The sequence below is a fragment of the Schistocerca piceifrons genome, chromosome 4, assembly GCF_021461385.2.
Source record: "Schistocerca piceifrons isolate TAMUIC-IGC-003096 chromosome 4, iqSchPice1.1, whole genome shotgun sequence".
Lineage (NCBI taxonomy): Eukaryota > Metazoa > Arthropoda > Insecta > Orthoptera > Acrididae > Schistocerca > Schistocerca piceifrons.
Window position 1 is genome coordinate 320,796,555 of NC_060141.1, and position 144,179 is coordinate 320,940,733.

General features: G+C 40.7%; 1 protein-coding gene across 3 annotated transcripts; it reads right to left on the reverse strand.

Annotated features, from left to right (window-relative positions):
* Positions 1 to 832: 832 nt before the first annotated feature.
* Positions 833 to 88,917, reverse strand: LOC124795421 (coiled-coil domain-containing protein 93). Of its 3 annotated transcripts, XR_007016688.1 has the most exons (16): positions 88,666 to 88,917; positions 66,860 to 66,973; positions 66,673 to 66,767; positions 61,339 to 61,450; positions 61,099 to 61,254; positions 60,847 to 60,981; positions 57,295 to 57,363; positions 57,125 to 57,175; positions 39,438 to 39,539; positions 38,485 to 38,711; positions 26,653 to 26,766; positions 14,050 to 14,258; positions 6,551 to 6,671; positions 6,282 to 6,366; positions 1,734 to 1,962; positions 833 to 1,061 (listed from the first exon to the last, which is right to left on the reverse strand). XR_007016688.1 is itself a non-coding variant. In XM_047259449.1 (15 exons), exons 1-15 carry the CDS (start codon positions 88,759 to 88,761, stop codon positions 1,801 to 1,803), a joined length of 1,848 nt encoding a protein of 615 aa, XP_047115405.1. In that variant the 5' UTR covers positions 88,762 to 88,917; the 3' UTR covers positions 1,340 to 1,800. The 3 variants fall into 3 exon arrangements, 2 of the variants coding, with proteins under 2 accessions (XP_047115405.1, XP_047115406.1); XM_047259449.1 differs by lacking the exon at positions 833 to 1,061 and having other exon boundaries at positions 1,340 to 1,962; XM_047259450.1 differs by lacking the exons at positions 833 to 1,061; positions 57,125 to 57,175 and having other exon boundaries at positions 1,340 to 1,962.
* Positions 88,918 to 144,179: the final 55,262 nt, after the last annotated feature.

The window sequence follows — 144,179 nt, forward strand, 5'->3', positions numbered from 1 at the left end:
TGAAGACGGTTTTGGCGACGAGTCGGACAACAGTGACGACGGCGAGCTGGATGGAATTGCGCCATTATCGCTGTAAATTGGTGAGTGAAAAATTACTAATATTGGTTATTTGCAATCTCGGTTATTATTTATTTTGTAAACTACGTACATCATTGATTTGAAAGTACCAGTCGTCAATGCTTGTTTTTTGTATTTCTTTGCTCCGTTATCGAAAGGGTGCGCATTGTTATGCTTTTACATGTATTGTTATACGGCTGTTTACTTCCTGTCATTGTAGTAAACTAAAAACGAGTTTTTATATACACTATAATTGCTCAATCGCTTGCATTTACGAGACGGGACGGAAAATTGTATCGTATGCTGTGTGTATAGAGGCTGCTGTTGCAACATCACTATTACAGTGTAGCCAACCTAAATAGCCAAAAAGCGAACTGTCAAGTGCAATGTTTCGCCGGCGGGGGTATATGTGTAAATGTGGAGAACTCTTAGTCCAGCTTAATTTCGTCAGTTTTAATCAACACATCAATATTCTGGATCCATCTAATTTAGTAAATCTGTCAGTATGTGTTCACTCTACGTTTCAGCTACTGTTTGATGTATTGTTTATGATTTTAGCAGTTTTGATTTACCAGTAGGATAATTTAAAGTGTTTTTTTGTAATCGTTGCATATAGAAATCTTAACAATTAGAAACTACAGTTTGCTTATTGTTCGAAAAGTGCTGCGTAGGACTTGGGATTGAGATTCACAATTTAGTATTATCATTTATTGTAAAAGTACATCAGAATTAAGTTCAGCATTTTTCTATGCAATATTTGGTCAATTGCCCTTTGCAGGCATTGTTATCATCCTTTCTCGATATTCCACATCATTACCTACTGAATGCATGCTAGTGTGTGTCTGTCTTGTTTTCGGTGCCCTGTACCAGCCACACTCGGAAAATTTCATTCTGACACCACAACAATGTCAGTGATCCAAGCCAGGGTCCATCCAGGCTTGTAAATTCAGTGTCTTCCTTATTGATATCCCTTTCATTCCACCTTGTACCAGATAACACTGTCCCTAGGAGTGAAACACAATTTTACCAAAATTCATCGACATCACAAAATATTTCATGTGTCTGAGGCTTGTGGAAGAAAAACAGCCATAATGACAAACTTTCCCAAATTCTAAATACATAAAATGTTGGTAATCTTTATCTCACTATTATAGGACTGCTTATATTTTAAGGACCACTTGTACCCAACTATCATTAATATATTCATATGCTGCCATATGTCCATATACGTAGCAAAAAAAAAAAAAAAAAAAAAATTGCTTGAGCAATAAAGTCATAAGGGTAATTGGTAAACATACTTTTATTTGAGGCATTTTAGCAACATTTTTGGAACAAACTGCTTCTGAGAATTAACTGAACATTTATAAATGATTAAAAACATGTATGTGTTTACAGTTTTCATGCTGCACAGTAACAAGGAAATATTTCAGGTTCACAAAAAACAAACTAATATGGGTCAATGGAGAGAATTATATCACATAAATAAAATAACTTCACTGAGTGCATGCCCAGTGATAATGTTCCCAGAATTACAATGGTATTCACAATTGAAACTCCCCTTTACTTGCCTTCTATTATTCAGGTACTAATTGCATGGTTCAAAATGTTTAAACTTTTAGTGCCTAGGTTTTTATCTTATGCATTATTTTTTTTTTAATTTGCTTTTGCCTACCAACCTTTTTTCCTGTGTTTAAGAAATAAAATGGGTGAGCCCCCCCCTCCCCCCCTCTGCATGCGTGTCATTCAGACACCACGAAGTTGTGCCAGCAGGACCTCATTGCGCCGGCACTCTATGGTAAGTTGCCGCACTGCTGCTACATAACGTCTTTGCTGATCTACAAGCCCTAGTAGTGTCTGGCTGAGTCGATCCCTTCGCTGCCGTTCTTCTGCACGCCGTCGCTCGACCTGCGAAGCAAATACTGAACAAACACCATTTCCATTTCTCTTGTCTTAACATTGTTACGTGTCACAAAAGGCAATTATGTGGGACACTTTTATTTTAGATGAGAGTGTGATATATGTTCATACGAGAAACATTGACTTGTCTAAAGTTAATACCAATTTGGAATCCAGTTGTAGACTTTGAAACAATAGGCACTATTTTAATGGCAGCTTAAAATACAGTTCAGGATAACTAGAAAAAATCTGCAGTTGCAGTTCACAATTCCTTTTTGATGAATTTGCTACTTAAATTTGTGAATAGTCTGATCAACATACCTAATTACATCATCTTACTTTGCATGACACAAATAATTTTATGTGCATGCTGAAATGTATCTAGAGTTTGAGAGCTATTGTAACTTCTTTCTTCCTTGGCCAGATACGCACAATGATTGTGTGTGACTGCAAGACACAGTCTATTTTTACATCATCAGATTTGCCCATATATGCTTGCGGTTTTGCTGTGCTGTGCTCAGTAGCTGAGTCAGTGGGGTAAGGAATAGGGAGCAGTTCTTGGACACAGTTTTACTTGGGGAGCTGACAGCTGACCAGAACCTGGGCATTTCAGTTGCTTTCGAATGACCTACATTCATTACGCAAACAAACAGAAAACGTGTTAACACGTTCTGAAAGAGCTAAAGAATTAAGAAGCATTTTGCTTACAAGTACTGTACTCCCTATGTGCACAAAATGGAAACGAGGCATTTAGGAAGATGAGAATGTATCTGTTTCAGCCCAGATGATGAAATCTATAGACAAGGGAATTACGGTGATTTTTACAGCTGCCACAGGATTTCGAAACATCAACAGGGCAGAGACGTGTGGAATATTGCCCACAGCAGAGTATCTTAGAATTTCATTCTGTACGTCGTCGTTGGTTTACAAAACTAATTGCAGGAGTGAAGAGGTTTTGAGGACGTGGGTCAAAGTGACAAAAGAGAGCTACTGGTCACACAAGGGAAAATGCTTCAGTGCTAACATACATGTTTACATGTTTGGATGACAATGGTCACATGCCAGCATGCAAGAACACAAATATTGGCATGGAGCTCCTGACAGGAAGCACTGGGAGAGCTGACAGAAGAGCACAGTACAAGTGACAGCCTTTGTGCATTTGCTGAAGCTCTTGGGTCATCATCTGACAGGTGATGTAGCTGTCTTTCCTGCTACTCATCATGAAATCGTCATTATTGACCACCAAATTTGGTGCCTTCATGCCTATGCATTTTCTACTTAGACTAGCATAACTTATAGGCCTCAGTCACAGCGCAATTGTCACATCCAAAGATGTCTGTCAGTTGCACTGGTGAAATATTGCAGGAATTTCACAATGACATCCAATGTCTCACCTGAGAACTATTTCTAAAACTAGTCCACTGGGAAAGCCTCAGACAACACATCAGTTAATCTGTTGAAGAATGCCTTACTAAGTACCACAAGAGAATGCAGATGCAGTGTATGGTGGACTCGTATGAGATCTTGCTGTAGTACAACATACTTGTTCACAGAACCTTCACAGTACAGACATTTCTTGAGGAGTTCCAGATTGAATTATTTTGTTTCCCACTTATGCTTAAAAGTGAATCATATTTTGCACCTCCAAGCCTATGTAATCTTCCTGAAAACACTTCCATGGAGGCAATTCATGGAACCTAAACTAAGCACTTTGGAAAGATGCATTAACTGGAAGCCCATACTTCCAGAAGATTTGAAGGCAAGTTGTGAGAAAAGAATGAGTCTGCATTGCTTTCTTAAAAAAACTGAGCAATCTCATAAATTTTACAGCATTTTTCTTTGTGGCAGGCAGCTTTGGTTGATTTTGTGACTACTATAACTCACGAACATTTTTATATAGAGGCCCAGATTGTTCATCAATTTAGAACTGAACATGTTATATTGTCAGCAGTCAGTACAGCAGAATCTTTTGAAGCTTCTTTAATAAAAAATTGAAATCATTACCATTGACATCACTCTTGCTCTGCTTCCCATTGTGAATTTAAGGCTACAGAGGAGGAAAGTTACAATGAAATGTGTTGTCTACATTAAGGTAATTATAAATGGAAAATGCACTTGGGCAATGAAAAGAGAGAGAGTTTAGACATGACTTTGTTGAAAAAAAGCATCTCATGTTACACCTGTTATAACAGGAGGTGGTAATTTATCTAACAAATACTTGTTACAAATGTAAACCCTACTTTGTCTAAATTTCAATGTTCTGTCGTATGTGATTCATCTTCTGGATTATTACAGTTGCAGTCCTAATCCAGCTTTTGGAAACTAAATACTGCATCTCTCCAAAACCAAGACACGGGTTTTTCTCAAAATTTCACGCGCCCAGTAGGGGGTCGTCTTGTATTTGCAGAATACAATGTGGAGACTTTCATTTCTTTACTGAACATAACCTCGAGGTTCCAGTAATCTGTAACTCTACTCTCTGTCATGCCTACCACTTTAACCCTCAGTGTAAGCAAGCACTTTAAGCACTGTTGTACGATAACGGGAAGTGTTCTTTGTGGCAATTTTTTTATCAGTTGTTGTTTCACTTTGGAGATCCCACTTCTAAATTGTGTGACGTGGAACAGTGTGGTTCAACATCCAATTTTTGAACAGGATGCAGACATACTATGACACAAATTTCAAAATCATGTTTATTTGGCATGCAGAAGCAACAAATAATTGTGCAACTTTGCTGAAGTGTGGAGTCACAGGGAGTCAATGTCTGGTGGTGAAAGGACAAAGAATGCCTGAAAAATGTGAATTAGAAAAGCTTTAAGTCACCCACAGAGTGAATTTTTCAAAAATGTTGCAATGGAAATGGTGGCATTTATGCACAAGAAACATAAAGAAGGAATGGCAGTTTCCTATGATATCAAACAAAATAAAAGTACATAAACTGTCACAGCAACACGGTGTCCAATTTAAAGCCAGCTCTGGGAGGTGTACAAGGATAGCGTGACGCAATGGACTTTTGCTGCAATGTCAAACATCCCTTACTCAGCGTCTTCCAGAATCGTATGCAGAGAAGCTGGTATCAGCGACACATTATAAGACTGAGACAGGAATGTGCTTATCTCTTAGGGCAAATTGGAAATACTGACGAGACTCCTGTTTACTTGAACTGTACAACAATTGAAGAGAAAGGTGCCAAAGTGTATTGCTTTGCACTATTGGCAATTGCGAATCACTGTGATGTTCTTTGTGGTTGCTGATGGAACAAAGATGCAACCCTATATCATCCTCAATTGTAAAACTATGCTGAAGGAAAAGCTGCCAAATGAGTTATAGATTGGCTCTCCACAGCCTGGAGTAGGAGGCCAGGTGCTCTTTTAAAGAATCATGGAATGCTAATCGTGATGTTTTCAAGGGGCATCTGACACCAGCAGTGAAGGCATGAATCGAGGTCTTAAATACAGATCGTTTTGTCATTCCAGGAGACAGGACTTTGCAACTATAAGTGTGTCATGTGGTGATGAATAACCCATTTATTTAAAGACCACCTGACAAAGCTGGATAACAATTGAATTGTAGAGAGGATTCAGACTGCTTGGACATACATATCCGGTGCATCATTGTGGATGGCTTTAAAAAGTGCTGTGTAACAAATGAATTAGATGGGAGTGAAGACAATCTACTATAGGATGCACATTAACCATGACAATGGCAGTGACACTGCAGATTCTGTTGACCATTCCAGTGAAGAGGAGAAGTGGCATCTGTATCTGACTAAAGCATGTCTATACCTGACTATTGCCCGTGTACCGGTACTTTTACTGTCTCCTCCAGTTATCTGCAATAAGGTAACCATTTATAAGTTTTCAAAATAAACATAATATGTTTATAGATAATTTTCTATAATCCCTTGTTGAACAGTGGGGAGTTATCTCGCATTTGGAGCTGTCTTGGATGCAGAGGTATATGATATATTGTAAATAAAGGACAATCCTACATGTTCAGAAGAAACTAAAACTGGGATGTGAACCCTGTGGATAAATATTAATCATTCAGTAGCGAACATTTAATGTTCTACAACCACTTGATGATATACCCACAGTGCATGAGGAAATTCTGTAACAGTTACATTACACACAGTAAAAGGTACACAATGCTGTGATCTAAAATAATTTTATGGAAACAGTTTCATGAAAAAGAAGAAATTAGCCAGATTCCACACAACTGATTCCATGGCTAAAAGAAGCCCATTTTCTTAAGCTAGTCATCTATCATATTTTAACTTATGTCATCTGATAAAAATGACAATTTAATAACAGAATCATGTGACCCACCTTTGCTTTATTCTGCTTAATTCCTTCAACAATAGCATCAAATTGCTTCATGAACTGTTCTTTACCAGCAGGGGATGACATGGCCCTACAAATAAGTTTGTTCAATCAATACACTTTGTTTCTTATGCCTTTGCTATAATGTTGATTGCAACATATTTTAAAATCCCAAGAAATACACAAAGAACAAGTTATTTTTTCTTACAGATAAATTAGCAAAGTCTGTAAAAAGCTTTAGATATTTACTTTTGTGTGTACAATCTGTTACTTACTCTGTGTAATTGTCAAGTATTGAATTTAGCAGTGTTAGTTCCTTGCTTGTATATAGTTTAGTGTCATCAAACGTGTTGTAGAGAGTGTAGAACTGCTTTGTCTCTTTATGTTTTGCTGCAACTGGAACATATAATAAACAAATGGCACTTAAATAACACATTTTGTAATGGAGAAATTAAAATTACACAGCAAAACATTTCAGGTCTTATAAGGAAGTATTTCCATTTTCTGCAGTGTATTACAGATCAAATACTTAATGATAAAGCACATAAAAACACTCCTTGCAGATATACCAAAAATTCTAACACCTTCACAATCTGATATGCATTATAATGTCAACTGAACTCTCATCAAAGTGATCAATATAATAAATGAAGCATGTGGTCATAGAAAAACTTATGTGAACCAGGCATCCACTACACAAAAAATACCACAAGTGAAGTTAACGTTGGAAGTAAACATTGCATTCGAATCTAAGTCACCACATAAAATGACTCAAAATTTACCTTAAATTTTTCTCTTCCATCTAATACTTAGAAAATGTCTCAATTAAACCACCTGCACAAACAACTCAGTTTTTGTTTTGTGTGGCAATGGGAAGTTCTTGGTGTAATATATATAATGGAAGGTGTAAAGGTGCTCAGTGAAGACTGAAGTCTTATTTATGTGGCACAAGCATGCACAGCATTCACTAATCAAAAGATACTATTGTTGTTACCATTCCACATTAATTTGACTTAATGTGCAACTTGTGATTTAACAAAGAAATTAGAAACCTACTTTCAGGTTATGAACAATTTTTGGTTTAAGACAGAGATTTAGAAACCAGGTTTTAAATTATAAGACATTTCCAAGGGCAGATGTGGACTCTGACCACAATCTATTGGTTACAAACTGTAGATTAAAACTGAAGAAACTGCAAAAAGGTGGGAATTTAAGGAGATGGGACCTGGATAAACTGACTAAACCAGAGGTTGTACAGAGTTTCAGGGAGAGCATAAGGGAACGATTGACAGGAATGGGGGAAAGAAATACAGTAGAAGAAGAATGGGTAGCTCTGAGGGATGAAGTAGTGAAGGCAGCAGAGGATCAAGTAGGTAAAAAGATTAGGGCTAGTAGAAATCCTAGAGTAACAGAAGAAATATTGAATTTAATAGATGATAGGAGAAAATATAAAAATGCAGTAAATGAAGCAGGCAAAAAGGAATACAAACGTCTCAAAAATGAGATAACAGGAAGTGCAAAATGGCTAAGCAGGGATGTCTATAGGACAAATGTAAGGATGTAGGGGCTTATCTCACTAGGGGTAAGATAGATACTGCCTACAGGAAAATTAAGGAGACGTTTGGAGAAAAGAGAGCCACTTGTATGAATATCAAGAGCTCATATGGAAACCCAGTTCTAAGCAAAGAAAGGAAAGCAGATAGGTGAAAGGAGTATATAGAGGGTCTATACAAGGGCAATGTACTTGAGGACAATATTACGGAAATGAAAGAGGATGTAGATGAAGATGAAATGGGAGATACGATACTGCGTGAAGAGTTTGACAGAGCACTGAAAGATCTAAGTCGAAACAAGGCCCCGGGAGTAGACAACATTCCATTAGAACTACTGACGGCCTTGGGAAAGCCAGTCCTGACAAAACTCTACCATCTGGTGAGGAAGATGTATGAGACAGGCGAAATACCCTCAGACTTCAAGAAGAATATAATTCCAATCCCAAAGAAAGTAGGTGTTGACAGACGTGAAAATTACTGAACTATCAGTTTAATAAGTCACAGCTGCAAAATACTAATGCGAATTCTTTACTGATGAATGGAAAAACTGGTAGAAGCCGACCTCGGTGAAGATCAGTTTGGATTCCGCAGAAATGTTGGAACATGTGAGGCAATACTGACCCTACGACTTATCTTAGAAGAAAGATTAAGGAAAGGCAAACCTACATTTCTAGCATTTGTAGACTTAGAGAAAGCTTTTGACAATGTTGACTGGAATACTCTCTTTCAAATTCTAAAGGTGGCAGGGGTAAAATACAGGGAGCGAAAGGCTATTTACAATTTGTACAGAAACCAGATGGCAGTTATAAGAATCGAGGGGTATGAAAGGGAAGCAGTGGTTGGGAAGGGAGTGAGACAGGGTTGTAGCCTGTCCCCGATGTTATTCAATCTGTATATTGAGCAAGCAGTAAAGGAAACGAAACAAAATTTCGGAGTAGGTATTAAAGTCCATGGAGAAGAAATAAAAACATCGAGGTTCGCCGATGACATAGTAATTCTGTCAGAGACAGCAAAGGACTTGGAAGAGTTGTTGAACGGAATGGACAGTGTCTTGAAAGGAGGGTATAAGATGAACATCAACAAAAGCAAAATGAGGATAATGGAATGTAGTCGAATTAAGTCGGGTGATGCTGAGGGAATTAGATTAGGAAATGAGACAGTTTAAGTAGTAAAGGAGTTTGGCTATTTGGGGAGCAAAATAACTGATGATGGTCGAAGTAGAGAGGATATAAAATGTAGACTGGCAATGGCAAGGAAAGCGTTTCTGAAGAACAGAAATTTGTTAACATTGAGTATAGATTTAAGTGTCAGGAAGTCGTTTCTGAAAGTATTTGTATGGAGTGTAGCCATGTATGGAACTGAAACATGGACGATAAATAGTTTGGACAAGAAGAGAATAGAAGCTTTTGAAATGTGGTGCTACAGAAGAATGCTGAAGATTAGATGGGTAGATCACGTAACTAATGAGGAGGTATTGAATAGAATTGGGGAGAAGAGGAGTTTGTGGCACAACTTGACAAGAAGAAGGGACCGGTTGGTAGGACATGTTCTGAGGCATCAATGGATCACCAATTTAGTATTGGAGGGCAGCGTGGAGGGTAAAAATCATAGGGGGAGACCAAGAGATGAATACACTAAGCAGATTCAGAAGGATGTAGGTTGCAGTAAGTACTGGGAGATGAAGAAGCTTGCACAGGATCGAGTAGCATGGAGAGCTGCATCAAACCAGTCTCAGGACTGAAGACAACAACAACAACAACAAACTAGTTTAGGGCATGAGCCAATCTTCAGATGGTAGTGTTGCCTTCAAATGTAAAACTTGCAAAGAAGTAAATGCTACTGTGTGACGATGGGCTCAAGCTCGAAACTAGTATGGCACAATAAAATAATTTTAAACAAAAACTTGTGGTGGTTACAATATTTCCTACAGTGTGATTCATGCCAATTACATAAAAGTATGTACATAAAAAACAAATTACATTTAAACTTTGAGGATAAGTATAAAAACTGTTCATTTGTCAATGAACTTGCAGTCCTATATATGAAGGTAGTATCTGTTCCTGAAAGATACCATTGATGACCATGCAGCTTCTCTAGAATGAAATGATAATCAAATCGACACCCTAGCTGCAAACAAGCCCTCAATGGCTCAGATGGATAGAGCGTCTGCCATGTAAGCAGGAAGTCCCAGGTTCGAGTCCCAGTTGGGGCACACATTTTCAACTGTCCCCAATGATGTATAGCAACACCTATTTGCACCCAGGGTGTTGATTTAATTATCATTTCAACTTGCAGTCCATTTTGACTGAGTAAAGCAGCCTGCACAACATGTGCAAATAAGGGCAGAACACTTGCAGATAGCAATACTGATGATAAAAAATTTAAAAGTGTTCCAGCACATTTAGTACATCACTAACAAAACAGAAGAAACTGGTAAATTTCTAGGGAAGAGTACCACATGCTCAAATGGAAGACTGAAGAGACTCTTAGTTTTAAGTTACAGAATTGTATCACTGTAAGTATATAGAGCACACAGATGTACTAATGTTGTGCTGTAGGGAAAATTCAAAATAATGTTCACAATGAAAAAATAGAATAAGTAGATGAACTCGCAGTGGAATGGACAGCATAAAGAATAATGCCACGCAAGACTGGCCTACAGCACTGCACCACCTACAGCATGAAGTATTCGTCGTGGCATCAGCTGTTATAAGACAATGGTTGTTTATGCAAGAGGAAATTCACATGTCCCCATGTGTGCTCGTTCAACAAAGTTTTACACATAGTCCACAAAAATCTTCTTTATGTGTCAACTGAGAGTTAGCCATTCCTCTTATGCCTATCTAGCGTGTTTGTTTGTTTGTTTTTTTTTTTTTTTTTTTTTTTTTTTTGGCAATGTTTACTTTACCCCAAATACACAGGTTTCAGTCGCTGCAAGCCCTTCACGATGGTAATTAGTCACAATGTGTACAACCTTGTGAATTTATTCTGGGTGTGGAGATGGAAGATAATTTCCTTTCATGTTTAGGTCCAGAGATGAGGCTATGATCCACTTAAGTGCAAATGTGAACCATCAAAGTGAAGAATATTGGGGACAAAGTAGCCACATAATGTAAGTGAACATGAGAGAGACCCCCCCCACCAACAGCTTCATGTGTTTTGCACCATTTCCTGGAAAGAGATTTATGGCCCACTCCTTTCTCTGGAAAAACAACAACACATACTTACAGATGTTGGATACCTTGCTTAACCCACATGCTGAAAATTTCATGTTTCAATAGGACCAAGTACTGCGACACAGCCACCTGCAGGTAAGAGCATTTCTTAACAATGAACTGCCACAACGATGGGTTGCTCATAAGGAGCATAAAGATGTCACACTGCACCAATGGCCTCCAAGGTTGCCTGATCTCACTGTATGTGATGTTTCTGTGGAGGTTTGCAAAGCACTCCTACATGCCTCCCTTCTGTTTCTAGATGAACTGTAACACTGCATAGCAACAGCAGTAACTGCAATACTTTATCAGACATACTCCCAAATGTATGGGATGAGTGGGAATATCATCTGGATGTTTGCTGTGCATCTAGATGAGGGCATATTGAACGTTTGTGAAAGGTAAATGAAAAGTATGATTGAAAATTTAATTGTGAGAAGCATCCCATGAGTGTATACACACACAACCCTACTAAAATCAGATGCCTCTTCTGAAAGAAAATGCTTTGTAGCCTGATTCAAAAGTCAAAATTTACCCAAAGTTTCTGTCATTCATGCAGAAGATACAAGTCTTATGAAATCGAATGAATCTTTTTGAAATGCCCTGTATTTGCTGTATGACAATTTAAAAACATCTAAGAGTTTATCTTTAACAATTATGGGCACAAAGAGACACTATTATTATTATTATTATTATTATTATTATTATTCCAGTGGGATGACCTAATGATTACTTATAGTACAATAACAACAATATTTTCAAACCTCTGAAATGTCTTCAGAATTTGGACTTAAAAATCAAAACAATAGGAAGTGTCAATACGCTAAATCAAAACAACTCGAAGAAGAATGTAACGTTTAAAAAGAAACTGTTGTTGGAAAAACAGATTCAGCACAGTAAGAGATGTCAATATGATTTAGAATTTAAAAGCAAAGATATGAACACTAAGTTTGCAAATGAAAGTAAACAGTCAAACACAATAGGAGAGAGCAAACAGTTGGAAAGAGTATTTGAGGTCCGCTACAAATAGGATAAACCACATGTTAACATGACAGATTAAGAAATGAGTGTTGCTTTGTTGGGGATAGGGAATCCAGAATTAGCATTTGGCAGAACTGTGAAATACAAGGCAGTAAGAACAGATAAAATTTCTTTCAAATGTCCATAATCTTTAGGTGGCGTGTGGCATCAATAGATTATTCAGATTAAAGTGTAGAATCAACAAGACATAAGATATACTACTGGACTTTCCAAGGAACATAGCTACAGCAGATAAATGTGACAACTATCGTACTATCAGCTTCCCATGGCACTTACACACTTACAATCGAGGGAGCATCATCGACTAACAGGTTTTCCAAGTACAAGTAACAGTACACCAAATTAATGAAAGCCAACTGTTACATGTATTCAGCAGATGTAGTTATACTCACTACTGAAAGTGCTTTGTGATTTAAGAAGAACAACTTGTGTACCTGTGAATATGTTTTTTCTTGTTTATTTAAGTACAACTGAGGCAAGATTAAGGGTGCCACTGCACTGGGATGCCATGGCAGGTGTTCTGGCAGAGATGCCAGACAGAAGCAAGGGACGTAAGGGGGCCTCCCGCACTTGGGATTTACCTGAACTTGGCAGCTCTGTTGGCAGGGCAGCTGCTGTGAGGTTCTGCCGGCAGGTATGCCAGACTGGCGTTGCTGCCAGTGAAGTATATGGTGACCCATGGCCGCACTTACACCAGGTCACCATCAGAGCTGCCAAGCGCTGCCTGCCACTCACACGTACCTAGTTTTACCTGCTCACGTGAGTGCTGTGGATAGTTTTGACACCAAATCTTTTATCTGTGAGATTCAGATGAGATCAGCAACTTGAGACACCCAATCTCAGAACTTTCAAAATTTGAGCTGGAAAACAAAGTGTTGGAACTACGAGGGTCATAAATGAAGTTCAGTTCGAAGAATAAGCCTCTCCACATTACAATAAGGTTCAAACAACTTACAATAATGCACTTTCTGTACTCTGGATGGATGGAGATAATGGAAATTATCAATCCTCCTTTTCCTCACAGCCTATTCCTGATGCTGCACTATAACCACAAGAGCTTTACACCACAGACAAAAAACATTTACTATCCGGGCTATGCGAGTTTTCCTCAAAACCTACTCCCAGACTGAAATAGCATAGCTACATCTGCAGAAGCAAGTAATGCTAACAGACCAAATACAGACATACAAGAATTATTTTAAGAAAAAAGATATTTAAACAAAGAAGACAAGTTCCTGACACCTTGTCTAAAACATTTGTAAATTTACTTTCAGTTTACAATAACATACTTTTCAAATAAAAATTGAAAATCTCTTCTGTGTATATTTTATAGTTGCAACTAACACTGCGACTATCACTGCAGACAACAAACAATTAGCTACCGAGTACACGGGTCACAAAAATCTTTTCCTCTAGTGAGATTGCTTTCCTTTTAAACAGTGATCTTTTTGTCAATCTCGGGAGCTCTCCACTGCCTCATCAAATGAACAGAATGACGTTCTCAGAATAGTGGAAAATTTAGTGCTGTAGTTTCTTAAATCATTATAAGGTGTATCAAATAACTTGTTAATATCAGATCAGCAATGAAGGGATTTGCTCAGAACTACTTTTTCTACATTCCCTATTTCAAACTTGCACATAAAGCTTGCAGCTCTTCTACTGAGCGAAGACTGAAGGCATTCCTCTGGCGCCTCTGCTAGTGTCTTGTGCTGCCAGCAGAGTGGCCAGCAGACCTGCTGTGGTGTCCCAGTACAGCAGGGCCCTAATTCATGAATTTAGTAGTACAAATGTTTGTTGACAGTGAGGGTACATATGTGAAGCAAACACTAGAAACTGTGATAGTAAAAATAAGAAATAACAGATTTTTAAACATGATTCCTCCAAAGTATTTGAAATTGCATTACAGATATTGGAATAGTTTAAATGTTACCATAGGCAAGGAGATAACGAAATCTGATTGCAGACCTTGGTTATATAGTTCCAGGAAACGTCGTTGGTATTGTGCCAACTCAGCACGGCCTGGCACTTCATCCAACTGTCTCTGCAATGCTGCTATGGATCGGTTTCTCTTTGCCAATAAAAGTCGCAGTTTCTGCACACGCTCACGTTCCTCTTCAAGTTTCTGTGCCACTTTTTCACTATCCTCATCAGGAGAGGTGCTTTCCTGAGCTTCTCTTAAAAAACAAGAAATTGAAACTGTCACGAAGAAAATATTCTATTCTACAGACTAAGAACTGCAATTAATTTTACTTTCTGTATAATCTAACTGCCAATGAATACCATAACGGATAATAGAGGCAAATCAACATATTCTCTGGATATTTGTGCTGTCATTACAAACTTTCTATATTTGTGATAAAAATAAATATTTGGCTTTTTCCACTGGAATTAAACTAAATCTGTTACTGAATGAAGTTCTGTGCTCAATAGATTACAGTATCTTAATGATTCTGTATAATTTTGGCAAGCAATATGATGAATCTTCATGAATTCACAATAAAATGAGTCACTATAAGAAACTGTGAATAAGTTACGCAATTGTCATAGGACAGAGTAAACAATAAAAACTTAGCTGCTGAATTTGTACATTTAAATCAGAACAGTGACTACGCACAATCAAAATGTACATTATGACACATAAATTCACACTCAAGATGCTACAAGCCCAGATAATTCAGTTTAGGAAGGTAAGCGCACGTGCAAACACACACACACACACACACACACACACACACACACACACACACACACCAGTGGGATCACAAATAGAAATATGAAACTGCTTCCATGTACAAACAAAAAGCAAACGAATATGAATATCAATTAGTTTGGCCAAGTTTCAAATTTGTATATTCCTTTTTTGAACAGTCTCCTCTGAATTTTAAGCATTTTGTCCAAAGTATGTACCATTCCTGGAAGGGATACTGGAACCTATCTTCTCATACTGCCTTCAACATCACCAAGGCCTTTTTCAAAACAGCTTCTGATGATTCAGAATGCTTGCTTTCACCAAAAGGAAAAGAAAATGGCCACATATTAAGTGCATTTTCTGTCTAATCACTTTGTTGCATCAAAATCAATGCACAGCTGTCTTTAAACTGTTTATGAATCTTTACATCCAGTAACTGTAATATCTTTACGATTCACAGTCCGTTTGTGAGAATTACAGATATCATATACCTAGACCTTAATGATATTGTTGTCAAGTTCTGCAGACTACACTACTACAAATGTAAAACTAGAGCAATTGTTCTGTAGAATCTCACAATCGCTTCACCAGTTTCAAGTCCTCGTTCTGCCTTAAAAAACTTTTGCATGAAAAATGACAACTGCTTTTCACAAATTTCCTCCTCATTTCTTATAGCTCTGGTTTACAAGACATGTTTGGTTACTCACATCAACTCTATTTGAAGAATCTGGCTTCTTGATCTTTTTGGTAATGGAGGTGTTTACAGACTCTCATTTTTTTCTGCAGGAGCCAAAATAAAATATTTTTGTATTACACTTATAAAATAATTACGGTCACGAAATGTTGTAAGCTGGAGCTGTCCACATGCTCATTGTACACATTAATAAGTAAATTATTATATTTTCTTTTCTCTCGTGTAACTTTCATAAATGAAATTTTGAACACTTTCAAAACGAATTTTTACAAACTGGTCTGAAGCAGTTTTGAATCCTACTTCTTCCTAACAGCAAAGGTATAGTTGGTTTTCCTGAATGCGAACACATATGAAAATTATTTATCTTATATTTGTACTATATTTTAAATTAATTTTAATGACATGACAACCAAAAGTGTTGTACTTTGGCTTCTATAAAATAAAATATAACACATCACCTGGCCATGCTGAATGATAACTAACATCAAATTAGCCAGTATTTAAGCCTCAAGACTCAAAATTGCAGAACTGCTGACACACAATTTTTTAAAAATGAAAAAAAAAAAAAAACTTCACCTCTGTTTGCCCTTGTCCTCAAAACAGTTGGGTCCCTCTCCATCCTGGATTCTAAGGGAACTGCCCTTCCCTTCTAACCTTGTCCAATCCACCCCTCTTTTCTCCCTGATGAAGCAACTAATATCTTCAAATGCCAGAAACAGTTTTTTCACTTCTAAGTATGTATTTTGGCAGTACTGAAATTTCGCCTCCTGAACACTACAAATTCATATTTTCAGCATAATCTCCATTCAATGTGATGACCTTACGCCACCTTACTGGAGGATCTGTATGACTGTGCGGTATCACTCTAATGGTTGATGTCAGAGCCAACATCTTGATGCATCAATAACCGCCCATTATCCACGTATTGCTTCCCACAGAGTGCATCCTTCATTAGGCTTAACAGATGGAAGGTGCAATATCTGAGCTGTAGGGTGGATGAGAAAGAACAGTCTAATGACGCTTTGTGATCTGCTCTTGGGTGTGCAGACTTGTATGAGGTTCTGTGTTGTCATGGAGAAGTAGTTTGTTTGCATCACCTGACATAAGAGTGTCTGTATGTTTGTGGGCAGCTGGCACATGGGAGATCGGACACTTCTGCGCGACTTTATTGCAATGAGGACAGACACCTTGCTCAACAACTCACCATGCTTTTTTTCATTGTCAGGTCTTGTAGTTATATAGCACTGCCACCTATCAGATCATCATGAAACTATAGGGGTTGAAGGGGGAATAATCCATGATGTCCCACAATTATTCCACATTTTTTCCAACCGTAACTGTCTGGGAAAATATGCGTGTCATTACTTATTGGACAGTCCTCATAATAAATGCCTACTTCAGTTTGCCAGTAATTGATTGAAAGCTGAGCAATGTATTTATTATTATCAGGGAAGAAAGAGATTCGTATGAAATGTTATTAAACATGGTTCAAAAGTTTTTGAGTTTGCAGCAGAGTTGTCATTTTATATACACAAAATATTTTAACAGCTTATCTAGTTGTCTACATCAGATGTCAAGCACAGATATAACTGTTCATCATTTTGACACCAACCAAACTATGAATGGTGCATGCTGTGCACCACCCAAGTGAATGTTTTCCACAGCCGTTAAACAATACAATAGCCAACAGAAATTGAAAAGCAACAAAAATGCAATGCCAAAACATAAAAAATAGGTAATCTGAAGGCTACAAGACAATATTCTTTGTCCAGAGCAATAGGAATTATCTATGAGCAGAGAGCGAGCGCAGAAGTTTTCTGACACAGTTTAAGCAAACTAAGTGCCAGATCCCACATTTAACTTAAGCTGAAGCTGCTGTTGCCTTTGATTACATTGTCTGCAACTAATTTTGGTTGTCTCCTTTACTGCTCTGACCCAGACATTCATCATCTGTACCACAATGATGGTATCTTCATGTTTAATTTTATATTTACAGGAGAAACAATCTTAGTTGACAGCTGATTCAGTAGGCTGCTTGAATTGAGTGTAAAACTTGTGTTCTTTATATCTTTGTTCAACAGTTTTTATAGTTTATCCAGAATCTGACATTCCACATATGCACACAATATTGAACACACCTGGTTTTCAGAGTCCAACACAGTGAAACCCCTATTTTACATTTCCATGTGATCCACACCTAAAAAAGGCAAAAATTAAGGGGTTGGGGTTGGGTTGTTTGGGGAAGGAGACCAGACAGCGAGGTCATCGCTCTCATCGGATTAGGGAAGGGCGGGGAAGGAAGTCGGCCGTGCCCTTTGAAAGGAACCATCCTGGCATTTGCCTAGAGCGATTTCGGGAAATCACGGAAAACCCAAACAGGATGGCTGGATGCGGGATTGAACCGTCCTCCCGAATGTGAGTCCAGTGTCTAACCACTGTGCCACCTCGCTCGGTACAAAATTGAAGAAATACAGGATCAAGGAACACATTAAAACCCCCAAAACACAAGTAAAAACATACATAATTGGCAGATATGTTTAAAAATTGTAATCCTCACCAATACATTATACAAAATCTGTAGAAGTGAAGGAAATGAAATGTACAATGCAATGTTTATACAATAATGAGTGGCGAAAAATTGCAGATATTTAACAGCAAGTGAAAACTCGCCATAAAATTGAAATTGATATCTGTGTACAAGGTAATCAAGCTACTTTCCAACATGCTATGACTGCAAATTATACATCAAAACATATGTTTTTGGGACATCTTTCCTTTGTGTTAACCCAGAAAAAGCAAAAACTGTTGAACATGGTGAATTAAACCGAAAACTGTGAAGTATGGTGAAAGGCATTGGAATCTAAAATCTAATGTGTGTGTGTGTGTGTGTGTGTGTTTTTTTCCTTCTGTAGCCAATGGCAGTTTAAATGGGTAGAGTAGACTTCAAGCTGTGTACACACTAAGCTTGAAAGGTGTTTTTGTAACATGTTTCTGGTTACTTGATGTGGACACCATTTGGAAACATCTTTTGAAGCACGAAAACATGTATCCCTATCAGTGTCAGTACAGATCAAAAGAAGCAATGTTTCAGGCGCCTCACTGCTGCATGGCATTAGTGTATGTTTATATGTCACATTGTGTCGTCTGTTGTATGCAGTTGTTATGTGTTTATGTTTCCTCTTGTTACAGTAAGTTTTTGCAGAAAAAAAAGAAACTCTGTGAATAAAGCAGCAGACTGTTGAGTCGTTTTTGTTGTACCAGGCTGATGGCTGCTTGTGGAATATATGAAGCAAGCAGTAGAAGAACAGCAATAAAGCAAGACGCTCTGCAGAAAACTGCTGCTACATTTGGTAGAATACTAACAAAGACTGTGTAGAAAAGAAAATAAGGTCATATGTCACAGTTCATTTCAAAATGTGAAATAAATATTGAAGGCTCTGGAATGAATCTCCTGTTGACAAAAAACTAAGACTAACTGCAGGTCTGGTTGTAAATGCTTTCCTGAATTTTTTTTTAAGAAACAGTGATATCATGTTTGCCAGAAATTCAAAATTGTTAGATGATATCCAAGTGAAATTATGCAAACTATAGCTGTCTTCCATATTCAGTTCCCATATGTAGCAAGTTTTTCCCATCTGTTGTTCTATAGTATGTTTTCACCCGCCAAAGACGATGACTGTAAGCACCAATCAAATTGATTTCATACGACAACTAATCCGATTTTATTGACCATTACCAACTACTACATGAACTCTACATCAAACTAATATCATAGTATTAAAATCAATTACGAAATTCTTTAATAAATACATCATTATTCTCTACAACTACAAAACATTGAGAGATACTATGGCCTTCAGGTCACACGTCACAATAAGTTAATAAAAAAAAGAATGAACATCAACAATGTCTTTCATTTTGTTTGTGTGACCCTTCGAGTACTAATAATGCAGCAGCACATATTACAGTTTCCTTGTCTCTAGACATGACACAACACAGCAGGCAGTACGAAAACAATACAACAAATCGTGTTGCTGACAATGTGAATACACTGAGAAATGTTTGCTGACGTTGTGGACAGAAACAGACACAAGAAACAAAGTTCAAAACAGATTTAGGAAACATTTCCAACAGATCCAGGTTTCCAATGGCAGTGTGCAGCTTCACACTACTTTCCACAGTGATGACATTACTAGTGGGCTTTCAACTGTCAACTTTTGCGAGCGCTTGTGAACAACCACTGTGTGAATTTCAATTTTTTATTTCCTTCATAGAGTGTGACATATGCATGTAGTATGCTGTTTATAAGCAACAGCGCATTGGAAGTATGTCACAAATACATCACACTTATCATTAAATGTCAATTAATAAAGCATCAATGATGTAAGGCTTGAAGAGATTTTAAGATAACTAATGCACAAAACAAAATTCAGAAGAATAAGCTCTAGCAAAATGGATAACATTATGGTTAGCTGAGTTCAAGGTTACAGATTCGCAACTCGTAGTTTTTGAAAATTTTTCTTCAACTTAGCATTATCATCATGTTCTTGAACTTTGTTATGATTGTAATACAATATGTTATGCACTATTTGATGTTATTAAACATTTCTGTCTTGTTAGAGGATGAAATAAACATATATTTGCCTGTTTATTTCCTAATGTGTGGTGATATCAGAGTGCGTGGTTAGGCAGAAACCTAAGAGGACAGCTTACATTCCTCTGAGTAATATGAGCAGCAATAAAATTAATAGTGTCTCTTGTCACAAATACTTCACTGTTTACTTCCAAATATGTGGTCATTTCTGAGTGTGTGGTTAGGCAGGAACCTACGAGGACAGATTCAGTTGCTGCAAGTGAAATGATGAGCAATAACATTCACATTCTTCCTTGTCACAAATATTTCCCATGCTGTAAAACCACATATATATTTCTCTAAATAGTTCTTGCTGCAACCGAGATTCTCCCGTCACTAAGATAGCCACAAATATCAACTTGGTGCTATAGCAAAAAATCGATAGCCGCTTCCTGCAAAAAGTAGTGTGAAACGTATTCGACCCATCACTGTGCGGTGTAGCTAAACATTGCAAGCTGTCTTGGCAACACCGATTACGCATTACGTCAGCATTTCCTATCTCACATCTCCATTCTCTGCAAAGGCCTAAAACATTCCCTTAACTCTTATGCCACCACCCATGGTGTGAACCGTCTGCCCTTTGCACCACTTATAACTTGTTCAGTCGCATCAAATGTCAACAGGAAGAAAATGAAACGAAGTCACGCAAGATGTCAAATAGGAGTGTAGAATCGAGTAAACCCTTCTAGAAAGAAACATAAAATGGGGGAATTTTTAGCACTGATCTTCTGGGTTTTTCACGGGGCTACAAATTTATGGTGTAGAATCACGAAAAACATAAAATCAGAGAACTTAAAATCAAAGTTCCACTGTATTACCTTTTACACAACACAGTAAGTAGACCTATTAGTTTCAGCGGGTGGATCAATATACATAAACTTTCATCAAGAAAGTCTGAACAATCATGGTATTAAACATATTTCTGTACTAGTCTATGCATCAAATCAGCAACAGAAGTTACCCCTCCCCTAGCAGCTGTTTATTTTACATTGCAGGAGCAAGGTAGCATTGCATACAACTATAAAAATTGGGCGTTTAAGAAATTTCAAGCACATTGCTGGCTTTGGCACCTGAACAACGTAAGGATAGCAGTGGTCACATTGATAACATTACCTGATGGCCAGGTACCCTTAGAAGATACTGCCATTTTGTTCAGAGCTCTGTTGTAATCATTTTTTTTGTAATTTTAAAAAGAGAAATCGGATTTCCGGGCGGGGACTACTGAAGAGGACGTTGTTATCAGGAGAAAGAAAACTGGCGTTCTATGGATCGGAGCGTAGAATGTCAGATCCCTTAATCGGGCAGGTAGGTTAGAAAATTTAAAAAGGGAAATGTAAAGGTTAAAGTTAGATATAGTAGGAATTAGTGAAGTTCGGTGGCAGGAGGAACAAGACTTCTGGTCAGGTGAATACAGGGTTATAAATACAAAATCAAATAGGGGTAATACAGGATTAGGTTTAATAATGAATAAAAAAATAGGTGTACGGGTAAGCTACTACAAACAGCATAGTGAACGCATTATTGTGGCCAAGACAAACACGAAGCCCACGCCTACTACAGTAGCACAAGTTTATATGCCAACTAGCTCTGCAGATGACAAAGAAATTGATGAAATGTATGATGAGATAAAAGAAATTATTCAGGTAGTGAATGGAGACGAAAATTTAATAGTCATGGGTGACTGGAAGTCGTCAGTAGGAAAAGGGAGAGAAGGAAACATAGTATGTGAATATGGATTGGGGCTAAGAAATGAAAGAGGAAGCCGCCTGGTAGAATTTTGCACAGAGCATAACTTAATCATAGCTAACACTTGGTTTAAGAATCATGAAGGAAGGTTGTATACATGGAAGAACCCTGGAGATACTAAAAGGTATCAGATAGATTATATAATGGTAAGACAGAGATTTAGGAAACAAGTTTTAAATTGTAAGACATTACCAGGGGCAGATGTGGACTCTGACCACAATCTATTGGTTATGAACAGTAGATTAAAACTGAAGAAACTGCAAAAAGGTGGGAATTTAAGGAGATGGGACCTGAATAAACTGAAAGAAACAGAGGTTGTACAGAGTTTCAGGGAGAGCATAAGGGAACAGTTGACAGGAATGGGGGAAAGAAATACAGTAAAAGAAGAATGGGTAGCTTTGAGGGATGAAATAGAGAAGGCAGCGGAGGATCAAATAGGTAAAAAGACAAGGGCTAGTAGAAACCCTTGCGTAACAGAAGAAATATTGAATTTAATTGATGAAAGGAGAAAATATAAAAATGCCGTAAATGAAGCAGGCAAAAAGGAATACAAACGTCTCAAAAATGAGATTGACAGGAAGTGCAAAATGGCTTAGCAGGGATGTCTAGAGGACAAATGTAAGGATGTAGAGGCTTATCTCACTAGGTGTAAGATAGATACCGCCTACAGGAAAATTAAAGAGACCTTTGGAGAAAGGAGAACCACTTACATGAATATCAAGAGCTTTGATGGAAACCCAGTTCTAAGCAAAGAAGGGAAAGCAGAAAGGTGGAAGGAGTATACAGAGGGCCTATACAAGGGCGATGTACTTGAGGACAATATTATGGAAATGGAAAAGGATGTAGATGAAGATGAAATGGGAGATATGATATTGCATGAAGAGTTTGACAGAGCACTGAAAGACCTGAGTCAAAAAAAGGCCCCCGGAGTAGACAACATTCCATTAGAACTACTGACAACCTTGGGAGAGCCAGTCCTGACAAAACTCTACCATCTGGTGAGCAAGATGTATGAGACAGGCGAAATACCATCAGACTTCAAGAAGAATATAATAATCCCAATCCCAAAGAAAGTAGGTGTTGACAGATGTGAAAATTACTGAACTATCAGTTTAATAAGTCACAGCTGCAAAATACTAACGCGAATTCTTTACAGACGAATGGAAAAACTGATAGAAGCCGACCTCGGGGAAGATCAGTTTGGATTCCGTAGAAATGTTGGAACACATGAGGCAATACTGACCCTACGACTTATCTTAGAAGAAAGATTAAGGAAAGGCAAACCTAGGTTTCTAGCATTTGTAGACTTAGAGAAAGCTTTTGACAATGTTGATTGGAATACTCTCCTTCAAATTCTGAAGGTGGCAGGGGTAAAATACAGAGAGCGAAAGGCTATTTACAATTTGTACAGAAACCAGATGGCAGTTATAAGAGTCGAGGGGTATGAAAGGGAAGCAGCGGTTGGGAAGGGAGTGAGACAGGGTTGTAGCCTGTCCCCAATGTTATTCAATCTCTATATTGAGCAAGCAGTGAAGGAAACAAAAGAAAAATTCGGAGTAGGTATTAAAATCCACGGAGAAGAAATAAAAACTTTGAGGTTCGCCGATGACATTGTAATTCTGTCAGAGACAGCAAAGGACCTGGAAGAGCAGTTGAACAGAATGGACAGTGTCTTGAAAGGAGGGTATAAGATGAACATCAACAAAAGCAAAACGAGGATAATGGAATGTAGTCGAATTAAGTCGGGTGACGCTGAGGGAATTAGATTAGGAAATGAAACGCTTAAAGTAGTAAAGGAGTTTGGCTATTTGGGGAGTAAAATAACTGATGAAGGTCGAAGTAGAGAGGATATAAAATGTAGACTGGCAATGGCAACGAAAGCGTTTCTGAAGAAGAGAAATTTGTTAACATCGAGCATAAATTTAAATGTCAGGAAGTCGTTTCTGAACGTATTCGTATGGAGTGTAGCCATGTATGGAAGTGAAACGTGGATGATAAATAGCTTAGACAAGAAGAGAATAGAAGCTTTCAAAATGTGGTGCTACAGAAGAATGCTGAAGATTAGATGGGTAGATCACATAACTAATGAGGAGGTACTGAATAGAATTGGTGAGAAGAGGAGTTTGTGGCACAACTTGACTAGAAGAAGGGATCGGTTAGTAGGACATGTTCTGAGACATCAAGGGATCACCAATTTAGTATTGGAGGGCAGCGTGGAGGGTAAAAATCATAGGGGGAGCCCAAGAGATGAATACACTAAGCAGATTCAGAAGAATGTAGTCTGCAGTAGGTACTGGGAGATGAAGAAGCTTGCACAGGATAGAGTAGCGTGGAGAGCTGCATCAAACCAGTCTAAGGACTGAAGACCACAACAACAACAACAACAACAACAACAACAAAAAGAGAAATAATATAAACACTTTAAAAATGTCCAGTCTGTATGTTGCACCTCATAGTGAATGGTTGTCTGTGAAAAAGACTAAATACTGTAACTGTGTTATGACAAACTTCAGTCAGTTGTGATGTTTGGTTATTTTAATTCCTTCGAAGTTTGGAAATAAATATTTTGTTGGTGGAGTATTGCAATTTAATTATGCTGACAAATTTTATTTTATAAACCGTGACCCTGTCTTACTGGAAGCTTTAAAAAATGTTTAATGAAGAGAAATATTTCATATAATTATCAAAAGTGAAGGAAGCAGAGATAATACTGTTTATTAATTTGTCATTATATGAACATGATGGATTTATGCAAGAATTAATGTTTTCAAAATATTAAAACTTTTGTTAACTGAAATACATGAAAGTCCTAAAAATTACACAAACAGTTTAAGAGCTATGTAGTACAAGAGTATTTCACTTCAAGTTGGCATTATCACAAATGAATAACATAACCTCTGGCCAATACTATTCTGAAGAGGTTATTTTACGTTATCAAAAATGCAAAAAATGATCTGGATACAAACTATAAATACAGTCCCAAAAAAAGCTTGCATCCCAAGTGAAAATGACATCCAACATCTCAATAAACATACATACAGACGAATCACTTCATTTGTGGGGTGCCAGCCAACTGTCACTTAAATTAAGGATACCAGTTCAAAGGTTGTGTGACAGATTTACAAGACTAAAGACTACAACTAAAATAGATTTGTTGCAGACTTGTGCAAAATGTCTGATACTCATTTATGACAATACTTTTGGAGACCAACGAACTCTTACATAGGAGTCATTATGCACTTCAGAAGCTGATGCTGTTTGAAGCTAGTTTCACCCTTAGCAAAGACCAGAAGGCTGTAGATAGTGCCATCAGATTTATGTGGTTTGTCTTGACTTCTGGGTAATAGCTGATGCACACAAATTTTGTTTACTGAATAGCTATGTGATTTCTTACAGAATACTAGACCAGTACTCCAAACTGAATAACTATGTGCTTACAGACAATGCCTAATAGGTCATTCTAAATGGGGACAAGATGTTAAAAGTGAAAGTGAGTTCTAGTATCTTGAATGTGTTTAGTTAAGACTGTTAATACTCATGATCTATGTTTATAGATTGCTAGATTATGTATCTGGGACTGCTGGTAGATGGGTCAGCTATTCACAGATATGTGCCTTTCTCTTCCCCTCCCTCTGAAAGACACCATAGTCTTTTCAAAACTACTCAGTTACAATATTAGGTTGATTACGTGATGAATTACTATGATGTGACAAAAATGATTTAGCTCATACATCACATCAAAGTTCCTCAGATATCACCTGTGAATTATTTTGAAAGTAAGTAATTATGCTTTCTGTATTACAGTCTACTGTAAGACGTGTAAACTTTGCTTGAAAAGTCAAATGAGCAGATTTGAACATAATTTAAGTAGTCCTCTTTCTTTCTCTTGACGTGAGGAAGGAACGGATGAAGAAAATTATATTTCACAATTTTTCTCTAATGTTTACTATTTTAAATGTGAGACTAAAATGTCACACCAAAATGAATTAATTTAATTACCAAATAGTATGTTTCAATATTGTTGTACTCATCAACAACAGTTTTTGGTTTTACCATTGTTATTTTACATAAATTGTTTATATGATATGTGAAACTGCTGAAGGTAAGCTAAAATTGCAATTTATTTTGTCTTGTATCACATTTATAGAACATATGTCTATCTCCTTCCATTGATTAGCAAAATAAATTAATATTTACAGTGTCCATAATTTTGTGCTTTTCATTTATAATCTACCTGACTTTCCACTGCAATATTGTGAAAAGGAGAGATAGCTACTCACTGTAAAGATGACACGCTGAGATGCAGACAGCCACATCGAAAACACTGTTATATGTAAATTTTTTCAGAAAAGAAAAATGTTTACGGCGAATAGCAATCTATCCTTTTCATAATATTGTTGCTACTCCAACCTGGAATTCCGTTTGTTTGACTTTCCACTGCTTCAAGAATGATATTCATTGCAGCTTAATTAGCTCTGATGTGCATTATTTTTGCGCAATACTTTCAAGTCACAGCAGTTATGTCCTGTAACTTTTATACCTCGTTTCGCAAGGAAAAAAAGGTCAACAGCTTTCTAAAAATAAGCATCTTCTCTACATGACCAATAACAACAGTAACAAACAACAAATAATTAATGTTTAAATTATGATCCCGAAACTGTGTCCTATACATTACGTTGTATCAGCATTTCCATTTCCAAAATTAGGAATGAACCAAGTATACACAAAAAAAGCCCAGGTAACTATAAATAATGTATTACATTTGTCTACTTAGCAGAAAATAGCAGCACTGGTGCAATAGCTTACCTAACCATTTGTTGTAAGCGAGTGAGCTCAGATTTACACTGTTCACGGAACTGCTGTTCTTGCTGTTTTAAAGTTTCATTTATAACCACAAGGGCTTGCAGCTTTTTCAATATACTGTAAAAGCAAAATCAACTTCTTATCCATGATATAGTTTGAAATAAGAGACTAATCTAATTGCAGAAAATTTACTTTCAGTGCCATGAGCCTGTCAGCAAAATGGTAATCATAGACACGTCTGCATCTGATGAGTACTGTGTTTTGTACATTTTGTAGTGTCTGACAAAGGATTTGCTAAATGACATACCACATTGCTACAATAAGGGCTGTCCACGTAACAAATATAACTGTGAGAAACAGAATTACAGGGTGATTTTTTCCATCGTGTACAAACTCTAAGGATTAATCGATGAGAGTATATGGAACAAAAAAGGTCTAATGAACTTATGTCTGGAAATGCATTGTTTCCATGCTAGAGACCATTTATTCAATCACACTTTGTTACAGAGAGTGCGGTCTAATACGTGCTGTACCATGCAGCCACAATTACAGTATGCATGGTTTTCTTCTAGAGGATGGTACTGTTTCTCATATGTCATGACCTAGCATCCTCTCCTGCCATAGTAATTGGTAATGTTGTGCCTGATTCACTTCTCTTGCTGACTCACCTTGTAGTGGATGTGATTCAAAAATATTTCTGTTTGCTGATGACACCACCTTGGTAGAGAAGGATCTTGTGTGTAATATTGAAACATTATCAAATAATGTAGTTCATGATATAAGTTCGTGGCTTGTGGAAAATAATTTGATGCTAAATCACAGTAAGACTCAGTTTTTACAGTTTCTAACCCACAATTCAACAAGAACTGACATTTTAATCAGACAGAATGGGCATGTTACAAGCGAGACGGAACAGTTCAAGTTCCTAGGCGTACGGATAGATAGTAAACTGTTGTGGAAAGCCCATGTTCAGGATCTTGTTCAGAAACTAAATGCCGCTTTATTTACCATTAGAACAGTATCTGAAATAAGTGACATTTCAACACGAAAAGTAGTATACTTTGCATATTTTCATACGCTTATGTCATATGGTATTATTTTTTGGGGTAATTCTTCTGATTCAAAAAGGGTATTTTTGGCTCAAAAACGGGCTGTTCGAGCTATGTATGGTGTAAGTTCGAAAACCTCTTGTCGACCCCTATTCAATAGTCTGGGAATTTTAACATTGTCCTCACAGTATGTATTTTCTTTAATGTCGTTTGTTGTTAGCAATATTAGCTTATTCCCAAGAGTTAGCAGCTTTCACTCAGTTAATACTAGGCAGAAATCAAATCTGCATGTGGAATGCACTTCCTTGACTCTTGTGCAGAAAGGAGTGCAGTATTCTGCTGCATCCATTTTCAATAAGCTACCACAAGAACTCAAAAATCTTAGCAGTAGCCCAAACACTTTTAAGTCTAAACTGAAGAGTTTCCTCATGGCTCACTCCTTCTATTCTGTCGAGGAGCTCCTGGAAAAGCTAAAAAACTAAGCAAATTCCAGTGTTACATTCTTGATTTTCTTTATTTAAACTAACGACTTGTCGCCTGATAATGTTTCTTATATTTCATTTTATCTGTTTCTACAATCGTGTTATAATTTCATGTATTGACTCGTTCCATGACCATGGAGACTTCTCCTAAATGTGGTCCCACGGAACAATAAATAAATAAATAAAAACAGCATTGTACACAATGGTTCCATATTCGAACTGAGAGCTTGCCGATATGGTGTTTACTTGTAGAAAGGCAAATAGCAATGGGCATTAAATATTTGCAACAGTGTTTCGCCATTTGTCTGAGACAGGGTCATTTCAGGAAGCAGAAAATCATGAAGGACATACCCCAAATGTTTGGATACCAGACTCAGAGGAAAAAGTGATTAACACTGTAGAACGCGACTGCCATGTCAGTACCAAGCAATTGCCCCCCAATACAGGGTAAGCCAGATGACCACATTGCACATTCTCGATGAGAATTGTTACTAAAATTATCACTTACAGTATGAGCAGAGATTACTAGTGACAAGACTTTCCACGTCAATGGCAGTTTTGTCACTGGTTTCTTCATTAGATAACCATGATTCTAGGATTTGTGTAATCCATCCTATTCACAGATGAGACCAATTTTACATGGAGCCGTATCTTCAACTTCCATAACAGTCATCTGTAGGATAGTATGCAGAACCCCCATGGTATGGTGACAGCGAATCATCGGCATCGGTGCCATCCGAATGTGAGAGTCGGGATAATTGGTGACCATATTTCGGGACCAGTCCTCCTTCCATGCCACCCGACAGGCCAAAACTATCAGTGTTTCTTGCAGGTGACTTTGCCTCCCCTACTGGAAGAAGTGCCATTGTTGAATCCGAGGGTTATGTGGCTGCTAGATGATGGTGCTACAGCCCTCTTTGCTGTTAATGTCCAGACACATCTCAATTGTGTTTTCCACTTACATGGCCTGCTTGTTTACTGGGTCTCAGCCCATGCGATTTCTGGTTATGGGGCCATCTCAAAAGTATTGTGTATGTAAAGCTCATTCCAGATGTGGAGACACTGAAGCAGTGTATTCATGCTGCCTTTGACACTGTTCCGATGCAGCCTGGCCTATGTGAACATGAGAGACAGAACATGCTATGGCATGCACACGCATACATTGAGCCACACAGAAATAGTTTTCAACACATACAGAAACTGTGGCTGCATCGTACAGGCTGCAGTCTCTCTAACAATGTATGACTGAATAAATGTTCTCTAACATGGAAACCATGCATTTCCGGACATAAGTTCATTAGATATTTTTTGTTCCGTATCCTCTCATCGACCAATCCCTAGAGTTTGTACACAGTTGGAAAAAATCACCCTATATAACACAAACAATAAATTACAAAATGTTAGTACTCAACCAAAAAACATGACTGACAGATAAGCTCGTGCTTTCTGAAATGTCTGTTCTTCTATATGAAATGATTGGGGAGTAAATGCTGGGCTGAGGAAAGAGGATTTGTGGGTAGTGTAGAAATCATCTCAACAGAAATCTAGCATAAGTAGAAAGAGAATGAAATGATTAATGGTAGTGGTGCTGGTGAGGTGGGAAAAAAAAAATTAGATACTAATTGCCTGTATATATATAAAAGGTGCACAACTTTGTTTCTGCCATTTTTTCCCCAACATTTGAGGCTTTAATGAAACAAATTGGTTACACAAGTATCATCCAAAGTATCACTGGCCTCTACTTTCTCCCATCTTTCGGGCAGTGTATGAATACCGGGTCGAAAAAATTGTTCTTTTGAAGCTATCCACGAATTGATCCAATTTGTGACTTCTTCATGAGATCGGAAGTGTTGGTCAGCCAGGCCATGCGCCACTGATCTAAACAGGTGATAGTCAGAGGGAGCAATGTCTGGAGAATAAGGTGGGTGGGGTGCATTTTGACCTCTTTTGCAACGTGGGGTCGAGCCTTGTCATGCTGCGAAATCACTTAATCGTGCCTCTCACTATATTGTGGCTGTTTGTCTTTTAATGCTCTGCTCAAATGCATTAATTGCATTTGACAATGAGTACCTGTGATTGTTTCACTTGGTTTTAACACCTCATAGTACACGACGCTGAGCTGGTCCCACCAAATGCAGAGCATGATCTTGGAGCTGTGAATATTTGGTTTGGCTGTCGATGTGGAAGCATGGCTGGGATATCCCCATGATTTTTTGCATTTAGGATTATCGTAATGAACCCATTTTTCGTCCCCAGTCACAATGCGATGCAGAAATCCCTTCCATTTTTGCCTCTGAAGCAACTGTTCAGAAACACACAAATGCCACTCAATGTCTCTTGGTTCCAGCTCACACAGGACCCAAGTTCCTTCTTTCTGAATCATGCCCATAGGCTTGAGACATTTCGAAATGGCTTGCTGTGTCACTCCCACTAATTGTGCCAATTCTTCTTGAGTTTGATGCAAGTCTTCACTCAGCAATGTCTCCAATTCTGCATCTTTGAAAACATTCTCTCTTCCACCACTATGCCAGTCTATGATGTTAAAATCACCGTTCTTGAAGCGTTGGAACCACTCACGACATGTTATTTCACTAATAGCGTCTTTAACATACATACTTGAGAGCGTTCAATGAGACTCAGCCGCTGTTTTCTTCATATTGAAACAAAACAGTAACACCTCCTGCAAATGACAAGAATTAGGCTCGTAAACTGACATTTTCAATCAAGAACATCTTTATGATGCAGACACAAATCAACTAATGTTTGAATGAAGTTATGCTGACTGAGGTCCAAGCTAACTGCCCGACATCTGCGATCCGTTTCTTTTGACCAATACTTACCGCTGTCGCCACCTATCGACAAATGGTGGACGCAAAGTTGTACACGTTGTATATGATTATAACTAGTAAGGTTAGAATCTTTATATATTTAACATTAATTATGATGGAAATTGTAAGAGCAGTGGTAGCAGCAAGAAGAAAGTAAAAAACAATAATATTGGTAAAATAATTATTATCTTGTCACCAGCTGGAGCTGTTCTATGCTCGATATACACTTTAATTAATAAGTAAGTTGTTAATATAATTTTTCTTTTCTCTTTTGTAACAATCATAAGTGAAATTTTGAACGCTTTTGAAACAAAGTTTTATGAACTTGCTTGCTTCTTTCTAATAGCGGAGTTGTAATTGGTTTTCCTGAATTTGGCCACATACAAAAATTATTTATTTTAATTCTGTGGGCCTACTATAATTTACATTCAGTACTACAAAAGATGGCAAATAAATAAAATTAATCTGGTAACCAAACTGGTGCAATACAGTGTCCCGAGAAATATATTGTGGACCATGCCATATAATAATTCTTTGATAATAATATGTTACTTATGTAGTAGTCTAAAAAACTGCAAATTTTGCCACTAAAATTTCAGTTCATTCAATTGCCATAGGATATTAGAAATTCATACTGGAGCAGTTGACATAAAGGATTATAATTGGATTCTCCTATCAACCACTGTACTCACCTCTGAACACAAGAAAAATGTTAGAGAAAGCCTCACTTCACTAGTACATAAGTCCCAATCAAACTTTAATCATGTAATGAGACTTTCAACATCCAACAAACAAAAGAGATAATGACAGTTTTGTCAATGATGGGTGTATCAAGACATCCTGTGAAACATTCCTACACACCTTCTCTGTAAACTACATAGAATACATGGTTCAGAACCACACTAATGATAGAAAACCATTAGATTTAATGGCAACAAACACAACTGATCTCTTTGAGGGTGTCAACATTGGGCAACTGAAACAAGTAGAAATATTTATATGTTCAGTAAGCTAGATAAAGAAGCATCAATGTCATGTCTCAGTGAGGAATTTGAAATCTTTAGCTCAGGACAGTAGCATGTAGAGGAACTATGGCTCAAGTTTTGAAGAATACTTCACCTTGCAATGGGTAGACATATATGCAGAAGAACAGTTTGTGACATGATGGGCCTTCCATGGTATATAGTTACTGCAAAGAAACTTCTAAGGAAACAGGGATTATTGCATAACAGATGTAAGACAAAATAGAGGACTACAAAGAGGGAGCTGTTGAATGAAATGTGTTCGGCTGTCAACAGAGCAATGTGTGAAGCCTTCAATGACTACTGCAGCAGAATATTGCAGAAAGATCTTTCACAAAACCCAAAGAAATTCTGGTCATACATAAAGACTGTTAGTAGCACCAAAGTTAGTGTCCAGTGACTCAAGATGACACAGGAACTGAAATTGACGGTATCAAAGAAAATGCAGAAATATGGTTAACTCTGTTTCCAAATCTTCAAAATCAGGAGTACTGCCCCAATTTAATTCATGTATTATTGAAAAGAATGAGTGATACAGCATTAATAGGGTGTAGCTTGACACAGTACCTAGTGTGACACGTTCTTAAGTACTATTTAAGTACACTCCTGGAAATTGAAATAAGAACACCGTGAATTCATTGTCCCAGGAAGGGGAAACTTTATTGACACATTCCTGGGGTCAGATACATCACATGATCACACTGACAGAACCACGGGCACATAGACACAGGCAACAGAGCATGCACAATGTCGGCACTAGTACAGTGTATATCCACCTTTCGCAGCAATGCAGGCTGCTATTCTCCCATGGAGACGATCGTAGAGATGCTGGATGTAGTCCTGTGGAACGGCTTGCCATGCCATTTCCACCTGGCGCCTCAGTTGGACCAGCGTTCGTGCTGGACGTGCAGACCGCGTGAGACGACGCTTCATCCAGTCCCAAACATGCTCAATGGGGGACAGATCCGGAGATCTTGCTGGCCAGGGTAGTTGACTTACACCTTCTAGAGCACGTTGGGTGGCACGGGATACATGCGGACGTGCATTGTCCTGTTGGAACAGCAAGTTCCCTTGCCAGTCTAGGAATGGTAGAACGATGGGTTCGATGACGGTTTGGATGTACCATGCACTATTCAGTGTCCCCTCGACGATCACCAGTGGTGTATGGCCAGTGTAGGAGATCGCTCCCCACACCATGATGCCGGGTGTTGGCCCTGTGTGCCTCGATCGTATGCAGTCCTGATTGTGGCGCTCACCTGCACGGCGCCAAACACGCATACGACCATCATTGGCACCAAGGCAGAAGCGACTCTCATCGCTGAAGACGACACGTCTCCATTCGTCCCTCCAATCACGCCTGTCGCGACACCACTGGAGGCGGGCTGCACGATGTTGGGGCGTGAGCGGAAGACGGCCTAACGGTGTGCGGGACCGTAGCCCAGCTTCATGGAGACGGTTGCGAATGGTCCTCGCCGATATCCCAGGAGCAACAGTGTCCCTAATTTGCTGGGAAGTGGCGGTGCGGTCCCCTACGGCACTGCATAGGATCCTACGGTCTTGGCGTGCATCCGTGCGTCGCTGCGGTCCGGTCCCAGGTCGATGGGCACGTGCACCTTCCGCCGACCACTGGCGACAACATCGATGTACTGTGGAGACCTCACGCCCCACGTGTTGAGCAAATCGGCGGTACGTCCACCCGGCCTCCCGCATGCCCACTATACGCCCTCGCTCAAAGTCCGTCAACTGCACATACGGTTCACGTCCACGCTGTCGCGGCATGCTACCAGTGTTAAAGACTGCGATGGAGCTCCGTATGCCACGGCAAACTGGCTGACACTGACGACGGCGGTGCACAAATGCTGCGCAGCTAGCGCCATTCGACAGCCAACACCGCGGTTCCTGGTGTGTCCGCTGTGCCGTGCGTGTGATCATTGCTTGTACAGCCCTCTCGCAGTGTCCGGAGCAAGTATGGTGGGTCTGACACACCGGTGTCAATGTGTTCTTTTTTCCATTTCCAGGAGTGTATTTGGGATCCCCATCAGGTCAGACTGAAGGAAGACCTCCAAGTATAAAACTTCCTGGCAGATTAAAACTGTGTGCCGGACCGAGACTCGAACTCAGGGCCTTTGCCTTTCGCAGGCAAGTGCTCTACCAACTTCTGTAAAGTTTGGAAGGTAGGAGACAAGGTACTGGCAGAAGTAAAGCTGTGAGGAAGGGGCGTGAGTCGTGCTTGGGTGGCTCAGTTGGTAGAGCACTTGCCTGCGAAAGGCAAAGGTCCTGAGTTCGAGTCTCGGTCCGTGTTTGGGTAGCTCAGTTGGTAGAGCACTTGCCTGCGAAAGGCAAAGGTCCTGAGTTCGAGTCTCGGTCCGTGCTTGGGTAGCTCAGTTGGTAGAGCACTTGCCCGCGAAAGGCAAAGGCCCCAAGTTTGAGTCTTGGTCCGGCACACAGTTTTAATCTGCCAGGAAGTTTCATATCAGCACCACACTCCGCTGCAGAGTGAAAATCTCATTCTGGAAACCTCCAAGTAATTCAGAGGTATGTTGGTAGATTTGTTACCCATAGATTTGATCAGTGTATAAGTATTATGGTGGTCCTTTCTGAACTCAAATGGGGATCCCTGGAGGGAAGGCAATGCTCTTTCTGCAAGGCACTATTGTGCAGACTTAGAGAATCAGCACTTGAGGCAAAATGCAGAACCATTCTACTGCCACCAACACGCATTTCATGTAACAGATAAGAAGATAAGATGCGAGAAATTAGGGCTCATACGAAGGTTTTCAAACATTTGTTTCTCCTCGCTCTATCTGTGAGTGGAACAACAAAGGACATGACCAGTGATGGAACAAAGTACACTCTGTAATGCACCGTACAGTGGTTTGTGGAATATGTAGGTAGATGTAGATATTAGTGTCAGTGGTGTTGAAGAGCAGCTGAAATTATTAAAATTTAACAAAGATCCAGGGCACTACAGAATTCCTATCAGATTCTACACTGAATTTGCAACTGAGTTAGCTCCTCTTAACTATAATCTACCATACATTCCTTGAAAAAAATTGTACCCAATATTTGGAAGAAAGCACAGGGTACATCCGTCTATGAGGAGGGTAGCAGAATCGATCCACAAACCTACTGCCCAGTATCGCTGACATCCATTTGTTGCAGAATCTTCGAATATATTCTGAGCTCAAACAGAATGAAGTATCTCCAACAGAATGACCTCCTTGCCAACCAGCACAGATTTTGAAAACATAGATCACATGAAACCCAACTTACAGTTTTCTCATGAGACATACTGAAAGCCACTAAGCAAGGCAATCACATAGATGCAGTACTCCTTGATTTCTGAAAAGCATCGTTGCTTATTATCGAAAGTACAATTTTATGGAGTATCAAATGAAATTTGTGACTGGATTGAGAATTTTTGAGTAGGGGCAGCACTGCAAGTTATCCTGGAGAGAGAGTAACCAACAGCTATAGAATTAGCTTCACATGTGCTCCGGGGAAGAGTATTGGGACCCTTGCTGTCCATGTTTATGTTAATGAACTAGCGGACAATATCAAAAGTAACCTAAGATTTTCTGCAGATGATACAGTTATATGTAACTAAGTACTCTCTAAAACAACCTGCAAAAATATTCACTTAGATTTTGATAAGATTTCAAATATTGGCAACTTGCTTCAAATATTCAAAAATTTAAAGTTATTCTGTTAATAAAACAATAACATGTAGTATCTTTTGACTATAATATCAGTGAGTTACAGTTGGAATCAGTCAACTCGTACAAATACCTGGGCGGAAAAATTTGAGGGGATAAGAAATGGAATGATTACATAGTCTCAGTCATAAGAAAAACAGGTAGTACACTACAGTTCATTGGTAGAATACTAGAGAAATGCAATCAGTCTACAAAATGACACATTCAAGAATAATGCTCAATGTTTGGAACCCATACCAAACAGGACTAACACGGGTTACTGAACGGATACCAAAGTCAGCACAAGTGGTCACCGGTTTGTTCAGCCTACCGTATTTACTCGAATCTAAGCCGCACTTTTTTTCCGGTTTTTGCAATCCAAAAAACCGCCTGCGGCTTAGAATCGAGTGCAAAGCAAGCGGAAGTTCTGAAAAATGTTGGTAGGTGCCGCCACAACTAACTTCTGCCGTCGAATATATGTGGCACTACACAGGCATCCTTTGTAGGTACAAAGATAAATACTGGCGCCAAAACCTCTGCGTCAGTAAATAAAATTTAAAAAAAAAATTCAAGACGAGCTTTTTTTCTCCGTATGAGTTTCGACCACTGCATTTTCATACATTATCCAACGAAGTAAATACAAATTCCGTATTGTTCATCTTCGAATTTCAATGTACTAGGAAAATCCGACTGGCAATACTGGGATTTTTGTCAATATGGCCAACTCTACGTTCTGAATTTTTTCCTACCTGACACCTGTGAGAAGAGATGGTTGTTAATAGGAACCTGATGAAATGCGAATCACATGCAGTATTCTCTTCACCATAAGAATAATACGAATATAAACATTTTGCCATGTATTCTTTTGTGTTTGCTTCTATCTCATTTAAATCCTGTCTGCCAAATAAACTACGAAACTAGAGTGAGACAACAGCAAACGCGGAAGAATATACGTATCGTGTCATGTTTATATTCGTATTACTCTTATGCCTAATAGTGATACAGTCAGAAATGAAGCACGGCAATTGACTAGATTTTTAAATCTAAGATGACTAATTTCTGTGCAGAATTTGATATACTAAAGAAGCGGCCGCAAAGATTTTCAAACGGAGAAAAATATTCGCCAAACTCTCGTTCAGAACATGTTTTATCATACGCAGTCTATTATTTGGTTCTTGTTGATCATTATCAAAGAAAGCAGCAGTGTAAGTAACAACGAATAGCAGTGTCTTGCCATTGTTTCGCTAATGAGACGATTCCTCTCTTTTTTTTAATTGTAGGCGGCGGTAGCGTGCACAAAAGCAAGCCATGCCGCGAGCAGCGACAGGCCGTAAACACGCACTATCAGAATGCGACAAACAATGCATGACACAGTATAGTAATGCATTTTCAGCTTAGAGTGACTGACGTAAACACCTATAACATAGAAAACGGCACTTATCAGAGCAAAGCAAAATAAGCAATCGATTCAAACCAGACGAAGCACGTGAAAAAGGAAGGGTATCCGCATAAATACGGACGGAGCACCTGACGCATAGCAATGGCTACCTCGTAAAGCTTAACTGCTAAGCTTATGACTCGAACCAAACTACTGTAGCTGTATCGTCATTCATTCGACCTAAATTGTGTCTCATATTACAATGGACCAACTTTGTTTTGATTTGGAGACGCGGCCTAAAACTTTTCTCTCCCCTTGAATTTCGAGTCTCAAATTTCAGGTGCGGCTTAGATTCGGGAAAATTTTTTTTCCTTAATTTCGAGTCTCATTTTTCAGGTGCGGCTTTGATTCGAGTGCGGCTTAGATTCGAGTAAATACGGTATGGCAGAGCATCACGAAGATGCTTAAAGAGGTGAACTGATAGACGCTTGAAGATAGACACGAACTATCCTGTGAAAATTTACTTAAGAAATTTCTAGAACCACGTTTAAATGATGAATTTAGGAATATATTTCAACTTCCTATATATCACTCTTCCAGGGATTGTGAGGACAAGGTTAGTCTAATTACAGCAGCAATCATTCTCACTATGATCCATATGTGAATGGAATGGGAGAAAGCTCTAATAACTGGTACAGTGGGACATATCCTCTGCCATGCACTTTACAGTGGTACAGATGTAAGTGTAGATGTTGAAGAAACTTCGAGAATGTCCCCTCATCATGAATTTTCCAATATGATAATAGCTGTCACCATGGAGCTTGTGTAGTCAACAATTATCCAAACAAAAGAGAGGCCAGCCAGATTTCAGAACCTTAATATTCTGATGCATGTATGAAATGATCTTGACTGACAGCTGGCTGGCTTCATAAAATATTATGAGGCTGTCAGAGTTGCAAAACTGACATGGTTTATGTACATATTAGTAGCATGTGGCATTACTATTACATTTTCACTGCTGTTCAGATTGAACAAACATTGTTTAATGGCATTAATGCAGCTCATTCCCTACTCTCTGGATTGACATATCTTTTTACAAAATATGCCTTTATTTTATTGTTTTTATTGATGAATTGTATGTGTGCATTGGCTCCATTTAGCTATAAGTCAAACATCTGCGCCATTTTTTTTGCGTTGTTTACTCTGATTTTGATTGGACTTCAATTTACAGTAAGCAGTGTACTTTGGTTCTTTCCACACATACAGTTAAGAAAACTAATGACAACATAACAGCATCTGGTACAGTTATAGAGGAGGAAGGGGAGAACCAAATACACTGAAACATTCAGCAAATGGGTTCAACATAGTCAGTGACACTTACACTTGGTTCTCCTCTGTTTCTAATTTCCCCTTGTCTGCAAGTGCTGTCTCTACTTCTTCTTTTGACTCTTTCAGCTGCTGCAGACGTTGTACAGCTTTGTTCATAGCCTCTTGCGCTTTCTCTTGTTCAGCAGTCAATTGCATCACTTTTTCCTGCAGTGCTGCTTTCTGGCGATTTACAGCCACCAAGGTTCTTCCACTTGGTACTGGTGGTATTGCTCCAGAAACCTAAGGTAAAAACAGAGACCGCAATTTTAACAACTACAAACTGTAATAACAGAGGCAGTATCAATTATGAAACAAAAATCAACATGTCACATACAAGGCAGGAACAATGTGTAGCAGTTCCAATTCTGTTTTAAAGTAATGCAATGTTAAATCTTCTCTCTAACAAAATACTTGCATTAATAATTTTATCAATGACTGAATATCTCTTCTTAGACAGCACAGGATGAGCTGTATGTTCCAACATTTGTACACTGTCAACAGACTGTCGACAAATTGCGAACTTAAGGGGGAAAAAAATATGATTAGATTTTAACATCCTACTGACAAGATCATTAGTGACTGAACATGTGCACAGAATTCTGAACAATTCAGACACGACTTTTTCGCAGTGTGCACTAGTACAAACCATTTCTGTGTGTTTCCAATGAACTGACGTACTATTTTGGTATGTAGAAAACGAATTCAAACAGGGAAATAAAGTGTTTCTATTCATTTCATTAAATATATTGTCTTCTTCTACATGTGAGAAATGTGTTTCAAAAGTTTGTTTGAGCCTTTTTGTTGTGCTCTGTGTGGTAGTTGCATTACAATCAACTATGGACAGCAAGACCTAATCTGTTCACCAACAAGTACAAGGTTTTAACAAATCTTTATTTGATTATACTTTTACTTAGGAGGTACTTTTCCTTCCACAATACATATTTAGCAGTATTATGCATTGCATACCTCTCGTTCTGCTTGCAGTTCAGCATATCGTTCAGCTGCCTGGGCAATTTCTTGGGCTTGCAGGCTGACTATACTACCAACAACTCCAGCAGTTACACGGCTCTGTCAATTATAAAAATAAAAGAATATATTAAATACCTTTGAAAACTACTTAAATACCCTGAGTTATGAAATAATGACACAAGGAATTCATACCCTTCAAACAACAGTGTAGAAAGCAGTTTTGCAGACACACATTTCTGGGCATGAAATGGAAGTTACTAATGAGAGAAATGCTTAAAGAGTACAATCTTGTTCTTTTATGCACCATGGTTAAAAGTCATATTTCAATGTTTTATATAGAAGGCCAAAACTAAACTGAGCTACTAACTGCACATCGTTTTTCGTCGCGGCGAGATCTATTTACGAAATTTCAGTCACCAACTTTCTCTTCCGAATGCGAAAATATTTTGTTGAGCCCAACCTACATAGGTAGGAATGATCATCAAAATAAAATAAGAGAAATCAGAGCTCGAACAGAAAGGTTTAGGTGTTCGTTTTTCCCGTGCGCTGTTCGGGAGTGGAATGGTAGAGAGATAGTATGATTGTGGTTCGATGAACCCCCTGCCAAGCACTTAAATGTGAATTGCAGAGTAGTCATGTAGATGTAGATTCATAGCAGCTGATAAAGCATCCTGTGGGATACGTTATGTATAGTTTTCCTTTCCCTTATTCCGGTACTATTTCTGAGTTTTACTTTCAACAAGTTCCTTTTCTTTCATACAAAATCCTTCGAACTATGTTTTTCAATCTTTCACGTTCACCACACCTACCTTCCATATCTGGTCATCCATAATCTCAATGTAGTTGTTAGCATGTCAATCAATAATATATAATATATCGTAGTGAGAGGTCACACCTACAACCCCGCCCCCCCCCCCCCCCCCTCTGCCCTCTTTCCCTCCCCTCTGCCCTTCCACACTCCCAAAATTCCATCATCCACCTACCAAGACCCTTTGATTCTAGTGACAGACTGGTTTAATATTACCTTAGCCTATGTAGACTTTGTGTGTAGGTGTGTAGCATACACCTTGCAGATTCCTACAACATACACTGACCAAGTAATCCAGACAGTCAAACAACTGTGCAAGGAGTACTAGTGCCATAGTTTTGTTTATAGTAAATGTAAGAGAATAGATGCAAAGGATTACAGCCCAACATTTATACAGCCTCTCTATTGCAAGATCTTTGAGTACATTCAAAGCTCAGACATAATGACACTAAATGAAGAAAGATACCATCTTCAAACAGTGTGCACAACAAGTCACTGCCCACATGAAAATGTTACAGAGATGTTTAGAGAACTCCAATGGTAATTGTAATATAAATGTGGCAATGTTTACATGAAACCCTGCTCGGTGCTTTAATGGATAGGTACACTGTGATAACAGAACTAATGCTCCTGTCATATGCCTCTTGTAGGGACCAGCAAAATAAGACAAAGAGATTAGGATGAGTATATAAAGACACACTGACAGTCAATTTCTCTTACTCATATGAATCCAGTTGGCCAGTGAATGGCTAATATTGGCATGAAGCACCTTCCACCAAGCATTGTATAATGGTTTGTGGACTAAAATTTTAGATGTCACCACACATACAAACTGTATAACATAGTGTCACTGAAGTAAAAGCTGTTAATTATGAGACATACAATTTCTTACCCAAGCAACAGTTTACTGGGGCTGTGTTCTAAACTCACAGTGCTGACACTTCAATAAATTAAAATAATGGACTCCCACTGAGCAATGCCTCAGAATCTACCTTACAGCTTCTCAAAGCCAACATTTGGGTGAAGCGGGACTTGCTGCTGATAGTGGAATAAATGTGAGCAGAGTTTTAACTAGACCTGGCAAGCAGTTTTTAACTCCGACAAAACTGTAATTTGGCAGGCCTTCAGTACACCTTGTTACCTAATAATGACAGCACAGTACATTTAAGAAATACAATAAGATTTCTACGATTGTAACTGGCTGTGAAACTGAGAATCATTTGTGCCTAAAATCATCTCTTTCTCATTTACGTCAAATGTATGTATGATTCCAAGCCACTGTACACCAATACAACTGGCCCCTTCTTCTGCTGACCATTTTCTTTTCCAGTTTCCCTTTCATTACAGGGCCAAGACACATTCCTTCTCCTCTGATCAGCTGCATTTCAACTGTGCTGTTTGGGACTTTCACGATGAAATAATTGCTTCATTGATTCACGGGCATTGTATTGCATAATGTTGTGGAAGCTGCACAATATTTCAACAAGACAGCTGCTCATCAACTTCAGGTGCTTACTGATGTGTTGCTGCAGTGGCTCACCGATATATATGCTGGCTCACTAGAAAATTGCAGGTGCCAAAGAGTGGGGCTATAAGGCCATCATAGATGACATCTCCCATAGTAGCTAACCTTTTTATGGAAGACTTTGAGGTAAAAGCACTTCAGTCAGAAGTGTTGAAACCTAAATGTTTCTGGAGGTATGTAGACAACACCTTTGTAGTATGGCCACATGGGGCAGAAACACTTCCTGCATTTCTGGAACACCTTAACTCCCTCCATCTGTGCATTTGCTTCACCACAGAAATGGAGAAAAATGGAGATCACCCATTCTTAGACGTCTTGATCTGCAAAAAAGAAGATGGTTCCTTGGGTCACAGGGTCTGCCATCACCCATTTCAGTGCAGTGACTTATTATGAACAGGCGTTCATAGGACTAGAGTTATCTCAGATGCAGGGAGCTTATCAGTCGAATGTGGTCATCTTCACTCTGTGTTTGTGCGAAACAGGTATTCTGATAAACGGATTCGAAATGCATTTCAATCTGCAAGCACTAAACTTCACAAACATCCTGAAGACATGGAGAAATCCACAAGAATGGTTTTTGTACCCTATGTCGGTGGCGTGTCCTTTAAGATCAGCAGGTCGTTCAAGAAACATCACACAAAATGCGTCTTCCATGCTCCAGCATGAGTTCAAATGATGCTGGGTTCTATTAAAAGACAACCTATGTCTAAGAAGGCCAGGTATATATAAAATCCTGTGCCAGTGCAGAAAATCATTGACTGGCCAGACGTGTTGCATTGTTAAGGATAGATGTGCTGAACACAGACATCACACCATACTGAGTAAGCCAGAAAAGTCTGCTGTTGCTGAGCACTGTTTTGACATGGGACATAGCATGAACTACAGAGATACAAAGATCCTTTTGTCTGCTTCCACATACTGGGGCTCCATCATTAAAGAAGGAGTTGAGGTACATATAAGTAAAGACCTGATTAACAGAGACACAGGATTTCAGCTCAGCAAGGCATGGGAACCAGTATTGGCATTACTAAGGCATCATCAACCCCAGGCAAATGAATCCCCAGTCCCCACACTGAAACTGGTCACCAACACACTGTCCGCACGAGCACTGGGCTGTGATTTGCGGTCGCACTTTTCGCATGTCATGCATGCGGAGACCGTGATCTGTTTCTCCAACTCTATGATTCATCGACAATGACATTATAGCCCCATGCTTTAGTGCCTGCACTTTTCTAGCAAGGCAGTGTAAATATTGGTGAGTCACGTGAAGATGAACAGCAGCTATTTCATTGAAATATTGTGCAGCTTCCTCAACATTATCTGACCAACACCTGAACCAACCATACATTTCAAATAATAAGCATTTATATAATTACATGAATACTTGGTGTCTGTTCTTTTGGACATGTCCAAAGGAACAGGTACCAAGCGGAATCCACAGCTGTGATACATTATATGTAAATAGAAGGTGGAGGGGGGGGGGGGGGGAGGGGGGTGAGAGAAGAGAGAAAGGAAAGGGATTACTTATATCAACTGCATCAGGACATTAAACGGAATCAGTGGCAACGAGTAAAAATGTGTGCCAGACTGGCATTCGATCACAGGATCTCCTGCTTACTAAACAGGTGCATTATCGATTGTGCCACCTGGGAAACAGTGTTTATCACAACTGTGCAGACTACCTTGACACACCTCTCAGCCGACCCACATTCCCACCTAGTGCCACTTATCTGCAGTCCCTGCCCATTTCCTCCATACCCGCTACTCTGAGGTTCCCGCAGGATGTCAAGACGTGCTTGTGCATCTGCACTGAAGAAGGTCGATCCACTGCCCGTCTAGGCGAAACAATTATACGAATGCGTGATGTTTGTTCTTTTGGACATATCCGATAGAAAAGATACCACGCATTCATATAATTGTTTCTCCTCGATGGGCAATGCATCAACCTTCTTCAGTGTGGATGCACAAGTACGTCCGACCTCCTGTGGGAATCTCAGAGTAGTGACCATGGGGAAAATAATTGTGTGTGTGTGTGTGTGTGTGTGTGTGTGTGTGTGTGTATCTGAAGGGCACCCAACAGCGAGGTCATCAGTGCCCTTACACTTATGAAAACAAACGAATGTGGAGATGAATGAAAAGTGTTTGTACACCTATACGCTTGAAATGACCACACAGTCACTCTGCATCACATGCACTAAAACCAATTATGAGAGAAGAGAGCTAATCAAGGAATTAAAGCACAGAGAAAGTAAAACACAGTAGAACTAAAAGAAAATCACAGGGAATGTGATTGGCTGACCACTTACAAAAAAATAGGGTGAATCAGCCACCCTTTGACACATTAAGAACAGCTCCCTAAAATCTTTCAAAAATGTTGGACAATTCACAAAACTTTAAAACCCTAACCAAACTGTTTGATCATTACATAAAATAGACGGCAGATCCGTTAGCAAATCCTCTACAGTCTGCTGGTCAGCAAATAAAATGCAGTCCAATAAAATGTAGTGTACTGTGATCTGCACCCCACAAGCACCACACGTTGGAGGGTCCTCTTGCCGGAGTACGAATCCATGTGTCATAGGGCTGTGGCCTTTGTGAAGATGAGTAAGAAGGACCTCATCTCGCCAACATGGCTGGAAGGAAGTACTCCACGGCTGAGTTGTGGGCTTTATGACATGGAGCTTTTTATAGGTGACTGTCAGCCACTCGTGTTTCCATCTACACATGACTTTGTACCTAAACAGCGAGGTGTTAGCTTGTGACGAGATAGCACACCAAAATACCAGAGGACCATGACACGCCTCCTTGGTCGCTCGATCCACCCTTTCATTCCCCGCAATTCCAATGTGCCCACGTACCCAGCAGAAAGACACCTCCTTCCTCAGTCCTTGTAGTTGTAGGAGGGCAGACTGGATATACTGGATTACTGTACCTGCTGGATACAAACATTGGAGAGAGTAAAGGGCACTCAGACAATCTGAGCAAATGAGAAATCTAACAGCCAGGAGAATGTCTCATCTGCTCCAGTGCTCGCAAGATCGCATATAATTCTGTGATGAAGACGGTAAATTCTGGAGGCAATCTGACCTTGAGAACACAATCCGAGAAAACGACAGAGCAACCAACAGAGTCCCCCTGATTAGACCCATCCACAAAAACAGAGATCAGAAAATATCAAATAAAATAAAAACATTAAAAACAGAAGCAGGAGTGCCATTTCTCCTGTACCACACCAAATCTAAAATCACTCTGGGCCTCTCCAGTAACCAGGGCAGCGGGCAGTTAAAACCCGGGTCATTCCATGTCAAGTCACCCAGGACTTGACACCAACCATGTCAGATTTTGATGAAACTTGGTACAATTACTTCTTTTATCATCCTGAAAGCACTTGTAAAATTTTTTTGCTCTATCTCTTATAGTTTTTTTTATATAAATTTTTAAAGTTTTTAGATTTGGTGTTGTTTCAGCAGTCGGAAATCGTAACTTAAACGTGTCCTCACAACTAAAAAAATTTGTATGTTAAAGAATACTCAAGATATCAGTATGAAATTTTGGAATAAGTTTGTGTATTATATCTAAATGTTAAAAAAATTAACATAAAGATATATTAAAACCTTCCAAATGAAAAAAAATTACAAGTAGTTGTTGGTTTTTTTTTTGTTTGTTTAGTTTTACAAAAACTGCAATATCTAGAGTCTCAGACCTGATAGAAAGCTCAAATTTGTTTTAAAATACTCTTAATTGTATAGGCTATTAGATAAAAGAAAAATTATGTTGGCTTTTTAACCTGTTCAATAGTTATCTAATTTTTTAAATAATATTAATTATATTTTAAAAATAAAAAGAACCAAGTGTCTTAGACACCAAAAATATGTTTTTGTCTTCTTGGAGTAACAATGTATGCTTGGATTTTGTTTTGTTATTCCAGTGTTTTGAAGTAAAAAATTATTATAGTGTTAAATAGTGCTTGGATAGTATTTTATTAAGTTTATTCGAACTTTCAGTAAGTACTGTTACTTAGTTTACAGAGATTCTTTTCCAATATCCTATAAAAGTAACCAGAACAGTAATCAGACCAAAAGTGAAATCAGTATGTCAGATATTCAAACCTGTAGCGTAGGGTTATTTAAAAAATCTGACTGTTTCCAAACAACCTACACACCTTCAAAAAAGTTACAACCGGTACCTGAATTGACTGAGGAAGAAAAAAATTCGATCCACTTACAATCTGGAATTAATCTGTGTGAATTTAAGAATATATGTTCACACCACAGCTACTACTTTTTAAATGTTTTTGAAAAGTATCAAACAACATGTGTAGACCCACTAAAAAAAACACAAAAAGCACATCAAAAGTCGTTGAGAAGTGTAGGCTTGGATCTTTCTAAACAATTACTGACAAAAAATAGTAGCATAAAACCTGGACAAAAGCTTTGCTCAACATGCCATAACTTTTGTGAGGAAAAATTAAGAGTTGAAGTCAATGAAAGTGAAACAGATGATGAAGTCATGGTTGAATTAGAATCATTGGAATCCAGAAATGAATCCCTCGTACAAACAAACATTGCTCTTGATAATTTAGGTTTAACACCGATAAAGCTTCATGGCTTGTCAGAACAAAGTAAAGGGTCTTATTTTAAAAGGAAGGTTAGTAGTATTGAAAAGACTGCAAAAAAGGCGGTCCAAAAGCATTAAAATATGATGCACGAAGTTCTGATGATGACGAAGAAGATACAAGTGTGGTTGAGAAAGCAAAGGATTTTGAGGTAATGATTTCTCTTATGAAAGAGAAGATGTCATCTGTTGGAGGTCTAGAAAAATCCAGATTCTGACCTTGGCTCCAGATTCTTGGAGTCGAAATAAAGTAATGAAAGAATTTAATTTAAGTGAGTACATGGTGCAACAAGCTAGAAAGTTAAAATCTGAAAAGGGTATTTTGGAAACTCCTGGTCCAAAAAAAGGTAAAACTCTTTCTGAAAATACAGTAAGACTTGTAACAGATTTTTATGAAAAGGATGAAACTTCCAGAGTGCTACCTGGAACAAAAGACAAAGTAAGTGTTCAAAAAAATGTGTACATGCAAAAAAGACTCATTTTGTGTAACTTGAGAGAACTCTATTATTCTTTCAAATGGGATAATCCCAAGGTAGAAGTAGGATTTTCAAAATTTTGTTTCTTAAGACCTAAATGGTTTATCCTTGCTGGTGCTGCAGGCACACACACTGTATGTGTATGCAGTATCCACCAGAATGTTAAACTATTATTGGATGCTGTGAAAATTGAAGAATCTTATAAAGACCTAATTAAGATGCTTATGTGCAACACAGAAAACCAAAACTGCATGCTACATCATTGCGACAGCTGTCCTGCAAATACTGCACTAACTGAGTACTTAACTGAAAACTAAGTGAAGATTATGATTTAGAAGAAGTAATTGCAATCAGTCAGTGGGTTAACACAGACAGGGCAGAAATGATCAAACAATCTATCAGTGTTGAAGACTACATTTCTTTATTGGTTAGGTCATTGGAAAAGCTCACCCCGCACTCGTTTATAGCAAAATCCCAATCAGCAGCCTTTAAAAGATTGAAAGAAGACCCACCCACCCAAAACAGCAATTATTGTGATGGATTTCAGTGAAAATTATTCCTTTGTTATACAAAATGAGATCCAAAGTTACCACTGGAATAGAGGTGGTTGTACTCTACACCCAGTTGGAGTTTTCCTAGGAAATGAGGGAAAACAATGTTTTTGTTTCCAACCACTGTTTTATTAGTGATGACCAAGAACACGACACTGGTTTTGTTAACTTTGTACAAAAAGAAATTACAAAGTGGCTATCATTACATCATACTGACACTGACTCAGTTCACTACTTTACAGATGGTTGTGCTGGGCAGTACAAAAATAGAAACAGTTTTAAAAATTTGACTGAACACTTGAGAGACTTTAATTTGAAGGCCCAACACTCTTTTTTTGCAACAAGTCATGGGAAGTTAATTTGTGATGGCCTAGGAGGAACTATTAAAAGAATTTTAAGGAAAGCCAGTCTACAGCTTTCAGATGAAGAACAAATAATGATAGCAATCGATGTGTACAAGTTTTGTGAAAAAAATATTGAAAACATTCATTTTCACTTTATTGACAAAAAAGAAGCTGATTTGCTACAGTTAAAACTAGAAAAACGTTTTTTCAGCAACCCGAACCATTCCTGGAACAAGAAGTTTTCATAACTTGAAACCACTTCCAACAAACAACCTTGAAATTAGAAGGACTACAGATAGTGTAAACCCTCCTTAGTCTTTTCCTTCCATTCTTCTTCTGATTGGGTTCGTGTTGAACCATGCAAATCATGATGGTAACTGGTACTCTGGACAGGTAAAAACAATATTCAATGATGAAGAAGATGCAGAAATTCTATTTCTACATCCTTCAGGACCAGCTGCATAATTTTATTGGCCCTGAAAGAGAAGATTCTTGCATAGTGCCTTTGGAGCACATAGTCTGTGTAGTAGACGCACCTCAATCAAGCGGCACTGGAAGAATGTATTACTTCAAAAAAGACTGTATCAAAAGAGCTGAAAGCTCTTGGATGAAGTGGAAAAACAGTTTGAATCAGCATTAATGTTTATTAAAAAGACAAAATTACTCAAAAAAATTCAATGTTTCAAGCAATCAGTTGGGTTATACATAAGTGTTGTAAGAACACTATCTTTGTACATAATTCTAATGTAATCTACTATAATTAATAACGATGTTAAAAAGCCATCATTATTTTTGTTTTATCAAGTAGCCTATATGTTTAAGAGTAAATTAAAACAAATTTGAGCATTCTATCAGGTCTGAGACTCTAGATATTGCAATTCTTATAAAACAAAACATCCGTTAAAAAAAGAAAAAAAATACATATATATATTTTTCATAGAAAATATTAATATATTTTAATATTATCATTTTTATCTTCAAATATGTATAACAAATAAACTTGCTGCAAAAATTCATGATGTTATCTAAAAGGGTTTTTAAGGTAAGCAATTTTAAAGTTTTGAATACAAATTAAATTTACCATTTCCAAAGGTTCGGAAAACGCAAAACATAAAAACTTTAAAAATTTATTAAAAAAAAAACTATAAGAGATACAGCAAAAAAAAAAAAAAAATTGCAGGTGTTGTCAGGATGGTATTAGAACCATTTGAGCCATATTTCATGAAAATCTAAGGAGGTGGGTGTAAAATTTATTTTTTACTGGGTGATTTGATATGGAATGACCCACCCCGGATTTGGGGTCGTACTGGCTTCACACCGGGTGACTCCATCACATGTGACACGCGGATCCCAAATGCCATTGTGGCTCATGGACGGTTAGAAAACAGAGGTTCCAGAGGTGGACGAGCAAGAGTATGGTGTGCGAGTGAAGTTTTAACTGCATCGAACTTACACACCTGACGCACCATGAGAAGCTGGTGCTGGACGGTAAGTGGCAGTTCTCCCGCCTCGACATAGATGTTAGGTACGGAGCTGATCCGATAAGCACCCATAGCCAGCCGAATCCCCTTATGATGGACAGTGTCAATGATCCGCAAGTAAGAGGGCCTCACTGACCCATACACCGTACAACCATAGTCCAGCTGCAAATGCACAAAAGCCTGATAAAACTGAAGGAGATGCACCCCGTTCACTCCCCAAGACCTGTGGCTAAAGCACTTGACGTTGTTCAGTGCCTTCAGGGTTCTGGCTTTCAGGGCTCTCATGAGTGGTAACCACGACAATCGAGAGTCAAAAATGAGGCCCCAGAAATTGCACTGCACCTCTAAAATGTAGGATGGTGTTTCCCATATTCAAGGCAAGCAAATTAAAAAGATGACGAGAATGATTAAAATGAACACACACAAACACACTTATCTGAAGAAAACTGGAATCCCATCTTTGCAGCCCACTCCTCTAACCTCCATGCTTGAAGTTGCAACTGATGGCTCACTGTTGCAACACTGGAGGAGGAACATAAAACAGATAAACCATCTGCAAATAAGGAGCACTGTACACAACTCCTTACCGTAGATGTGATACTGTTGATGGCTATGGCAAAGAGGGTAACACTTAAAACTCTGTGCTGTGGAACACCATTCTCCTGCTCGACAGCGTGTCACCAACTTGGGTCCTAAAAAACCACTGAGACAGGAAAGACCTTATGAAGATAGGGAGGTGGCCACAAAAGCCCCACTGATGCAGCTGTGTGAGAATACAGTCTCTCCAAGTAGTATCGTATGCTTTACTTATATTGAAGAATATGCTGATACGGTGATGCTTATGGAGGAAAGCCTGCTGAATATCTGCCTCTAGGAGGGTCAGTTGTCTACAGTGGACCAAAACCTTCGGAATCCACACTCAGAGCGGCTATGGAGTTGCCTGGTCTTTAACAATCACACCAGATGACGGTTAACCATTTGCTCCAGGTTTTTTCCTACACAGCTCGTTAAGGCAACACTCCGATAACCACTGGGACATGTGCAATCCTTTCCTGGTTTGAGGAGAGGGATCAGAATTGCCTCCCTCCACGAGTTGGGGAAGTTTCCTGTCTGGGAAATTAGATTAAAACATTTCAGGAGGATTTCCTTTGATGCCACCGGAAAATGTCGAAGCAGGCAGTACCGGACTTGGTCATGACCGCGTGCGGTGCCACGAATCTCAGTCAGTGCCGATTTGAGCTCCCACATGGAGAAAGGGGAGTTGTAGGCCTCAGAACTGGTGGAACTGGAGTTTAACTTTTCCCTCTCTACAGTCGCACGATAGGGATAACACGTTGGATTCTGGCTTGCATTGGCAGTAGTTTGTGCACAATGTTCGGCCAGCATCTGAGCAATGTCTCTGGGTGTTGTTTGGAGGCACCCCTGTTTCAGCACTGTTGCTATCAGTAAACAGCTGTGTTTACCATAAATTCTCCAGATGGTTCCTCATACTTTTATAGAAGTAGTGGAACGATTGATGGAGTCCTGAAACACTTGAAATGACATTTTCTTACTCTTCCTAATGATGTGTCAGGCACTGGCACTCGCAACTCGAAAGACCCTAAGGTTCGCAACTCGAAAGGCCCTAAGGTTGTCTGCTGACAGTCGGAATTTCAAATGTCGAAGAGCTGCACGCCTTTCTCGGGTCAGAGAACGTCACTCATCTGTCCACCAAGGTACTGGCTGCCTCCTAAGATGACCTGAGGACTGTGAGTTGGAGAAGTCAGCGGCACAATGGATCACTCGTGTAATGTGGTCCACCAATCCTTGGACTATGTCCCACTGTTCGAGCACAACCAGCTGGCTGAAACGCGTCCACTTATCCCTGATGACCATCCATCTTGGGGGCTTAACTTCAGGTGGTGAGCCACTTAGTAGGCAGATTGGGAAGTGGTCACTGGAATGAAGGTTGTCAATGACCTCCCACTGAACAGAGTCTGCGAGGGTGGGAGAACAGAAAGAGAGGTCAATGGCTGAGAATGACACAGTAGCAGTACAGATACGTGTGTGAGTACCCATGATAAGGATGCACAGCTCGTGAGTTGTCCTGAGGCCCCTCCAAAACCCGACCCCGAGGGCAAGTATTGGTTAAGCCCCACAGGACATAATAGGGCACTGAAGTCTCCCAGGAGGAGGAATGGTTGTGGGATTTGTGTGATAAGATCCCCAAGAGTCTCAGAGTATAGTGCATCTTGCGGAGGTAAATACAGTGAGCAAACAGTGATCCTTCGACAAACATGAATTTGAACTGCAACTGCTTGCAAGTCAGTAGCCAAGGGGAAGGCAGAGGAGTGGTGCACATTAGTGACAAACACTGTGACACCTCCCTTGGCCGCTTCCCTTGACAGGTCATCCTTGCAGTATAGTGTATATCCTTGTAGCAAAGGGACATCTGTATCTTTAAAATGAGCTTCTTGTAAACAAAAGCACAAGAGACATGCCTGTGCTAGGAGTTTCAGTTCCTCCACATGGGTCCTGAACCCATTCATGTTCCACTGTAGTATGGAAGCCACGTTATCAGTGTAGTTTTAATTTACCCCTATCTTTGGACTGGGGAGGTGAAACACTTGAAGAGCAAGGGGCAGTGGAGGAGCTGCTTGGATTCAAGGCAAGTAACTCCATGATATCCTCCTCATCAGTCAGAGAGGGAAGAATGATGTCTGATGGCACTTGGGACAGCTTTTGACCTGAACTTCATAAGCCTTTCCCTGCACCCTGTCCCTTCGAGAATGAGGGAGAAATAGCACACTGAGAGACACTCTGCTTTTCTTGTACCTTCTGGATGCTCCCTGCGGAACTGTTGTTGATCTTTCCTGGTGCAGCTGCCTGAATTTTTTATAGAGGTTTACCCTGTCCTCACGATCTGGGCGGTCAAGCCAAGATCCTCATTCCCTGAGACACATGTTCCACCGATGTGCCACACAGCCCAGAGCTTACAATGACAGAGGATTGGCGGCGCTTACCAGTCCCCAGCTCAGGAACCCCGAGGTCGCCAAGCCCGTACCCCACAAATCAATGCTGAGCCCCACTGAGGAAATAAACAGGGACAGTGGATAGGTGGCACTCAGTGGGAATGTGGATCGGTTGAGAGGCATGCCGAGATAGTCTGTGCATTTGCAATAAACACTGTGTCCCAGGTGGTGCAGTGGTTAACGCACCTGCTTATTAAGCAGGATATCTTGGTGTTTGAATCCTGTTAGGCAAAAATTTTCACTCATCACCGTTGATTCCAAATAATATCGTGATGCAGCTGAAATTGGTATGCCCTTTTTTCTTTCTTTCCTTTCTCCCCCTTCACCTTCAATTTACATATAATAAGCATTTAATCATAGATGGGCTACTTACAGATACATCACAAGTGTATAAGCAAGATGGTTGGTTAGTTGGTTGGGTGGGTTTGTTGGCTGGTTGGTTGAGGGGGTTAAGGAAATTAACAGCAAGGTCATCAGTCACCCAAACCAGGGGCAGTTCATCTGAAATTAATGACGTCTGCAACGTACTTGTTCTGATGATGAAAGTATACAGGAACAGCAAGACTGAGGCAATGAAGCCAATATTGAAGCTAAAGCTGAAACAGAATTTATGGAGAATTGTAGTATGGATTGGGATGGCAAATACATCAGAGCAGATGAGGAGTCTCCCAGGACTCATCCAATGGCGAGAAATGCCCCACCCCATATCCAACCATAGTTGAAGACCTTGAGTAAATGTAACCTATGAGTAACATTGTTGGATCATCTGATTACGAATTGAATCAGGGCCTGGGCCATATCATGAGATGAGGCGAGAGCCCGAAGCAGTTTCCAGTCAATGAAAGGTTCGTTATATGATACGTCTGGGCAAGGCTGAAGCACAGGGGGGTGGCTCCAACTTGTCATTCCTGCAGTACAGAGGTAGCCAGATAAGAAGAGGATGCCAACGCTGTCACAACATGGGCCGCAAGGTGTTCAGCAAAAACCAATTCATCAGTACAAAGATCACCCTGAAGGCCAAGATCCGGAACGTTGCTGATCAGTGGTGGCCCAGAAGGCTACAGAGTTTGGTCCACACCTGCGACAAAGAGGTGTACATTCCTAGAGAGGAGATTTAGTGCTCTCAGCATTCCTTCTTGCTGTTTTAATTAGACACCTGTAGACAGATGAATAGCAGTTCCAGCAGTGTGGATGATTGTGTCAGAGACTTCTTGCACAACCTTGTCCATGCAATCTGACAGAGAGGGGACAAAGGTAACAGCAGAGGCATACAACTGCCAGGTGGCTCTTTGAAGCACCTCACACGGTACTTGGTTCATCTAGCGGTGGCAAGAAAGCAACTGGATCACCAGAAAGTGGTCAGTATCACAAAGATTGTTACGCAGTGACCAATGCAATGAAGCCACAGACTGGGGTAAGAGATTGTTAGCTGCAAAGATTCCATGTTCAACACTGAACTGGGTGGGAGTATCATTATTGAGGAGACACAGATCATGGTCAGTAATAAGCTTGTCAAGCAGACGTCCCTATCAGACGAAGTGCCACTCCCCCCACAGGGGGTGGTGCACACTGAAATCCTCAAATAGTAGAAAAAGGGGGGGAACTTATTGGATTGAGGTGATCAACTCAAGGTAAGTCAGTGGCCTGCCTGTATGAATGAATGTAAACATTGCAAATGGTGATTGCGAGGTTTTTGCCCTCACACCGCTATTGCTTCCAATGTGGCACCAAGGGGAATCCACTCACTGACATCAGTGCAGACGAATGTACAGACCCCTCCAGATGTCCTCTAAGGGCTCTGACAGAATGCATGATAACCATAGTGTGTTGGAGAAATCGCATCAGTGTCGTTTATTTCTTGTAAAGTATTGCAAATTGCAGAAGAGGAGGAAATAAGGTGGTGTACTTCTGGCAGGTGACGATAATATCCATTACAATTCCACAGAATGATCATGTCACGGATGTCCAGGCTAGGTGTGAAGGGGCTCCGAGAGCTGGTGATGTCCCAAGATTACTGCCTGTCACTCATAGGTGTGGAACCACATCAAAGGGCACCGGTTCACAATCAGACGGCGTGGCGGTATCTGATGTGTCAGGGGTTACTAGAGTAGGCTCATTCCGATTCTCCTCTCCTCCTCCTATTCCTCCATAGCCTTTGGTGTCCATGATTCTTGCAAGGGCCTATATGCAGTTAGCTCAGTGACAGATGAAGAGCACACCTATCTCTCCAGGGTCAGTTCAAGAACATTTTTCCACACAAGTGACATATTGGTGCCCCCCCCCCCCCCCTTTTTCCACCCTCCCTCATACATTAGTTGCCATTCCATGGGTTCTTTGCCAGGCCTTTAAAAATAAGTCCATATCTAGTAAATTTGTAAACTAATTATGACACACACTGCATACAAATTTTGCTCTAGGAGAACTTCTTGTGGCCCTCTCAGCTTGGTGCTCCAAGTGCCTGCTTGCATCCCTTGGGTCTTAAATTGGCCCTGTAGCTCCCATAAATTCAAAGCTGATGTAAAACTTGGTAGGGGTCATAACTTCCAAAGCTGCTGTTGGTGAGTGCAAGTGAAAAGAAGCATGTAATTGACAATAAGACAGGTGAATGCCTACATGAAGAAAAGTGGCAGGCAATTTTCAAAGAAGCTTTGAAAATTTCAGGACACAGGAAAAGTTGATGCGTGACAGAAAATTTGGTACTTCAGGCCTATCAGGAGTCCAGACAACAATGATGTCTTATACTAAATTTTAATTATACTAATACCCCTTGGAATGCAAGAGAGACACCATTCACCACCCTCTGAAAAGTTTCAAAAGGAGAACAACAATTCTGATTCTCTTGCCCTCTCGGGGGGCTCATGCCCCTTCTTGAGAATTTGTGTAGTGAACATAGGTCCCCAAGCTACTGCAGAACTAACTTTCTTTTCTGTGCTGCAATCTCTCATCTCTGACTGCCTTTCCTTCTCTTCCTGTCTTTCTAATGGCAGCATCCTCTGATGTCAACTCTACTATTTTTTTTTTTAGGTTCTGCTTGCCTTTCTTGGAATATCCTTTCAATCATTACCTTTTGGCTGAAGTAATTTGTGGCTCCCTTATGGACCTGGCCTTCAGTTTGCAAATTTTTCTGTAGTGTGGACCATCTGGGGGAAACACCTTAAATAATACCTAATGCATGCAGTTTTCAAGATCCTCTCACACAGTACCTGCACAATACCTGCACTTCAATGCCAGCATGGTAGCTTTATTGTGAACACTTTCAGCTGAGCCCCTTGACAACACAGGATTGCACTGCTGATACCTGAGTCACTAGTCCCCACAAGTGCCAAGGAGTAGATGCCCATCTTTCTTGGGCATCAGTATTCTCAGCAATGTCCATCATGCCAGATGGCCTTTGCTGTGGCTGGGTGGTGTCCATGGGGAGAGCCCTTAATCAGAATAGGTGGCATGTTTTGCACATGAAACATGTTAAATTACATCAAAACAATGGCCATTTGTACCTGGCCATCTCATCAGATGGTAGCTTTCCCTACTGTGGCAACCTCATGGGAAACGGCACAAGCCAGACGTCTAGGAGCGAAACAAATTGCTCAGTATTTAGTACATACTCAAGCTGATGGGAATACTTTTACTGCAACAAATACATTATTTTTTGTTGATATTTCAAAGATAAATTTGGAGAAGTTGGGTCACTGGGAAAAATGTGCACTGGATTACTATTGATCAAAGTCTCCTCTGCTGCACAATCTACATCTGGGTGACAAGCCAGCGACCATTGCCTTACACAAGACTGTCGTCGTCGTCATGTGTGTGTGTGTGTGTGTGTGTGTGTGTGTGTGTGTGTGTGTGTGTGCGAGAGAGAGAGAGAGAGAGTTGGCCGAAAGCTTTGTTTGACAGTCTTCTTGTTGTGCCTATCTATAACTCATGATCTCCACTATATGGCGAGTAGCACCTTTTCATAATATTGTCATTTCAAACTCAGACATAAATAAAAATGTCCTGAATGCCATTAATAATTGCAACAAACCAGTTGTGTCTTCCCAGCATAAAATATTTTACCATTAATTCCTGAGCAACAATGCTGCTTTCTTCCTCACAAGATAAGTTCTATTTCTGACAGCTAACCTTAAATGTCAAGTTAATTTGCAGTAGAGTTGTAATTCTGTTCAACAGACATGCTACTTGATCATTTACTTCAGTCACTTTTCACTTAACATTTCAAAATAATTTATTTGTTTCCTAAGATGAAGCAGTGATTCGCACAACCTAACATTACACAACAGAAACTTCCAATTCACAAAATGTAAGACATTGTGTATTAATTCAAACTAGTTTCTCATTCTGAGAGTAGAAACATTTGGAAAAAAAAAAAAAAAAAAAAACCAGTTGCAAGACCTACTGCAGCTTATTACATTCCATATTCATGCATGAAGAGATAAGAAACTTCAATATTAGAAACTGATTCTTTAAAATGATTTGCTGCTTCAAATAGTACAGTTACAAAGCAACATCACTCTAAACTGTGTATTATACAGTTGTTATATATTACAGTAAGAAATGTGCTGCTCTGAGAATTCTCTACAAGGGGGATAAAAATCAGTGACAAAAGAAAAGCTACTACCACGAGTAAGCAGACCATCTACAATATAGAAAATCCACATGCATCATCTTTTGCCTTTTAAGAAATAAAACTGAAGAAGGAAAGTATACTTTCTTTCATCTTAGTGATACAATAAAATTACTGCACTATGACAATTTTTAGACAAAAGTGCAGAAACCCCAATACGAGGGTTAAGTAACAGTTATGCTACACACAGAAACAGATAAAGATAATTTCTTAAGTAATTAAGAAATATGTGGATATTATCTGTGCTTACCTCTTGTTCTCCCATAGATGACAGGTTGTTCATTAATTTCTGGATTTTTTGCTGTCACACCATGCAAAAAGATCAAAAATATCTACAGTGATTGTTAGCAATTAATCACACAGAAGATAAATCACAACTATACAATGTACACTGACAATCATGCCTAACACATATGTTACCTCCTCAAGTTTTCGAGTTTCTTGAACATCAACAGTACGTTCCTGACTGCTGTCATCAGCACTGATACCCTGAAAGAGAAAGATTTTGAAATAGGCATGGAAATACAACATTCCATTTTCTGACAGAAAAATTACAAGAGTGGATTAAAGACACCATAAATATGTTCAATATAATAACACTACTAATAACACTGCTATATATTATTAATCTAATGATACATTTTGCAAAAAATAACTGAATAATTACAACAGCAGCAAATGCCATCATTTCATCTACAAATTCTGTCAAAGTAGTGAATACAAATAATGAATTAATGATTTTCGAAAAGTATCAGAACACTTTAATGGTTTTTTTAGGGGATGGGGTGGGGTGGGGGGGGGGGGGGGGGGCGGGAGGGAGTGATATCTTTCTTCATGAATGATTTTGCATACAGTTTAACTTAAATTACAAGAAAGTGTATTTTTAAGAGGGTTATCCAGAAAGTAATGCACCACATTTTCTTCTTCAACAGTTCTTTACTGAGCATAATGAGAATTTCACACACACGGAAGAATGGTGTTTTATCTACACGCCCCATTTTTCCACGTAATGTCCATCCCTTTCTATGGCCTTCCTCCAGTGTGGAACAAGAGCATGTATGCCCTGTCGGTACCAATCACTGTCCTGGTGGCAGAGGCAGTGCTTCACTGTGTGAATCAGCTCCTCATCATCGTCAAAATGTCTTCCACGAATGCCCTCCTTTAATGGCCCAAACAAGTGGAAGTCCGATGGGGCTAGGACATGGCTGTCAGGTGTAACAGCCGTGGACGGTCTTCCCGACTGCTACAAATCATGGAGCTTGCCGAACCGCCTTCTGATGACCTCACCTTCCATTCCCAGCAATTAACTGTACTTCTGTAAAGAGCAGATACTCAATAGACTTTGCACAAACATTTGTGAATATCCTTCACAGTTTCTTTCTACACAATGAGAAATTCAATGATGGCATGTTGCTTGTAACATACATCACCTACAGACACCATTTTAAAACTGTCCTGCAGCTACGCTATCTGTTGAAAGCGATGGAAACTCGGCTCGCTCACTAAGGAGACTTCAAATAATACATACGTAACGTTTTGCATTCATAGCATTGTTTTCAGCTGAGAAAAAAATGTGGTGTGTTGCTTTTTGGGCAACCCTCATATTTAATACTGATCTTTGACTTGAAACATTTTGCAAACAAATAGAAATATATCCTTACATGCCATATCCACTTGAAATTATCTTGAAGGAGAATTTTCCTTTGCTTATCTGGTTTCTCCTGTCTACACAATACTCAGAGTGCAACATAATGTTTCAAAATGTTGCTCTCTAAGTACTTATCAGAAACAACAAGTTTATCAGAGGAAAGGAGATGTTTATGATAGACTGTTGATACAAGCTTGACATTGGAGAAACAAATATGTCCACTTAGTTGTATCACAAGCAAATGAAATTGTGTGGCTTCATTGCAAAACACTGACCATGGATTTCACATTTAACATGAGTGCTGTCAGATTATTTTTTTTAGCACTGTAACAAAAGAAATTCCAGTTATGGGGCTGTGAGCATTATGTATGTGAAATAAATAACTTCTGTCTGAATCACTGAAGAACCTTTTATTCCATCTGGCATGTTTTGGCTATTCGGTACATAGAATTCTCTAAACAAACTTAAAAGTTAGTGAATAGGCAACATTGGTATCTGGTTTGGGGGAATAGTACATCCCATCAGATACACCATGGTGGAGTAGATCACTCAATACAGCAGCACAACCCAACACCACATAATTTATGACCAAATACCACACAAAAAATACAAATGAACTACTCCAGACGAGTCTTACTGCTTCTCATATCCCAAAAGCAAGCTTAGCAGCAAAACTAAATCATTCAGTGTCACAAAAATATGAACTTGGCAGCTGGTTACAGAGGAAATATATGCTGACTTAATAACTCTCAGGTTTTACGCTTATTTCTTGGACTGATTCTCAGTTTGTTTGGGGTAATTTGCAAGAGGCAGTAGTTTCATCATGCTCGGTATCCAAAGTCCCAGCTGACAGTAGCAATTGTATGATTTGAGACACAATTATATGGGAAATTTTTTTGTTACAGTCATTTTTTTTACACTAGTGGCATCCTTCTATCAGGATAGTATTTAACGATATGGTGCTCTTGGGTCCCACAGTTTTTGTAGCCCTTCTTTAGCATCACTTCTGAAATGCTTTAAGGGTGCCCCAGAAAAGCACAGTAAGAAGCATGTGACAAAGTAGGTTTGCACAATATATTCAGCTTTAGGTACCCTATTTTGTTTCCATTGCTGTTATAAAAGAACAGACTAGTAGTTAATTCAAAATAAAAATGAAAATGAGTAATTGAGAAATATATGCTACTGTCCCCTTACTTCCACCAATGTGCTTGGAAGCAACTCTCAGTTTCCGAGTTCCAGATCATGTGTATTCTACAGCATCAATTTTACTAACCAAAATGTTTCAAGACTTCACATGTATTTAAATATATCTTTGTTTTCTTTTCTGAAGCCAGCAACACTGTGTCCCTCTCTAACATCCTTGTTAACAGAGGCCATAAAATGCCAGTATATTTAAAGTACACAAAAGTGGCTAAAGATGATGAAAAATTAAGTATCAGTAGCTGTTCTGTATTCATACCACAAGGAATATGAACAAGGAAACTTAAATTGTTGAAAGCAGCACAGATTCAATGACAATCATTGAGGCCTCGCAACATGAAAATAACAAAATGCCAACTAATCTTCTGATCCTCTGCCAAAGCAACTTACAATTTGGACTGAGAATGACAGTATCACATCAAGATCAGGTTCAATATAAAAATCAGTTGACAGACCCTACATGTAACATCAGCACAGGAATGAAAAGTGTTGAAAAATCACTCTGTTTGTGTTTGATTTTTTTCACGTAGGTGATCCAGTTGATCCTTGCACAAACAGTCCACACACACACACGTGTGTGGATTCTCGTCTTCTTGAGTTACCCCAAATTCATCAGTTAGGAATGCCTGCAAGAGTGTGCATTTGTGTGTGTGTGTGTGTGTGTGTGTGTGTGTGTGTGTGTGTGTGTGTGTGTTTTTGAATGTATGAACATTTACTCAAGAAAGAGCTAGAGTTCAAAATCTAATGTGAATATGCTCCAAACATCAGTCCAACTTAGGCAAGTGGTTGCCTTTCACTTATTTTACATATTATTTCATATTGTTAAATATTCTTCAATGGACTAAAAGCAGTGATGCTGTAAATATGACTTTAAAGATTTTGCTTTCATGTTTTCCAAAAGTTCATTATAAAGTTTGACTTCCATGAGCAAAGAACCATTTTCATACAGGGATGTGTTGATTTGGGTCAAATGCAAATTTTTGTTTTATCTCATACAGTGATCACAAATTTCACAGGAGTAGTAGTTCAATGCAGTAACAGGAAAGTGGTTAAAGTTAGTGATCACACAGTATGTATCTGATGCTTGTAATTCCTTGTTTACAAAGACAGGGCATAACACTCACTGATTCTGTTCCAACAGGTACATCAAACATCTTTATGCTATGACCATATTCCAATAAAGTACTGTAAACAGATGTTTCCTCATCTTCAGGTGGTGGCCCCTTTCTCCGGAACCTTCGTTGTGGGTGGTAGAGTTCCTGGAAGAAACAATATAAACAAATTTTTAAAAAATCTGAACTGGAAATGGTATAAACATGATCTAATTTAAAGTAGCAACTTATAAAACTAAAAACAAAGGTTTTGATACAGCAAACCTTCACACTCAGAATATTTTGGGTAATACTGGCTCGCTGCTTTAAAGTGGTTTCCTCTTCTGCTCCACCATACTGTTTATCAAATTGACTGACCGCATATGAGCGCAAGAAATCTCCAATCTCAGCTCTTGTTTCCATTGATTTTTTCACTAGCCACTAAAGAAAGAAAATCAGATGTTCAGTCTGAGTCTAGAGTGTTTTCTAACAATTTATTTTTGTAGCTGACAGTAGTGAAGTTACCTGAATAACAGGAAATATGTGGATAAAATCCAATCCTTGAATTTGGTGAGGCTCAATCTGGTGAGGACATTTCATCTCTGGTAGCACCGCAACAATTTTTTCTGTCAGTGCACTGTAATGTGATAATTTGGCAAATTTGATGATTGATTGTACTGATACTTTTGTTAGAACTCTTACACTACTTCAGACCCCAAATCTTCAGAAACATTCCAATCAGCACCTTCAACACTAGCCTGTCTATCCTCTCTGCCCATCCTCCCTTTTCTTGGCAAAGTTTGAGTATTCCTTTCTGTCATTAATCATTACCTAGCATCCTTGAGCATAAGTGTACTAATAGCATTAGCTTGCCATGTAATTTTAACTTTGACTTTGGCTCTCTTACAAGAGTTTCTAGAAATTTTATTCCCTTTCAAAGGCACCATCCCTAAGACTATGGATCCAAAGTAAACACAAAATCAACAGAGCTTAGGAAAAAAAATCATGACTAAAACTTATAATATTAACAATACCAGAGAAGGAAAGTTGCTACTCACCATATAGCAGAGATGCTGAGTCGTGATAGGCACAACAAAAAGATTCACACAATTAAAGCTTTCGGCCATTAAGGCCTTTGTCAACAGTAGACATACACACAAATCCCATCCCATTCCAGTAATCCAGCAGGATCTCCAGTCACTACTCGAATCCTTAGGCCCATCCCAGAACCTCTCCCCAGAGTCCATCTCTATACTTACCCCAGACCACTCCCCGCACTCCCATCTTCTACATGCTTCCTAAAGTCCATAAATGCAACCACCCAGGATGCCCCATTGTGACCAGTTACTGTGCCCCCACTGAGAGAATCTCTGCTCTCGTAGACCAACACCAACCTATTACCCAGAACCTATCCTCCTACGTAAAATATACCAACCATTTCCTCGACTGACTCTCCACAGTTCCTGTCCCTTTACCACACGGTGCCCTACTTGTCACTATTGATGCCACTTCCCTGTACACTAACATTCCTAATGCCCATGGCCTTACTGCTATCGAACACTACCTTTCCAGGCGCCCTATGGATTCCAAACCAACAAACTCCTTCCTAGTCTCCATGACCAACTATATCCTCACCCACAATTATTTCTCCTTAAAAAGGAAGGCATTACCTACAAACAAATCTGCAGTATGGCTATGGGCACCCGCATGGCACCATCTTATGTTAACATATTCACGGGCCATCTAGAGGAATCCTTCCTAAAAACCCAGAATCCTAAACCCCTCATCTGGTTCAGATTCACTGATGACATCTTTGCTTTCTGGATTGAAGGCGAGGACACCTTATTCACATTCCTCCAGAACCTCAACAACTTCTCCCCCATTTGCTTCACCTGGTCCTATTCAACCCAAAAAGCCACCTTCCTAGATGTTGACCTTCACCTCAGAGATGGCTACATCAGTACCTCCATCCATATCAAACCTACTAACCACCAGCAATACCTTCACTTCGACAGCTGCCACCCATTCAATACCAAGGAGTCCCTTCTGTACAGCCTAGCCACCCGAGGTCGTCGCATCTGCAGTGACGAGCAGTCCCTCCAAAATACACCAAGGGTCTCATTGAAGCCTTCACTGACTGTAATTATCCTCCCATCCTTGTACAAAAACAAATCTCCCATGCCTTATCTTCCCAGTCTCTCACCACCTCCCTAAGTCCCACAGTCCACAGTCCAGCCACAAAGGAGCATTCCCCTCGTAACTCAGTACCATCCGGGACTGGAGCAACTGAATTACATTCTCCGCCAGGGTTTCGATTACCTCTCATCGTACCCTGAAATGAGAAATGTCCTGCCCAATATCCTTCCCACCCATCCTACCGTGGTATTCCACCATCCACCGAACCTACACAATATACTCGTCCATCCTTACACGACCACTGCTCATACCCCTATAATAGACCTAGATGCAAGACCTGTCCCATACATCCTCCTACCACCACCTACTCCAGTCCGGTCACTAACATCTCCAAACCCATCAAAGGCAGGGCTACCTGTGAAACCAGTCATGTGATTTACAAGCTAAGCTGCAACCACTGAGCTGCATTCTATGTAGGCATGACAACCAACAAGCTGTCTGTCCACAAGAATGGCCACCGACAAACTGTGGCCAAAAAACAAGTGGACCACCCTGTTGCTGAATGTGCTGCCAAACATGACATCCCTCATCTCAATGACTGCTTCACAGCTTGTGCCACATGGATCCTTCCCACCAACACCAGCTTTTCAGAACTGCGCAGGTGGGAACTTTCCCTGCAATACATCCTACGTTCCCATAGGCCTCAACCTTCGTTAGTCACTGTCCTCTCCCATCCAGCCTCCTCCCTGTTCCCATTCCAGCACTACACAGCCATCATTTCACCACCACACCCAGTCTTTTAATTTATTTTTATTTCTCTCCTTTCCGCTACTTACCCCCCTCCCCCCTCCACACCTTCTCTCCTGCCCTCCGTCTAAACTGCAACACTTCACTGTCCGCCACTCCCACCATACTATCCCTCTCCCTCCCTGCCACAGCCTCCTCCTTACCCCCACCCAGTCGCCACTCCGCCACTCCCATCCTGCACTGGTGCTGCTGTTCGCAGTGTGGTTTCAGCTCTCTGAGACTGCAGATGTGTGTGCAAGTTGCGTTTACATGTGTGTGTGTGTGTGTGTGTGTGTGTGTGTGTGTGTGTGTGTGTGTGTGTACGCGCGCGCGCGCGCGTGTGTGTATCTGTGTCTACTGCTGACAAAGGCCTTAATGGCCGAAAGCTTTAATTGTGTGAATCTTTTCGTTGTGCCTATCATGACTCAGCATCTCCGCTACATGGTGAGTAGTAATTTTCCTTCTCTGGTATTGTTACATTCCATTCTGGTTTTTCCATTGTTTGACTTATAATATTAAAATAGAGAAAGATGAACATTTCACAGCAGAATCTGACAATATCAATTAATCTAAAAACAATGTCAGTACAGGACAGAAAGGCAAAGAAAATGAAAGGAGAGGTAAGTGAAGCTAAAAGGAGCAGGACGAGGATAACAGAATCAGACGGAGGAAATTGAGGTTTGAGACTAGCAATTGTTTACTCCTAGGAGCTGCGGAACCTCCTGCATATACACTACTGGCCATTAAAACTGCTACACCAAGAAGCAGATACAGACCCAGATCACAAATTAGTATCGATGAAGAGTAGACTGAAGTTTGAGAGAATCGTACAGAAGGATCAGTGTGAGCAGAAGTGGGATAGTAAAGCACTGAGGAATGATGAGATGCGCTTGAAGTTCGTGGTGTGGATGCTACAATAAGGAATACTACAGAAGGAAGTTCAGCTGTAGAGGGGTGGACATCTCGGAAAAGAGCCTTCAAAGATGTTGCAAAGGCAAACATATGTACTAGGAAGGTAATTGTGAGGAAATCTTGGGTTACATATGAAATATTTCAACCGTTCGAGGAAAGAAGGAAGTACAAAAATGTTCAGAAAAAGACAGGAATGCAGCAATATAAATCACTCAGGAATTAAATAAATAGTAGTTGCAGGGAAGCCAAAGCGAAATGGCTACAGGAAAAATGTGAACCAATCTACGCTACTGGCCATTAAAATTGTTACACCAAGGAGAAATGCAGATGATAAATGGGTATTCATTGGACAAATATATTATACTAGAACTGACTCGTGATTACATTTTCACGCTATTTGGGTGCATAGATACTGAGAAATCAGTACCCACAGCAACCACCTCTGGCCGTAATAATGGCCTTTATATGCCTGGGCATTGAGTCAAACACAGCTTGGATGGCGTGTACAGGTACAGCTGCCCATGCAGCTTCAGCACGATACCACAGTTCATCAAGAGTAGTGACTGGTGTATTGTGACAAGCCAGTTGCTCGGCCACCATTGACCAGATGTTTTCAATTGGTGAGAGATCTGGAGAATGTGCTGGCCAGGGCAGCAATCGAACATTTTCTGTATCCAGAAAGGCCCATAGCCCATACAGGACCTGCAACGTGCGGTTGTGCATTACCCTGCCGAAATGTAGGGTTTTGCAGGGATCGAATGAAGGGTAGAGCCACAGGTCGTAACACATCTGAAATGTAATGTCCACTGTTCAAAGCGCCGTCAATGCGAAAAAGAGGTGACCGAGACATGTAACCAATGGCACCGCATACCATCACGCCGGGTGGTACGCCAGTATGGCGATGACGAATACACGCTTCCGATGTGCATTCACTGCGATGTCTCCAAACACGGATGTGACTATCATGATGCTGTAAACAGAACCTGGATTCATCCGAAAAATGACGTTTTGCGATTTGTGCACCCAGATTCACCGTCGAGTACACCATCACAGGTGCTCCTGTCTATGATGCAGCGTCAAGGGTAACTGCAGCCGTGGTCTCCGAGCTGATAGTCCATGCTGCTGCAAACGTCGTCGAACTGTTCGTGCAGATGGTTGTTGTCTTGCAAACGTCCCCATCTGTTGACTGAGGGATCAAGACGTGGCTGCACAATCCGTTACAGCCACACAGATAAGATGCCTGTCATCTCGACTGCTAGTGATACGAGGTCGTTGGGATCCAGCACAGGCTACAATTCGACCTTTGTCAAAGTTGGAAACCCCCTTACACGAGGCATCACAACAACGTTTCACCAGGCAATGCCGGTCAACTGCTGTTCGTGTATGAGAAATCGGTTGGAAACTTTCCTCATGTCAGCATGTTGTAGGTGTCGCCACCGGCGCCAATCTTGTGTGAATGCTCTGAAAAGCTAATCATTTGCATATCACAGCATCTTCTTCCTGTTGGTTAAATTTTGCGTCTGTAGCACGTCATCTTCGTGGTGTAGCAATTTTAATGGCCAGTAGTGTACTTCATACCTGTAATCTCTGGGCCTCAACTTTCACTAGTTCCATCTGGGTAGCAACCCAATCTCTTCCTCTCTCCCTCAGCTGAGTAGTCATTTTCCATCCTATTCCCCAGACTGCAGGACTCATCTATCTCCCCCTCTATTCCTCCGCCCTTCCCTCCCTCTCCCTCTCTCTACCTCTCCGAAATTATGACCAGAATTAATACAATTTTGCCTTTGCTGCTGAAATCCAACTGTCTCTCCTTTTTCTGCCTTCCAATACTTCTCTACTGTCTCTGTACCCCCCCCCCCCCCCCATGTACTCACCCACCCTCCCAACCATATCTCTCTCTTTCTTTCTCTCTCTCTCTCTCTCTCTCTCTCACACACACACACAGACACACACACTCGCTTCAGTTTAATTTCGTAGGCATCTTCACATAATTATAATTGGATGGTTGTAAAATTATCAACTTACATTTTCTGCCCTATTGTAAAACTGTCTTGAAAAAGCAAGTCAACGTCAACATCAAAATTACATGTCTCAATACACCATGTCATCCCTCCTACAACCTGCAATAATGAAGATTACATATCATTAATAAGTAATATCACCTTGTCAGTCACAAACAAAATCCTGATACACAGAATTTGCAAAAACAGACCTTATCAAATGGTGAAAGTCCTTTAATTCGAGCTCGGAAATACCCAGCTGCTACAAGAAGATCAATTATTTCCTGAAATTTCAATTTTTGCTCTTCATCATCCCGTACTTCAACCTGTAAAAAATTAAAACATAAGTTCTGAAAGTTCAGCTTCGTTCTCAATACTGCAAGGTAATTACGACAGCTTGATCATAAATCAGAGAGATTCTCATAATATATTAGGTTTGCCACTTTTATGAAGCAGTACCAAAGGAAATGGTTTTCATTTGGAATAATAAGTACAAAACATTACATGTTTGCAGAATATTTCTGCAGTTATTCTCACAATCGGATGTTTTTCTCTTTTTTTCCTGTTATATACATATTGTACAAATAAGGATCGCACAATATCATGCCAGGGATTAGCAAAAGTGGCTGTTGGAACACTCCCCTTGCAACAACTGCATGACTCCCCTCAATTTTGTAGATTTCAGTTATCAGAGAATGGAAAATTCATGTAGTGCCCACGTGTTTCAAACAAAACTCATCAAACTTTGCCATCGAATGATGCTGTCTGACATATGTATGAGAAGGTCGTGTACAGTGCTTTAATAGGTGCTAACTTGAAAGAAACATTTTAGTCAAAATACACCAATGGCACAATGTAGTACAGCGAAAAGCACACAAAGGCTTCTTTCAATCGATAGCCATGGTTCCATTCTTGAGCATTGTGATGTATGGAAACCCGCTGGGCTATGACCTAGACATCTCTGAGATTCAGTATTCATTGTACGATGAGCAAATATGACACTACAGTACACAATTGGCAAGTGTGGCTGCCAGGGGGAGATACCATGGCTGTGCATACTTTGCATGACGGCTGCCCAGGCACTTCCCAGCACCACCTGAAACATATACAATCGCCACCCAACGATCACCCTCAATCTTATCTTGCTCATCGTGCTATTTACTAAGTTAGCTAGAACTGTACAGTACCTATCTTGTAACATGACTATACCATGCATTGTTTCCTCTGTGAACTATCGTCCTGTGAGATCATTAAATACACTGGTTCTGGAGGTGCCGTCTCATCTTTTACACAGTGAGTTACAATATAAATGATGATGTTCTTGGGAATTTTTCATGTTCATTACATAATCGTGGACCCTGCACAACAAGCTACCTTACCAGTTGTGTCAATGGAATTCATGTTACAGCAGTTTCTTCAACACCAGTTAGAGGGTCAGAAATGTCAGGAAGCCTTGTTCTCCATGTTGCTCTCCTGGCTATGTGCTATGACATGGTGGGAGAGTGGGATGTGCATGACTAGCACCTCCGGAGCATTTTGCCGCATTCCAGGTAAAGGATCCAGCAGCTGAAAAATCGTTTTTCCTGTCACTGATCTCACCCAGTACGTACCAGCTTTTGTGCAAAAGTCCCCTCTCTTGGAACCAAAACAATCTGTTCTCTACTAACTGCATATTTTTATTGACACTGACATGTCATTGCATCCTGTGTGGAATATTTTATCAGTGCCATAAACAGCCTAATCAGTCATACAATGCTGGGCAGCTGAAATGCTGGGACTCAATAGGGAAGGCCATTCTGTGACTCCAGTACATAATGAATCGTATGCAGAGAAGATAATTAGGGATGTAATTAATCGGGCAGCTCCAGATGAGGAGGTGCATCAGAAACTCTACAATCTTAGGGCCCTGCTTTGAAAGATAATTTAAAATTGATCCAATCTTTCAAAGTTTTCCTAGGCACAGGCCATTGATTAGAATTCTGAGATGTGAGGATGACTGTCACATCAGACCCTGGAAAGGGATCCAACTTTGCCAACACAGCAAATGCAGTGACAGTAGAGCACAAACAGCGCAGCATTCCATCTCAAAACCAAGGAAAAAAGTCTTGGTCCCCTGACCGCTGTCATATCCATTGTACCTGAACACATGTCAAAGAAGACTTTCCCAACAGGTGGGCACAGTATCAGACATGCTGGAAGGAAGGACATCTCATGTCTGCCTGCCACACTCTGGAGTGCCTCTGCATCCCTGTTAAACACTTAAATGTATCTCCAGCTGGGAGCACCTCCCTCTCAATCCACAACTCTACATCTACATCATATTCTGCAAGGTACCTAATAGTGTGTGTGGCAGAGATTTCATAAGATGTAGGTGGGACCAAGTAATATTGCCTGACTCTTCCCAGAACGTGCTCTCATGAAATATCGAACAGCAAACCTCTCAATGACTCACAATGCCTCTCTTATAATTCCTGTCATTGGGGTTTCTTGAACATCTCTCTAATGTACTCAAGCTAACTAAATTATCTGCGACAAAGCACGCTGTTCTTCATTGTATTTTCTCTACTCTTCTATCAGTCCTGACTGGTAAGGATTCCAGGTACAAGAACAGTACTCAAGCATCGGTTGATCAAGCACCTTTTATGCCACTTTGTACATGGATGAGTTACACTTCCTTAAGATTCTTCCTCTGAATCTCAGTCTGGCATCTGCTTTTACTGCTGTTTTCTTTATGTAGTCATTCCATTTAAGGTACTCGTAGATATTTTACCACATATACTGTTTCCAGCAATTTGACATCGACAGTGTAGTTGTGCAGCAGTGGATTTCTCTGTATATGTTACATTATTTATGGTAAGGGTCAACTGCTAGAAACTGTACCATTCATCAGTCCTCTGCAGATCATTCTGCAAAGCAATATTGTCATCTGGCATTGCTACTTTCTTACAAATAACCACGCCATCTGCAAACATATCTCAAATAGTTTCTGGTGCCTTCTACTAGATCATTTACAGGCAATTTAAACAATAATGGTATTATCACACTTCCTTGGAGTACTCCAGAAATTACACTTACATCTGTCAATTTTGTTCTGTTAAGAGCATTGTGTTGGGTTTTACCTGCAAGGAAGTCTTGAATCCGGTCTGATAATTGGTAAGCCAGCAGTACAGAATGGTGTCAAATCCTTTTGGGGCATCATCAACATGAGTACCTTTGTCTACAGTACTATGGATCTCATGGAGGAACAGAGCGAGCTGAGATTCGCAAGATCTCTGTTTGCAGAATCCAAGCTGATTTTTGTGGAAGAGTTTTTCATCTCCAAAAACGTCATAAGTCTTGAGCATAAAACATGTTCCATAATTCTACAACAGATTGACATCAACAACATAGGGCTATAATTATGTGCATCTATCCATGACCCTTTTGAAAACAGAAGTGACCCGTACTTTTTTCCAGTGCTAGTTAGCTTTTGTAGCTCCAGCAGTTTATGATAAACTGCTGATGGAAGAGGAGCAAGTTCTTTTGTATAGTCTGTGTGGAATTGTACAGATATCTCATCTAGTCCTGACACCTTTCCACTACTAAGTGATTCTGTTGCTTTTCTATTCCGCGATCGATTATCTCAATATCTACCATTTTTGCATTTGTACGATGATTCACATGAGAGGCCATGTTACAATCGTCTGTGGGGAAATAATTTTAGAAGAATGAATTCAGTATTTTAGCCTTCTCTCTGTTTCTTCCATTTTGGTGCCAGCAGGGTCACTGAAGGAATGAATAGAGAATTTCGGCTGATAATTGATTTTGTGTAAAACCAAAATCTCTTGGGGTTTTACTCAGCAGCGTTGTGAAAATTTTACTTTCAGAGTCACCGAAAGGCTCTTTTATTGCATCCCTTGAGCCCATTTTCACTTTGTGCAGCCTTTTATTTTTGGCAGGTAGGTTTTGACTTATCTTGAATCCTGATGAAGCAGTTTCCTAACACAATTATTAAATGACAAAGGGTCTTTCCCATCCCTTAAGATGCTCAGAACATATTTGTCTAAAGCATATTGAATGATGCTTTTGAATTTTTTCCATTTGTGCTCCATATCTTCATCCTCAACACAGAATATTTGTTACTGATTACTTAGATACACTACAATTTGTTCGCTCTCACCTTTATTAAGCAAAAATATTTCCCTACCTTTCTTAACAATCCTTGTAAAACCCATGTTCATAGTTGCTTTGCTATCACTGCCTTATGATCTTCCTCTACATTAATTGATTAAAGAAGTTCAGATGTGTTTGTTGGCAGGAGATCGAAGATGTTACCTAAGCCTGACTTTAGTGGCATATAACAAACAACACAACCTCAGAGCCGAATAACTTGCGTGCGACTGGGTAAGGCACTTTTTCCGTTACCCGAATCTCTTAGGCAGCCCACTCATCAAGATACATGGGACAATCCTGAGAAGTGGCAGCATGGCTGCCATTTCAGTTGATACAGCAGGGAGAAGGGAGCGGTTAATCACCCTTTTGTGTATCCCAATCACACGTTACACATTTGGCTGTGTGTCGACAAGAGGTTCTAGTGTGGTTGAAATGATGACACTGGTAGCAGCGCATCAGGTTTGGAATGTACGGCCAGACTGTGATAATTTCATAGCCTGCCTTGATTTTGGATGGAAGCACGACTCTATCAAAGATGAGAAAAAAATTGCGGGTGGGCACTAAGGAGGAATCTACCTTTTTCATCACCCGATGGATGGCTATGACAACCTGATCAGAGACATCAGATTGGATTTTGGCCTCGGTTAGACTGTCGAGCAACCTAGTGTAAATAACACCACAGGAAGAATTCTAAGTTCTACGGGCCTCAACACGAACATCGTAGCTGTGGAGAAGCAAGGAGGCAAGCAATTCTTGTGCTTGAGTATCAGAAGTAGTCTCCAAAAGCAAAGTGCCATTCCATAAACGAAAGTAGGATTTCACAGGGCCAGCAATTGCATCAACAGCTTTCTGAATAATAAATAGATTTACCGTGGTGAAGGACTGACGGTCTTCAGTACGTAAGACCACAAAGAACCGCGGTGCAGCGGGAAGGGTCTTTGAATTGTTAGCCTCACTGCAAGGAAATCCCCCATGATTGCCAGCGTCTTCGATGGTGTGCTCCTTTCACAAGGGGTGCACCCACCTTAGGTGATTGTTCACACCTCAGGTCACACCTCCTGAACGCCTGAAAGAGGGACCAATCAGCAATTTGGGAAGGTTGAAGCTCAGGCAATCACCTTTTCCTGGGTCTGGCCTGTGCCACGTGGTACGTGCAAACCCTACCTGTCGACCTGGGGCTGGGAATTATGCATTATCAAGTCACCTGTTACATGTCAGATACATGGGCCAGCCTTTAGGAGCACACAGGAAAGAGGAAGAAAGAGAGGAACCTCAAACGCCAAAGCGGAGGAATGAGAGGAGAAGGGAAAGAAAGAAAGGAAAAGGGAGCGAAAAACAGTGGTGAGACTTTTCTAACGTCAGTAACTGACAATGCACAACTTTCCCAATAACACCCAGAATGTTCCCCAAGGGAGGGGAAAAGAATAGCAACTGGACAGACATGCAGTATGGAAAGGAAAAGATGCTGCAAAGGCTGGGGCCCTGTGGTAGCCAAGTATGAACCTGACAAAGAGTGCCGAGCCCCCTGGGAGGATGTGGAGACTTTGAGGTTACTGTCAATACCCAGTTGGAGATTGATGCATATCCCATTCTGATGGCAGACAAGATTTTCCCTGTACTCATGAAAGGCCAGTATTTTTCAAAGGGCGCTCTTTCTGAAGCTTACTTAAAACTACTACTGAATGAGGAATCACAGAAAGTCCTTGTGGTCAACACACCACAAAAATGATATCATTTCCAATCCTTAGTTTTCAGGGTGACCAGACCCCAGCAATCTTTTGAAGGTACCTCAGGCAACTACTGCTGCATGTTCTGGGCTGCATAAATTACCTAGATGACACTGTGCTGATGGGGGCCACAGCATAAGTATGCTTAGGAAACCTGAAGCAGCTGTTGTACACCTCCACTCTGTAAGCCTCGAATTCAACGTTAAAAATCTCTCTCTCTCTCTCTCTCTCTCTCTCTCTCTCTCTCTCACCATCAAGGCAATACCTAGGACATATCATCTCTAGCGATAGTATTAGGCCCACACATAAGTTGGTGAAGCAATCACTGCACTTCTTTGAGCCACAGCAGATTTAAAAAAGTTCCATTCCTTCTTCGGAAAAGTAATGTGTTATGGACAATTTAGCCCAGATGTAGCATAGATTCTGCACATGCTCAACAATCTGTGAAAGAAGGGTGTGCGTTTTGTTTGGTCACAGGCATGTGAACGGGCATTCAAGACCCTGAAGCACACACTTCTGCTGGCACCATGTCTCTCCAAATTTCAACCAGGCGAACAACTATAAGTGCCGATGAATGCCTCTGAATGGAACGTGGGGGCCATCCTGGAACATAGACACTCATGCTCATAAATTAAGGATAATGCTGATACATGGTGAAACAACACTCTGGTGGGCAGTTTGCAGGTTTAAATCATCTCGGGGTATGACCACGCGGTGCATTTGACCTGCTGTCGTCACACGGTGGCGCTGGCAGCAGTCCACATGTGCAGAGGTGTTTTGGTGCATGTCAGAGTACGGTGTAGTGAGTAAGTGTGCAGACATTTCCAGACATGCTAATGGTGACTGCGTGTTGAAAATGGCTCAAAGAACATATATTGACGACGTTATGAGGGGTAGAATATTAGGGCCACTGGAGGCTGGTCAAACACAGTAGGTCATAGCATGGGCCCTCCGTGTGCAACAAAGTGTGATCTCAAGATTATGGCGACAATTACAGCAGGCGGAAACGTGTCCAAGCGCTACAGTATGGGATGTCCACAGTGTACAACACCACAAGAAGACCGATATCTCACCATCAGTGCCCGCAGACGGCCACGGAGTACTGCAGGTAGCCATGCTCGGGACCTTACCGCAGCCACTGGAACAGTTGTCTCCAGACTCACAGTCTACAGATGACTGAACAGACATGGTTTATTTGCCCAGAGACCTGCAAGGTGCATTCCACTGACCCCTGGTTGCAGGAGAGCCCATAAAGCCTGGTGTCAAGAACACAGGACATGGTCATTGGAACAGTGGTCCCAGGTTATGTTCACGGACGTGTCCAGGTACAGTCTGAACAGTGATTCTTGCCGGGTTTTCATCTGGCATGAACCAGGAACCAGATATCAACCCCTTAATGTCGTTGAAAGGGACCTGTATGGAGGTCGTGGTTTGATGGTGTGCGGTGGGATTGGAGGAGTGCCTTGAAAAAGCTGCCATCGTGGAGGAGTACCTTGAAACAGAAGATATAAGGTGAGGGGAGTGGCCTGCCTGTTCTCCAGACCTAAACCCCATCGAGCAGGTCTGGGATGCTCTCAGTCAATGTATCGCTGCACATCTGCAAACCCCTATGACACTTCAGGAGCTCCGACAGAATTGGAGGCTATACCACAGCAGCTGCTCGACCAGCTGATCCTGAGTATGCCAACCCGTTGTGCGGCCTGTGTACATGTGCACGGTGATCATATCCCAAATTGATGTCAGGGTAAATGTGCAGGAAACAGTGGCGTTTTGTAGCACATGTGTTTCGGTATGGTTTTCTCAATTTATCACCAATATCGTGGACTTACAGATTTGTGTCGTGTGTGTTCCCTATGTGCCTATGCTACTAGTGCCAGTTTTGAGTAATGCCATATTGTGTGGCACCACATTCTGCAATTATCCTTAATTTATGAGCATGAATGTAGACGTGGACGGTTTTCAACATTAGATCCCATTTGCATCAAAGACACTAAGTGCTGTGCAGAAGAGAGATTCACAAAGAAAAATAGAGGCTCTCACAATCTTCTTTGCGTTGAAGAAATTTCATGTATTCCTATAGTGAACAAAGTTTCATCTCATTACAGATCATAAGCCAATGATCTCCCTCTTCCATACTGCAGCAAAGCTACCTGAGAGGACTACCATCTACTCCAGCACTAGGCACTCTTTCTCAGCAGATACAATTACAACATTCTCTTCTGCAGTATCACTCAACGTGCCAACATGGACTCCCTGTCCTGTCTCCTGATGGGCTCTTATCCAGAGTTCAACCAAAACAAGATCTTGTGCTTCCGGTTGGACAAAAAGGCTCAACTGGTGGTGGATATTATTCCCTTCAGGGTGGACCATGTGATCATGGCCATGGTCAAGAATATCATCTTACAGGAGGTTCGGTGGTAAATACAACATGTCTGGCTAAACTTCATACCCGGTTGGGACTCACCTACTAACTACAGATCACCAGCTTCCTCAAAATAGTCAAGCCGGAACCTTTCCAACTGACAACCTTATGGCTCTTGCACCAATGTCACTGGCGTATCTCGTAAACTAAACTGATCACCTGGCACCATTTGCACTGGTCGGGCATGGACAGGCAGGTCAAATATCTTATACACAACTGTCACCAGTGTGAACAACACCAAGATGCTCCCCACCAAACATTCTCACCGTGGTCAATGCCCTCACGCCTGAGGGAGTGGGTTCACATTGACATCATGGGTCCCTTCCTGGGACCACCTGGCTGATTGTCCTTGATGTGTACTCCAACTTTCTGAAGGTGGTCAACTGGTGGACCATAAGTGCAGAGGCTATGGTCTTGGCATTCAGCAGAATTTTAACGCTTGTGTTGAACAACGGCCATAGTTTCGGTTCCAGATTTTTGATGAGTCCACAATCAAATGGTGAGGTTGAAAGACTGATACAAACTTTTAATACACAGATGAAGAAAGATGTGGCTGACGTTCCTCCAGCTGAAACTATTTTGAGTTCCTAACAGTTCACATCAACAGTGGGGGAAGAGTCCGGGGCAACTTCACTATGGCCATTGTCAGGCCCACATGCTCCTATATCTCAAACTGCCAGTGCCTCCTGGACCATCAGAAACACTGTCTTCATGCTTCTGGTTGGGCAACCATGTATGAGCACAGGGCTCCTGACATCAAGGCAAGTGGAATCCAGCAGCACTGGGGATGCTGCATGTTCACTCCGGCCACAGGGGACCGGATGGTGACACATCCTCAAAATCAGCTCCACCTGTGTCAGGGGACCCAACCACTGCCACTGCTGCTGCCTCCAGGCCCTCTAGCAGACACACATTACAGCAATGCTAACTTTCATTTGTCTTCTGCCAGACCCTCTGCTATCTCCCCTCATACTCCCACGCTGTTCCTGCTCTCTGGTTCTCTGTTCAATTCACCAATCCCAGCCATAACCTCACCTCCCTCTGTTTATAGTCCACTCAAGGTGGACCAGATGTCAGAAGAAGATTAGACTGTGGTACCGGCCTTGCCCCACAATTGCAGCTCTCCTCTGTGCCAGGTCCTAATGTGGACATGGAGTCCAGCTTTGGAGTCACCAAGACTCTGGCAGTGCTACCAGCCAGGGAACTTCTGGCTGTATGCTTGTATCCACTCCAACTGAGAGCTGGTAAAACTGGAGGGGTTGTCCGATACTTTCAAAGACACTGACCTGGTTCAGAGCACTGCCCGGGTGATCAGCTGGGCACAGGTCAATTTGCTGAGATGTAGCTTGTTGCTTTCCCAAGGAAGAAGGGATGTGGTAACCCCCTGGGATACGATCGAGATGTCAGCACAAGCTGACATCAGACACCGTTGCACAACTGGCACCATACAGCATTACAGTTATTCTGTGTTCACTATTGCGAACCGTGGCTTCCATGGGGAGACACTTTGGCCAAGTGAACATGCAAGATGGTTGTGCAGACACCTCCCAGTGCCACCTAAGACCCACAGTCTGCATACGAAATCACAGCACAGCAACCATCCTCAGTCTGCTCTCACTCGTCGTGCTAGTTACTACGCTAGCAAGAACTGTACTGTACCTGTCTTACCATGTGCATAATCCATACACTGTATCCATTGTGAACTATTGTCCTGTTACATCATTAAATGTACTTATTCTGGAAGTGTCGTCTCATACTTTTTTACGTTGTGAGTTATATCACCATATTTAATGTATTTTAGTGTAAATTACTGGAGCAAAATACACTATTACTGCTTCTCCGTCAAATTACAGTACTATTTTGATTACATGAACATTTAAGCATTCATTAGTTATGCATATTAGTTTAAGCTCTATACAATACAGGAAATACAGGTCACCTGCTCCCTGAAATTAAAATGGATAAACATGCCAACACAGCGAAATACACCCAGAAGCTGTTCTGTCACATATTGATAGATCACTGGAAATAAAGAGAGTAGCCATGTATGTGAAAAACAGTATCCCATTTGAGTCAATTGATGTTTCAAAGTACTGCACTGAAAAGGTGTTTGAATGTTGTGCAGGTGTGGTTAAATTTAGTGGAGCTAAACTTCTTACTGTTGTTATTTATAGATCCCCAGACTCCGATTTCACAACATTTTTGCTAAAGCTAGAGGAGGTTCTTGGTTCACTTTATAGGAAATACAAAAAGTTAGTTATATGTGGTGACTTCAATATAAATTGTATAAGTGATTGTGCAAGGAAAAGGATGCTGGTAGACCTCCTTAATTCATATAATCTTATGCAAACCGTATTCTTTCCAACGAGAGTGCAAGGGAACAGTAGAACAACCATAGACAGTATTTTTGTTCATTCGTCATTACTAGAAGGGCATTCTGTTAGCAAAATGGTGAATGGCCTTCCAGATCATGATGCACAAATTTTAAGTCCAAAGGATTTTTGTGCTGCAACACATGTTAAATATAGTTACCAACTTTTTAGGAAAGCTGATCCAGTTGCTGTAGAGACTTTTGTAAACCTTATCAAGGAACAAGAGTGGCAAGATGTTTATAGCGCTGATACAGTAGACGATAAATATAATGCTTTTCTCAAGACTTTTCTCGTGCTCTTTGAAAGTTGCTTTCCGTTAGAACGTTCAAAACAGGGTACTAAGCACAAACAGGCAGCCTGGGTGGCTGACTAAAGGTATAAGAATATCTTGTAGAACAAAGTGGCAATTATATCAAAACGTTAGAAACAGTCACAATCTAAATGCAGTAGTCCATTACAAACAGTATTGAAGGTGCTTAAAAGAGTTATTAGGAAGGCAAAAAGTATGTGGTATGCAGATAGAATAGCTAAGTCTCAGGATAAAATTAAAACCATATGGTCAGTCATAAAGGAAGTGGCTGGTCTGCAGAGACAGGTCGAGGATACAGAATCAGTGCGTAGTGGGAATGTCCGTGTTACTGATAAGTCGCATATATGTACAGTATTTGATAATCACTTTCTGAATATAGCAGGTGAACTAAATAGAAACCTAGTCCCACCAGGGAATCACATAGCGCTCTTAGAAAAAAGTGTTCCGAGACTGTTACCTGAAATGCTCCTCCATGATACTGACAAGAGGGAGATTGAGTTAATAATTAAATCACTAAAGACTAAGAACTCTCATGGATATGACGGGGTATCTAGCAGAATACTGAAGTATTGTTCCATGTATATTAGCCCAGTACTTAGCCATATCTGTAACTTTTCCTTTAGGAGTGGTCGGTTTCCTGACCGATTAAAGTACTCGGTAGTGAAGCCACTTTATAAAAAGGGAGACAGGGATAATGTTGATAATTATAGACCTATTTCTATGCCATCGGTGTTTGCTAAAGTTATCAAGAGGGTTGTATACACAAGGTTACTGCAGCATTTAAATTCACATAATTTGCTGTCAAATGTACAGTTTGGTTTTAGAAATGGCTTAACAACTGAAAATGCTATAGTCTCTTTTCTCTGTGAGGTTTTGGACGGATTAAATAAAAGGATGCGAACGTTAGGTGTTTTCATTGATTTAACGAAGGCTTTTGACTGTGTTGACCACAAAATATTACTGCAGAAGTTGGAACATTATGGAGTAAGGGGAGTAGCTTACAACTTGTTCGCCTCTTACTTTAAGAACAGAAAGCAGAAGGTAATTCTCCGCAATATTGAGAGTGGTAATGATGTTCAGTCCCAATGGGGCACTGTTAAATGGGGCGTTCCCCAAGGATCGGTGCTGGGGCCACCGCTGTTTCTTATTTATATAAATGATATGCCTTCTAGTATTACAGGTGATTCAAAAATATTTCTGTTTGCTGATGACACCAGCTTGGTAGTGAAGGATCTTGTGTGTAATATTGAAACATTATCAAATAATGTAGTTCATGAAATAAGTTTGTGGCTTGTGGAAAATAATTTGATGCTAAATCACAGTAAGACTCAGTTTTTACAGTTTCTAACTCACAATTCAACAAGAACTGATATTTTAATCAGACAGAATGGGCATGTTATAAGCGAGACGGAACAGTTCAAGTTCCTAGGCATACAGATAGATAGTAAGCTGTTGTGGAAAGCCCATGTTCAAGATCTTGTTCAGAAACTAAATGCCGCTTTATTTACCATTAGAACAGTATCTGAAATAAGTGACAGTTCAACACGAAAAGTAGTCTATTTCGCATATTTTCATACGCTTATGTCATATGGTATTATTTTTTGGGGTAATTCTTCTGATTCAAAAAGGGTATTTTTGGCTCAAAAACGGGCTGTTCGAGCTATGTGTGGTGTAAGTTCGAAAACCTCTTGTCGAACCCTATTCAATAGCCTGGGAATTTTGACATTGCCCTCACAGTATATATTTTCTTTAATGTCGTTTGTTGTTAGCAATATTAGCTTATTTCCAAGAGTTAGCAGCTTTCACTCAGTTAATACTAGGCAGAAATTAAATCTGCATGTGGAATGCACTTCTTTGACTCTTGTGCAGAAAGGAGTGCAGTATTCTGCTGCATCCATTTTCAATAAGCTACCACAAGAACTCAAAAATCTTAGCAGTAGCCCAAACTCTTTTAAGTCTAAACTGAACAGTTTCCTCATGGCTCACTCCTTCTATTCTGTCGAGCTCCTGGAAGAGCTAAAAAATTAAGCAAATTCCAGTGTTACATTCTTGATTTTCTTTATTTAAACTAACGACGTGTCAGCTGAATATGTTTCTTATATTTCATTTTATCTGTTTCTACAATCGTGTTATAATTTCATGTATTGACTCGTTCCATGACCATGGAGACTTCTCCTTAATGTGGTCCCACGGAACAATAAATAAATAAATAAATAAATAAAAAAGAAAGAGAGCGTAGAAACATGTTATTGCGTGCACTAGTCTTAGCCAAAAGAAGGAACATGGCAGATGACAGTTCATGTAATTTGTTATTTCTTAACTGTCCTACCAAAGAACTAGAGCAGCTGAAAATTCAGTATTCATCAGTAATTTCCAGGAATGCCAGCTTCCTTGGATGTTTTCTTTCAGGAGTTTATTATCTTTCAAATTTGCAACATTGCATACACGTTTTCCCAGTCTCCCTTAGTACAATGGGCGTTCAAAAAGTTTTCACAATCATCTCTAATTTTTTTTATTTTTTGCAGGAGGAGAACGAAATGTTTTGTGAACATACTTGGAACATTTAGTTACAAGTTGGTCTATAGAAGTATTTTCTTTTATTTACAGGCGGGCCATAATGGACAGTGCAGTTGCAACAACAGTCGGTGATGGAGTTCCTCTTAAAGACCAGCAATGACTCTGCCACATCGATTCACAGGAAGTTGCTCCCTGTTTATGGGGAGGGCACAGTGGATCGCAGCAGTATCCAGCGGTGGTTGCAGAGGTTTAAAGATGGTGATTTCCCTCTATTGGACAAACCATGATGCGCTAGACCATCAACGGCAGTGAGTGATGTGAATAAGGAGACCACTGATTAAATCATCCAAAATGGCAGACGTGTGACAACATGACAGCTTGCTGAAATGACTCATTTGTCACTGGGTAGTGTGGTATCACTGCTACGGTCACTAGGGGACAGAAAAATCTGTGCATGTTGGGTGCCTAGATTATTGACAAGAGAAATGAAAACGATGAGGAAGAATGTGTGCAAAAGTCTCATGAAGACCTTTACTGAAGAGTGGAAACAGTGTTTCGACAGCGTCATTACCCAGGATGAAACATGGTTGTTTTTGTCTGAACCTGAAAGCAAAACCCAATCCATGGAGTGCTGTCATCTGTAATCCCATGGGAAGAAGAAACCAAGACTTTCACGAACAGCAGGCCAAAAGGTGATGGCCTCCTTCTTTGGGGATCAGTGTGGTGTTATTTTCAATGACTTTTTGGAACCTTACTCCAAAATTAACCAGGACCATTGCTGTTTGTATTTAGACAAGCTGTGACGTGCCTCAAGACCCACAGACCACAGCTTCAGGGTCAGCTCATCAGACTACACCATGACAATGCCAAACCCCTTACAGCCCTTATGATGCAGCAGAAAATCAGGAAAATGGGTCGGAAAATTGTTCCTCATCCTCTATACAGTCCGGACTTGGCTCCGTCTTATTTTTACCTCTTTGGTCATCTGAAGGCCCACCTGTGCGGTAAAACATTTGATAGCAAGAAAGACCTTATTTCCTGTGTCAAGCGATGGTGTAAAAGTCAATCCCCAGAATTTTACCAAAGTGCATTTACATCATGTGTCACAGCTGATGGATGCTACATTGAGCAGGCTCAATGTATAGATAAATGTTCCACATATGTTTCTATTTGGTTGTTTTGACAATGGTAAAGAGATCATCACCTCACACCATTGTGGCCTGGTTCTGCTGCTATGCTGTCAAATTCAAGCTACTGTAAGGTCCAATACACACAGAAGTGGCACAGTGTGGGCATATGGCAGTGATGTGGTGGAGACAAGATACTGCTCTAAGCCACCTCCATCTTAACAAATGAAGTAAGGTGGTAAACCTTTCGCAGCCACGCCACCACTGTGTCCATGGCATCATTTCCTTAACATGGAGGCGGCTGGAAACAATGACACTTCCCCGCCAGATGTCTGTGGCACACCACTGTGTGTATAGTACATAAAGATGCTTTTGGCACCTAAGTACTTCTTCCATTTTCTCCACTTTAAAGTAGAAGCCCAATTTGTGCCTGCTCAGCAGCCACATTCGCACCAGTGAAAGTAAGAGAGACTACTGAAATAATTAAGCAGCCAACAGCTACCAAATGTCATCAAGACATTAAAGAATGCATTTCAAATATACTGGTATCCAAAATTAAAGCATCAAACCACTATTTGCCTGTCCTATGTCTACTTCATGATGTAATCATACTAACTGTTTACAAACATATCCGCACAGTTGTGTTCTGCACAGAAGATGGCATTCTGGTCAGTGACTAACCACACCAACAATGATGTCAGGGCACCTATCAAGTGTGTAGTGCCTGCCGGGTAGTCCAAACCCACAATCTTTGTGTACACAGTCATAGATGGTGCTGTATGTGTACACAGGCATAGATGGTGCTGTATCAGACAGTGAAGATGCCTACCAGACACTCTGCAGTGGAGGGACACAGGAAGAATAGAAGCAGGGCAGTCACAAACTGATGTGGCCCGAAGGCTTAACATGAATTGTGAATTGTTCTGTTGTTTTTGAGATGTGGCAACAGTTCATACAGACCAGAACTGTATTCTGAAGAAAAGAGCAGGGCCGACCACGTGTGACAAGAGAAAGAGAGCACCGTTATTTCACAGTAAGGGGACATTGGCACTGCTTTAGTACTGCAAGGCAGCTGGCATCTGACCTCCCAGCATCCACTGGACTTCTTGTATTGAGTAAAACGGCGTATAGAAGGCTTCTGTGGAATGGCCTTTATTGTTGGAGACCTGCTGTATGTTTACCTCTGATCCATTTTCACAAAAGGGAATGTCTAGAGTGGAACTGTTAACATGCCACCTGACCAGTCAAACAGTGGGCTAATGTTCTTTCCACAGATGAGTCCCGATTTGATCTGTAGTGAGAGTCTTGACTGATTCACATATGGAGGGAATGTGGAACATGTTTTCAAACCCAAACATTGTGGAAAGAGACTGATACTGAGAAGGGCCCCTAATAGTGTGAGCAGGGCTTATGTTGACCACTCGAACACTTCTTCATGATGACATATGTTTTTGAGTGGGGTCCGCCTTTAGCAAAACACTATTTTGTTTTTGTCTCAGACTTGTATCACTGCAATTGCAGTACCATCACTGGGTTTTCTTATTGTTATGGCTACTTACCACATGGTGTCATTTTCCTGCTGTATTACATTCTTATAGTGTCTGTTTTTTTTTTCGACCTGCAAGATTTCTTTTTTCATCATCTTCTTCATTGCCAAGTTCAGTGTTTTGAGTTGTTGCTGTCACTGTCTATCAGTATCTATAGTGTTTTGCTAAAGGCTGACCCCACTCAAACACATATGTTATTGTTAAAGCAAACACAGACAAAAGAGCTCCAACATCAAGATAACCTCTTCATGAACTTCTACAGTTGGATCGGCAAGGTTTAACTGCTGTCAGGTATCGTGATGAGATCTTGGGACCTCATGTGGGGTTGTTGTGAGGTGCCATGGGTCCAGACTTTGCACTGACAGATGATAATGTTAGACTTCAAAGAGCACGGGTGGTTGATATTTTCTTAGAAACGGAAGAATTTGCACACATGGTGTGGCATGCTTGCTCATGATTTGAATCCCATAGTGCAAATCTGGGATGCAGTAGGGACACACCAACAACTCTCGAAGACTTGCGAGCGTCTCTGCAGGAAGAATGGGTGTTATTGCCTCAACATGAGATTGATGACATCGTTTACAGCATGCAGCATCACTGTCATGCCTGTATTGGTGCCAGAGGTGGTCACACCCGGTACTGAACACATTAACCAGTTGTCAGAATGTGTGTCTAAATCCGTTAATTTAGAAAAAATAGAGAACATTTTTGTCTATCATTATGCATGTTGCAGTTGAATATGTTCTGTACTCCTTAAATTGTTTCTACTTTACTATCACCTGTTTATATTGTTTTGTGGCAAAATAAATGCAACTTTGCAAAATTTCTGTTTGTTGCTTTAATTTTGGTCACCAGTGTAGGTAGCATGTTCCAGCTGGACATATTTCATTAACTGAGCATTCCTTCATAACAAGTTAACATTTTTGAGCTCTTCTAATGGCATATTATATGAGCCAGTGGCATATCTATTTGCAGGTTTTTTAAGTGTCCTCTCTAACTTTTTAATACCAACTGTGTTCACACAGCAATATTTTTCATCACTTTCTTCCTCATCTGCTGCACCTGAGCCCTGTTACCTTTTTCAATAAAAAAAGAGGGTATTTCGGAATCAAATATGTTATTTAAAGTGACAGAATCATAATTTAATCAGTTCAAATGTTCTGTCACTTTATATATTAAACTTTGTGACACTGTCACCAAGAAGCAAGCATGTAATTGAAGTGCACTTCATACCACAATACACAAAAGATTATGAGTACATACCTGTACCTGATATCTGACTTACAGTTTATAGTAATTTTAAGGTGTGCAGATCATACAACTCATACCAGGACTGCTGACACATAGTCTACCACGAAACTATCATTTTACTGATTTTCTTTAATGTTTCATCCCTACACAATAGGAATGAACCAGGAGATAGATGATGTGATGGTGATGGTGACGATGATGATGATGATGATGATGATGATGATTTAAGGGTGCTCTATGGAGTAGTTACCAGTTTACATGCTGAATTTGAATGTATGGATGAAATTTCACTTTCCTGCAGCCAGTCTGAAACTTCCTGACAGATTCAAATTATAAGCTGGACTGTGACTCAATGCTGGAACCATTAATTTTCTCAGTCAATTGCCTGAGAGATAAAACAGCACTATTGTTGTTGTGGTCTCAGAGTGGCATCTATCTTTCCCACAGTCATACATGCTGTTACAGGTTTGCATTTCTCTTATAGTCATTTCTGCTTTGTCACTTTGTACTTTCAGACAATCTAAATTTTTTTACGTCTGTATTCCCATTTGCATGCATCATTTCCTACATTTTTGTATCTTTTCCTTCTGTCAATTAGATTCAATATATTGTGTGTTATCCAAGGATTCCTAGTGGACTTTGCCTATTTGACCATCTGCTGCCTGCACTATTTCATCTCACAAAGCTACCCATTTGTCATCTATTCTCCCCCTTAGCACTATTTCAGTCAACTGTTGCCTAATGCTTTCTTTGATTGTCTCAACAACCTCTGACTCTTTCAGTTTATCAAGGTCCCATCTCCTTAATTTCCTACATTTCCGCTATTTCTTCAGTTTTAAACCACTGTCCCCATCTGCCACTGGAAATGTTTTGCAGTTCAAAATCTCTGTCTTACTATCAGAACCACAACACTGATTCTCTGCTGCAGAATATGTATACCCTGTGTGGCAAAGATCTATCCATGCCAAGACCGTGGGCACTGCCTTGAACAAAGCTTGCAGGTTGGTCACTGGATGCTTACAACCCACACCTGTTAAAAAGTTATTGCAATTCCAAGTATTTTTCAAAACGTCACTGCTGATCAAGAACAACTGACGGCTGAGGTCGTTGAAGCTCAACCACTATTTGGCCAACAACACACTCAGCATGGGCTGAAATCAAGCATAAGTTTCCTCTAGACATCAAGGTCTTTGGAAGTACTTCCAGATAAGGCAAGGCTTGATTGTGGAGCTCCAAACATCATGAGTGGATGGAACCGTGTGAACATCTTCAATCTGGTTACAATGAGGACTGGGGTGTATGGAGGTCCCTTAAGCAAATAAGAACTAGTGTTGGCAGGGCTAAGTCATCTTTTAAGTCATGGAGCTTCATATCTGGGGATGGGAACTGCAAATGTGGCCAAGAGCAAACAGCCATCCATTGTGCCTCTGTTCATTTTCAATCTCATAACAAGATTTACAACTTGCAAATGACAATGCCCTAGGTGTGGTTCAGGTTTGGAGAAATGTTATCTGAATGCAGATTTGGTCAACTGTTTTGTCTTGTTGATTTATTTTTTATAATCCATGTACATATAACTATGATTTTATGGGAACAATTATACATTTAATTGTATGTATATATTTAGCACAATTCTGACATGAGCAAAAAAAAAAAAAAAAAAAAAAAAATTATGTAATCTATCTGAAACTTTCCATTGTCTCTAGGTGTTCTTCGCACACACAGCATTCTTTCATTATCCTTAAATAAATTGTTAGCAAGTGTTAAATTATGTTCTGTGCATAATTCTACCAGGCAGCTTCCTCTTTTACTCCTTTCCCCTAGCCCATGTTCTACTATTTTTCTCAGATTGCAGTACCCATCACAATTTCCTTCCCCCTCAGGTATCTGAATAATTTCTTTTACCTCATGAATATTTTCTTTCAACCTCTTTATCATCTACTGAGCTAGCTGATATATAAACTGGTACTACTGTCGTGGATGCTGACTTTGTACATATGGTGGCTATGATAATGTGGTCAATATGCTGTTCATAACCAATTTGTTGCACCTATAATTTCTATGCACATCAAAATTTTGTTTCAGTATTGTATTAACACGAAAATCCACCCTCCATGAACCATGGATCATACCATTAGTGTGGTGGCTTGTGTGCCTCTGCAATACAGATAGCTGTACTGAAGGTGCAGCCGCAACAAATGTGTTTCTGTTGAAACTGTGAACAGCTGAAAGCAAGGGGCAACTCCAGCCATAATTTTTCCCAAGTATATGCAGCTCTGCTATATGGTTAAATTATGATGGCAACCTCTTGGATAAAATATTCCAGGAGTAAAACAGTCCCTCATTTTAATCTTCAGGTGGGGACTACTCAGGAGAATGTCATCATAAGAAGAAAAAAAATTGGTGTTCTAGGATTGGAGTGTGAAGATCACTTAACCAGACACATATCTTAGAATATTTAAAAAGGGAAACTGATACGTTGAAGTTAGATATAGTGCAGATTAGTGAACTTCAGTGGCAGGAGGAACAAGACTTCTGGTCAGACGAATACAGGGTTATAAACACAAAATCAAATAGGGACACTGCAGGATTAGGTTTAATAATGAATAAGAAAATAGGAATGTAGTTAAGCTACTATGAACAGCAGAAGAGATTGAAGAAATGTATGATGAGATAAAAGAAAGTATTCAGACAATTGAGGGAGACAAAAATTTATTTGTGATGGGGGATCAGAATTCGATAAGGAAAAGTAAGAGAAGGAAAAACTGTAAGATAACGTGGGCTGGGGGGAAAGAATTGAAAGAGGAAGCTGCCTGGTAGAATTTTGCATGGAGCATAATTCAATCATCACTAACACTTGGTTTAAGAATCACGAAAGAAGGTTCTACATGTGAAAGAGACCTGGAGACACCAGAAGGATTCAGACTGATTATGTAATGGTAAGACAGAGATTTCAGAAGCAGATTATAAAGCAGATTTGAATTAAGAGCAAACTATGCTACAGAAAACTTAGACAGCATCCGGGAAGACAATGTTCAGTTTCTTCAACATCATGTTCCCCATGTAATGTCATAACCTGCCAAATCAATCTCAATCAATCATCTTCACTATTTGAAATAAAATAGGCCTTTAAGGCAGGCCAGCAGTATTTAGGCCTGTGAACTGTAGTAAGTAGCAAGAACCACCCTGAATAAATATGTCATAATATTTCCTTAAAATCTATCTCCACAAACTGTGAAAAATCTCTCTCTGACTGAACATTTGATGCAGAGGAACCAAATTCAACATAGATTTTGAGAAATAATGTCTCTACATCATAATGAAATGTTTAAGACCATATTTTACAGTATTATTTATGACATGTCAGTTGCAATTAGCTATCAAAATGGATGGATATTTGTTTTTTAATAACACAAAAACAATATTTTTGCCATAGTTCACTGGAGGTTTGCCAGCACCGTATGCAGATAATTTAGACTTTTAATTATCTGCGATAAAGACCTGTCAATTCATAATCTTACATCTGCCACTTACAATGAACAAGGCATTTTCATGTTCAGATTTTGTTGTTTGTGGTTTTGTTGTTTGCTGCTAGAGTTCAAACACCACCCAAAAGATGAGTTACTGTAGTATTGAATCTAATGAAAGTAATGATTGTGAAAAATAAGAGCTGCAAAGCACGTCTCACCATGAGAAGATGCTGCCTCGATAGTGGTGGTTTGCCAGGCTCGGTGCACAGGCTGGATATTGAGTTGGTTCAGTAGGCACTGCATGCCAGCCTAATTTCTTCACTAGATTAGATTAGATTCAGTTTTTGTTCCATAGACCCAAAAAATGAGACGATTTTCGTGGGTGTGGAACATGTGGGAAGCATATAATATCTTTTGATACACCATATGCAGTGCAACATATTCTAATAGATGCAGGAAAAAACTGCAGGAGTCAAGCCATGTCACCTCTCCAGACACATTTGTAATCCCTAATGATGTTCAGTATTTTTATTTATTTATTTATTTTTTTGCATGAAATTTTCAACTCTGAGATGCGGCAATGCAACCAACTTTTCATCAAAACATAAACCCAATATTCTACCAGACGTGTTAAAAATTTTTATGTGATATTATTCATGCAGAATTCTGGAAGTAGCTCTGTCAATGATTAAAACCTGCACAATGTTTTTTTTTTCTTATCCATTGTTCCAATCTCAATACCAACAACTGAAATTGCATATGGAGTATTTTACTGGTCTCTTCACTTTTAAAGTTAGGCCATAATGGAATTAGGAATGTTGGGTACCGATCTGAAAGTGAAGTTAAATTTAGATAAAGATTAATGTTGTGTCGTTTCAACAGCTTCACCATTGACAATTTCTTAAACAGAAGCACGTAATTCGAATCAAATGTGTTTCATGAATCACAAAGTCCATATTGATATGAATGTTGAATGTAATCTAATTAGAAACAACATAGGCCATGGGAGTGTAGTGCTGTGACATGGTACCAGATTTCCACATTATGTCCCCCCGTCATTAAATAAGTTCACCACCGGTAAATTAATTTAATACATAACAAACTGTGCAAAGTTCTCTTTTACCTCAACTTCATTTCCATCTGCATCAATTCTCGTTGACAGTTTATTTCCTGTTTTTGGCTTAGAAGTAAATACATTTGCGGCGACAGACATCTTCATATAACATTAACAATTAAATAATTCCTAACAATCAACGTTGCGAAATTGATAACACAAATACAAGCTAAATTTCAAATCTTGTAATTTTCAATGTTTTGACAATTAGCTTTGTCGGCTACGCTGTGCACACCGCGTCTTATTGACATTAATAATCGATGTTCATATCGCTGCAATATATCGATGTACAGTCAATCGGTGTAACATTTTTCCTCTTCTTGAAAATACTAGAAACAAAATAAATTACACAGCACAATAGACACATTTGGTTCTTGACACTTTTAACCCCGGGCCCAGTTAGACCGTCAAGCAGTCTGCCGTCTGTAGGGGAGAGTGGGGGAAATACACGCACCTAAGGAAAAATCGATGTGAACCATTCGTTACGTCATTAAAACCTACGAAAATTAGTATATACCATACAATGGACATTTCTCCACATATTCCAATCGTCTATAAATAGTTATAAACAGTAGGGTGAAGGCTCTAGTTTTGGCCACTACCCCACTTATGGCCACCTTGATGTCAAAGGTTAATTTTTAAGCTTCTCTGGAATACCAGCCAGTTCTACTATAGATTATTATAAACTTTGTGAAAGGCTCTCTTCATTTGTCTACATAATAATTCTTTTGTCTGTTTTTGTTTGGAGACACCATTTTGTGAAATGATCAGTGTTGCAGAAGCTGGGTTTTGCAGAAGTTTTCTTTAAGCAACACATGATCTGTTTTTTTGTATTTTACATGTTTAAATAAAACATCAGAAGAAACTTAATCTGTTCAGAGGTAAGATAAGACATTATATTTTCATTTCTTTTAAGTTTTATATCGCTCAGCCTAAAACATGTTATCAAAAGTATGTGGCCATTAACAGATCCATATTTAGCCCTGGTTCCGTGTTATGGCCACGCATGTGGCCATAAGTGGAGACATATATGTATCCTGTTTTGGCCACTTCTAAAAACTGATACAAAAACATCAATATTAGTGTTCTGTCCTACATTACACTAGGCTAATTTTATTTAAATAGGCTTATTAAAATATTTTTGGTATTTTTATATCAATATATACCTCATTGTTAGTATTGTCTTGGCATATCATACTAATTTACCTATGCTTGTAAGATACAAAATATGCAATAGGCACTATTCAAATATGCAACATTCTTTAACTAAATCTTTGTGCATTATTTATAGGAAAAATGAGTCAACCAAAGAATAAGAAGTTTCAGTATTCTCCCAGCAAAGTTAAAGATGCTCTAAAGGCTATTGATGAGGGAATGAAGGTTGCTACTGCAAGCAAGTTGTACAAAGTTCCAAGGACAACATTAAGAAACAAAATTTCTGGTGTATCTCCAAAAGAATCTACAGGGCACTGTGGTCCACATTCTGTCTTAGGAGAACAAATTGAAAAAAAATTGGTGGACTGGGTTTTGGACTGCTCTAGCATGGGATTTCCAGTTACTAAAGAAAACCTCTGTGCATCTATGCACAAACTTATTGAGAATGCAGATATGGAAAGTTGTAAGGCTACATTTACTAACAATCGACCTGGAAAAAAGTGGTATTATGGATTTCTTAAGAGGCACAAAGTTCTGTCACAAAAACATGCAGAATATGTCAATAGGTCTAGAGGTTCTGTTACAGAAGAGAAAATAAGAAACTGGTTTCACGAAGCATCCATCACTTTAAATGATATGGATGTGTTAAATGACCCAAATAGAATTTTTAATATGGATGAAACTTCTTTTTTTCTGGCTCCTAAAGGGGAATTATTCATAGGTCCTCATGGCCATCATGTTTATGAAGAGTCGTGTAACTCTGACAAAGATAATGTTACTACATTGTTTGCAGTGAATGCTGCTGGAAAATTTGCTCCTCCCTTAACACTGTTCAAATATGCAAGGATTCCAGCATCATTGGTGAAAGCAGCTCCTCCAAACTGGGGCATTGGAAAAACAGAAAATGGGTGGATGACAGGTGAAAGTTTTTTTGAGTATATAACAAATGTATTTGATCCGTTCTTGAAAGAAGCTGAAATTCCCCGGCCTGTAGTAATATTTTTAGATGGGCACTGCTCTCATTTGACACTTCATTTGAGCCGATATTGTAGGGAAAATCGGATCATTCTAGTTGCTCTCCATCCCAATTCTACACACATCTTGCAACCATTAGATGTAGCTGTCTTTGGACCTATGAAAAAAATGTGGAAGAAGATTGTTCAGAAATGGCGTTTTGAAAATAATGGCACTGAAATTTCAAAATCTGATGTACCTTCTGTTCTGTCACAAATTATTACAGAACCTAAAATGGTGGCAAATATTCGTGCTGGTTTCAGGGCCACTGGTCTGTTTCCATTTAATGTGAACAATGTAGATTACAGCAAGATAGTTGTTTGTAGTATACCAGCCTCAACCACAGTTCAGACAAATGAGGAACTTCAGAGACATTTCTCATACATAGAAAAGCAAATTGATCCTGTCCTTCTAGATGAGTTCAGAGCAACCAAGAGAAGCAATCATGAGTGGGAAGGAAATCAAGAAGCATTATTACTTTTCAAGTTCTGGCGAAAAATAGCTGATGAGGTTGAAATGCATGGTGCTAGTGGTAACACTGATGACATTCTGACAGATAGCATAGCGCCTCCCTCTGAAGATAATCAAACAGAGAATGTTTCACAAAACGCAGACAGACTTAATCAAAATGTTGATAATATTGACATATTTTCAACATGCAATTCAGATATTCCTTCAACACCCACCAACAGTCTTATTCCTGCAGATATATCAACAACCCCCAACAGTATTTCACATAATTCAGTTACTCCAATATCCAACCATAGTCCATCTTCAGTGTGTATCCAAGTGACACCACCAAAATCATTAGCAACAGTTCTTGAAAGTGTCATCACTTGGCCAGAACCTAAACAACGAGGCACAAAGAGAAAGAAAGAACATACACCCACTGTTGTGACTAGTGACAAGTGGGTGGAATATCATGAACTGAAGGAAAAAGAGAAGCAGGAGAAGGAGCAGGAAAAAAGGAAGAGAAAAGCTATGAAGGAATTAAAGTCCAAAGAGCAGCACTTGGTATTCTCACACGTAAAAAAGGGGAAAACAAGAAACAGACAAGAGTTAAGTGATAGGCCAACAAGTTCTTCCGAGGAACGAGAATGGACGGACAATGGAAGCAGTTTCGATGACTATGTAGAAGGAGATGAAGATGAAATACCAGAAAATGTGAAACTATCTTCGAGTGAGAATTTGAAAGTAGGGGACTTTATTTTGGTAAAATTTAGTTTAACAGGAAATAGAAGAACAAGATCTGCAATTTTTAAGTATGTATCTGTAATTTTGAAAGTGCTTTCTGACTCTGAATATGAAATTCAGTGCCTAAAAAGTTCTAATGTTCAGAAAACTTGTTTCGAATACATTGCAAATGATGTTTCGACTATAACGGGTGAAGATATTATAGGGAAACTGCCAGATCCAGTCTTGATGCAAGAAGGACGTTCATTAAAAACAAAGTTCCCTGGTTCCATTGATACTCATGAGAAATAAACTTGTGTGGAAATTGATTTAAGTAATTACTGGGACAATTCTTTGCCTAACGAATTTTTTTTTCTGTTCATTCAGTTTCTGTACCTTTTACCTATTTGATGTATGTTTGTTGTCTGTTGTCTTATATACTTGTATAAAGCAGAAATTACTTTCTGGCACATGGATTGACAATTATTTTAGCCATAGTTTTATTATAATATGAAGTGGCCATAAGTGGGGAAACAACTGGCCATAGGTGGGGTTAACATGGCCAAAACTGGGGAAATGCGCCATTTATTTTTCAATATTTTTTTCTGCTTTTGTTAAATAACTTAGAATATTTGTTTTTACATGGTTGTAATGTGTAGACTTTGAAGCAATAGTACAATTTTTTAAGTAATTCGTATACTTTCTTCCTATACTATCTCGAATTGCCCTTAATGTGGCCATAACTGGGGCCTCGACCCTACCTTAATTTTGAACATTAAAATAAAAAAAGTGCATATGCGTGGTATTCCCCACCCCTGAGGGTAATGACACGCAAAGTACTGGGTAATAACACGAAAAACAAACAAACCATAAAAATGTCCAATACTTGCTATTTTTATTTGTTTATTAGTTACTACAAATAGTGAACAGTATATTTAAGAACAAAATAATGTAATTCTAGAAACATCTCCTATAATTTTCGTTTTTCACATATTTTTTTATGTGAAAACAGTTCATTTTCTCATACCATACAGCAAAGATCGCACTTGTAACCTTTTGGAGTGTTCCAGCCACTACATTCTTCATGACTCCATCTGCGACAAGAAATACATCGGTGCCATAGTTCTCCATCCTTCCCAAACTCTCTACAAACTAAACATATATCTTCTGAAATCGCCACGTTTTTACCCCTTTCCCAAGACGTGGCCCCACCTATTTGTTTAACACCTTTAGGAGCCGAAATTCTCTCGCGCTTTTGTATTTATGCCCGTTTCATCGACGTTGAACACTCGCCCCTCTTTAAATTTATATTTATCAAAGACATGTTCAAAGTTTTTGAAATGTGCATTAACCTCTTCGTCATTAAATGCCTGTATTCTATTAATGCTAGTTACTTCAGGTTTTCTCATGCTGGGTTTCTTTTTAAAAACAGAGCTAGCCAGTCCTTGACAGCTAACCTAGGGGACTTATCAAAATTGTTTGCAATGTTGCTAGCCTCTGCACACTTAAATGCAATCTTTCGCAGCTGGATGCATATAATGCCATTTTAATAACATGATCTCTAATCTCATTTTCCCGTTCTGTCGAAAATGTTGGGTTTCTTCCAAGTTTTGGACCCTCGGTATTTTTAACGTTCATTCTCGTTCGCAGAGTAGCTTCATCAATCCCGAAAGCTCTTAATACTTCTCTTATTTTTCTTCCAGATTTGATGGCATCAAGAGCCTTACAAAGTTCTTCTTGCGTCCATTTTGCTTTCTGGGTTTTTCTTTTATAATATCTACCCATCTGAGATTAAAAAAGTCGTTAGTATTGAAAGTATAACCTGCAAGTGGGAATACCACACACTTCAACAGCTGGGTGGCATTACCCCACTGTAAGTTTGATGACTAACCTAAGCATAACTTGGCACCTAATTCAAATAGCGGGACAAATCTACTATTAAATTAAAGGTTTCATCTAGGGTTAGTTGTTGATACGCAAGAATTACATTAAAGCAACTTATCGTAGCACTTACCTTGCAAAATACAGCTGACCAAAATTACATGAGACACGCCGAAAATAAACAATACTTCACTACTCCAACAATGCCACAGGAAAATGGCTGGCATAAGCCGCATAGTAGTTGTTACTCCTGCCGGCAGGATGTAGTAGCAACTGGGAACAGCTTGCGCCATTCAAACTGCGTATATCAGCCTGCGTGGGATTACCCACATGCGTGTAATTCCCCCACCTTCCCCTACTCTGTACTTTTCCCGGGAGTGCTATCTCTGTCGTTTATCTTCGTTCATGTGTGTGTGTTCTTCCAAAGCGGGACAACACATTAGGGTCGCCCCACATTTACACTTTTTAAGCTGTCATAAAATCTCAGGAACTGTTCGTGGAGTGTAAATCTAAATCGTATTGGTTGATTACGAAATTTAAACTTGTTATAACAATTTTTAACTTATTGCTATTATTATCGCAATTAAATTTATTTATTTTATTAATTACTTCTAAGCCAAAAACAGGAGATAAACTGTCAACGACAATTGATGCAGATGGAAACGAAGTTGAGGTAAAAGAGAATTTTGCACAGTTTGTTTCGTATTAAATTAATTTACCGGTGTTAAACTTATTTAATGACTGGGGGGCATAATGTGGAAATCTGGTACTGTGTCACAGCACTGCATTCCCATATATTGTTTCTAATTAGATAATTAAATAACATTCAACGACTATGGGTACTGAGTGCTTGGAAAAATGAAAATGTATACTAATTTTGCGCTATTCGAGTAAAATTTTGATTTTAATACTAGTGCAAAGTTACACCCATTAACTTTAGACCAGTCTGGAAAACAATAATTTTCTTATGACTAGTGCTCTGGTAAGTTTAGATCTTGCCGGAAGGAAATAAGGTGTTAATAAGAAATAGAAACAAACAGTGCTATTCCAGTATTGCAGGTTTACTTTGAAATCGACTTGCTATTGTTCAACTCAAATCATTGTCGTCAGGTGCTTTTTTCACGAGGCTCACGAGACAGACAGGCCGCGGCGCGTAACTCACGAAGGTGGGCGTGAACTCGGTCGCACGCTCACTTCAGCAGACAAAATGCGTTACTAAATCTCTTAAATTGCAGCTGCGCGTGTATGTACTATCGAGAACTGCATCTTCTACTGGAATTTTCTATTATGAAGTCTTACTGTTCAACAGCATTACAACAAAATTTAAGATCAATACTCGATGTAAACGGTAGAACGGTTTGTTAGTCTCTTCTGCTTAACAGTCCTCATTTCATATAAGAAGAGGCGCCTTATGCAACTGATAATCATTTTGGCATGCTTTTAATTTTATTATACCCCAGTACAGCTGTATCAAATTGTAAGTAGGCTTAGGGACTTCCGATCATTGTAGGACTACAAACAGTTAGACTCTATAAAGCGGATTCTAGCAGAAGATGCAGTTCTCGTTTGTACGTACACATCCAGTTACGAGTGGTTTGCTGCTGAGCGAGCGCAGGCCTACCTTCGTGACGTGCGCGCCGCAGCCTGTCTTTCTCGTAGGCCTCGCTTTTTCCGCAGCCAATGCAATAATGACCAATTACAAGACTAAGACCTTGTAAGGCAGAGGGAAAGGCAACTGTTATACTAACTAACGGGTAATAATCTGTTACTTTTGGTACAAAATAATGAAAATAGCCATTTGAAACAAAAGTAGAACCGTTAGTGGAACAAAGATACCCTACCTGGTATAAAGTTGTCAGTGTCGTCGTAACTGCCGCCTGCTTCACGTCTGCTGTGCAGCGAGCTACCTTAATTTAAGTATTAACTGTATTTTTCTTACTTGTCACTTCTTCTTCCGTGTGTTTTTGCTTTTAGGAAGCTTTAATTGTCGAGTGCTAGTAGTAGTGTTCCATAGATTTCGTGTTTGTTTTGAATAAGTCAGAGAGTCCCTTTAGTCAGCCATAGTGTCAGTAGTGTCAGTTAGAGTTGGGCAACACGATTCTTTTTTCCCGATTCGATTCCTACGATTCAATCTCACATTGCGAATCGATTCCTACGATTCGTTCACGATTCTTTCTAGTCTGTGATGGCACGATTCTTACGGTATGCAAAAAGTTCTACCTCTTACTCACAGATGGTAGGACATGTCTGAAATTTTCGATAGGGTTAGAATCGAACTGTGTCATGATAAGATATGCCAGAAATAGTTTATTTATGAGTAAACATGCATATAACTTTACAAGTGTGATTCTCGATTTATACGTGTAATGCCTTAATTGATGAAAGGTCACGTTTGATTTGATTGCATCTATTGTTTTATTTCAATTTGCTAGGAAAGAGGAGTCGATTTGTGCGAAAGGTGGTGCAAAATTGGTTCCTTTGTTCACATGCATCCTCCACTTGACTGCCATCTGGCGGTCGTAATCATTCGGCACGACTCGGCATGATTCGGAAGTTGCCTTCGAAGCATAGCGTACTAAGAATCGATGAATCGTTGGAACTTGGAACCGTCACGACTCTGAAACACGCAATCGTTCTTTCGATTCTTTTGAACGACGATTCGTCCGTATCACGATTCGATTCTTACGATTCTTTATTTAGAGTCGTTCAAATGAACGACTCATTCACGAATCGCCACAACTCTAGTGTCAGTGTCGTCGTAACTGCCGCCTGCTTCATGTCTGCTGTGCAGCGAGCTACCTTAATTTAAGTATTAACTGTATTTTTCTTACTTGTCACTTCTTCTTCCGTGTGTTTTTGCTTTTAGGAAGCTTTAATTGTCGAGTGCTAGTAATAGTGTTCCATAGATTTCGTGTTTGTTTTGAATAAGTCAGAGAGTCCCTTTAGTCAGCCATAGTGGCAGTAGTGTCAGTGTCGTCGTAACTGCCGCCTGCTTCACGTCTGCTGTGCGGCGAGCTACCTTAATTTAAGTATTAACTGTATTTTTCTTACTTGTCACTTCTTCTTCCGTGTGTTTTTGCTTTTAGGAAGCTTTAATTGTCGAGTGTTAGTAATATTGTTCCATAGATTTCGTGTTTGTTTTGAATACAGTCAGAGAGAGTCCCTTTAGTCAACCACAGTGCCAATAGTGCAAGTGTTCGTTTTGAATACAGTCCAGAGACAGGTAGTGCTATTTTCATTGTTTTCTACAAGAAGTGGCTAGCAATCACAGTTTAGTCAACAATCATCCGCCTTTAGTGAATTAGCAGTCTAGTTAAAAGTTGATAAACTCCCTACAGTAAATTGATTCCTTAGGATGGATAGGATGTGTGACTGCTGTGTACGGACGCAGGAGGAGCTGGCCACTGTTCGCGAACGGTTGAGCGTGTTGATGGCCGCGGTCAGCCGTCTTCAGGCTGCTGCCTCGGAGCGTAGCGGCAGTGGGGAGTGTGGTGCGTCGCATGGTGTTACATGCTTCACCCACTGTCCCTGCTGTCGAGACATCTTCGCGGGTATTGGGGGCAGTTGGGCCACCCTCTCCACAAGGGGAGTGGCGGGTTCAGCGGCGTTCGCGGCGCATGAGGCGGAGGGTAAATGTGGAGGCTGGCCGTGTGGCATCGCCCGCTCTGCCTGTGAGTGGACATGTGGCTGCTCCTTCAGCAAGGTCCGAGCAGGCACATGGGGGGGAGGGGTTATTAGTTATTGGGAGCTCCAACGTTAGGCGGGTCATCGAGACCCTTAGGGAAATAGCGGAAAGGTCGGGGAAGAAGGCCAGTGTTCACTCTGTCTGCTTGCCGGGGGGTCTCATCCGAGATGTGGAGGAGGCCCTGCCGGCGGCGATAGAGAGCACTGGGTGCACCCGACTGCAAATTGTTGCTCATGTCGGCACCAATGACTCCTGCTGTCTGGGTTCAGAGGTCATCCTCAGTTCGTACAGGCGGTTGGCGGAATTGGTGAAGGCGGAAAGCCTCACTTGCGGGGTGGAATCAGAGCTGACTATTTGTGGTATCGTTCCAGAACCGATCGCGGTCCTCTGGTTTGGAGGCGAGTGGAAGGCTTAAACCAGAGGCTCAGACGATTCTGCGGAGATCTGGGGTGCAAATTTCTCGACCTCCGCTATCGGGTGGAGAAATGTAGGGTCCCCCTGAATAGGTAAGGCGTGCACTATACGCCGGAAGCGGCTACAAGGGTAGCGGAATACGTGTGGAGTGCACATGGGGGTTTTTTAGGTTAGAGAATTCCCTCCCTAGGCCCAACAAGACGCCTCCTGAGACGCAGCAAGGTAGGAGTAGGCAAAATGCAACAGGAAATAACAATATTAATGTGCTAATAGTAAACTGCAGGAGCGTCTATAGTAAGATCCCAGAACTGCTCTCATTAATAAACGGTCACAACGCCCATATAATACCAGGGACAGAAAGTTGGCTGAAACCAGAAGTAAACAGTAATGAAATCCTAAACTCAGATTGGAATGTATACCACAGAGACAGGCTGGACAGTGAAGGGGGAGGCGTGTTTATAGCGTAAGAAGTGCAATAGTATCGAAGGAAATTGACGGAGATCCGAAATGTGAAATGATTTGGGTGAAGGTCACGGTTAAAACAGGCTGAGACATGGTAACTGGATGTCTCTATAGGCCTTGGCTCAGCAGCTGTTGTGGCTGAGCACCTGAAGGATAATTTGGAAAATATTTCGAGTAGATTCCCCCACCATATTATAGTTCTGGGTGGAGGTTTTAATTTGCCGGATACAGACTGGGAGACTCAAACGTTCATAACGGGTGGCAGGGACAAAGAATCCAGTGAATTTTTTTTAAAGTGCTTTATCTGAAAACTACCTTGAGCAGTTGAACAGAGAACCGACTCGTGGCGATAACATATTAGACCTTCTGGTGACAAACAGACCCGAACTATTTGAAACAGTTAACGCAAAACAGGGAATCAGTGATCATAAAGCGGTTACGGCATCGATGATTTCAGCCATAAATAGAAATATTAAAAAAGGTAGGAAGATTTTTCTGTTTAGCAAAAAGTGACAAAAAGCAGACTACAGGGCACCTGATGGCTCAACACAAAAGTTTTGTCTCAAGTACAGATAGTGTTGAGGATCAGTGGACAAAGTTCAAAACCTTCGTACAATATGTGTTAGATGAGTATGTGCCAAGCAAGATCGTAAGAGATGGAAAAGAGCCACCGTGGTACAACAACCGAGTTAGAAAACTGCTGCGGAAGCAAAGGGAACTTCACAGCAAACATAAACATAGCCAAAGCCTTGCAGACAAACAAAAATTACGCAAAGCGAAATGTAGTGTGAAGAGGGCTATGCGAGAGGCGTTCAATGAATTCGAAAGTAAAATTCTATGTTCTGACTTGGCAGAAAATCCTAAGAAATTTTGGTCTTATGTCAAAACAATAGGTGGATCAAAACAAAATGTCCAGACACTCTGTGACCAAAATGGTACTGAAACAGAGGATGACAGACTAAAGGCCGAAATACTAAATGTCTTTTTCCAAAGCTGTTTCACAGAGGAAGACTGTACTGTAGTTCCTTCTCTAGATTGTCGTACAGGTGACAAAATGGTAGATATCGAAATAGACGACAGAGGGATAGAGAAACAATTAAAATCGCTCAAAAGAGGAAAGGCCGCTGGACCTGATGGGATACCAGACCGATTTTACACTGAGTATGCGAAGGAACTTGGCCCCCTTCCTGCAGCGGTGTACCGTAGGTCTCTAGAAGAGCGTAGCGTTCCAAAGGATTGGAAAAGGGCACAGGTCATCCCCGTTTTGAAGAAGGGACGTCGAACAGATGTGCAGAACTATAGACCTATATCTCTAACGTCGATCAGTTGTAGAATTTTGGAACACACATTATGTTCGAGTATAATGACTTTTCTGGAGACTAGAAATCTACTCTGTAGGAATCAGCATGGGTTTCGAAAAAGACTGTCGTGTGAAACCCAGCTCGCGCTATTCTACCACGAGACCCAGAGGGCCATAGACACGGGTTCACAGGTAGATGCCGTGTTTCTTGACTTCCGCAAGGCGTTCGATACAGTTCCCCACAGTCTTTTAATGAACAAAGTAAGAGCATATGGACTATCAGACCAATTGTGTGATTGGATTGAAGAGTTCCTAGATAACAGAATGCAGCATGTCATTCTCAATGGAGAGAAGTCTTCCGAAGTAAGAGTGATTTCAGGTGTGCCGCAGGGGAGTGTCATAGGACCATTGCTATTCACAATATACATAAATGACCTTGTGGATGACATCGGAAGTTCACTGAAGCTTTTTGCAGATGATGCTGTGGTGTATCGAGAGATTGTAACAATGGAAAATTGTACTGAAATGCAGGAGGATCTGCAGCGAATTGACGCATGGCGCAGGGAATGGCAATTGAATCTCAATGTAGACAAGTGTAATGTGCTGCGAATACATAAAAAGATAGATCCCTTATCATTTGGCTTCAAAACAGCAGGTCAGCAACTGAAAGCAGTTAATTCCATAAATTATCTGGGAGTATGCATTAGGAGTGATTTAAAATGGAATGATCATATAAAGTTGATCGTCGGTAAAGCAGATGCCAGACTGAGATTCATTGGAAGAATCCTAAGGAAATGCAATCCAAAAACAAAGGAAGTAGGTTACAGTACGCTTGTTCGCCCACTGCTTGAATACTGCTCAGCAGTGTGGGATCCGTACCAGATAGGGTTGATAGAAGAGATAGAGAAGATCCAACAGAGAGCAGCGCACTTCGTTACAGGATCATTTAGTAATCGCGAAAGAGTTACGGAGATGACAGATAAACTCCAGTGGAAGACTCTGCAGGAGTGACGCTCAGTAGCTCGGTACAGGCTTTTGTTAAAGTTTCGAGAACATACCTTCACCAAAGAGTCAAGCAGTATATAGCTCCCTCCTATGTATATCTCGCGAAGAGACCATGAGGATAAAATCAGAGAGATTAGAGCCCACACAGAGGCATACCGACAATCCTTCTTTCCACGGACAATACGAGACTGGAATAGAAGGGAGAACCGATAGAGGTACTCAGGGTACCCTCCGCCACACACCGTCAGGTGGCTTGCGGAGTATGGATGTAGATGTAGATGTTATTACTGGAAGTTACGATAATAATAGCAATAAGTTAAAAATTGTTAAAACAACTTTAAATTTTGTAATCAGCCAATACGATTTAGATTTATGCATCACGAACAGTTCCTGAGATTTTGTGAAAACATAAAGCGTAAATGTGGGGTGACCCTAATGTGATGTCAACTTTGGAAGAACACACACATGAACGAATATAAACGACGGAGACAGCACGCCCGAGAAAACTACAGATGGCAGATTTCTTGACAGACCAACTGGGCCCGTAATTTATTGGGGGTTAAAAGTGTCAAGAACCGGTTTTAAATTATGACTCCAGAAATGTACTACAGCCCCCCCTCCCACCCACCCACAAGTATCGCTTCTGTAGTAATCATGACGCCCAAAATCAGATTGATTATAGCGCACACAGAAGCATTTGAATACCTAGTCATTTTTCTTTTGCGAATAGAACAGGAAGAAATTCTAATTGTTGGTATAGTGGGAGGTACCCTCAGCCATGGACTTCTCACTGGTTTGCAGAGTATGAATCTATCAATAAGTAGTATTTCTATGGAAACTGGTCCACCTTAAATATATCTTAGAACTTAATCGTCCTTAGTTTACATCCTTGTGATATTACATGCTCCGGTTGTGTACATGTAGGGGCCTGATCTACCTCAAAAGCTCAAGCCGATTCTACTTAAGACGAGGCTTGTTAGTTAACAAAAAAATCCTATTTTTTGTACTGTAAGGCACCTTATTTCTTAGTAATGGTACTCAGTCAGGTACCGAACTCTGGATCCCACGTCTTACTTAGAAGCTCACGTTGAGATCAGAGGTGATGGGGGATTTTAGGTCATCCGTTTCTTGGTACATGAGTGGCTACATATGAGAGGGAAATGGCAATGGGGTCACGCTGAGATTTTTCGGGTCTCTATGGTTGGAGACAGTATAGAATGACTTGGATGAAAAGGAAATGAGACTCTGGTTGGCTTACTGGTTGTTTCTTCATGTGTTTACAATGAAAATGCAGAAGAGAACAGACACTAGTTTATAGCTTCAGTAAGTGTAAAACGCCAGATTCTATTTCTCTGATCGAACCTTTAGGTTCAAGTACTCATTACAATGAAAGTGACATTCAAACTGTAGACAAAGGTACGATGGAAACCAAGAACCATCATCCAGAGGTACATACAGGCAAGCTTTGCAAGTCCTTCTTGGTGTACAAGCTTAACTGAGTATAATGCGAACTCATGTAGTACCTGCTGGAGGCTGTTGATCATGTAAGGCTCTATGCGAAACTCTTCTCAGTCTGGAACTTCCCTCTGCCTGTAACCTTGCCTTGCTTGACGTTTGAAGCCTCGTGCATACGGCATCTGGGGCTATTTGCTTACAGATGATAGGTACCTGCATTGTTTTTACCCGCGATTCCCAATCAGTGAGCCCGAAATCAGCAGTTTCGCCATTTGGACTGTCGAAAGCAGCTTGCACTATGCATCTCAACCTAAGGAACAAGGCTTACTACTATTAGTCATACTTAGACGATTTTTCCTTTTTCCCTAGCAATGCCTTGTAGGTGGAACATTGGAACATCAACACTTCTCTCTCTCTCTCTCTCTCTCTCTCTCTCTCTCTGTCTCCAACTGAATAGGCATCAAAAGGCCCAGCGGTATCGACGAACCACTGTGTTTTTCCCAGCCAAGCATCACAGGATGTGGATACAGAGGGGCATATGATCAACACACTGCTCTCCTGGCTGTTGTCAGTTTTCGTGACTGGAGCTGCTGCCTCTCAGGCAAGTAGCTCCTCAATTGGGCTCACAAGGTATGAGTGCACCCCACTTACCAACACTCTTGGCAGACCCAGACAGTTACCCATACAAGTGGTAGGCAAGCCCAACAGCGCTCAACTTCGTTGATCTGACAGGAATTGGTGTCATCATGGCAAAGTCGTTGGCAATGCTTCTCTACTAGACTTAATTGAACACGCTAAGTTTGCACTATACAAATCACATTACGTATTCACCATAATTAGACAGCCCATCTATCCCTAATTTTAACCTGATCCTTACTCACTTACTCTAACGTCAGAAAACTCTGTCTACTTTATACTTCTACATAAGCCTCTGGCATGTATGCAAGATCTTCTATGATTTAAATCTTGGCACTCCTTAATGCATTCAAGCAGAGACATACCCATAACGTGTATACATGCACATGTTCAGAAGATATATTCGATGTAATACATATAATACTATTATGTGCATGTGCACTGTATATCAGCAGACCTGGAGTGGTTTAATTGATGAAGCCAGGGCCAATGACCTGTATCGCATCCCTTCAGTGCTTTCAGTGTATTACTGTTTTGAGTCAGCGCTACATGACGCAAAAACAAAAATCCAAACCATACGATACTGCTGCCACATTACTTTTCATTTAATCTTGTCAATGTTGTCCCGTGGTTTACAACTACCATACTATAAACCCCATGAACCACTGACCTTGGCGTTGGTGGGGAGGCTTGCGTGCCTCATCGATACAGATAGCCATACCGTAGGTGCAACCACAATGGAGGGGTATCTGTTGAGAGGCCAGACAAACGTGTGGTTCCTGAAGAGGGGCAGCAGCCTTTACAGTAGTTGCAGGGGCAACAGTCTGGATGATTGACTGATCTGGCCTTGTAACACTAACCAAAATAGCCTTGCTGTTCTGGTACTGCGAACGGCTGAAAGCAAGGGGAAACTACAGCCGTAATTTTTCCCGAGGGCATGCAGCTTTACTGTATGATTAAATGATGATGGCGTCCTCTTGGGTAAAATATTCTGGAGGTAAAATAGTCCCCCATTCGGATCTCCGGGCGGGGACTACCCAGGGGGACGTTGTTATCAGGAGAAAGAAAACTGGCGTTCTACGGATCGGAGCGTGGAATGTCGGATCCCTTAATCGGGCAGGTAGGTTAGAAAATTTAAAAAGGGAAATGGATAGGTTAAAGTTAGATGTAGTGGGACTTAGTGAAGTTCGGTGGCAGGAGGAACAAGACTTTTGGTCAGGTGAATACAGGGTTATAAATACAAAATCAAATAGGGGTAATGCAGGATTAGGTTTAATAATGAATAAAAAAATATGAGTACGGGTAAGCTACTACAAACAGCATAGTGAACGCATTATTGTGGCCAAGATAGACACGAAGCCCACGCCTACTACAGTAGTACAAGTTTATATGCCAACTAGCTCTGCAGATGACGAAGAAATTGATGAAATGTATGAGGAGATAAAAGAAATTATTCAAATAGTGAAGGGAGACGAAAATTTAGTAGTCATGGGTGACTGGAATTCAAGTGTAGGAAAAGGGAGAGAAGGAAACATAGTAGGTGAATATGGATTGGGGATAAGAAATGAAAGAGGAAGCCGGCTGGTAGAATTTTGCTCAGAGCATAACTTAATCATAGCTAACACTTGGTTTAAGAATCATGAAAGAAGGTTGTATACGTGGAAGAACCCTGGAGATACTAAAAGGAGTCAGATAAATTATATAATGGTAAGACAGAGATTTAGGAACCAGGTTTTAAATTGTAAGACATTTCCAGGGGCAGATGTGGACTCTGACCACAATCTATTGGTTATGAACTGTAGATTAAAACTGAAGAAACTGCAAAAAGGTGGGAATTTAAGGAGATGGGACCTGGATAAACTGACTAAACCAGAGGTTGTACAGAGTTTCAGAGAGAGCATAAGGTAACAGTTGACAGGAATGGGGGAAAGAAATACAGTAGAAGAAGAATGGGTAGCTTTGAGGGATGAAGTAGTGAAGGCAGCAGAGGAACAAGTAGGTAAAAAGACGAGGGCTAGTAGAAATCCCTGGGTAACAAAAGATATATTGAATTTAATTGAGGAAAGGAGAAAATATAAAAATGCCGTAAATGAAGCAGGCAAAAAGGAGTACAAACGTCTCAAAAATGAGATCGACGGGAAGTGCAAAATGGCTTAGCAGGGATGTCTAGAGGACAAATGTAAGGAGGTAGAGGATTATCTCACTAGGGGTAAGATAGATACTGCGTATAGTAAAATTAAAGAGACCTTTGCAGAAAAGAGAACAACTTGTATGAATATCAAGAGCTCAGATAGAAACCCAGTTCTAAGCAAAGAAGGGAAAGCAGAAAGGTGGAAGGAGTATATAGAGGGTTTATACAAGGGCGATGTACTTGAGGACAATATTATGGAAATGGAAGAGGATGTAGATGAAGATCAAATGGGAGATACAATACTGCGTGAAGAGTTTGACAGAGCACTGAAAGACCTGAGTCGAAACAAGGCCCCCTAAATAGACAACATTCCATTAGAACTACTGACAGCCTTGGGAGAGCCAGTCCTGAGAAAACTCTACCATCTGGTGAGCAAGATGTAAGAGACAGGCGAAATACCCTCAGACTTCAAGAAGAATATAATAATTCCAATCCCAAAGAAAGCAGGTGTTGACAGATGTGAAAATTACCGAACTATCAGTTTAATAAGTCACAGCTGCAAAATACTAACGCGAATTCTTTACAGATGAATGGAAAAACTGATAGAAGCCGACCTCGGGGAAGATCAGTTTGGATTCCGTAGAAATGTTGGAACACGTGAGGCAATACTGACCCTACGACTTATCTTAGAAGAAAGATTAAGGAAAGGCAAACCTAGGTTTCTAGCATTTGTAGACTTAGAGAAAGCTTTCTGAAGGTGGCAGGGGTAAAATACAGAGAGCGAAAGGCTATTTACAATTTGTGCAGAAAGCAGATGGCAGTTATAAGAGTCGAGGGGTATGAAAGGGAAGCAGTGGTTGGGAAGGGAGTTGTAGCCTATCCCCGATGTTATTCAATCTGTATATTGAGCAAGCAATAAAGGAAACAAAAGAAAAGTTTGGAGTAGGAATTAAAATCCATGGAGAAGAAATAAAAACTTTGAGGTTCGCCGATGACATTGTAATTCTGTCAGAGACAGCAAAGGACTTGGAAGAGTTGTTGAACGGAATGGACAGTGTCTTGAAAGGAGGGTATAAGATGAACATCAACAAAAGCAAAACTTGGATAATGGAATGTAGTCTAATTAAGTCGGGTGATGCTGAGGGAATTAGATTAGGAAATGAGACACTTAAAGTAGTAAAGGAGTTTTGCTATTTGGGGAGCAAAATAACTGATGATGATCGAAGTAGAGAGGATATAAAATGTAGACTGGCAATGGCAAGGAAAGCGTTTCTGAAGAAGAAAAATTTGTTAATATCGAGTGTAGATTTAAGTGTCAGGAAGTCGTTTCTGTAAATATTTGTATGGAGTGTAGCCATGTATGGATGTGGAACATGGACAATAAATAGTTTAGACAAGAAGAGAATAGAAGCTTTCGAAATATGGTGCTACAGAAGAATGCTGAAGATTAGATGGGTAGATCACATAACTAATGAGGAGGTATTGAGTAGAATTGAGGAGGAGCTTGTGGCACAACTTGACTAGAAGAAGGGATCGGTTGGTAGGACATATTCTGAGACATCGAGGGATCATCAATTTAGTATTGGAGGGCAGTGTGGAGGGTAAAAATCGTAGAGGGAGACCAAGAGATGAATACACTAAGCAGATTCAGAAGGATGTAGGCTGCAGTAGGTACTGGGAGATGAAGAAGCTTGCACGGGATAGTGTAGCATGGGGAGCTGCATCAAACCAGTCTCAGGACTGAAGACCACAACAACAACAACAACAACATACTATAGACATAGACTAGGCAGTAGCACTGTGCACATAAACGGAAAAATAAAAGAAAGCTCCACCCACAACTCAGTCACTCTGTAGACGTCAAACCAGATATCTGCTAGTGCAGACACTTGGAGAACACTTAATCTTATAACCTATATGTTGTACCAGAGCCAAGGTTGCCCCTGAGGGCCGGCAACCATATAACACCACAAAGGACGAGGTTGTCTACGCTCAAGGCATACCCAAAAGCACCATGGTAAACACCGGCTATTTACATACAAGATAATGGAAACTGACATGCCGAGCAGTACTTACTGCAGGGGGAGCTCGAGCCATGGCCTGCAGAAAGTATCACTACGCCAAAACCTGATTGGCTGGAAACTGCGATATTATTGGCTGGAACCAGGTCCGAAGTTCAATTCACGCCAGATGTCGACCTCGTGTACTGCAACCATTGAAGTTTACCTCTTCGTCTCGGAATTGGACTGTTACTAGTGTGTGAGAGTGTTATCACGAAACTTTGTGGAAAATAGAAGTGAACTTTTGTTTGCCTCAATTAGGGGACTTTTTTTCGTTATTGTTACCTTTCGTTTATATGTTCAGTCATCAGCCTTGTGAACTTACGTCAATAAAAGTTGTGTTTGTGAGTAGCTGCGAATTGTCAGTCACAACACTACATTGCTGATGATCATAGCACCTTTGCCAATCCAACTGCTGTCACCCAAAACTGTAGTGCTGCAGCAAGGTGAACAGTTTCTTGTACCACATATTGGGTGCCAAAATATATTAGGTCACTGGGTGAAATGATCACTATGGAGGGGTGGAGGAGCCATTCATCTACTGGTCAAGATGACGATGGCTTTCTTACCCTGGGAATTATGGATTTGATTGATTGGCAAGGGCTACAGAAGTTTGTCAGGGGTGAGAATCGCTACAGCAAGATAGAAGACCTGCATGTCAACTCTTTATTACTCCTACAAGCTACAGCAGTTACTGGCGTGCACTCTTGTCCAATGGCATAGCCCAGCATTGACCATTGTGTCCATGTTCCACAGGCGTGGTCAGATACCGTTCTCATGTCCCAAGGTGGCAAGAAATGGTGTCACAAGGATGGCGGTAGTTGCTGCCCTAGTAGTGCCAAAGCCTGGCATGGATGGCATACTTTGGCAGTGCTGCATCAGATGTGGCAACCTTATGTTGTTGTTACGTTGCTGGTTGGATAGCTGTGTCCCGCCCAGCTGTAGCGAGTGTTGTGTGCTGGCTGGTTTCCCACATTTTGGCGAGTCAGAGGGTACTGGAGAGTAGCTGTGGTGGCCTGCAGTGGCAAGAGCGTTGGTGGCTGCATGGCGGAAACCAACACACAGAGGACGCCAATATGAAGCCCATCGGTGTCGACATCCCAGCCTGGCCAGATGGCCAACTTTACAAGACAAAGTAGACCTCGTTTCAGTTGAGGTCATCTATGCAGCCCACCATGTGCTGCCAAAATGTCTCAAAACGCTGGTTCATGCACCAACAATGGACAGCGCTGCCAGCATGGCGTAATTGTTAAATTTATGGATGTTGGCCAGCGTTTGGATTTCAGGATCGGGCCTGTTCTACTATATAAGCTTGAGAAATGTAGCTTTTTATTGTACAGCACTGTTCTGCCTCCTTACGGACAACAAGCCATTCATCTTGCAGTTTTAAGCACAGTCCAAGCTCCCAGATGGAATGGCACTGTGTTTATAGCACTGACTCTTGTTCCTGAGTAATTTTTCCTATGAAATCCACTACAGACCCATCTCACACTGTATGAATGCAGATGCCATGTTTTGGCTATTTGTGGATCCTAGCATCGACTTTGATAGGCAGGAGATAATCCGTTTTGTGCTGGACTAGAATCTCCAGGATAACATCACCGAATGTCCTTCGACAGTATGTGTAGTCGCAGCAGCTATGAGTGAGGATCCTCTCTTGTGCAGAGTGGTTCAGGCAGTCTAGTGAAGACAGACGGAACATTATCCTGTTTGGTCAGAGTGGCACTCTGATTGTTTCTCAAGTTTCGTGATAGGTTCTACATTGTAGAAGATGTCCTACTGTCAGTTGCAAAGATCAGAATTGCCAAATTGTTGTCCCACCATTACTGAACAACACAGTCTCCACTTGTTGCATGTGTCCCATTGGAGGAGATCCCAAATGAAAGCACTGTCCCAGGGGTGTATATTAGCCAATAACTGATTCTGCTTTCAAGCAAATGGAACATGCCTATTCAGCATGCACCCAGAACCAGGTGCCCCTATCACAAAAAAATGTCTCCATGAATTAACCAGAGAAATCATGGCACTGGGTGTATGTGGACTTTGCTGATTCCTTCTTGGAGGGACCATGTTGCTGTTGATGATAGACACATGTCAAATTTACCATATGTTGCTCAATTGTCCTCCAAGACTTCGCTTGTTATAATTCGGGCTTCATCTGCCATTTTAGCTATCAAGGGTGTGCTGCTCACCTTGGTCTTACACAACAGTTGCTAGTTCGTGTTGGAGGATTCTGAAGCATTCTGCCACTGAAACAGAATTCAGTGCCTAACCATCACACCATTCCATCTGACATAAAATTCAGAGGTCAAGCTGATGGTCAGGATCTACACTATGTGATCAAAAGTATCCGGACACCTGGCTGAAAATGACTTACAAGTTCATGGCGTCCACTATCGGTAATGCTGGAATACAATATGGTGTTGGCCCATCCTTAGCCTTGATAACAGCCTCCACTCTCGCAGGTATATGTTCAGACAGGTGCTGCAAAGTTTCTTGCGGAATGGCAGTCCATTCTTCACGGAGTGCTGCACTGAGGAGAGGTATCGGTGACGGTCGGTGAGGCCTGGCACGAAGTTGGCGTTTCAGTACATCGCAAAGGTGTTCTATAGGATTCAGGTCAGGACTCCGTGCAGGCCAGGCCATTACAGGGATGTTACTGTCGTGTAACCACTCCGCCACATTATGAACAGGTGCTCGATCGTGTTGAAAGATGCAATCGCCATCCCCGAGTTGCTTTCCAACAGTGGGGAGCAAGAAAGTGCTTAAAACATCAATGTAGGCCTGTGCTGTGATACTGCTACGCAAAACGACAAGGGGTGGAAGCCCCTTCATGAAAAACACGACCACACCATAACACCACTGTTGGACTACACACGTTGACAGATGACGTTCACCGGTCATTCACCATACCCACACCCTGCCATCGGATCGCCACATTGTGTACCGTGATTCGTCACTACACACAACATTTTTCCACTGTTCAATCGTCCAATGTTTACGCTTCTTACACCAAGCGAGGCGTAGTTTGGCGTTTGCCTACGTAATGTGTGGCTTATGAGCAGCCGCTCGACAATGAAATCCAAGTTATCTCACTTCCCACCTAACTGTCGTAGTACTTGTAGTGGATCCTGACGCAGTTTGGAATTTTTGTGTGATGGTCTGGATAGATGTCTGCCTATCACACATTACGACCCTCTTCAACTGTCTGCAGTCTCTCTCAGTCAACAGAAGAGGTCGGCCAGTACGCTTTTGTGCTGTATGTGTCCCTTCACGTTTCCACTTCACCATCACATTGGTAACAGTGGACCTAGGGATGTTTAGGAGTGTGGAAACCTCGCGTACAGACGTATGACACAAGTGACACCCAATCACTTGATCAAGTTCGAAGTCCATGAGTTCTGCAGAGCACCCCATTCTGCTCTCTCACTATGTCTAATGACTACTGAGGTCGCTGATATGGAGTACTTGGCAGTAGGTGGCAGGACAATACACCTAATATGAAAAACATATGTTTTAGGGGGTGCCTGGATACTTTCGATCACATAGTGTATGAAACACAGTTAAAGAATACAGTTTTGACAGTACCCAGTTGTCCAGTTTTTTCATACCTTAGCCAGAAATTCCAGTCAGTCGGTGCAGTCCAGTAGAGGTTCTGCATGGATATCGGTCACATGGTCTTTTCAACCCACTGTGACAAGTGCCATGGGTCCTGGTCTACTGGCCATGCATGACATCAGCAAGGTTCCCCCATCTGGGTACATATGCTCAGATGGATACATGGATGGACACAAGGCATAGTGGTTGGACACAAGGGGCGACAACTTTATCTAATTGTGGTGAGTCAGCAATGTCTAACATGCCATGTGAAGCAGCTATGCCCCCCAGCAAACTGAGCAGGGAATGCCATAAATGAGGCACACAGGATTCCTTAGAACAGGTGGGAGGGACCAACCAAATCTCGTTCCCAGCACAGAGTGGCACCTTGATTCATTCCCACCACCTGTGCCCTGCTCGTCGAATAATTTATGTCCTTGCCCAGAGAAACCTGCCACACAGGAGGCCTGTTCGCCAGGGAGTGTCGATGGAGTCAGAATACTTCCCTCTATCTTCGGCACAGCTGGTAGAGAGTGCCGCCCCCCCCCCCCCTATCTTTGTTACCTTTTGGTGGATTGTTGGCCTGTCACTACCCTAAAACTCACTCCTGATGTCCCACTGGATTGCTCCCAGATGGAGCCTCTGTTATCACTCATCCCTTGGCTCAGCGACTCTAGCAAAGGTCAGGGCTTTTACAGTGCTACAGACCTCTTAAATGGGGAGGAATCAAGTGTCCCTGCTAGACTATTTTATATCACGTGACAAGTTGTCTGCAGTCAAGAGTCAGAGGGATCCATGACTCCACCAAACCAACGTCAGTGTGATATACACTGGACATGCCTTTGGTGTCTCAGCTTTCTGGTGTGACATTGTGAACTTCAAAGCCAGTCACTTGCTAGCTCTCAGTGACATTTTTCTTTTCTTTGGCATACGCTCACTATCACCAATATTCATGTCAAGAGTCAGCACTGTGTTTCTGTTAGGAGGACAACACTTCTTCAAGACCGCTTGGAGATCCACTACTTGCGTGTTCATTTTCTTTTACTGCTCAGACTTTGTGCATAAAACTGTCATAGACTACAACTCTGGTAAATGATTAGGACTGTCTTTAGGGACTGTGAGGACAATTTTTGCTTTTGACCAACAGTGCATTAATAATTGTGTGCATTTGATCTATTTGATATTGTTAATATAAAAAATTTTAACAAATTGATCCTGGCCACTGCCCAAAATAATTAGTAAAATTTTTGTGGGGAACAGGGAGGCTATGTAAGTGGGCTGCTTCTGTGTTGGCAACGCTGTGTAGCGCTTTGCGTTGGATCTCTGACTGCACTTTCTTTGTAAGAGACTCTGTGGCTGGTTGGACTCATTGTTGGAAGTTAATTACCAGTAATGTTGGGCAGTTGGAAGTTAGTCGCCAGCAGTGATGGAAGTACTATTGGGCCATTGGAGGTGAACAGCCAGCAGTGATGGATGTTAGATGTGAGAAGTTAGCATTGATGGAGGGTAGAGGTCTGAAGTGTTAGCGTAGGCTAATGATCTGCACATGTTCAACTTGGAGACTGAATATTATATATGGTTATATACCTTTCTACTAGATGTCAGTGACGATTTATAATCGTGTTTGAACTGGATGTCACATTATTAGGGTAAAAAAAATACATTATTTGCTTTGTAACAAAATCTTTCCTTTCTAACCACATGCCTATTAGTAGTTAGTGGCTTTAGTAGTTAGAATCATTTATTTAGCTGGCAGTATTGACGCTTGCTGTATTGCTGTAGTTCGTGTAATGAAGATTTTTGTGAGGTAAATGCATAATGAAATGTATAGGTTATTGTTAAGATTTCTTTTTAGTCAGGGCCATTCTCTTGAATTAATTATTTGAAGTCATGTAGTAACTTTATGAGCAGTCAGATTGCGTTGTGCTAGGGTATTGTGGGCCCCAGTCATTCAGCAATTTGCGCACAGACCCACTCATTTAAAGAAAGAAGTTTCACTTGTTGCTCTGGACATAACGGTAAGTCGCTTGTCATTTCATGCATACTAACAGGGTATATGAGGTCTGCCTTCACCACATACCCAACATCAGAATCAGCCTCCAGACCCAGTATTTTTCCACCTAATGCCTCTAATTCGTTTTCGAGTACCTACTGAAACTCGCCAACCAGCAGTGGTTTGCATCAAGGCGTGCCCACATAACTTATTCACATCGATATATAGAATATAACTTGAATTATGTGTTGAGCCCACACCCATACGTGGATTATTTGCCTTGTCGTGTCTATGGAGACACTGGCAAAGCCCCATGGGTCCTGCACTCAAAGTAAAGAATCTTATCAGCAGCAGTCAAAAGTTCGATGCTGCACCCCGTTTTCTTGAGCACTGCATCCCAGGACAACACAGGTGCCATGTAATAAAAGGCGGAGTCCAGAGAGTATGTGGCCATGCATAACTCCGGAACCTTTCAAAAACATCTGAAAGCAAGTGCACGCCCGTGTCCATGTATAATCTTATGTATTCACCCAAACTGGGAATACTGAATTTCTGCAAGACATTCACACCATGTTCATAATATGCACTAGTTATCGCCGTGAGAATACTTTTAAATGCAGGTATACCTGATAGCCTGGTTTCGTTGAGTTTCGTCTTGCTATACAGATACTCATAAGAAAAAATTTCTTTCCTAGTCACAAGCTGAAACTTTTCCTCATCAGGGTATGCAGATCGAGTCATATGCATATCTCCCCGAGGCAGAGTTTCAACAAGCCAGAGTGGCGCCTGCATAAAATGTAGTGTGTCAAAGAAGCAGGGTATACTTCTCAGACAGGTCTCTGACCTGATTTTTCTCCCATCTGAAGTTAAAAATTGCTCAACAAAAAGTGAGTGTCATACCCACTTAACTCGTGGAAGAAGACAGGTATGTGTCATGTGAGCTCCACCACAAAACATCCCTGTAAGATGACAGTGAACCCTACAGGGAGTTGCAGCTGTTCTATCTAATGGCAGCCCACAAATATGATAGTTAAGCGCATCATTGTACAGAGTGGCACACATAAAACTGGCCCCTGTGCTGAAAGGAATATGAATGAAGAAAATCAACGTACATCATCGCTTTCCTACATTTTTATTGTGCAGTTTCATTATTAACTATTTAATTACCAGTTTAAGTAACAGATTTACTTTTATCAGTTTAATAAGCATACTTTAGAAAGGAATATAAAGTCTGTGTTCAAAATGTTCTCCGCCAACATCCAAGCAAAGTTGCGCATGTCGAAGCACGTTAAGGAAAACACTTTTTAGTACTCCTTGAGGAATGTTCGAAATTTCTTCACATATGTTTCCGGAGGTAAAATAGTCCCCCATTCGGATCTCCGGGCGGGAACTACTCAAGAGGACGCCGTTATCAGGAGAAAGAAAACTGGCGTTCTACGGATCGGAGCGTGGAATGTCAGATCCCTTAATCGGGCAGGTAGGTTAGAAAATTTAAAAAGGGAAATGGATAGGTTAAAGTTAGATATAGTGGGAATTAGTTAAGTTCGGTGGCAGGAGGAACAAGACTTTTGGTCAGGTGATTACAGGGTTATAAATACAAAATCAAATAGGGGTAATGCAGGAGTAGGTTTAATAATGAATAAAAAAATAGGAGTGCGGGTTAGCTACTACAAACAGCATAGTGAACGCATTATTGTGGCCAAGATAGACACAAAACCCATACCTACTACAGTAGTACAAGTTTATATGCCAACTAGCTCTGCAGATGATGAAGAAATAGATGAAATGTATGACGAGATAAAAGAAATTATTCAGGTGGTGAAGGGAGACGAAAATTTAATAGTCATGGGTGACTGGAATTCGTCAGTAGGAAAAGGGAGAGAAGGAAACATAGTAGGTGAATATGGATTGGGGGGAAGAAATGAAAGAGGAAGCCGCCTTGTAGAATTTTGCACAGAGCATAACTTAATCATAGCTAACACTTGGTTCAAGAATCATAAAAGAAGGTTGTATACCTGGAAGAATCCTGGAGATACTAAAAGGTATCAGATAGATTATATAATGGTAAGACAGAGATTTAGGAACCAGGTTTTAAATTGTAAGACATATCCAGGGGCAGATGTGGATTCTGACCACAATCTATTGGTTATGAACTGCAGATTGAAACTGAAGAAACTGCAAAAAGGTGGAAATTTAAGGAGATGGGACCTGGATAAACTGAAAGAACCAGAGGTTGTACAGAGTTTCAGGGAGAGCATAAGGGAACAATTGTCAGGAATGGGGGAAAGAAATACAGTAGAAGAAGAATGGGTAGCTCTGAGAGATGAAGTAGTGAAGGCAGCAGACGATAAAGTAGGTAAAAAGGCGAGGGCTAATAGAAATCCTTGGGTAACAGAAGAAATATTGAATTTAATTGATGAAAGGAGAAAATATAAAAATGCAGTAAATGAAGCAGGCAAAAAGGAATACAGACGTCTCAAAAATGAGATCGACAGGAAGTGCAAAATGGCAAAGCAGGGATGGCTAGAGGACAAATGTAAGGATGTAGAGGCTTGTCTCACTAGGGGTAAGATAGATACTGCCTACAGGAAAATTAAAGAGACCTTTGGAGAGAAGAGAACCACTTGTATGAATATCAAGAGCTCAGATGGCAACCCAGTTCTAAGCAAAGAAGGGAAAGCAGAAAGGTGGAAGGAGTATATAGAGGGTTTATACAAGGGCGATGTACTTGAGGACAATATTATGGAAATGGAAGAGGATGTAGATGAAGACGAAATGGGAGATAAGATACTGCGTGAAGAGTTTGACAGAGCACTGAAAGACCTGAGTCGAAACAAGGCCCCCGGTGTAGACAACATTCCATTAGAACTACTGACAGCCTTGGGAGAGCCAGTCCTGACAAAACTCTACCATCTGGTGAGCAAGATGTATGAGACAGGTGAAATACCCTCAGACTTCAAGAAGAATATAATAATTCCAATCCCAAAGAAAGCAGGTGTTGACAGATGTGAAAATTACCGAACTATCAGTTTAATAAGTCACAGCTGCAAAATACTAACGCGAACTCTTTACAGACGAATGGAAAAACTGGTAGAAACGGACCTCGGGGAAGATCAGTTTGGATTCCGTAGAAACACTGGAACACGTGAGGCAATACTAACCTTGCGACTTATCTTAGAAGAAAGATTAAGAAAAGGCAAACCTAGGTTTCTAGCATTTGTAGACTTAGAGAAAGCTTTTGACAATGTTAACTGGAATACTCTCTTTCAAATTCTAAAGGTGGCAGGTATAAAATACAGGGAGCGAAAGGCTATTTACAATTTGTACAGAAATCAGATGGCAGTTATAAGAGTCGAGGGGCATGAAAGGGAAGCAGTGGTTGGGAAAGGAGTGAGACAGGGTTGTAGCCTCTCCCCGATGTTATTCAATCTGTATATTGAGCAAGCAGTAAAGGAAACAAAAGAAAAATTTGGAGTAGGTATTAAAATCCATGGAGAAGAAATAAAAACTTTGAGGTTCGACGATGACATTGTAATTCTGTCAGAGACAGCAAAGGACTTGGAAGAGCAGTTGAACGGAATGGACAGTGTCTTGAAAGGAGGATATAAGATGAACATCAACAAAAGCAAAACGAGGATAATGGAATGTAGTCAAATTAAATCGGGTGATGCTGAGGGAATTAGATTAGGAAATGAGACACTTAAAGTAGTAAAGGAGTTTTGCTATTTAGGGAGTAAAATAACTGATGATGGTCGAAGTAGAGAGGATATAAAATGTAGACTGGCAATGGCAAGGAAATCGTTTCTGAAGAAGAGAAATATGTTAACATCGAATATAGATTTAAGTGTCAGGAAGTCGTTTCTGAAAGTATTTGTATGGAGTGTAGCCATGTATGGAAGTGAAACATGGACGATAACTAGTTTGGACAAGAAGAGAATAGAAGCTTTCGAAATGTGGTGCTACAGAAGAATGCTGAAGATAAGGTGGGTAGATCACGTAACTAATGAGGAGGTATTGAATAGGATTGGGGAGAAGAGAAGTTTGTGGCACAGTTTGACTAGAAGAAGGGATCGGTTGGTAGGACATGTTTTGATGCATCAAGGGCTCACAAATTTAGCATTGGAGGGCAGCATGGAGGGTAAAAATCGTAGAGGGCGACCAAGAGATGAATACACTAAGCAGATTCAGAAGGATGTAGGTTGCAGTAGGTACTGGGAGATGAAGAAGCTTGCACAGGATAGAGTAGCATGGAGAGCTGCATCAAACCAGTCTCAGGACTGAAGACCACAACAACAACAACATGTTGTTTTTTAATGTGTCAAGTGTTCTGGGATTGTTGTGGTAGACTCTAGCCTTTAGAAATCCCCAGAGGTAAATGTCACATGGTGACAACTCGAGAAGCTGGACTGGCAACAAGCCCTTACTATTGGTCCTCTCTTCTGTAAAATCAGTATGTATACAAGCTAAGGACAAATCCGATGTATGAGAAGTTGCCCCATCTTGCTGGAAATATGCACATTTTTCGTTTGGAGTTAACATAGCCCAAAATTCATTTTAGAGTCGTAAGTAAACATGTGTGTTGACAGTTTCATTGAAGAATAATGGCCCAATAATTCTGTTACCCGATACGCCACACCATACACCAATTTTTAAATTATGTAACGGCTTTTGCAGTATTCCATGGGTATTCTCGGTAGCCCAGTGTCTTGTGTTTTGTGAATTAACTTAACCCAACAGATGAAACCAAGTTTCATCTGTCGAAAAAAAAGACTTTTTCCAGCAACCAATTACAGTAATGCGTACACTTACCCTTGTCCACTTCTTTTATTTGCTGAATAACACCCACACAGTAAGGGTTCATTTTTAAGCCATGAAGGATGCGTTGACATTACCTGCGAGATATTCCACATTGCTGGAATAGTTGTCGTGTTGACTTGTAGGGACTTCTTTCAATGTGTGCCATCACGTTTGCCACAATTTCAGGTGTACGTACAGTCAGTGCCTTGTTTCTCTTTGAATTATCACCACTGCCTGTCGAACGCCACTTTCTCACTAGTTCCTGAATCGTTGATTTTGCAGGAATATTACTTTCAGGAAACTTTTCATGAAAAGTGTCACAAACAACTTTAATGGATTTAGACTGCACATATTCTTCAACAATGAACACACGTCCTGCAATGGAGTAAAGCATGACAATGAAGTACACAGTTTATAACAGCTACTTTCTGTATGAGCTGCACACGCTACTGCTGTTGGAAGGTGGCAAAGAAACTGACAAGCTAGTACTGCTACTCATGTGCTTTTACATTCCGGTTTGGGCCGGTTTTATGTGTGCCACTCTGTATAATTTCTTATCCTCCTCCGATTCGATCATGGGGGTGTTGGTGCTATAAAGAATATCAACATTCCATGACAGTTTTTCAGTCTCATGGAGCAGACAAACTGCAGGATTATTTCTGACATAAGATTCATAGCGGTTAAGACTTGAATCATATGAACATGCAATTTGGTATGCTGCTGTGTACGGTACGTGTCCTAGTGTGAAGGTGATATGTGAAGCTAAGGGGTTCCCTTCACAATGGGTGATAGGGGCAAGGAGACATTCGAAGTCTGCATGTACAACGAACAGACATTATTCCTGGTGGTGAGCAATCTTGAATTTAATGAACTTGTTTTTTTCTGTAGGCATAACAATACATACCACTTCCTTGGATTCACAGCCCTCCAGATGAATTTTTAAATAATTTAATTCTAAAAATGCATTTAGACACCTGAAGCGAATATGTTTATTATCTTTATGTTTCGACAACTGGCTATAAAGGAGGCGAGACATGGCTTTGATCCAAACTCAATGCTGATTATCACGTTCAGAGAAGAGCAGCATGTTTGCATGAAGATCACGTTCACCCACAAATTTTGAGAAACGGAAAGTGCCAATGACAATATGCTTGTCCTGCTCATCTGACTTGCTTTTCTGCTCCTTCTTCAGATCATAAACGTTAACCAATATTCCGGAATTTTGTGCCTCCAGTTTTGGTATGTCCTGAATCTTTACAGGGAACTTGCTACGGCTAAAATTATAACATCTACGAATGTTAAGACCTATTCCATATCGAGATGTGCACTCTGGATTCTGTTTAATTTTTCTTTCACAAGCCAAGACTGAGCATGCAAAACAAGCATAATCCTTTTCATTTTGGACATTAATACACACTTTCTTATCAACTATATCCTTAGGGCCTTTGATATAATTTGATTCTCCATTTAATGGATCATAGACATGAATATGGACGTCGAGGTGTGGTATTTGGCTGAGGGCTTTAGCTGACGTTTGAAAAACCGGACTAGTATAGCACACAAGACGGATTCACGATACAACTCGGTGATTGATGTATTCCAAGATATTACGCCATTATCACCCCAGATGTAGTGCAGGCTAGTAGTAGGGCAAGGCTGGCATCATGCCACATTGTGGGTTGCCTACATCAGGGCAGAAATGCTCTCAGGGGCAAACCTGTTGTTCTTCTTTTATTGACAGGTAATTAACCTAGTGTTCTGCTATGTGGATTAAGACCCCTGTGGATATCCTTCCATTTGATTGACAGGTTCTTACCCTACTGTCACCTACCCTACCCCCTCCTTCTCCCAAACCCTAAGGAAACCCCCAACTCATCCCCCTCCACCTCGCTGATACAGGCACATTTTCAGGTCTGAGTTATTCAAATAGCCCCGTGTCACTCTTATTAATCTGATTGACTACTTAATTAAATTGATCAATTAATCAACCCCTCTCCCTTGGGTAACCCACATCCCCTCACCCCCTTCCTCTCCCCAAGAAAATGGTGGGAAAATTTTGGAGGGAAAAAAGGTCACTTGGGCTACCACCACTAACCTAAGTTATCCAGCCACCATCTCTTCCTTGGAATTGGAGGAAAAAGGACTCAGTCTGTGCTGGGCTGCTGGATAGGAAGGATGTAAGTCTCTATTTTGCATGCATTGTTTATTTAAACAATTTGAGTTGTCATAGGCAGTAGCTCCACCCACTGTGTTCACCATGAGGTCCAGAGTCCAACTGACCTAGTACACCAGAGGGCGCTTTCGTCCCTCCCCGTCTCTCCTAATCCAAGAAAGTGGTCCAGGAAAAAGAGGTGGAAAAAGGACTCAATCTGAGTACAGCAGCTGGAGAGGAAAAGGTGTACTTTATTTATTTTTAGTGGGAAGTTGGAAATACTTATTTAGGGATGGATTTCATGTGGTTTGTTTATTATACTGATACAAAACACTCGCTCTGGCGTGCTTGGGGTCACAATACATAGCCTACAGACTTGCAAAATGCTTGTAAATTACCGAAATAACGCAGTAAACTGATGTACACACGCAAAAAACTCGTAAATTGTCAAAATAATTCATGTGAAACGCTCTGCAAACACGCTCACTAATAGTAAACTGTCAGAATAATCCACTGCACAGCCTACAGACATGTTCTCAAAATAATGCAGTACACTGATGTACAGACACATTCACCACGCATAAAATTAGCAAAATAATGCATGTATAACGCTCTGTAAACACTCTCACAACGCTTAAACAGCTAAAATAAAGCAGTGCACAACACTCATTGCATGTAAAAACGCTTTCGAACTATCATTAAGAAATTCGACTGCAACATATCAGCGAACTGTTCCCTGAAGAGGTCCATGCTGGAATGATGAGTGAATGTGTCGGGCGCAACCGCCGGTCCAGCCTGTCTCCACATGCGCACGCACGTGTGTACCTGCCCAATGTGGCTGCTATGCTGACGCATAGCCTTCGCACCTGTGGGTCCAGCACACGCCTAATTGCTGAGCGAGATGTTTGCCTAGCGACTCACTCTCGCAGGCGCAGCTAAAATGTTGTTAGTGTTATACTGGCATCTCATGTCTATGTAAATAACAGCCAAGTCTCCCTCTGGACACGCTATAGAAATCTTTACAATGCTTTTAGAAACTATTTACGAAAATATTCCAGAATATCACAGGATGCGTGATCCTAGTGTGACAGCCCGTCCATTCCGTATCAACCCTTCCCGGAAATCGTAAAGTGCCACAGAAATAGTTAACGGTTGCTTTTGTTGCACGAGCTTTCAAAATGATGTCTCAGCTTCTCTGCACGGAAATACTTGACCTAACAGGACCTGTTTACGAAAATATCCCAGAATAACACCGAATGCATTCTTCCTGAAGGTCCTAATGAGGCACTCCAACCATCACGTCCTTCCCTTCCCAGAAATCGTAACGTCCTGCTTTCAACATATGTCTCAGAAACGGTAAACGTTAGCTCATGTTATCACCGCTAAAAGCCTTCATCATGTCTATGCATGCTTGCAAAAGCTCCGATAATCATAAAAGCATTCTCGCTGTTTGGAAAGAGAGCACTGTCTAAGCACAGACGGGAAAATCAGAACAATTACGCAAACAGAACTCGAAGCACTGTCTTACATAAGAGAAAAATAGCTGGAATTTTCTGTGTCCTACAGCTGCTGGTCTGGAGATGTCCTAACGCCAAAATGGTGGATGAGGACAGCATCACGCCAGATATGGAGAGTCTGCTTCAACTTGTCTTTGAACACTCGAACAAAGAAGACATCACGTTACTCTCAAAACTTTCTGTAGATACCTTGCCCCCATTTTGTTCAAACCAGTCTGTAGAGACTCCTACTTCCCAGTACAAAGTATGTCTTGTGAACAAATGGGATATCTAATTGGCTCTTACTGAATTTACCTGCCAAACTGCTGCTGCTGCTGCCAGTGTAGGAGCACTGTCTGACATTTTGTGCAGACGAGCCTTTCAGTGGCAAAACTATTTTGCACAGACGAGACTTTCAGTGGCAAAACTATTTTGTACAGATCGCCCTATCACACTGACAGTTCAACCCTGCAAAAGTCATCTACATATCATGAAATACGAAAAGACACTTCCTCAATTACACAGCTATGCCACTGACAATGAAAGCTTGAATAGTTCAACGTGAAACCAATCTCCAACCCAGCTACCACATACTGATGTAGTAAACGCACAGTTCGTAACATGCGCCGTACAAAATCACCACTTCTGCATCCTGCATATAGTTATCGACCACCAGACCCTAGTACATACAGTACAGAGACTGCATAAGCACATGCATTGTATGTAGTCATTGCAGCACTAATATTTCCTGCGAGCTTGGTAGGTTATCCACTGCAGCTGACAGTCACAAGTCACCTGCCCCTGCACACACACTAGCCCGACACGTGACCATAGCGCCATCAGAGGTATGAGGTCGCTCTCCGAACTGTTGTACAAAGTCTGGGTCGGTTCCCCTCGGCACAAAAGACTTACTGTTTCTACCCTGACCTGCTTGCTTTCTTGCTTTCTACACCAATCTCCAGACTCTGGGATTACAAGAACATATGAATTTTTATATGGGTTACCAAAGTATCATACCATTTACGCGATACTTCTCGATATCAAGCACATAGCAATATCGCTTTCATAACAGTGTGGCTTGCACAGTATAATTTCGAAGATATAGACTGGAAATTAATTTTCTAGAAACCTGAAACCTTAGCGAGTTGCAGCGAGGCAGAACGTGCTGTAAGCCACTGAGAACAGATTCAGAAAATATCGTTCTTGTGAAACAAAATGGTTCAAATGGCTCTGAGCACTATGCGACTTAACTTCTGAGGTCATCAGTCCCTAGAACGTAGGACTACTTAAACCTAACCAACCTAAGGACATCACACACATCCATGTCCGAGGCAGGATTCTAACCTGCGACCGTAGCGGTCGCGCGGTTCCAGACTGTAACGCCTAGAACCGCTCGGCCACCCCGGCCGGCCTCTTGTGAAACACAACTAGCTCTTTAGACTCATGAAGTAATGAGTGCTATCGACAGGGGATGTCAAATTGATTCCCAATTTTTAGATTTCCAGAAGGCTTTCGACACAGATCCTTACAAGCGTCTTCTAACCAAACTGTGTGCCTGTGGAATATCGCCTCAGTTGTACGACAAGATTCGTGATTTCCTGTTAGAAAGGTCACAGTTCATAGAAACAGAGGGAAAGTCATTGAGTAAAACAGAAGTAATATCCGGTGTTCCCCAAGGAAGTGTTATAGGCCCTCTATTGTCCCTGATCTATATTAACGACATAGGAGACAATCTGAGTAGCCCTCTTAGGTTATTTGCAGATGATGTTGTCATTTACCGTCTGCGAAGTTCTCAGATGACAAAAACGAATTGCAAAATAATTTAGATAAGATATGTGTATGGTGCGAAAAGTGGCAATTGACCCTGAATAAAGAAAAGTGTGAAATTATTCACATGAGTACTAAAAGAAATCCACTAAATTTCAATTTAGGGATAAGTCACACAAATCTGAAGGCTGTAAATTCAACTAAATACTTAGGGGTTACAATTACAAATAACCTAAATTGGAACGATCAGACAGATAATGTCGTGTGTAGAACCAAAGACTGCAATTCATTGGCAGAACACTTAGAAGGCGCAACAGGTCTACTAAAGAGACTGTTTGCACCAAACTTGTCCGCTCTGTTCTGGAGCACTGCTGTGCGGTGTGGGATCCGCATCAGGTGGGACTGACGTATGACATCGGAAAGTACAAAAAAGAGCAGCTCGTTTCGTATTATCACGGAATAGGGGAGATAGTGCCACAGACAGGATACGTGAATTGGAGTGGCAATCATTAAAACAAAGGCGTTTTTCGTTGCGATGGGACCTTCTCATGAAATTTCAATCACCAGTTTCTTCCTCCGATTGTGAAAACATTATGTTGGCACCCACCTATATTGAGAGATATGATCATCACGATAAAATAGTAGAAATCAGGGCTCGCACAGAAAAATTTAAGTGCTCGTTTTTCCCGCGCGCCGTTCGAGAGTGGTACTGTAGAGACAGCTTGAAGGTGGTTCATTGAACCCTCGGCCAGGCGCTTTATTGTGGATAGTAGAGTAATCACGTAGATGTAGCTGTAAATGCAGACAGCTAGAAAGTTATCCTGTCTGCGAAGATATTTACGTGAAAACTCGAAAAAAATAGAGGAAACTGATAATTCCACTCGCGAATACCGATGTCAGTTATATAACAGATTCCAAATCTTGCTTATAATTTACAAACTAAGGTGTTTCTCATTCCTGGAGAACCAACAAACGCGTCTTTCACCTGTCTCACCTGCTAGATGCACACAACACACACCACAATCGATGTTCTGTCAACCAAATAAAGACAGGAAATGTGCAGGAGCAGTCAACCGGACAATTTACATGGGAGGGAATAATACTGCAGCGCAAACACACGTCCATTTTGAATCTTCTCAAATTTCCACTGAGAACACACGTGATCACGAAGGCTGTCCAACACATACTGAGTAGTAGTTCACTATTCAGCCATTTAGAGACAGCAGAGTAATCACGTAGATGTAGCTGTAAATGCAGAAAGAAATTAAACAGCACAATTCTAGCACATTGGATCACCAATCACAGCTGTCAATTATAAATTTTCACCAATCATCAGAAATTTTATCTCCACCAAGTTGTATCTCAGTCCTAGGTAATTGCATTGATGAATTAAAGTCACCCAACCCAGTTGACATAATCAGCCTCTCTGAACACCATGTGACCACTGGTATAGGAACTAGGCCTAAGCACAATGAGAAACTCAGACAGGAGAGTACTGCAAATGTTAGACTAAGGAAAGGTTCTCATAAAAGTATAATTAAAAATAATGTAAGTATATTTCATCAAAATATTGGGAGTTTAAAGAATAAAGCAGATGAGCTTCTGGTTTGTTTAGAAGATTTAGAAGCTGAGAATGAAATAGATATACTATGCCTGTCTGAGCATCACATTGTTACTGATATGGATAAGGTAAATGTAAGTGGATATAAGCTCTCTGCACATGTAATGAGAGAAAATATGGAGAAAGGAGGAGTTGCCATATATGTCAAAAGTTATCATTGTGCAAAAAGTATAGAAACAAAAACGTTTTGTGTAGAGAAACATATAGAAGCATGTGCCTGTGAGCTTAAATTAAATAAAGGCACATTTATAATTGTAACTGTATATAGGTCCCCATCAGGAAATTTTCATCTATTTCTGAAAAATTTGGACTCCTTGTTGTGCTATCTGTCAGACAGGGGGAAGCAAATTATTATTTGTAGGGACTTCAATGTAGATTCTCTGAAAGAGGGTAATAGGAAAAATGACCTTGAAGTATTACTCGGTTCTTTCAATTTGACACCCGTTATTGATTTTCCTACTCGGGTGGTAAAGGATAGCAGCTCACTGATAGATAACTTCTTTATAGACCAAGATAAGTTTAACCAGATAAATGCTCAGCCTGTTGAGAATGGTCTTTCTGATCATGGTGCACAGCTAGTTACAATATATGACATAGCTCCATTCAGCAATACTAAACAGTCCTCCAAAGTAGTACGTTCAGTCAACGATTTAACAATTGCAAATTTCAGGGAAAGCCTACAGCAGTTAGACTGGGATGAGGTGTACCGTGAACCAGATGCCAATTTAAAATATAATTTATTTCATGACATTTTTGTAAATGCATTTGAAAACTGCTTCACCAAGAAAATAGTTAAATATACTCGTAAGAAACCTTGTAACAAACCATGGCTTACTAAGGGTATAAAAATATCTTGCAACTGGAAAAGGGAAATGTATCTGACAGCAAGAAAGAGTAGTGACCCAGAAACTATCAAACATTATAAAAACTACTGTGTTATATTAAGAAAAGTTATTAAAAAATCCAGGAGTATGTGTATCATGTCTGAAATCAGCAACACTGATAATAAAATTAAAACAATTTGGAATATTATTAAAAGAGAAACAGGTCAACCAAGAGCAGAGGAAGACAGTATTACCATCAAATTGAATGAAAACTTTACGAACAAAAAGTCAGAAGTTGAAAGTATTTTTAATAATCATTTTCTAAATGTTGTGGATATAGTAGGATCCAGGTGTTCATTAGAAGATGCTAGGCTGTTAATGGAAGAGGCCATACCTATGCTATTTGATACAATTGAAGTCTCACCCACTTCTCCCTCTGAAATTAGGAAAATTATGCTTAAAAGCAAAAACTCACATGGAATTGATGGCATTTCCAGCAAAATACTAAAAGCTTGTTCTCAACAGATAAGTAAGATTCTCAGCCACCTGTGTAATAGCTCTCTGGAACAGGGCATTTTCCCTGATAGACTGAAATATGCTATTGTTATACCTTTGCATAAAAAAGGGGATAGATCTGATGTCAACAATTACTGTCCAATCTCCCTTCTAACAGCTTTATCCAAAATTTTTGAGAAAGTAATGTATTCAAGAGTAGCTTCACATATCTGTAAAAATGAAGTACTAACAAAATGTCAGTTTGGTTTCCAGAAAGGTTTTTCAACAGAAAATGCCATATATGCTTTCACCAGTCAAATTTTGAATGATCTGAATAACCGAACACCACCCATTGGGATTTTTTATGATCTCTCAAAGGCTTTTGATTGTGTAAATCATGAAATTCTGCTAGACAAGCTCAAGTATTGTGGCATGAGTGGGACAGTGCACAAATGGTTTAATTCGTACCTAACTGGAAGAGTGCAGAAAGTTGAAATAAGTAGTTCTCATAACATGCAAAGATCAGCACATTCCTCAAACTGGGGAACTATCAAGAATGGGGTTCCACAAGGATCAGTCTTGGGTCCTTTATTGTTCTTATTATATATTAATGACTTGCCATTCTATATTCATGAAGAGGCAAAGTTAGTTCTCTTTGCTGATGATACAAGTATAGTAATCACACCTGACAAACAAGAATTAACTGATGAAATTGTCAATACTGTCTTTCAGAAAATTACTAAGTGGTTCCTTGTAAACGGACTCTCACTGAATTTTGATAAGACACAGTACATACAGTTCTGTACAGTGAATGGTATGACGCCATTAATAAATATAGACCTTAATCAGAAGCATATAGCTAAGGTAGAATATTCCCAAGTTTTAGGTGTGTCCATTGATGAGAGATTAAATTGGAAGAAACACATTGATGATCTGCTGAAACGTTTGAGTTCAGCTACTTATGCAATAAAGGTCATTGCAAATTTTGGTGATAAACATCTTAGTAAATTAGCTTACTACGCCTATTTTCACTCATTGCTTTCATATGGCATCATATTTTGGGGTAATTCATCACTGAGGAATAAAGTATTTATTTCACAAAAGCGTGTAATCAGAATAATAGCTGGAGTCCACTCAAGATCATCCTGCAGACATTTATTTAAGGATCTATGGATATTCACAGTAGCTTCTCAGTATATATACTCTCTTATGAAATTTGTTATTAACAACCAAACCCAATTCAAAAGTAATAGCAGTGTGCATAACTACAATACTAGGAGAAAGGATGATCTTCACTATTCAAGATTAAATATAACTTTGGCACAGAAAGGGGTGAATTATACTGGCACTAAAGTCTTTGGTCACTTACCAAATAGTATCAAAAGTCTGACAGATAACCAACAAGTATTTAAGAAGAAATTAAAAGAATTTCTGAATGACAACTCCTTCTACTCCATAGAGGAATTTTTAGATATAAATTAAGAAAAAAAAGAAAAAAAAACAAAAATATTAAAAAAATAGAAAAAATAAAAATAAAAAATAAAGAAAAACAAAAACACACAAAAAATAAAGTTGTTATATTAACTTAAGTATGTTGTTAAATTAACCTAATTATGTCATGTATTGGAAAATTCGACTCGTTCCACATCATTACGAAATATCGTATTCATGATCCATGTAACTAGTATTAATCTAATCTAATCTAATCTAGAGGGCGACACGGGTAGGTCAGTTACATTCCCGTCCCCCAGCAGGCCTTCACATTCGGACGGCTCGCACCGTTACCCGAAAACGTCAAATATTCCTGCCACAGGCCACAGCCGCCACGTACTCCCCGCAAGCCAGGGAGAATCGTCGTAGGAAACCAGCCACATATATTTTATCGCTACACTTACAATTACATATTGCTATTGCGGTCTCAATTGTAAGACATTCGACAGTGAACGAAGTATCGGAAATACCCCGTGCTGATGGCTGTGGCTCTGGAAATAGAAATATTTGCACATTCTTACGATTGGACATAATTTTCCTAGCAAAAAAATCTTTCATTCCCTTTGCAGCTATCGCAAGAAAAAAATGGTTCAAATGGCTCCGAGCACTATGGGACTCAACATCTGAGTTCATCAGTCCCCTAGAATTTAGAACTACTTAAACCTAACCAACCTAAGGACATCACACACATCCATGGCCGATGCAGGATTCGAACCGGTAGCGCGGTTCCAGACTGTAGCGCCTAGAACCCCTCGGCCAACCCGGCCGGCGCAGCTATCGCAATTACCCTTATGACAAGACATATCCATTGTCCTGGCACATGCCGGAACACACACACATATTTTATAAGCCTGCTGCTAAAGGCGAATCTGTCACGTATTCCCTGCTATTAACAAGGGAACCTCCCCATTGCACCCCCCTCAGATTTAGTTATAAGTTGGCGTAGTCGATAGGCCTTGAAAAACTGAACACAGATCAATCGAGAAAACAGGAAGAAGTTGTGTGTAACAATGAAAAAAATAAGCGAAATATACAAACTGAGTAGTCCATAAGCAAGATATGTAACATCAAGGTTACTATTACATTAGGAGCGCCGTGCTCCCGTGGTTAGTGTGAGCAGCTGCGGAACGAGAGGTCCGTGGTTCAAGTCTTCCCTCGAGTGGAAAGTTAATTTTTTTTATTTTCAGACAATTATTATCTGTCCGTCCGTCCGTCCGATGCGAGGTAACTGCGTCTTAGTATGGGGACGCTACACCTAAACAAACATCGAAACAAAACACATGTTTTGACAGAGCACAGGGACAATTGTGCGACTGTGAAACTGTTGCATTCATTTGTTGCAGTTTATGTGACAAACTCTTATGTTTTCATCACTTTTTTGGGAGTGATTATCACATCCACAAGAAAACCTAAATCGGGCAAGGTAGAAGAATGTTTTTACCCATTCGCCAAGTGTACAAGTTAGGTGGGTCGACAACATATTCCTGTCATGTGACGCACATGCTGTCACCAGTGTCGTATGGAATATATCAGACGTGTTCTCCTGTGGAGGAATCGGTTGATCTGTGACCTTACGATCAAATGTTTTCGGTTCCCATTGGAGAGGCACGTCCTTTCGTCTACTAATTGCACGGTTTTGCGGTGCGGTCGCAAAACGCAGACACTAAACTTATTACAGTGAACAGAGACGTCAATGAACGAACGGACAGATCATAACTTTTCGAAAATAAAGAAAGAAAACTTTTCACATGAGGGAAGACCTGAACCAAGAACCTCTCACTCCGCAGCTGCTCACGCTATCCACGGGACCACGGCGCTCCTGAGCTCCTATTGTCCTTGATGTTGCTTATGTTGCACATGGACTACTCAGTTTGTATATTTTGCTTATTTTTTATGTAGTTACACACAACTTCTTCCTGTTTTCTCGATTGATCTGTGTTCAGTTTTTCAAGGCCTATCCACTGTGCCAACTTATAACTAAATCTGAGGGGGGTGCGATGGGGAGGTTCCCTTGTAAGTATAATACTTCATCAGTATCTGAAGGCTGGCGATACGAAACAATACTGGACGAAAATCAGCGATGGGTGGAGATGATTCATAAGTGGTAACACTGTGTCTTAGAAAGAGAGGCGTAATCGTCTTGCAAGCCACCAAACGTTAAAAACACGATCGCAATGGCTTTGTTACTGTTACAAGTGGTCTTGGTTCTACAGGTGCTCACAAGTAACGCTAACGGTATCCATGTTAAAAACTCTACATGCATTATAAATCGCGGATTGAAGTGGGTTTTCCACACAAATACCGCGACATTGAATATAGATGGTGTTCGCGAGAGTGTGTATTAACAGACCGACAGTGCGGTTACACGTCGCTGACGGTGTAATTTCGTAATAAAATCACTGAATTTAGAAAGTGATTCATCTAAGGAACGTGGTATGAAGCCGGTATTTGCAACTCCCTCATGTCGCCGTTAGATGCTTCTCCAGTATTTGTAGCGCATTCTATATTGATGCCACGTCAGAGGTCGTGCAAGATATCCGATCGGTTATAGGTGATATTTGATTGAGAATGATCACATACGGTAGATGGTGTACTGATTGAGCTCGTAAGAAATGTACACAGGCTTTTCAGATCTCCAGTGTTACGATTTCCAGTAGAAATGCTGTCTGGAATTTAGAATGAAGTTTTTCCATTCAGCCACATACCTGTGTTGGGTCCTATGGAGAAGTCTTTTAATGATTACAGCCTCTAGCGAATCATATTTGAGCCACTCTCATATCTCGAAATGAGTCACCTTTTTCGTGCCTATCTGTTACAGTAAAATTCCAAGGTGGTTTTAGATAGTCCCTACGAATCTTGTAACTGCTCCTCAGACTCTACCCTGCCATTCCTGCAGCTTTGCGCATGTGATCGTTCCAGTTTAAGTCGAACTGAGCAGAAGTTTGAGAGAGCTATACTACCACATTCTGCAACCCGTGTAGAAACAGAGTGAGCTGAGTTAATGTGACAGGATCATGTTTTCACCACTCGGAGGAAATGGAAACATTTTGTAGCGCCGATGTGCAAGGTCAGCGCTAAATGAAGCTCGCTCCTGCAAGATGAGGTAGTATAAAGACAGTACGAACAGTTACGGTGGTGTTTTTTATCAGGAAAATTAGGAAGAATCAATATCATACAGGTACTGCAGTCCGAAGCATATCCACGTCCCTCAGGGTCCAGTCACGTCTATCACCCCAACATTCTATCATCGTTATTCTGTACCATCCAATAGAGAAAATTATGAACTATAAAAGCTCCGCTAACTTCATCCGATAGGAACTACAAAAGATTTTTCTGCCTCTCTCTCGTCTGATATATCGAAAACAAACACCATATGCATACTGGCATCGAGCATATGTGGTGATCCTGTTAAATATACAGGTACTGATCCATTGCACAGACCAATGTACAGTGCCAACGCCCGTACTGTAGGAGGAGGAGGAGGAGGATCATATCACACAGATTATCAGTCGCAAGAAAGGGTCCCTTTTTATTATTTTATACATTGTTTTTTTCTGCTGTAACACACTTTGCACACTGCCATACTTTTGTTTTTTCTGTCACGACTTCGAGGTCTGTGTCAGGTTCTAAACTGACATTAACACAGAAAACTAGACGTCGCACGGTGTAAATCATGTTGTTGTTGCTACTACCATAACACAAACACACACACACACACACACACACACACACACACACACACACACACACACACCTGACGATTTTAAATAAAAGACAGTCACAACATAAGGAAACTGGAAGGTGACTGATGGTCTCCACATTTAAAGTCATCTGTCAGAGTGACAGAATAGCTGATGGCTCAGTGTTCCATTTCGATTGTTTCCTCATGTTGCAGTCATGTACACGATCACTGTTTCGGTGCTAGCCATTCCCAGAAGGTGTTGCCCCTCCACCAAGACTCTTTATCCATCTCAAACAAGCGACCTCAGGCAATCATTATGAGGTAATCAACAGTGTACCGGTGAATGGGTGGGATGGAAAAGACACCGTCGATATAGTGTAATAATAAGCATCACAGTTGATAGTGCGAAGAATTTTAGAAATTTTATCGTAATTTCAACACCGACCAATGATATGGAAGCATGCTTCCCAGATTCTGCATCATCGCTAAACCATCCCTCTTCTACTTTGCGAGTACCAAAGCGAATGCATGTACATAAGTATGTCCATTCATCGTTAATTGTCGAACATATAAATCAAAGTATACCGGACAGCGATCTACATATTTCTAGCACTTCGAGCGTAGTGCGTAATTTACGATCTTTCTCTGTGCGGATGGGAGTCACAGGACATTCATACACTTTTGGATAAAGTTAGAGACTGAAAGGTCTCACACTGTCTTTGACCAACCTGTCCTGCAGCACTGTCACCGATTTAATCTGCAGCTGACCAGAAGTAGACCGCCACGTTCCGCGTCTCGTGAAAGAATGGAGCATACCAAGTCCATAATTGTTGTTTCTCACCCATCCAAGTGACAAGATTTCTCCAGATGCGCGCATGTTGAGGAGGTTAGCACCACTTATCGTTGTGTATATTAGTAGATATGGAAGAGTTGTGATGTAATAGCAGTAGAAGGCAAAAACTGTAGAGAAAGACAGAGACTGGAATACATCCAGCAAATAATTGAGGACGTAAGTTGCAAGTGCTACTCTGGGATGAAGAGGTTATCGAAGGACAGGAATTCATGGCAGGCAGCATCAAACCAGTCAGAAGAATGATGACAAAAGAAAAAGCAATCGATTAAGAAGAAAAAGAAACGGGTGGTTTTTATGATGGAGCTTCAGACGGACGGAGTTTGAGGCATTTTACGTAAATCATCTACACTATCAATTCTAGAGTACTGTTCTAGTGTCTGGGATCAGTACCAAGAAGGTACTGGTAATAGAGAACATAAACACATGCACCCCTGAGGCTACACCATCTGCACTTAAAACAGGCTGCAATGTTAGATCGTTGCAGTTTCCAATCTATTTGTCGTGTGGAATGCAACGCTGTTAATATTTCAGTGTAAGAAATATTCTTCCAGCGCAAGATACATCTTTCTTGCAGGTTTCTCTACGATAGACTATGGTGACACACTGTAAAATGAAACAACTACATCCTTAAAACGTCGATTCTGTGTGACACGTGCACAGTATAGCTTTCCAGATGTGTATAGTATCCACTGTTCACATCCGATCACCGTCCAGAAATTATACTTTGCTTCTATCACTCCTATAAAATGATCGTTAGTAACAGAAAATACCTCTTACAAGGCAACAGATAAACGCATAGCAGCGGCGTTTCACATGTGAAAATACACGTCATGCCACCACTAACTCTCTAAACAGGATATCTGTCAAGCAGATGTATACAAGGGGATTGCAGTGCCTCACAAACACATGTCGCTAGCTTAGAATCGCCTTAGTTATGAAACTGAAGTATCGATTTTATATCCAAGATGCGATAGGGGAATGGAGTACGTCGCATAAATCTTCGCTCGTTTAGAGGAATGTGTCGAAACAGGATGATCACGTTTCATCATACATAAGATGGAAGTCCTCTAATGACTGAGAGGTTTGCTGTTAACGATGGCAAGTAGACAGAACACGTGGTTGTATACGAGTCGAACGCAGGCTATGTCACACAGCTGATGCATCCTGACGGAACAACGGAAAAAATGGTCAAATGACCTGCAGCAACATCTCCCTCTCTCTCTAAAACGCACCATCAGTCTATCATAAAACGTACCTCATTACAACTCCATCTCAACCGATCACTCCATCCACTCTCTATAATCCTTTAATGCAGATGCACGCAAGTTTAAGGGCAGATGGTTCTCTGTTTCTCCAGGAAAGCATCAAAGACAGCAGTCAACTCGTCTGTATCACTATTACCTCAACAGACATACAGTAGAATGCTGCCTCGACAAAAAAAAGACTGTATCCCTGGTTACCGATGCATCGTTGTCAAGGTTTTCTCTTTTTCCTCTTGCTGCCGCATACCCGTTTTCATGTACAAGAACTGTTGTGCGCCAACCAGAAGACACGCAAGTACTTCCTCAGTTCCTCCGTATTTCGGTGTATTTTCCCTCAATATATACGTATTTTACGTTATTTGTCGTAACTTTATAGGTTTTACGTCACTTCTACCCATGCGATCATGACATCACTTCTCGTTCCGTGTTCTAAAATTGCTTGTAAACGTAGTACAGCTGCCAACATCTAGCGCAAATGCACCATTTTTGTGGTCGGGCGGCGTAGTGTAGCACTGTACTCGGAAGATACAGTCACCTCCATCCACATATTCTACATTTGTGGTGCGTTTGCTCTGTTTTCTGTGTGGCTCTGTCTGTGCATGTGTTGTGCATGCCTCCCAGGACCCACAGTAGACCCAAGTTAGAGTTCGAGTGTGGATCTGTTGCGCATTATACCCGGAGCGATGCTGAGATGGGATCCACAATATGCCATGTCTGGAATAAGGTTTGAAGTTTGATTCACCACCCATAATATCTGAAGCGATGTTGTGATGCAGATCCACAGTAAAACACGTCTGGGATGGGGAACCTCTGTACATATGAATAACAGAAAAAAATTGAGTACAGTGCTCAAGATTTTTTAAATATATGCGGTAAACCAATAACGGAAATTAGGTACATCAGCATTTCAGAATAATAATTATATGCTATAACGATGATGGCTGCATTATAATCACCTTTTACACTCTGGGTCCCAGGACTGAGCAGTTCAGTCGATCTTTCTTCTCCCATCCAGTCAAATATCTCCTCGTCCTCTTCCAAAAAAGAGAGAACGCACTGCCTTTCAGTAGCCACTATCTCATGCACTCGCTCTGGTGTTTCACCCTCGCCAGAATTGCTGTTATGGAGTCATCCATCTATCTCACGGAAGTCTTCTACAACAAGACATTGATTACAAAAATAACAACAAAAAATGTGCACTGAATTTGCCTACAGCAAGATATTGATTACATGTAACTACAAAAAAATAAAAATAAAAAGTTCACACCAGATAAAAGCAACGACTCCTGGTCATCATTCTCGGTGCATACCCCCACTAGATTCTCATACTCCTCTTGATCCATAGCAACATCTATAACAATGAAGAATATATGCCTCACACAACTGTGTGCGATGAAATAAAGTCTAAAGGTAATATATTACAAATATACTTACGTTCTTGCTGCATTTCGACCTCCAGGATCAGCTCTGTGTCTGTCAGCTGCTGCTCTAATACTGCAACAGCGAGATCAAAACGTTTATAAGCATTTGTTACGATCTGTATACATTAAGAGCTTTTTCTGAACATGTAAACCATTACACAGAATTTCGGGATGTACTTACATGATGGTAGCAGAACCTCTTCAGCTTGCTGCCGACTTTCAGTTTCCAGCTGCTGTTCTAATTCAGCCTACATTTTGGGAATGAATGGTACAACAGCAAGAAGAAAAGAACTTTTATAACCACTTGTTACGAAAATATATCACAATCTGGAAAAATTCGATTACTTTGCAATGAAATTTTATAACTGTCGCAATTTGGACTCATAATTTTTTGTAAATGCTTACATGGCAATTGTCCAATGTTTGGCCGTTTCCCATCACCACTGCCGCTGGCATCACTGCTGGCTGACAGTTTCATATTGTGCAAATCACACGGATACAATTGGGCACTGTCAAAGACGGATCAGGATTGTGTTGTGATTTGGGCTTTATATACCTTCAGACTCCACTCTCTATTTTGCAGTGGACCAATAGGAACTCAGAATGCCATACCAGCAAGTTATAACTTACCTTCTTTTTATACTTATATGGATATGGTGTCTGTTCTTTCGGAAATGTCCGAAAGAACAGACGCCATATCCATATAAGTATATAGTTCTGGCAATACCGGCCATGACCTTCTTCTTCTTCTGTGCGGATGCACACATATTCCCCGAACTCATATGGGACTTGGTAAGAATGTCTTCCACGAGTAATGAGTGTGTTGGGGTGGGACACCACGAATATAGTGTATGGACATAAAAAGTGAGAATGTGGGTCTCGCGGGAGGCGTGCGTGAGATAGTCCCTGCAGTCGCGCTATCCTCTGTGCCCTCGGGGGCTCAGGAGCCGGCACGGTAGCTCAGCGTGTTTGGTCAGAGGGTTAGCAACCCTCTCTAATAATAAATCTGAGTTAATCGATCAACAACGGACTTAAACGGATGTCTTACGACGTCCGCCCCGAGCAGATGCAACGAACGAAAGCGAACAAAATGAGATAAAAAAAAGGTGGATAGAACGTCTGCATGTATGCCGGAGATCCCAGGTTCGAGTCCCCGGTTGGGGTACACATTTTCACCTGTCCCTGCTGATATGTGTCAACGCCCGTTAACAGCTGAATTTACCTTCTTTTTCGTCGAGTAGGCTTGGTGCAGGTGTCTGAGGAACAGAACGCAGCTCTAAGGGAGGAAAAAAAAATTTTGAAACGATCAGCCTTTGTTTGCTGGCAAGTGGCTGGAAAATTGAACGTAGCTGTTAGCCTTAGAAAAACACTCTTAGTTCAGTCTAAGGTAAACAGATATCTTGACACTTCTGACATCAGCTGCATCCCTCGAAATACATGTTGTTGCCAGTTAGGGTACAGTTTTGGCAGGAAGATGATAACCTTCGAAAACAAATCTATTGTTCATGATACATCCTACCATTGCGCGCCTTGGGAACGGCGTTGTACATTACAATCATCTACCAATTTCTCTCTTTTGCTTCTAGCTGCCACCCTCCCCTGTGGCGTGGGAGCTGGGGGCGGAGGAACTACTAGTGTGGGCGAGGGAGGCGGACCGCCAGACACGAACCCAAGCGACGCACAAGGCGTGGGGTGTTCACCTACCTTTCATCTCAAGCCGCCAGAGCAGAGCAGAAGCTGATAGTAAAGCCATGTGTGAGGCGAGGCAGTTGCAGCAGTCATCATGAATGCAGCAGTCTGGTGAGGACGTACTGAGCCGCAAGGCAGCTGCAGACTGGTGGGGTGAAGGGACGAAGCCAGGCACACCGCTAGCGCAGTCGTGCCCAGCAGTACACCACAGAGCATCTTCATGACTTTGCAGTCACAGTATACGAAGTGAACAGAAGTTAAAGGAGAGTATCCCTGGCTTACAAAATGCAAATCATGTCCTCTGCATAGCATAATTCACCTATTTCCCATCCTCTGATTTTTTTCGATTTCTACCATCTATTTCCGTTTTATAAACAATTTCCATCAACAATGACTCTTTGATCTTAGTCTTCATGGGTTTGCTGCCAGATGATATTGTGCAAATTGCACAATATTTCCCCAGAGCAACAGTCCAGCATGTTCAGGTGGTTGAACCTTGCTGGTGGCTAGGTCACGTAATATACTGTGCTTCTAATGATGAGGGCTGGGGAATGTATATACATTATTTACTATAAAAAACAGTCTTCATCACAATTTATTTATTACGGTGACCGCTTTCGGCCACTACTGTGGTCATCTTCAGACCTACAAGTCGTATACAAAGCTTTAATTAGAGGGCTACATACGTTAAAGAAAATACATAAAGTTACAAAGCTATAAAACGATGAATTACCAATGAGTAAGAGTCCTCTAATTAAAGCTTTGTATACCACTTGTAGGGTTGAAGATGACCACAGTAGTGGTCGAAACCGGTCACCGTAATAAATAAATTATGATCAAGACTGTTTTTGATAGTAAATATTTCTAACACATTGAGCACTGTTCACTCCCTCAATGTATTCAAAAGTATATACATTAATTTTTCGTAACATGATGCATTCAGTTGTCTGAGACATATTCTTTGCTTTTCTAGGTGTTTCTGTGGATAAGGAAGGAGACGTAGAGTACGATTTTCAAATTCAGTGTGTTTCATGTATAAGTAATTTCAGGGAACTAGAGGATAAGATTTTCGTTTATATTTCAGTGAGTTAACAAAAATGACTTTCAGTACGATTTTCTGTGCGTACGTCTCTAACATTTTCAAGAAATAATTACATTTGATATCTTATTGTTGTAGGTAGCATCAGTGAGCACGATAAATGGCCCCAAGGCGAGGGTGAAGCACAAGGGGTGGCAGCATCATCTGCAGCCACTGCAGCAACTGACCTCGCACCATCCCATACCCCCTGGCGTCCATGGGTGGTTCAGTCGGAAGAAAAAGAAGAAGAAGAAGAAGAAGAGGAAGAAGAAGAAGAAGAAGAGGAGGAACGATCTCCCATCCCCATGCTGGCGGTGGTGAGGTCTCCATTATGGTGCATGGTTGGACACCATTGCCGCAACCACGGTGTTCCCACTGGCCCTCATTGCCACCACCTCATCCTACTCTGGCTCTGAATATTCACCCTCGCCAGCAGTGGAAGATAAGTGTGCCTCGGTGCATACCCCTGTGTACCTCGCTGACTCCATCATCGGCTGGATTAACCTCATCGCCCTGAAATAGTGGTAGTAACATTATTAGTAATAGAGGTGATCCTGTGGCTAGCGACAGTTCCCTTTCCCGTCCTTTTAGTGAAGGACATCAGGTCAGTGACACCATACCACAGTTAGACTACTCAGTGATTGCAGATGCCTTTGAGGAGCAAATCTCGTTCACAAGGATCGAGAATCTGACACGAACCTACCGCATCCCTGTTGGGTTTCTAAGGGTGTGCCTTGTTGCCATGGAAACGGAGCTTCTCAGAGTAGTCAGCGATCCGCGGTATCTTGCTATTAAATGCAGTGCTGTGTACTACGCCGAACTATTGCATTCCACCAAAGAGACGAGCCTTCATTACGTTTGGGTGAAAATGACGTGATAATGTAGAGCACATCAATCGCCGAGTGGTTTTGCGAATACACCTCGAGTGCTATACTGGCCCTATTTTCTGAGATGGAAGTGAGACAGTCAGTCAGATACTACACCTGGACATCCATACATATGTCGGTGATCCGCTAATTTGAGGATCTAGCTGTATCGAGCTCCCTAAGAATATAGCTAATACGTATGCATGCATTAATGTGAAAAATAGAAAGGATCAGGCTCGTTTTGCATGGTCACTCCTGGCTTGTGACAGAAATTACAATTGCTGAGGTCATCCTGACCATCCCAGTACATACCACGTAGGTGATAATACTCGTGTGTATGTCGAGTTCCCCACCAAGATTCAGGACATACCTGAATTTGAGGCACAGAATACCGGAATAATGGTTCATGTTTATGGCCTGGAGAAGGAAAGCAAGTCAGGTGAGCAGGACGAGCATATTGTCATCAGCCCCCTTCATTTTTCAAAAGTTTCCCGGAAGCGTGAGATGCATGAAAACATGCTGCTCTTCTCTGAAGGCGATAATTATCATTATGTTTGGATCAAAGACATATCCCGATGCCTTTCCGCCCAACTGAGTAAACATCTTGGTAAACGGCATATTTGCAGAAGATGCCTCAGTGCCCTTTTCTCTCACAAGTTATTAGCAGAGCATCTAGTAGATTGCACTTTCAAGAACACGGTAAGTGTTATGACGCCTCCTGGGGAAAACAAAATTCATAAAGTTTTAAAATGCTCACTACCAGGAATGATGTGCGTTTGTAGTGTACACAGAGTTTGAGTGCCTCTTTGCTCCTGTGACCCACTGTGAAGGCGACCTCACGACCTCACATATCACCTTTACAGTAAGTCACCTACCATATGCGTCGGCAAACCAAATTGTATCGTCCTGTAATTCAAGTCTTAACCGCTACAAATCTTATGTCGGGGATAATCCTACGGTTTGAGTGCTCACTGAGATCGAAAAACTTTCATGGGAGGTTGTAAAGCTTTACAAGACAACGTTTCCATGATCAAATCGAGGCCGGCAGCGGTGGTCTAGCGGTTCTAGGCGCGCAGTCCGGAACCGCGCGACTGCTACGGTCGCAGGTTCGAATCCTGCCTCGGGCATGGATGTGTGTGAACTCCTTAGGTTAATTAGGTTTAAGTAGTTCTAAGTTCTAGGGGACTGTCCGCCCCGGTAGCTGAGTGGTCAGCGTGACAGACTGTCAATCCTAAGGGCCCGGGTTCGATACCCGGCTGAGTCGGAAATTTTCTCCGCTCAGGGACTGGGTGTCGTGTTGTCCTAATCATCATCATTGCATCCCCATCGACGCGCAGGTCTCCGAAGTGGCGTCAAATCGAAAGACCTGCACCAAGCGAACGGTCTACCCGACGGGAGGCCCTAGCCACACATTTCCATTTCCATTTCTAGGGGACTGATGACCATGGTAGTTAAGTCCCATAGTGCTACGGGCCATTTGAACCATTTGATCAAATCGAAGGAGAATGAAGATTTGTACAATAACGTGGTTGACTGTCATAGTTGTGGTCTGCCGTCAGAAAGAAAAGCAGAAACTTCTCGTAGGGACTGCTGTCATCTTACGGGGAAGTTCCACAGTGTACGAGGTGCATTCAAGTTCTAATGCCTCCGATTTGTTTTCTAATTAACTACTCACCCGAAATCGATGAAACTGTCGTTACTTCTCGACGTAATCGCCCTGCAGACGTACACATTTTTCACAACGTTGACGCCATGATTCCATGGCAGCGGCGAACGCTTCTTTAGGAGTCTGTTTTGACCACTGGAAAATCGCTGAGGCAATAGCAGCACGGCTGGTGAATGTGCGGCCACGGAGAGTGTCTTTCATTGTTGGATAAAGCCAAAAGTCACTAGGAGCCAGGTCAGGTGAGTAGGGAGCATGAGGAATCACTTCAAAGTTGTTATCACGAAGAAACTGTTGCGTAACGTTAGCTCGATGTGTGGGTGCGTTGTTTTGGTGAAACAGCACATGCGCAGCCCTTCCCGGACGTTTTTGTTGCAGTGCAGAAATGAATTTGTTCTTCAGAACATTTTCATAGGATGCACCTGTTACCGTAGTGCCCTTTGGAACGCAATGGGTAAGGATTACGCCCTCGCTGTCCCAGAACACTGGCGGTTACCCGAAATTTTTTTGGTGGCGGTGAATCTGAGTGCTTCCATTGAGCTGACTGGCGCTTTGTTTCTGGATTGAAAAATGGCATCCACGTATCATCCATTGTCACAACCGACGAAAAGAAAGTCCCATTCATGCTGTCGTTGCGCGTCAACATTGCTTGGCAACATGCCACACGGGCAGCCATGTGGTCGTCCGTCAGCATTCATGGCACCCACCTGGATGACACTTTTCGCATTTTCAGGTCGTCATGCAGGATTGTGTGCACAGAGCCCACAGAAATGCCAACTCTGGAGGCGATCGGTTCAACAGTCATTCGGCGATCCCCCAAAACAATTCTCTCCACTTTCTCGATCATGTCGTCAGACCGGCTTGTGCGAGCCCGAGGTTGTTTCGGTTTGTTGTCACATGATGTTCTGCCTTCATTAAACTGTCGCACCCACGAACGCACTTTCGACACATCCATAACTCCATCACCACATGTCTCCTTCAACTGTCGATGAATTTCAGTTGGTTTCACACCACGCAAATTCAGAAAACGAATGATTGCACGCTGTTCAAGTAAGGAAAACGTCGCCATTTTAAGTATTTGAAACAGTTCTCATTCTCGCCGCTGGCTGTAAAATTCCATCTACCGTATGGTGCTGCCATCTCTGGGACGTATTGACAATGAACGCGGCCTCATTTTAAAACAATGTGCATGTTTCTATCTCTTTCCAGTCCAGAGAAAAAAAATCGGAGGCCTTAGAACTTGGATGCACCTCGTAGCTTAGAATACATGCAATTTGAAGTATCGGCTACCAAGGCACTTATCCGTTCGCTTCCATAATTTAAGTGGGTATGACACTCACTTCCTAGCTGAGCACTTGGCTGATTTCAGCATGGGGAAAGATCAGGTCTGTGTCCTGCCTGAGAGCATCGAAAAACACATTTTATTCACCAAACGAATGACGCCATGAATTACGCAATGCGTCCGTGATACGCAACGTTTTATGCAGGCATCATTCCAGAAACTCGTTGAAACTCTACCTCAGGGGGATATGCACATCACTCGAGCTGTATTTCCCGATGAGGAATAGTTTCTGTTTGTGACTAGGAAGGAGGTTTTCCCATACGAGTATGTGGATAGCATGACAAAACTCAAAGAAACCAGGCTAACTGACATATCTGCAGTCCCCAGCAACCTCACAGGTGATGCCATAATGGATGCAGAATAGGAGGATACTGTGAATCTCTGGCAGAATTTCAGCATCTCCTCTTTAGGAGAGTACACATGGCTTTACACGGACACAGACGAGCGCTTGCTTTCGAACGTTTTCGAGAAATTCCAGAGTATGTGCACGACCACATATTCTCTGGATCCCGCCTTTTATTACGCGGTAACTGGTTTGTCTTAGGACGCAATGCTCAAGAAAACGAAGTGCAGCATAGAATTATTGACCGATGCTGACATGCTTCTTTCCTTTGAATGAGGGGTCCATGGAAAACTTTGCCAATGTGTCCATAGGCACATGAAGGCAAATAACCCACGAATGGGTGATTGGAGTTACATATTGTGCTTGGACGGAAACAACTTATATGGACATGTCATGAAGCAGTTACAGCCGATTGGTGAGTTTCGATGGGTGCCCAAAGATGAACGCAAGGGATTAGGTGGAAAAATCATGGGGAGTATAGCAGCCGATTCTGATATAGGGTATGTGGTGGAAGCAGTCCCCCTAGTTGAAGAAGTATATTGATTTCAATACGAGATAGAGAGCTTCCTCGACGTGTGACTTCGAGAAAATTTTTATAAATTAATGAATAATTTGGGCAACGGCGTTGCCGCAGTGGATACACCGTTTCCCGTCAGATCACCGATGTTAAAGCGCTGTCGGGCGTGGCCGGCACTTGGATGGGTGACCATCCGGGTCACCATGCGCTGTTGCCATTTTTCGGGGTACACTTAGCCTCGTGATGCCAATTGAGGAGCTACTCGACTGAATAGTAGCGGCTCCGCTCAAAGAAAACCATCATAACGACCGGGAGAGCGGTGTGCTGACCACACGCCCCTCCTACCCGCATCCTCAGCTGAGGATGACTCGGCGGTCGGATGGTCCCGGTGGGCCAATTGTGGCCTGAAGACGGAGTTTTTTTTAATGAATAATTCAATTTTCGGCCAATCAATGGAGAACTTGAGGGAACGACGTGAAATTTTGATTAGAACTGAATGAGACGGGCGTTATGGCATAAGAAAATGCACTGTCAGACCAAATTTTAAGCAGGTCACCATATTCAATAACAACTTTGTTGCTGTGGAGATGGTGAAGACTGCAGTAGAGCTTACGAAACCTATTTATGTGCGGATGTGCATACTAGTCTTATCCTACTCCATATTATTGCTTTCATTATGAGTTTGCGGAAACTCGTTTCGCAGTTCGTAAATTACTTTATATGTATATAGATAGCTTTATCTATTGGGTGAAGAACTGCAATCCATATGAAGTAATAAGGTACCATGGTAATGAGTTCGATACATCCTCATACACAGATGATAATCCTTATGGTATTGTTCCAAAGAACAAGAAGGTTATCGGCCTAATGAAAGACATAGCGAATGGATTGCTGATTGTGAAGTTTGTAGCTCTGTGATCAAAAATGTATGCATATCACACATTGGAAGGTGCCACCCAGAGTTGGGCTAAGGGTGTGTTTTGTAAGGCATCGAGAGCCATCTCTGTCGAAGACTACTTGTGGTGCCTGTACAGTGGTGTTCATGGTGCTGCACTGCAGCCACTGCATGTGGTATGGAAAACTAGTATTCGATCGAGAGGACACAAGGTTACACTGTGTTACAGTCAAAAATCGGCCTGTCGCCTCGTGACAATAAGAGGGTCATTTGTGATGACAGGATTGGAATCCTTCCATACTCACTCTAACTACTTGTAGTGAGAGAAGGGGTGGGGACTGTGAGTGAAAGTGGGAGAATGAGTGAGAGAGGAAGAGAGATTGTCTGTAGAGTAGTAGCTGACCCTTTTACCATAGTGTAAGTAATTTTTGTGTATGTGTGTTTGTTGTGTATGTGTGTGTGTGTGTGTGTGTGTGTGTGTGTGTGTGTGTGTGTTTGTGTGCGTGTGTGTGTGTGTGGACTATATGTGTGACAAAACAAGTAAAAAAATTTAAAAAGCATAAACAAAAAATATTTATATTTATTAAAAAAGCATAAACAAAAAAATTATTTTTATATTTATTTATTCATATGCAGTGTATTAAAGTTTTCGCCTGCAGCTAGCCAACCATGTCAGATTAGCTTTTAAGTGTATATATCCATATAGCTCACAGTCCAGCAGAATTATTGTAAAAATCTTTCATACTGGGACTGTGAAAATTAGTTTCTAACTGTACGCAGTCCATCAGAATTATTGTAAAAGCTATGCTGCTTGGACTGTCGAATTTAGTAGTAGTAGTAAAAAAAGTGTCTCCACATTAGTTTATAGGGTAGATTTATATAAATGGAAATATTCTAAACATTCTCATCCAGTGCTAGCGGGGAAAAAAAATTGTGAAAAAAAGATTCTTGACCAGTGTTACTGTTGTAATATGTAAGTTAAAAGTATCTCTGCATTGGAATAGCAGCATCAAACTGTACCTCAAGAACTATATTGTACCTCAAGAACTATACTGTACCTCATGAACTGAATTGTAATCTCAAGAAATCTATTTTAATTGTGTAAACAGAATGAACGAAAAAATCGTTACCATACGTCTTTGTTGTTGTTGTTTTTGTTTACCTAATACCTATCCTCCTATCGCATTATGTATGTATATGCAAAGGCTGTGCATGATACAAATGACATTAATTTTTCTGAAGATAAGTGCTATTCAGGAGGTGAAGTTTAAGACAGAGAATGACAAAATATATAGAATGGTTGCATGG

Coding starts and splice junctions, on each gene's coding strand:
- LOC124795421 (XM_047259449.1), bottom strand. CDS start 88,761: ATGAAGATGTCTGTCGCCGCAAATGTATTTACTTCTAAGCCAAAAACA. Junction 66,974..88,665: donor CAGATGGAAATGAAGTTGAG/GTAAAAGAGAAC, acceptor AATTTTTTACAG/GTTGAAGTACGGGATGATGA. Junction 61,255..61,338: donor ACATATTTCCTGTTATTCAG/GTAACTTCACTA, acceptor TTCTTTCTTTAG/TGGCTAGTGAAAAAATCAAT.